This window comes from Cottoperca gobio, chromosome 19, assembly GCF_900634415.1.
Source record: "Cottoperca gobio chromosome 19, fCotGob3.1, whole genome shotgun sequence".
In the NCBI taxonomy this organism is placed as follows: domain Eukaryota; kingdom Metazoa; phylum Chordata; class Actinopteri; order Perciformes; family Bovichtidae; genus Cottoperca; species Cottoperca gobio.
The window spans coordinates 13841317-13956316 of NC_041373.1; the positions used below are offsets into that span (position 1 = coordinate 13841317).

Sequence of the window (115000 nt, forward strand, 5' to 3'; positions counted from 1 at the left end):
TCAACGCTACGAGGTTGTGACACGTTTATTTATTTATTTCTGTCTAAATTCTTTTGGTCGGCGACTTTGTGTTAAGGTATGAATTAAATAAATTATTTTTTTGCATCACAGGACTTTGTTTTGACAACTATTTTTCAGCCGCAAGCGGTTTATTTTTTTACTTTTATCCCTCCTATTGAAGTTGTTGAGATGGAGGGCAGAGGCAATGTGTGTGTGTGTGTGTGTGTGTGTGTGTGTGTGTGTGTGTGTGTGTGTGTGTGTGTGTGTGGCAGCGATAGAAAGTGACTGACATTTTAGTACTTTTATTAATGTTGATAGGGCAGCTGCCTCCACACAACTGTTAATTGATTTTCTTATTCCAAATAAGAAATGAAATATTTTGGATGCCAATGATGACAAAAACAATCAATAATACTTATTTACTGAAGTCTCTCAATCAAGTGTTTGATTGTTGTACTGGATTGCTTTTAGTGTATAAATGTACCTAAAACAGTGACCAGGGAGTGTGTGTTTATAACAACAATATAACAAAGTAATGGCAAAGAAAAGACTCACTCCATTTGAAGGTGCTGATACAATCCATGTGTGCAACCAGAAGAATATGTCACCTTTATGAGCCTTAACAGGAACCCTATCAGTCCCAGTTAGAAAGGAGGCTTGCACATGAACTTCAGTCGACATATCAATAGCTCTGGAGTGAAACCTGAAAAGCTACTATGATTGTTCTGTGTTGCACTTTGAGTTTTACTTTCAGATTTAAAATAAAATGCATCGAATGTTTTATTATGTTACAGAAATGAATGAAGATAAAACCGTTTTGAAAAAGTAAAAAGGAATAATACTAGTGTAGTACATGATTAAAACAGTACTTGTAATAATAGGTGAATAGTAGCACCTTGGCATTGTTCAATCATAAGAGTATAGAGCCATTATTTTACCAATGATGTAATTAAATGTATTTTATTATGACATTTACAGAATGTAAAAATAAAGAAACTATCCATCTATCTGCTAATGCAGCAGTCAGTTCTTTCTCAATAAAAGCAGAGTTTATGTCTCTCAGGCCAGCCTGTAGATCTTTTATATCCTTCATATATCCTCCACCCGGAAGCTCCCACATCCATTCACTGTTTAATTAGAGAAGAAGAGAATAAAGAGGATCAGGCTCTGTCCGACTTTTACCTCACCTCAGTGCTTCGCTGGCAAACCTTGTAAGTGATGATTGTAACTGCCATGTTTTAAAAGAAATCAAACCTCCACATGACCCGGCTATTTGTCAAATAAAGTTCATGACCCAGAAATAAGGGTCAGCTGAGAAAAAAAAGAAAAAAAACCATAAAAATAAAGCTGTTGAACTTAATTCCTTTGCAGATACAAGGTTATATATAACCTGACAGCAGCTACTCAGATCTTCTCGGTTCCATTTGAATTCAGTGAGACAAAGATGATCCCTGTGTTAATGTGGTTTAGGCAAAAAAAACAGCACTTGAGTGGATTAGGAAGACAGAGAGTGGAGGGAAAGAGTAATAACAAGAGAGGAAACAGCAAAGAGAGGCAGATGGAGAGTGAGGGGAAGGAGTGGAAGAGAAACCCAAAGAGAGGAGAGAGAAGCAAATTATTAAGGGGGAGGGACGGAGACAGATCGCTCTGAGCTCTACCAGATAATGTGAAATTCAAACACAGAGTGTGTGTGGGGGAGAAGAGATTATAAATTAGTGGAAGAAATGACAAGGAGCAAACAAGAGGCAGACAATATGAAGCCCACACCAGCCTGTGTGTTCATGGAAATGATTGAAGCGGTGAAAAATGTAACACAAGCTCCTTGCTGAATCATGAACTAAGAAATCAGACAAAACCTTTGTATGTTTTCTTTCCAGATTTACATATTTACATCTATTACAAGTATTTTTGGAAACAGTGAGACACCGTCTGTATGTCAGGTGATATTCACACATAGTGTTGGAATAAAACCTTTCAGCTATTGTTTGAATATCAACTTTCATTAGCAGAGCTGAACCATTTTAAAGGATGTTTCCACCCGTCTGTAAAATACTTAACTAATCGTATCACCTTCATAAAAACATGTATTTTTCTGTATGCGAAGGTCATAAAATTCCTTTCTCAGTAATGTTGCAATTTTACACTTTCATAATAAACAAAATAAGTGAAATATACGAGTGACCAAATTAAATAAATGTATGAATGCACATATAGCTTTAATCTGACCTTTTATTATTCTCTTATGTCATCTGCCTCTGTCACGGCGGAGAAAAGGTGAGGACTAGTGATGTGTCCTTCCGTGCCGAGGCTTCGAAGCGTGTGTCGAGTAATCGCTGAAGATTTTTGTGAAGCGCGTATCGAGGCTTGTGTTGATGACGTATGTGATGACGTTCGAAGCCGTACCACGTGACTGATTCAGGAACAGGTTCGCGGGTTTGGCGTGCGATTCGAAATATAAGGGGGAGCGAACCGCAATTGATCCCCCTCATAATCAACACTTTATATAACCGCGAATTTGTGGGTTGTTGTTGTCGTCGTAGTATGCATTGTTGCTGTTGAGTTGTTGGTATTGCGTTTGTATTGGATCATTATTGAGCCAGCCAACTAGCGAAACAATTGTTATGCACGCCAGCATCATCTTCCTTGTGAGCAAGTAAAGATACCAAATCTAAATCTGTTGAAAGAATAATGTACATCCAACGTGTACATTACACATCCCTGGTGGCGTAGCTCGTAGAGCAGGCGACCCACATTCAAATGCTTGTCCGCAGCGGCCCGGGGTTCAAAACAGACCTGCTGCTATTTGCTGCATGTCATTCCCCTTCTCTCTGTCCAATCTTAAACTGCACTATCATTTAAGGCGTAAAAAGCCCACATTTTTTTCCAGACACTCTCTTCTCAATAACACGTAATAACATCAATCTTTATTTTTTAATAGAACATTATATTCAGTCTTAGATGTGCAAAGATACTTTAAATCCACTGCAGCCTTGCACTTCACCGGTTTTACATTTATTGTCCACTTGATGGCGCAGTAGAGCAAATGAAGCACCATGAAGCTTCGGCCCATGAGCGAACCAATTGGATGGAAAGCTTCAATGCTTCATGAAGCTTCATCACGCCATCACTAGTGAGGACCCAAACTGCAGAATGCAAGATGATCTTTTTAATAACAAAACAGGGCTTTATTTCAGGAACAAAGTAACAAATAAAACCAAAAATACAGACCAGAGGGTGAGCCAAGGTCGCCACAAGGGCCTATCACCATGTAACATGAATGACGACCGGACAAGGAACACTGGGACAGACAGGGATATATACACACAACCACTAAACGAGGGAACGAGACACAGCTGGGAGAGAAAGGCAAATACACAGGAGGAAACTAATCAACAATCACAAAAGGAGGGAAAACACAGAGACCGGAAGTATAACTAGACATGACACTAGCGGGAGTGAACACTTCACAATAAAACAGGATATAGAAAATCACGATCATGACACTCTCTCCTTGTCTCAGTTAAAAGGTACCCCGTGCTCCATTGCGACATCAACAAATTAGTGGTGTCCTTCCTTCGATAACAGTGCCGAAGCTTTCAGAGAGTCTCGTCGAGGAGCTCTATCATGTTTTGTGACAGGAAAGATCAGGGTTTGTTTAGTAGGAAATATTATCCTCCTTTTTTTAGGAAGGCTAATGTGACAGTCCTCTCTGATCAGGTCTCTCCCTGCAGGAGCCTGGAGGGGGAATGTGGTTTTATTGATATTGTCAAAAAGGGTGAGAATTTGATGCTTTTTTTGTTTAATATTTTAGTAAACTGAATATTTTGATGGGATAAAAAAAAGGCTGTTGAATATGTTACTTTCTGCTCTGGGAAATAGTGACAGGTGTTTAAATAGGTGTTTTCATTCTTAGCAGATGACATAATAATGAAAGTCTTAGTTGAAGCCCTGGTATGGCCTTCCCTCTTTGTCAAACCTTGGGTTTGGAGTGAGTCATTTTTGGTACAAAACATTTGACAAAGTTTAAAGTAAATAGACAAACATGAACAAAACTGACACAAAACATATTAACTAAAACAATGTTTTATGAAGAGCAAAACTCACGGCTCCTTTTAATAGCATAAATTAAATACTGGTCCTGACAGACCAAACTCAATTTCATGCATGGTCTGCAGTGATTTTTTTTTTCTTGATCATCCGTTATATCCATATGCGTAGCACTGTTAAAAAAAAGAATTGCACTTGCCTAGAGCACATTTCTTGTTTCCTCTAGGCAATGTTTCTAGTGGCAGACATGGCAGTGTTCTTTAAACATTTATTCTCATTTGGTCTTGATTAACCTTTTGGCCTGCAGCTAAAAATATAATTCTTCTTTCTGTAAATGAATGCTCTGGATTCAAAAGTTACGATGTGATAGAGCTGATAGCTTCTCACTCCGGAGCGCTCGGGAGATAGATGAGCGTTCGAGTAATATATCAAGAGGTTAATCTTCAGGCTCAGCTCCCTCGTCACCATGACAGTCCGCTGCAAAGCTTGCGTTGGCCTTCACTTGGGGCAGCAACTCGCTCTCTACCCGAATCCATTGTTTTCCAATAGAGTACCATAGTGTCACACTTGGAGGTGCTGACCTTTATCCAAGCAGATTCAAACACAGCTCCAACCCCCCTCCCCCCCAACTGTGCGCTTCAGGTCACGGTCCAGTGAAGCAAGTAAAACTACCGCATCAGCAAAAACCTTAGATGTGTTCATGAGATCACCCACTTTGGACTCTACTCTTCGGCTACAGCTAAAGACTATCAATCCCAAAAATTAGTTTACCATGTCTATTGATTTCCAGATCGTTGTTTTATAACCCCAGAGGGGCTGAAAAGACACAGAACATACTGTTCTTGGAAAATATTGAATTACACATGAAATCGTTTCTTTTAATGAACACCTACTGTTATATGTTGTTGCCAGTAAAAGAGACAAAGTGTGTTTGTCGCTTAACATTTGTACTCGAGTCCAATGTGTGTACAATAGTGAATGACTCTGGCTCTTTTAATCTTGTGATCCACTTTTAGCCATCAGTGGGACGTCTCTATCGCACAGAAACACACACACACACACACACACACACACACACACACACACACACACACACACACACAAATCTGGACTGAAATAAGGATGGTAATCTGTTTTGAGTGGGTGATTGATGTTTGTCAGTCCTTTTGAGCCCTGAACATTACACCTAGGTTTCATCATTGCCTCTATTTCCTGTTTCACTGTGTGTGTGTGTGTGTGTGTGTGTGTGTGTGTGTGTGTGTGTGTGTGTGTGTGTGTGCGTGTGTGTGTGCACGTGTGTGTGTTGGGGGCGGGGGGAGAGAGTGTTTTTTTCCCGAAGAATAAAGTTTATCCGTGTGCACATAGTGTGTGTGCACAGAATGATAATGAAGGATGACATTGTGTCCTCAACCAGGGGAAGGCTGGGAGATGTCAAAAGTACTGATATCATGATGATGACACACGTTTTCCAAAAATAATAATAAATATAAAACTTATTTGAGCCCTGACATGACCATATTCTCTTGAACCACCAAGTATCCCCTTCAGGACTGCAGATCAAATCTCATAACCTAGACCTGCTGAATCTGGAAACTTTTCTTTCACTGTCTTTTTCCACTTGAGGCAGCAAAACAATGTGAAAACATGACATACAGCAGTGTTTCTCACATAATTAGATTATGTTTGTAGCGTGTGTGCTCACACTGCACTGCCATGTTCACAGTAGTTAAGTGTGAATTGCAGTTATAACCTCGGGCACGCGATTAATCTGCAGATCGGGCAGGCCGGGTCAGGAAAATTAACATTTCTGATTAATAGCGGATGGGTTGCAGTTGGGTTAAAGATGAGTTGTGGTTGGGTTAAATAATACATTATTAATGAGGAAAAGCAGTAAAACTAAATGAATAAAATACAAGAATAAAAGTTACAGTGCAGTGTAAGATATGAATAATTATTTGATTTAATAAAAGAACGGAAAAGTCTTCAGCCTTGATTTAAAAGAACTGAGATTTGCAGCGGACCTGCAGTTTTCTGGGAGATGTTCCAGATATATGGAGCATAACAACTGGGTTCAGCAGTAACGTAGCAGAAGATCAGAAATGTAGTTTTGCCCTAAACCATTCAGTGCTTTATAAACCAGCAGTAGTATTTTGTAGTAAATTCCTTAAAAGACAGGAAGCCAGTGTAAAGACGTCAGAACTGGAGTGATGTGATCCACTTTCTTGGTCTTAGTGAGGACTCGAGCAGTAGGGTACTGAATCAGCAGCAGCTGTCAAATAGATTTTTAGTGAGACTTGTAAAAGACACGGTTACGGTAGACGAGTTTACTGAAGATAACTGCATGGACAAGTTTTTCAAAATCCTGCTAAGACATAAGTCCTTTAATCCTAGATATATTCTTCTGGTAGGCTGACTTTGTAATTGTCTTAATGTGACCGAGTCCATGACTACGCCATGATTTCTAACCTGGTCCGTTGCTTTTAACATTCCCGATTAAAGCTGAGTTTTAAATCGTTCCTCTTTGGCTCCAAAAACAATTACCTCAGTTTTGTCTTTGTTTAATTGAAGAACATTCTGGCCAGTCATTGATTATTGCAATGCACTTACTCAGTGCTTGTATTGGACCATAGCACCGCTGTGGGTCAAGCCTGGACAGCTAAGGCAGGGAGGCCGGAGGCTGTGCCTGCAGAGCGGAGCTCTCCATCCATTATTTGATCGTGGATGCCGTCATTTTCTAGGACAGAAGAAGAAGAAAAAAGCTAAAATGGGTCGTGAAAAATACCTCAGAAAAATATGACTCTAGCTGCTAAATATTCTGCAATGCTCATAGAAACTTCATCTGGTTTTACTAATTTAGAATGTTTTAATATACATACTTATTTACAACTGTATTTTTAGATTATTTATTGACTCAATATATGTATCTTTACTGATACTGTCTTCTCTCTCATAAGGTTTTTTTTATCTCTCTTTGTAACTTAGATTTGGTATTGAATCTTACTTCGTAGCTGTTTCGGGTGATTTTTAGATACAGAGCATCTTTGGTACACGGCTCTCTCGGGGCTACAATTTAAACCAGCCATGTTGCATTTCTGAACACACCTCAATCAGCGATGTCAAGGCAGGTATTTCCCTTCTGTCACTAGAAAACATTTTGCTACCAGAAAATTGTTACTGTTCTCAAGAAGCGATCGAGGATCTTTCACAAGTCACAGACAAAATTTCACTTTCTTGCTTTTCACCCCACTTTTGAACCTCTTTTTAAGCTGTGCACTCAGGGGAGATGGTGTTAAAATCACCAGCATCCACCCACTCTGAAACCTAACCGCAGGACTGAATGCAAAGCTATCTACAACGCTGGCAACAGACAGATGGAAGTGATATTGAAATTCAAAGCATCCTCTTCTCTTACTGTAAATATTGTGTTACAGTCCCCAAACATGCAATATCATTTCTGAGAAAAATGAACGGTCTCCGCCAACAGTGTCTCATTAGGATGTGTGACATTTTGATTTTCAGTACAGTCTAGTGATTAACAGTGACGTTCAAGCAAGTATAGTGAATCAACTAGGAATAGTTCAACATTTTCTAAAAAATGCTTATTGGCTTTCTTGGAAAGATCATATGTGTAAGGTAAATATGAATCTGCTGGGAGAAGCTGAACTTAGCACAAAGACTTGAAACTCTTAAGTTTGTCTCTGTGGGAGAAAAACTAAACCTGAAGAAAATACTTCCAATAAATAGTCCAGCGATTCTTCCAGTCTTTCTGCTAATTTAGACCGACCAGAAATTTGGCCCTAGAATTCCACAATCATAACTTAATCTAACTCATAACATCATAATTTATCTGTTAACACTGGTGTAGTTAAGTGTCTAGTAGGTTCAGTGTGTTTGTATTCAGTTTCTATGTAGTTTCTTACTTGGGTCAATGAAAATCACCAAGCTACTTCCTAGTACTGAGGTGCACCAGATTAATGCAGCTGATTAATGTTCATTTGACACTAAATGCCTGGAAAGCATAGTCTGTAATTCATTTATGCTTGTGCTCAGCTCTTTCTGCTCTGTGGAGCACAGCATACAATAATTCCCCTTCGCAGTGTGCATTGAACAAGACTAAGAGTTTACAGCCTTGCCAGCACCTCTGTTAGGCTGTACTTCAGCACAGCAGTGCTTTGGCAGAAATACTAATGTCAGCACGGCAAGGCTGGTGGGGAGGGAGAAACAACGAGAGGTTCCGACCCAGACGCCATTGAAGATGAAAGAGCAGGCAGGGAGAGACAGAGTGGCATTGATTAATACCATGCTGGAACAAAACAAGGGTGTGTCCAAATCATGTGTTGATGCCATCAACTGAGAAAGTTGGTGGCACCAGTTCAACCAGTGGACAAGTTAGTTTGGAGCCCTGTAGATTATTGGAAAAAATAAATGTTTGAGCTGATGGGTGGTGGTAGAGGAAAAGTTATTACAATTCATCCTAAGGAGGATTTTAATGTTTATACCAGATCTTTTTGTTTTTCATCCAACATTCGTTGAAATATTTCCCTCTCAAAAATGTCAATCTGCTGCTGGCGTTGGAGGAAGATCAGCGGATCAACAAAGCTATTAAAAACTATCCTCTGGGCACCAAGAAGGGTTGTACAAAAACTTCCATCCAATAGTTGTTGAGTTGTTTCAAACTGAACCAAAACTGGTGGGCAGACCAATTGAGTGAAATAGGCATCTGTAGAGGATGTAACTATCAGAAATGTAGTAGTCCGCCAATACCAATACAAATACAAATACAATACCAGTAAAATTTCATAATCCTCGAAACCAATTGTAAAAAACTAAAATCCCATGTACTTAAACATACGCTCCTTTATTACCTTTTGCATACTGTTTTTTGTCAGGAAGTTAAACAGGTCATAATTCCCTCTCTAATATCCATTTGAATTGCTGTGGAAACTTGAATTTAGTTTGGATCCAGTGTTGTGTGCTGAATCCACTTTGAACGTTGACTGGTAAAAAGGTGCAGCACCGTAATCTTACGTTTTACAAATGGAGAAGCTAATTTTGCCATTGTTACGCAGCAGATAGGTTCAAACTTTTTTGACTGCTGCTTCTTAGATTGGGGATATCGTGCATAGTTTAAAATTGGTTCCCGCAATTCTAGCAATTATAAAGCATTAAATTCCTGTCGTTGTGTACAGTTGTGCGGGAATTTCACGTATTATAAGTCTTAAAATTGCGGGAATCTATGAAATTAAACGAAATACCCCTAATCCCACACTGAAACTCACATCCCATTCCTCTTAATCCCACTACATACCAGGCCAGAAGTAAACAGTGTAGAGGGACCTGTGATGTAAGCTCCTCATGTTTTATTTGGAAAAGCTGGGAGTCTGCTGATAAAAACTGGCCTCTGTGGCGTCCTTCACTGTTCCCTGCAGCATATTTCCACTGCTTGGTCTGTGTCGCTTGAAGCTGGAAAGCAGCCACCTGACTCTCCAAGTCAATCAAGCTGTGACCACCCTCCTGGCCAGGACAGCAGCTCTCAGCCAAAGAGCAGAAGATGTCCACCAACTTCTTCTGAATCGCTGCCAGTAGAGCTGCAAGGGGTATTAGGCATGATGTCACAAGCACACAGCTGCCAAGTTGTTTATTATCAGCACCCTGCCCCTGTATGGGAGATGTGATAGCAGGTGCTTACAGGCCTCGCTTCAATTGCTTGAAACACACTGTACTTGTACTGGCACGAGACCCATTACTCAAAAAACATTCCCCGTCAGTCTCCCCTGAGCCGAACCGCAGGATCTCACCACAGTCGATCCTGGCCTACACAAAGTCTCCCTTTTACCGCGATGTAAATTTACAGGAAACCTGCATGGACAGCCTGTAAAATATTATCCTTACATAAGTCTAACTAAATCCTACAAGCTCAATTTACCCCTGATGTTAGCCTTAAAAAAGAGTCACTGAGAATCAATTGATGATGGCAGCAACCAGTATTTTAATTCAATTTGACCATAATTGGTTTATAGGACTAACAAATAAAAGAAAGAAATCATTATTACAATATTAGTCTTTTACTTGTTTTAGCCGGTATGCATGAACACAATATCGTAGCCTACCCAACAATGGCATTTTAGAGACAGCGGACATTAAAATACCAGCCACAGATGGATTTTAAACTGCAGTCTTAACCTGGCAATTAAAAGCTGAGGTCTAAATAAAGGTGAACATTAACGGTTATTACCTCAGTAAATCATTACAACTGTCGCTTGGAGTGCAAATTAACTCTGCAACACTAAAGAAACTCACAATAGAGTTACTTCTGGGTTCAGACGACTGAACTGTAGAAATGACTCATCTGTGCAAAACACGTCAGTCAGGATGTCCTACATTGAGCACTGCAGACTGGTCCCGGCAGTACAGAGAGTGAGAGAAGAGAGAAGAGAGGATAGGGGAGATGTGAGGGAACAAAATACATGGCAAGGAACAAAGAAGATCAGAAAAATAGGTGGCATACAAAGATAAATCACTAAAGGAAAAGCAGTGAGAACCAAAGGAGAAAGGGAGAGAACATATGAGCTGAACAAAGTAAAGAGTGGAGGACGAGTGGTTATGTTAGGCCCTCTACTTTGTAGTCCGAGCGTTAGCGAAATGTAATGGAAAAGCATGTAACTGAATGGCCATTATAAGTCAGTCCAGCAGTTTTTAACAACTTTAGCTATAACATGACCTTCACTGCAGGAGTTTCCACTGAGCAGGGCCTGCAAAGAGCATAGCAGAAGAATCCTAATGAACACTGAAAATCTTTCTTTATTCTCGCTCCAGACCTAGAAGTTAACATCATGGCAAATTAAAATAAGAACATCTGACAAATATGTGCAACAGTGAGCACATAAAGAATTATAAAAACACACAAAAACAACAAATACATTTCAAATGAAAAATTAGTGATAAAGTGTGACACAGAAAAGGATGCATTTGAGTACAAATGCAGGTAGTGTGCACATGTACATAATGTGAGTGTGTGTGTGTGTGTGTGTGTGTGTGTGTGTGTGTGGCTACTTTATTCTCTCCTTACTTTCCGTCTAGATTTAAGTCACTGCTGAATCCCGCAGAACTTTTCAGCTTGAATAATTCACTGTACTTTATCTGTAGCAAACCCATACTGTCCATAAAAAATATTTATGAGTGGACTAATTTGCAATACGGTGTGTAATGGAAGGACAGAATGAATATGTAAAAAAAGCAGCTCCGCCTGCTTTTGAGTATGCACTATTGCAAAGCATCATGCACGTTGTCACATACACACAGTATCAACACGCATTTTGTGTGGATAAAAGTGTGTCCGTAAGCATGAGCACTTATTCTTATGTGTGTGCATTTCTGTTCATATTTCTCACAGCCAATTAGACACACTCACGACTGTCCTACTGTACACCATTAAAATCAAAGGGAAACTTTAAAGGCAGAAATTCGTCTGTAGCTTATCATTACCAAGCTCACAATGTGGCAGGAACATCAAAGGAAATCCCTTTGGCTCGGATAACTACAGTGCATCTCTTATACCCAATAACACACAGTGGAACATGCAAGAGGGTTAGTGAAGCCACAAAAGGAGCAGGTCAGTGTTTGAAGGCAGTGAATGGTGAATATAAAACATCTGGAGTATGGAGGGCGTTTTACTGAAAAGTGGCAATTCAGAAAGAGATCCATGGTTCTACACATGTGTGGAACTACATCTGCAAAATAACAAATATGCATGGTGCTATCAAGCAAACAAAAATCAAAGCTCAGAGTTTTACATTATGTACAATCACAGTGGATTAAGAACAAAAAGATGAATTCCAACCTGGGTCGTCACCTTACATGAACCTTACTCTCCCTGGAAGAAGAGAACAATAGGAGCTTTGTGCTCGTTGGTTAAAGCTCCTGCTGTTTACACACGTCTCTGCGCTGGCTGGGAGTCTCAAGTTTAAAAGGTTTCCTTTCGGTCCTGCATGCAGCGATAACATCAAAGATCTCAATGTCAAAGACACTTGTTATACCTCACTGAGACACAATGGGATACTTAAAGAGTTGGACCAAAGACGATAGAAGTAGAGGAAGAACAAATAGATGAAAGAGCAGCGACAGAAGAAAAACCATGTGGGCGAACAGTGATGTGGCCTTTTGCTGAAGCTACTTGCTGAGGGATCTTGTCTTCGGTTGGACAGATAAAAAAAAAATGTTTTGATTAACTAACTAAATGACCTTCAATCATGATACCAAGGTGTCAGTACAGACTAGAAATAGTGTCATACGGTTCATCTCTGAAGGTGAGAACCTTTGAGAAAACTCTATGCTTGGAAGAGGAGGAGCTAACAAGTTATGTTTTCCAAAGTCTAACAGTGAAAAGGAACCTAGAGTTATCACAGCTTTTTAAAAATCAGCTCCTGCATATTAAACTACTTTCTGATACTTGACTATCAAGTGCTTTCTCCAACTGTGGGACTCACATTTCGACATTTTAACTTTACACCTAGGGGGTTTTACTTAGTTGGTTTGCGATCATTTAATTATTTTAATGAGGATTCCGAGTTTAAATTGCAAGATTAACAGTGAAGTGTTGTTGAAATGCTCTGCGCACCAAGGCCTCTGATGATTTCTTGACCTTTGAAGATGCACCATAGATAAGTGCACAAACTGACATTGATTTGCTAATTCAGGATTAGAAAGAAAATAAAGATTTTTTAAAAGTAATATTTTTATCTTGGGAAGTCTGTAAATTACAAGATGCACCAAGAGGCTCTTACTATTAATTCAAAGGGTGGGCGAGTCGGTCCGAAGTTATCAAAGGAGAAGGGACATTATTACAAATCTCTGGTATGCAATCTATGCTATTATCTATTTGATTCTGTTCTCCGATTGCACTCATTTTGTTTCTATGCCAACCTTCCAACTGAAATTCTCCCACCTCTCACTTTTCTCTGTGCAACCCTGTGACAGATGAGAAATTGAACAATTGATATTTCTGACAGGAACTCAATTAAATCCTGTGGCCACTGTCAAAAAAAGCTATACCAGAGGAACGGGAGTGTGTGTGTGTTTGTGCGCACGAGTCAATGAGATATGACCATGTATACCCACATATTATTGCATTTGTTGAGTTGTTTGTAAGACACAAAGGACATTGTATATGTAGAATAAATAAATCAAGATGTCAAGTCAAGAAAAAGTGCACACATTATACAATTTCAAAACACAACAGCTTTTATAATTAAGTATTAGACACATATGTGGGACTTGTGTATATTCTTATCTATCTGGCCATGCATTATTTCTCTATCTGCTGATGGGGGTGTTTTATGATAAAATGAACTTTTCCTAAGCTGTTAGTTACATCCATATTTCATTATGGCACACAGAGAGACACAAAAAGAGAACGAGTAAGAGAAACTAAAAGAAAGAAAAGAAACACGGAGTGTGCAAAATGCAAAGAGGGAGCAGGACTGAGACGAGAGAGGGACAGAAAACGAAAGAAAACGAGACAGAGACAAGCTGCCCCTGTGGCACTATGTGATAAGGATATAATGTAGATTGAAATGCTTCATGCTGGTTGAAATCAGCATAAAATGGTGCAGCAATTTTCTTTTTAAACTCACGTCATGGCTTAACTGTCAAATTATACACAGACTCTACTTTTAGTGTGATCTGAATGCAAATCAGGTATATAATCTGAATTTGTGCGGAACATTTAAATGTAAGTACAAGTACGTTCTGGATGTGCGTCAATACCTCAATACAACAAAAAAGGGGTCAAAAATGTTCGTCCAACAGCGTGGCGCTATATACAAAAATACTAATTTAAATGCAAATGGTAATGTTTGTTTCATGAATCATTATCTAAAAATGCAAACAAAGAATACTGAAAGTGTCTGAGATGAGGCCAAACTGAGTAAAATAATAAAGTAATAAAGATATTACAAGACAGAAAGTTTAAATCAATGCTAACATGCTGAGGTTTATAAATTAGCCAGTATTAGCCATATTAAAAATGTGGTTTGATGAGGGTGCCAAATCACCAAAGTTATTACAGTTTCTCCTGAGAGGACATGAATGTCCGTACCACATTTCACGGCAATCTGTGCAATAGTTGTTTTGTAGTAAACTGATGATTTATTTAATTTTTACCCCTTTCATTTTTTTTACATTTTTGTATTTTTAAGTAAATACAACAGTTTGGTTTTACAGGGTGGCTAAGTGAAGCATTTCCTAAATTGGGGTCCATTGTAGAGATTTGCAGAATGATAGAATGTATTATATCACTTTTACTAAAGCTTTTACGCCCCCTTTACTTACTTTTTTTTAAATATATTTTTTTCGCCAGTATTGTCTTATTGGATAGTGATAGCTTGGAGAGAGACAGGAAGGCAGGAAGAGAGAGACGGGGCGACATGCAGTACAGGGCCCAGGCTGCTGCAGCAAGGACTCAGCCTGAATACATGTTGCCTTCCACCAGATAAACTACCGGGGCACCTCTTAACTTTGATGCAAAGGATTACAGGTTTTGTCAAAAACACCAACTTTGAAATAGAAGCAGATTTGCAACAATAGATGTTCGAGAATAACTTACAAATGAATGATCACGTATTGCTAAATACCCAAAGTACAAAATGTGACACTAATGTCATTGAGTAATTTTTTAATCCAGAAAAAGTTTGTTTGGCATAATCATTTTCCAACTGTGCCAAAAATGATTGGCTTGTTTGCAACAGACAGTTTTTGATTTGAGCAATTGTTTGCTTAATGTTCCAAAAAACAAAATATTCAATATTAATTTCCATAAAATGTGCTGTGAGGCAAAATCTTGAGTTTTAATTCAGCGTGATTAATAACAGATGTAATCCTTTCCCTTTTTCTGTTTTACTCTGATTCTTCTTTTTATTTGTCACTTCTTAACCTGTCAGTTTTTTCTGTGTAACCATACATAAAATATTCAAATACAAAATACAGCCTTTAAGGAGAGAACTTCGGCACACAATGTTCCTGCTCAGTTTGGAATCGTTGGCACAAAAGTAATCCCTATAAGACTTGCAGTTTCTACGCAAATGGGGACCTGAAATCTTGTAAACATAGTGGTTACTAGAGATTAATACTTGGTTGGTTAAGTTAATAACAGATACAATATCGATATAAAGAGACTGGAAACTGGAAACAACAAAAAGGGGAAAGAGCGGATGATAAGGGTGGAAACAAGAGGAAAAAGAGACTGCAACGACAGAAGAAACAGGACAGATTTAGTAATTACTGAGTTCCAGTGCCCCACTGTGCACCCAAACTATTTCTGGTACCCCAATCTCATAATCCCCTGCTTGCCAACAAAGCATTTTCAAACTCATTTCCTGAGAGCATCACATCAGACATAAAACCACAAATGGAGCAGTAAATAGCCTAATAACACAAACAGTTTCTTTTCACGGTTGCCTTTGTCCCTTTAGCAGTGACCAACCTAACTTGACTTTGCCTTCAGGGAAACATTAAGCCAATTAAATCAAAAAGGTAAATGAGCAGGTACATCTCGTTCGAGGAGGAGGGTGTAAAGCAAGCAGCAAATCAACGCTCAGATACACCAAATGACTGTTTTGGTGTAGGATGGTGTCTTAACTGATGAGCTTGGTGGTCAGATATAATGTGACAGCTCATTGCAGTGCACAGCGGTATTTATGCTGTTTGACTGAGAGGTGTAAATGGCTAAATGTATTGTCATGGAGTTAATGGAACAATCATTAGGCACATACTGCTACTGCTGCCTCAATGAGACTATTTTACACCTGGACGAGTTGGCAATCATCTCCTTTATGTTTAAATATCCTGTTTTTTTATTTGTTACTCTAGCACTAGATGTCAGGGACACTGCAATGTTGATGGAAACCTGTTAGGCTCTAGACGGGCTTTTAAACGATTACGTCAGTATGAGTCGGTGTAGCTTTGACCCGTATGTTGTCACACTCTCCATTCATTTCCGCCTGCTTCAAACGCTGGCAAGAACCTTCGTATGTAGAAGGTCCATTCAATAATATTCACGTATTGCTGCTCTATAAACCGAATGGTTAATGTACCTATTGATTGTCACCATAAAGATGTTTGAAAACGCTGACTGCACTGACATTGGACTATAATGGGCAGTTAAACACGCACACACACACACACACACACACACACACACACACACGCACACACACACAGACCATATTGACACAAGTATGAGACTGACTTCATCCACTCACAACTGCCAACATAATCATAATCATAATACTTACACTAAGCCACAAACCCGCTCATCACACAGACACACGTCTTAAGCTTCTTTTAGAACTTTCATTCTGCTTTAGTACTACATTAATGATGCTCTTCAGGTCAAACATCCAGGAATCCTTCAGTGTTTATTTATTATATATGTAGATGAAAGTTAGATTTTAATATTCAGCACACTGATAGATTAAATATTATTCGATGGTTAATATGTATCACTTCACTCTCAGGGATCGTTTGCCTTCTTTTTTCTTTTGCATTTCCTTCCCATTTCTCTTATAACCTGACGACTTCTGACCTGTATTCATCATGAGGGTTTTTGTTTACGATATGGGTTCTTCATTAAAAATAATGACTATTACAATTACTATTGCAACAGTATCAAATAATTGATACCTGTTATGTTTGACAATGTATGTACGTTGTAAAAAAAGAAGCCCATCACATTTCATACCACTGAGTGGAGTTATAAGGTAAGACGAAGGCTGCTAGCTAGTAAACATGGATGTAAACAATATGGTATTCATTTATATTCCTTTATCCTCCATTGAGAAAATTGGAAGTATGCGTTTGTAACCATGTACTGTAATAAAGGTGTATTTATAATGCTAACAAGCCATTTTGGGGACGCTGAACAACTATTATACTGTATGTTATTTAAAAAAGAAAGAAATTATAATGCAACTCAAGTATTGCACATATAATACTGAATGTCAAAGAAGATAGATTTTGTCACTGTTCATACGAGTTTTACATTAATTCTTAATGCTAGTTCAGCTACGAGTCCGTTAGTTGCTCTCCGTCCTACCTGAACAGCCCGTCTGACTTGGCTTTAAGAAGTTGCCAAATATCAAAGACCATATAACTACAAAGCCTCACACCTGAACAACTTACTGTTCACACTTCTCAGCTTGACTTTCTAAGACCATAGGCATCGAGTGACATTATAGGATTTCAAAGGCTAAAAAAAACATGAACAAAACACGCCTGCATGCGACTGCAATGAAGTACACATGCATGTACAAAACCACAATCCTTCAAACATGTGTATGTCAAACTCACACCTAGAGGAAGCAGCAAGCTCAAGCAGAATCAAAGAAGATGATTTAATTCAAAATATGTGTAGTCGAGACCAATTACTTGTCGCATTCTAAGCCAGGTGTGACCACGGATTGGACGGACTTTCACATCGTCCCTATCTTATCGCTTAATTTAATTTAAAAAAAATGTTTTCTTATTTGTACTTTACAGTTGTAATGGCGGGTCTGTCTGTCTATATACATACATTTGTGTTATTTTACAAAACTTAAGCTAATCAGTGTGTGCAAATGAAGTTATAACTGTAGCATGTTATTGTCTTTCTTTCAACCAATAGGAGTTTAGCAATGTATTTGTATATGTCTATGGCTTCTATGCATATATATGTACTGCAGCAGAGTATATACAGTTGCTGACTGACAATATTTATCTTACATGGAGGAGAATGGAAGCACACAGCACGTAAATAGTTACCTGCACCACAATGTGCTGGAAAGCTCCACCTAAAGCGACATAAGTTATTGGACTTGTATACTTGCTAGTAAGGTTAGGGTTACTTTATTTTCTCCCATGGGAGAAATGTGTCTTCAAGACCAGACATCACAATAAAAACACATAAGAATAATAAGAACACATGTGCAAACCTTCAGTCTAAGATAAAAACAACCAGCCAAATGATCACAGGTCATTCACTCCATTAGGAGATTGTTATGAACGTGACACAATAGATGGAACTCAAAAGCAACAACTCAAGACAAGGTTTCAAAAGTAAAAAGGTCTTTACTCAAGATCGTTATAAATTACAACAAAAAATCACTCACTGAGGAAAAACATGGACAAAAGGAATTGCAAAAAACATGAACAAAACTAAACTTGATTTAGGCAATATTCTCGCTGGCTCTCTTAGTGGTAAAACACAAGACGAATTGGCACAGGACAAAGGGAGACAAGGACTTTATATACACACACGAGGTAATGGGAAACAGGTGGCAACAATCAAACAAGCGGGAAACATCACAGACAGGAACAAGTGAACAATGAGTCAAGACTAAATATAGACTCTAAACTAAACATGAAACATAACCAGGGAACTCTCCCTGACTGGTTTCACCTTGCCGACATGAAACGTTGGATGGACCTTTAATGACCTGGGTAGACGCAAGCGCACAGACACTGGGTTTATCACCTTCGAAATTGGGAATGGGCCAACAAACCTTGGAGTTAGCTTTTTCGACATGACGTGGAGAGGCAAGTCCTTGGTAGCTAGCCAAACTCTTTGTCCAAACCGATAACGTGGAGCAGGTCTGCGGTGTCGATCTACCACCTTTTTCATCCGGCTGGTGCTACGCAGGAGAGCACAATGAGCACCAGCCCAGATCCGGCGGCACCGATGGACCATGGCGTGAGCTGATGGAACCATAATGATGGTCTCATTGTCAGGGAACAGTGGAGGCTGGTAACCATGCACACACTGGAAAGGCGTGATTCCTGTGGCGGCAGTAGGCAGCGTGTTGTGGGCGTACTCAACCCACATCAGGTGCTTGCTCTATGACGCTTGATCCAGGCATTGAGAGACCAGGCATCGCAACCCAGTCTCAAGCTCCTGGTTGATCCACTCTGATTGTCCATTTGACTGAGGGTGGTATCCTGAAGACAGGCTGACGGTGGCTCCTAGGAGATGGCAGAACTCCTTCCAAAAACGGAGATGAACTGTGGGCCTCAGTCTGAAACAATATCCCTGGGAAAACCATGATTACGGAACACATGACGTAACATGACCTCTGCCATTTCCTTGGCAGAGGGAAGCTTTGGAAGTGCAATAAAATGTGCCATTTTACTAAATCTATCCAAACCTAGATACCTTCTGATATGGGTAATCCAGTGACAAAGTCCATTGAGATGTGGGACCAAGGCCGATGAGGAACAGGAAGAGGCTGTAGCAATCCCATCTGTGCTCCAGTGGAGGTCTTGTTCCTGGCACAGACAGTGCAGGCCACCACATATTCTGCCACCTGTTTCCTCATAGCCGGCGACCAGAAACGTTGCTGGATCACGAAGGTCGTACGTGTCACCCCAGGATGACAGGTGATCAAAGACATGTGAGCCCATTGTAGGACCTGTGATCGGACAGAAACAGGGACAAACAACCTATTTTGTGGGCAACCACTAGGTGCCGGGCTCTCACCATTTGCTTGCTTCACCACTGATTCTATCTGCTCCAACCAAACGGTCAGGTGGAAGGATGCTCTCAGGTTCTTTGGCAACAGGTTCAGGATCATACAAACGTGACAATACATCTGGCTTAACGTTCTGTGAGCCTGGTCTGTATGACAATACAAAATTAAAACGGTTGAAAAACAACGACCATCTGGCCTGGCGGGAGTTCAGTCTCTTGGACTTCTTAATGTACTCCAAGTTCTTATGGTCCGTCCAGACTAAAAATGGTTGTTCCAACCAATAAAGCCTCTTCTAGAGCCGCTTTCACTGCCAAGAGTTCCTTGTTCCCCACATCATAATTCCTTTCCGCAGAGGTTAGTTTGTGGAGTTTGTTGTCCTGGGCAGATCTCTGGGACAACACTGCTCCGATGCTGTCGTTGGAGGCATCCACCTCTACTACGAATTATCTCTGTGGGTCTGGCACGGTGAGGATGGGAGCGGTAGTGAACAGCCTTTTGAGTCTCTGGAATGCTTCTTCTGCCTGAGCATTCCACTCAAGCATGACCTGAGACGTGAGAACATGCAATGGTGCTGCAATGGCACTGAAGTTTCTTATGAACCGTCTGTAAAAGTTTGCAAAGCCTAAAAACTGCCTTCCTTTTGTTGTTGAGCGTAGGCCAATTGGCCACAGCACTAACCTTTTCTGGATCCATCTGGACCCGATTGGCGGTGATGATGTAACCCAGGAAGGAGGCAGTCTTTGCGTGAAACTCAAATTGTTCTGCTTTGGAGTAGAGTTAATTCTCCATCAATTTTTGGAGAACTTGGCGGACATGTTGTCTGTGGATGTCCTCATCCGGTGAAAAGATTAATACACAAAAACATTTGTTAAGAAAGTCCCTCAACACATCATTAACAAAAGTCTGGAAGACTGCTGAAGCATTACATAACCCAAATGGCATGACAAGGTACTCGTAGTGACCACTGGGAGTGTTGAAAGCCGTCTTCCACTCATCCCCCTCACGAATCCTGATGAGATGATAAGGAAAAAACAAAGTCAGACAGTCATTCACTGTCATTCACAAACAATACAAAACAAAAAACAAAAACTGAGAATCTAGTTTTGTGAAGATCTTAGCATCCTGCAGAAGTTCAAACGCTGATGACATGAGTGGAAGTGGGTATCTATTCTTAACAATTATTTCGTTAATGGGGCTGTAGTCTATGCAGGGCCGAAAATAACCATCTTTTTTCCCCACAAAGAAAAAAAGAGGAGGATGGTCTAATGAGTCCAGACTTTAAAGATGAGTCAATGTAAGTTTTCATGGCCTCTCTTTCTGGTGCCGAAAGGGAGTAGAGCCGACCTTTAGGACTCTGAGCTCCAGGCAAAAGGTCAATGGGGCAGTCATAAGGTCGGTGAGGTGGTAGGGACATAGCCTTAGTATTATTAATTAAAGGTCTCTTTCAAGTCCAGATAACTAGAGGGCACTTTGGTCAGGTCCGGATAGTCTGAATCAGCGTCAATGTGATGATGGTTATCTTTCTTTTCTTTCCTAGGTTCTTCGGTAGTCCTAGGGGAGGTGAGGCAGGTGAGGTGAGCCCCAAACCTTAACCCTCTCTGATTTCCAGTCTATGTGTGGTGTGTGCCTAATAAGCCATGGATAACCCAAATTCATAGATTACTGTGCCGAGTCAAATAAATGGAATTTAATTTTCTCAGTGTGAGTGTTATCAATAGTTACCTGAACAGGTTCGATCACAATGGGTTATTTTGAATAAAAGTTTGCCATCTAAGGCACTGGTATTAATAGAAGCAGTCAAAGGGACAGTCTTAATGCTCAGTTCTTTGGCAAAACCCCAGTCCATCAGAATTTCATCTGCTCCCAAATCTGCCAGTGCACCATGAGTAATACTACGGTCATGGTTTTGGATCTCGACCGTGGTCAATGAACGCGGAGAGAAGTCAGCCGCAGAGAAGCGGCTCACCAGCGTGCTCCGCTGTAATAATAATACATTTTATTTTATAGGCGCCTTTCATGGCACTCAAGGACATCGTACAGAGCATAAGGTTAAAAACAAGGAACAAACAAGCAACAAAACAAAGTCAGACAGTCATTCACAAACAAACAAAACAAAAACAAAAACTGAGAACAGAGAAAAATAAAACTTAAAAACAACAATCAGTTAACAAATTAGTAATTATTAATATGCTCATTTAAAAAGAGGGAATAGTGAGTTGGGAGGCAGAGGAAGATCGGAGAGAGCGAGAGGGAGTGTATGTGTGAAGGAGTTCAGAGAGGTATAAAGGTGCAAGATTGTGAAGAGCCTTGAAGGTGAGGAGCAGAATTTTAAAATCAATACGATATTTAACTGGAAGGCCAGAGAGGATGGAGTTGCAATAATCTATACGGGATGTAACAAGGGCGTGCCCGTCGGCAGAGACGATTAATGTTGTGGAGGTGGAAGTAGGCAGACCGAGTGATGTTGTTTATGTGAGCTTCAGAAATAGGGTGCTGTCGAGAATGACACCTAGGCTCTTTACTTGGGGGGAGGGGGGGACTTTGGAGTTATCAATTGTAAGGGAGAATTTATCAGTTTTGGCTAGAGTGTACTTGGAGCCAACTAGAAGAACCTCGGTTTTATCACTGTTAAGTTTGAGAAAGTTGGATGAGAACAGGATTTGATTTCCAGTAGGCAGTCAGAAAGGGAAGTGGGGGGGAGAGCGGATGTGGGCTTGGTGGAAAGATAGAGCTGGGTGTCATCCGCGTAACAGTGGAATTGGATACCGTATTTCCTGAAGATATGGCCGAGAGGTAGGAGGTAGATGATAAATAGGTGGGGGCCCAAGACAGAGCCCTGAGGAACACCAGTGAGGACAGGAAGGGACTGTGATTTGAAGTGTTTGAGTTGAACAAAGTGGGTATGGCCGGAGAGGTAAGATCTGAAACAGGTGAGGGGTGTGCCAGTGATACCAATGGAAGCTAATCTGTCAAGAAAGATGTGATGTGAGATGGTGTTGAAGGCTGCAGTCAAGTCAAGGAGGATGAGTATGGATAGGAACCCAGAGTCAGCAGCCACCAGGAGATCGTTTGTGATTTTGACCATGGCTGTCTCTGTACTGTGTGAGGAGCAGAAACCAGACTAAAAATTGTTCATAAAGATTATTGTTGTTGAGATGAGTGTGGACCTGTGCTGCAACGGTTTTTTCAAGTATCTTGGAGATAAATGGTGGGTTAGAGATTGGGCGGATATTATTCAAATTATTGGGGTCCGCACCAGGTTTTCTGAGAATAGGGGTTATTGCACCTGTTTTGAGGGATAAGGGGACGAGACCAGAGGTAAGGGAGGAATGAATTATGTCGGTAATTAGAGGGGAGAGGGAAGGTAGACATGCTTTAACTAGGTGGGTAGGAAGGGGGTCAAGATGACAGGTGGATGATTTGGATTTACGGATGAGATTAGCTATGTCAGTGACAGTGGGAAGTTCGAAGCTCGATAGTGGAGAAGAGAGGGGAGCATATAGAGTTGAGTAAAGTGATGTATAGTTAGAGGAGGCCAGTTGCAGGTGAATATTTATGATTTTGGCATTTAAAAAGGTCATGAAGGTGTTACATTGAGCAGTTGAGTACAGGTGGGGTGCAAGAAAGTCCGGTGGTTTCAGAATGCTGTTGACTGTAGAGAATAGTGTTACCTTCACCTGACCTAATTAAGTTGGCATAGTATAATGATTGAGCAGAGGAAAACGCATTCCTTATATTGAAGTATGTGGGTGTTATACATGTCCTTATGAACTACAAGGCCAGTTTTAGCAGACAGGCCTTCAAGATGACAACCTTTAGCTTTGAGCTGGCGCAGCTCAGGTGTAAACCAGGGGTCAGAGCGGGTGAAAGAGACAGACCAGATTTTCAGAGGTGCATGTATGTTTAAAAGGTTATGGAGTCCATCGTTGTAATGGGAAACTAGCTCATCGGTGGTGAAAAGGCAGTCTTTGCTAGGTAGGTTATTTATTCCATTTGAAAGTGCTGATGTATTGATATTCTTGATATTACGGAATGAGATGGATCGTGACACATTAGCTTTGGGTATTGCTAAATTGACATTGAAGGTCACAAACTTATGGTCAGAGATAGGCAAATCAAATGCAGAACAGTTCAGAGGAGTTACACCAGAGCAGCAGATCAGATCAAGTATATGACCTTTGGAGTGTGTGGGAAAGTCAATATATTGCTGTAATCCGAAACTGGCTAGGCATGATGTAAAGTCCTTTGTGAGATTATTGTTGATATTGTCCATGTGAATATTAAAATCACCCAGTACTATAAGGTTAGAGGAGAGAGAAGATAGGGAAGTAAAAAAAAGCAGAGAGTTCATTTATAAAGTCCTTATTGGGCTTGGGTGGACGATAAACAGTAGCCAGAATTGTCGGAATTGGACCATTGATTTGCAGGGCAATGGACTCAAAGGACGTACTCACAGGAACTGTTAGTGTTGACACTTTCCCCTTCTCATTGTAGAGTATCGCGAAACCACCTTCTCTGCCAGAGAGATGGGATTTGCTGGTGTAAACAAATCCAGGGGGATGGATTGATTAAGTTGTGAAAAGTCATTAGGTTGTTGCCACTCACGACATAGGAAATCTAATTTACGATCATCTAATATATCATGAAGTAGAGGGCCTTTGTTGTTGAGCGTGCTGTGCAGGTGAGCCTCTCCTTTTGACGGGCATGTCAAGATTACATGGCCATGTTGTCCACAGTAGAAACAACATCTCTCCAGGTAACGGCGCCATCTCTCTTCTGGTGAAATTTTGCCTCTGCCCAGTTGCATGGGTTCACCTGGTGTGGCAGAGGGGGCTGGTCTCTCGGGTGCCATTGAGAATGGAGGCCTGGGGCTCGAAGTAGTAGGCAAGCGCTCCATGGGATTTGAGGAATGTGCCCTGGGCTCAAATCGCTCTTTGCTTCTTTCATGAAGTCTATTATCAATTCGAACAGACATTGCAATGATGGAGTCCAGATCTTGGGGTAACTCATTGGGAGCTAATTGGTCTTTAATGGAGTCTTTTAGACCATTCATAAAAGCGTCTATCAAAGCTGCGGTGTTCCAACCACTGTCCGCTGCCAATGTGCAAAACTCTATTGCATAGTCTGCGACTCGTTAGTGTCCCTGTTTGATCTGCATGAGCACTCGTGAGGCTTCTCTGGCAGGCGATGAGTGATCAAACACACGGCTACTAGTCTGCTTAAACATGTTCAAAAAATGACAAACAGGGGAGTCTCTTGACCACTCTGCAGTAGCCGAAGCAGACAGCTGACCGGAATTCTCCCCGGCGGTCGGCGAGGTTGGTCATCCCTTGGTTGATGGCGGACAGCTGTTCGGCATGGTGTGCTAGCCTGGCTTTCTGCGCTAACACATCGGCCTTGAGTTTACTTGAGTCAGCTGAGTCCATATTCTGGCCAGTTCATTCTGTTATGAATGTGACACAATAGGTGGGACTGAAAAGCAACAACTCAAGACGAGGTTTCAAAAATAAAAAGGTCTTTACTAGTGATGTGTCCTTCCGTGTCGAGGCTCGCGAACCTGCCGTACCACGTGACTGATTCAGGAACAGGTTCGAGGGTTTGGCGTGCGATTCGAAATATAAGGGGGAGCAAACCGCAATTGAGCCCCCTCATAATTTGTGGACTTCCGACTCAACACTTTATATAACCGCAAATTTATGGGTTGATGTCGTAGTATGCGTTGTTGCTGTTGAGTTGTTGGTATTGCGTTTGTATTGAATCATTATGGAGCCAGCCAACTAGCGAAACAATTGTTATGCATGTGAGCAAGTAAAGATACCAAATCTAAATCTGTTGAAAGAATAATGTACATCCCAAACACTAAAGACAAGCCCCGGTGGCGCAGCTCGTAGAGCAGGCGACCCACTTTCAAAGGCTTCCTGCAGCGGGTACGAATCCGACCAGTGGCCATTTGCAGCATGTCATTCCCCTTCATCCAATCTTAAACTGTACTACCAATTAAGGTGTAAAAAGCCCACATTTTTTTCCCAGCACTTCTCTCAATAACACATACACACAATCATCAATCTTTATTTTTAAATAGAACATGATATTCAGTCTTAGATGTGTGCGTCAAAGAATTTTCAAGGCAAAGATACTTTAAATCCACTGCAACCTTGCACTTCGCCAGAAGCTTCGAGTAATGAACTCATTTTCGAAACAATTGGCTGAAGTGGTTCAGTGCTTCACAAAAGCTTAATTTGCCCATCACTACTTCACACACCTAAGCCATGCCATTATAATTACTCTGCCGGTTTTACATTTAGTGTCCACTTGATGGCGCAGTAGAGCAAATGAAACACCATGAAGCTTCGGCCCATGAGTGAACCAATTGGATGGAAAGCTTCAATGCTTCATGAAGCTTCATCTCGCCATCACTAGTCTTTACTCAAGATCGTTATAAATTACAACAAAAGATCACTCATTGAGGAAAAACATGAACAAAACTAAACTTAGGCAATATTCTATAATAGTTACGGATTCAAAAACGCTGGCTCTCTTAGTGGTAAGACACAAGACGAACTGGCACAGGAGAAAGGGAGACAAGGACTTTATATACACACACACGAGGTAATGGGAAACAGGTGGCAACAATCAAACAAGTGGGAAACCTCACAGACAGGAAGTGCTCTGAAACGAGAGGGAAAGGTAATTACAAAATAAAACAGGAAGTGCAACGACAGACAGTGCATGACGAGAAAGAGACATGAGTGACTGTAACTTAACAAGTGAACAATGAGACAAGACTAAACATAGACTCTAAACTAAACATGAAACATAATATAAATACATTAACACACATGATGGGACGTTACAGAGATAAAAAAATTCAAGGCATAAATCTAAAAAAATAAACACTTTAGTGCACAAATTGCAAGCAAACAACCACCTCTCACTTAACCTCTTAGCGTGTGCGTGTTTTTCCAAGCAAACCCACGTCTGTGAAAAGAAAACGCCCTGCAGTTATCTGAGTGCCATTGATCACTTTGACTGACAAGAGGGACAAATTAGTGTTTATTGCGATTGTGCTGACACAAAGGGTTTCTGTACCTCCTTCATGTGTAAGTGAATCTTGAATGGGATTGTTTTGTAAATCTAAATCTAAATTTATTCACAAAAAAAAAATGTGTTTACTATTTTGCTAATCGCTTAATTGTTTCAGACATTTTGTCAAATATTATTTTGTCAAATACTCTTTTGTTACTCATACTCAAATATGAAGATTTGCTGCTTGTGTTTTGTATCATTTTCATTCAATTGTGATGGGTATTTTTCACTATTTTCTGACATTTTATAGACCAGAAGATTAATTAATTAACCAAGCTGACCAAACTTCATCTGCATATGAAGCCCGTGTCAAAGGAAAGCTTCATAAAAAGCTAGTAGAAGGACCTTGAGTTGGGATTGTTTCGTCAAAGAAGACAGTTAATTTCCTTTTCAAGGTGTTTGAGACACAGCGCTCTACACTGCTTTAGTTTATGGCCAAGCTCGTTGAAGAACGCGGGGTATAACTAAAGCTTTAAAGCACTCCTTGTCCTTATGAAAACATCTTTTTACCACACATTGATGCAGTTACAGATTTTACCATCAATACCACTTTTAATTACTTTACACAACAGTCCTTCATGCCAAGTCAAAGGCTTTCTGTAAGTCAACAAAGCAGTAAATTTCTTTATATTGCCATCTCCCTCACTCTCTCTGTTGCATACACGCACGCACGCACAACGCTGGGTCAGACTGAATATGTTTAATCATTTATGAGTCTCCAGCACTGCTAATGCAAACTGCACACCAATACCCACTTAATAATTAAAGCCTTGTATTGATTGTGGAATTACAATTCTTGTGTTGAGGGACATTAGTCAGTGCTGCTGATGATAATAACGCTGCTGATTCCCTCCTATAAAACCTTTAATTCAGTGGGTAAATGAAGACAGAGCAGAGGAAATGAAAGAGTGCAGGGAGGGATTTGAAAGACAGACTGAAAGTCAGAGGGATTGACAAGGAGTCTTCAGTAAAAAAAAACTAAATAAAAAAGACTAAGACAAAAGAGAAAGGAAAGAGACAGAGCAAAATAGAATAGCCGATGGTTTGAACAACAATTTACCATCCAGTGACATTTCAAATTCTATCATTTAATTATAGAAACACAATCAATATGTTTGAACCTACAGTAGAAGGCTGCTGGGCTGCTGTGGTTTTTGGACACATCAGTACTAAGATTAAAGTTCAGTGCAATGTTTGCATACTTAGCAACATTGTCAGACTTTTACTCATCAATTACAATACTGTTTAGGTATCCCTGCCTCCCTGGAGAAGAAGCTGCAGGTCTACATGTGAAATGTATGCCCTGAAACTCATACTTTGCATTATAGATTCAATTCATATAATTTAGTAATAAAATATTGTACAGATATACGAAAAATAAATAGTACTATGGCTGAAATTAAAAGAGCCTTCTAGGAATTATTATGACATACGTGTCTCCATCTCGTATACGTGCCAAATAATTTGTGACTTTCCAGATGATAAAATGTGAAGAGAAGTAGCTGCGTAGCTGCTAAGAAAGAGTTCTTAACTATTAATCTCAATTATATGTCTGAGTACGTCTGATATGGCACAGATGGTGGAGGAAATAAGCTCCAAATCTAATGACTCTGAACAAAGTACAACCTGAAAGGACATAATCTTAGCCTAATGATAGTATGCATTGTCAGGGCATTGTTTTTGAAACACTTTATTTTATATCCATTTTGACAATAATTGTTTTATTTCAATTTCTCTCAAGAAATTCTGTACTAGTGCAAGATACATCCACCTTGAGAAGTCATTGATACATATACAAAACCAAAAAGCACAATTCATCAGACATTCACAATATCTTGAATGAAAATGTTGGAGAACAATGCAGCATGTCATGGCTTCAAAGTCATTAGCATAAATAAGGGTGCTTTGACATAATGCTAAACTATTTTTATGTTATTTTCCAGTCCTCGAATACTGTTGGTTCGGATTCAATTGTCTGCTTCTGAAAATGGACTCTGATTGTGATTTGTGTTTGAGGGAAATGGCAAATAAATTACATTTGGAGAGATTTAATAATCAAGATAGAGGAGGTGTGTTTGACAAGATCTGTGACCCTGTGCGGATTAATTTTTCACGGTCAGGACTAATGTGTGGTGTCCAATGTAAAGCACCTTTGCACCTGCTTTGTCTTTAATCTAATTTTGTCTGTGATTATTCTTTATCACCCAGGATGTGCTGTGTTCGTTTGTGTTTTCTTTCACCTTATTTGGGTAAAATGGATTATCTGTGAGTAACATGTTAGAAGCATTAAATATTGTTGTTGCATATGTAGCAGAAAGATTCTTGAGCTAGACATTTTCTGAAAGTGAAACTGAGCTGAGGACAAATGGAACTGTGTCGCCCTACATCGGACACAATCACCCTTTCAAGTAAATTAAAAATGTTGAGGTGCATTATGAAAGCTAATGACCTGAGATGTGTGTCCCCTGATGGTCTCATGGTCACTACTATTTGAAATTATTGAATACCTTTGAAAATCATACTTATTTTTATTACCTGGAACACGCGTGTGCAGATAGAAATGCACATGTACACATCTCAATGCATTCTGAGCACTTTCAATTATAGGGTTAATGTCATTTTCAATGAGATGTTTGTATTATATTTTAGATTTAGACTTCATGCACCACTGCTCAAGCAATTTAATCACAGTTGCAATGCAGTTGTTACACGCTACATGAAACATTTGGTAGAAATAATTGTTTTTTTTATAATAGTCATCACAAGTTTTCATCTAAAATAAAATAAATGAAATTGCATTTGTCAAAAAAGGTTTTTAAATGATCTGTCTGTGGAAAATCTTGATGCTTATGCCAAACACTGTCAAAACTGCACTAAAAAAGAGAAACAACATTTACTCACTTAGTCAGGGATATGACTTATATAGAGTACATAAGTGTTAATTGACATTTATATGACCCTTATGTGTAGCAATGTTTAAAATGGTAATTAATTGCTAACTCAAGGTCATGTCCTATTTCAGTATACTGTGTGAATGGTGTTAATGAGTTAGAAATATAATGACACTTTGGCCTTGTAATGTAACATCACTACAGAGAAACACAGCAAATATTATTGGTTACCAATGCAAGTTATTTACATTTGTACATTTTAATTATACCTTACAATAACAAAATGCTACATATGTAAGTCCAACCTTCAGACGATGAAGGCCTTTTGCCTTTTCATTTTTTACATACTGACATAATGACAATATTGCAATTACACTGTCTGTCTATGATAGTTGAAATGAGCTAACTTTACTATCAAAGCAATAAACAGAGCACACCTCGTCCAATCACATGACACACAGGGTTTTTAAATAAACTATGTGTTTTCTGTGTATCCACTCTGACTTTTAAACTTGACATTCTTCCACCTCAGTGCACCTTCTCCAAGGAGGTCGGTCAGCTAAAACTTCATTACGTACAGCGTTTTTGTACATGTGGAGCTGATGTGTAATTTGTATTTGCATGTGTGTGGTGGTAATAAATGGAGAAAGTTAAAAGGAGAGAAAGAAATAGGAAGAGAGCATACTTAAAATATGTGTGTGCTGTGAGTTCCCTTATGAAAACATGGCATCACCCCAAAGATGTGGTTTTTCTGAAGTTGACAGCCAGCTCTTACACGGACACTGCTCCTCTAGAAAAGCTAAATAAAAAATATTCCCTCAGTAACTGTACATCATTTATCATCATGACCTCTATTTACCACCGTTAAATTGACTGAGAGTATGTTGTGGGCTCAGAGCCAGAGGTAAGACGATTTTGGCGATTTTATCAGCGAGGCAAAGCATAACATTGGACCTAATACCCACCAATTGTATATATGTTTGATGATGATATTGTTGTCACATTAACACACAAATTATGAGGTACTATGCCGTAAGAAATATATCTAATAATGATCTTTTGTTTGATATATACTGTAGATAGGAGCCCATCTGGCTCCAAGCCGTTGACTTACTCTCAATTTGGCAAATTTTAACACTGGCCTGTACAATTATAAATTCAAAGAAATACTCAATGTGTGACAAAACTACAAACTGGGCCTTATTTATAGTTTCAGTTATTGAGTGCCTCATTGTAGTGCACTTTAGCAGTCGTTGAATTGGAGTTATGCAGTTCTTATCCAATATATCTTTCCAGGTCACAAAAGTGTTTCTTTACTGTCATTGGTATGAGCAGCATCAAACTCTCTCACATTCACATCTGTGATCTTAAATTATCCAAACCATAAATGCAATCCTGTAGGTCCCATAAACTTTGCTACATTTTTGTTTTCAGTTGTTAGACAGAGATACACTCCTGTCGAAATGTTTTAATCTATTGTTGCTCCACATTTGTTGAAAATGTAAATAGGCAACTAATTGTATCAAGTTTGGTATATCAACCTGATAGTATGCCAGGGTTGTGTTTAAAGCTTGTTTCTGCTGCCCCCTAGTGGCCAAGAAATCAGAAAACAAAGGCTGATATATCATGAAGCTCCTTCCATGAGAACTATAATAGGTCAGGCTTATAAATGAAAATGTTCTGAAAGAGTTTATCCATTACACAGGCACACACCAAGCTAGATTATCATTTGTTCTGGAAAGGTTGAGGTCATCGTCTTTTCTTTCCTTTTGTATTGCAGCTTCAAAATTAGACTATTCAGACAATACTTACTTGCTGCCTTGTGTAGCCCTTCTTGGTCCTGTAGTTGACCCAAAAAGTGGCTCGGTTTTGCTCCTAAGTGAAAACTAAACTAAATATAAAGCAATGACTGCTCCGAGTCTCCATACAGTGGAGAACCAGAGACACAAAGAACCATTATCCCACATTCCTCATCTTAAACTCATTACAGTCATCACTCATCTATCCACATGAAATCATACAATCTGTCATTTCACACTTCATTTACACATTGAGGCGCGCACAATATATCGCTCATATACACCAAACCTATGCACCTCTCAGCTCTCTGGATGTAACATCTTTCATGATCATCCCTGACAACTTCAGCATTCAACCATTAACGACCCTCTTCATCATTCACACATACAATGCTAAGACTCCCTTCTCTTTGCCCATCGCCACTCGAGCATAAGAAGCAATCAGTCAGTAGCACACAGATGACACAGATACAAATATAAACATGAAAGAACAGAGGTCAACTGGCATAAAGAAGATCCAGATACTATACAGACAGACATTTGGGTAGACAGACAGACAGACAGACAGTTAGACTGTGTGTGGGTATGAAAGATAAAAACAGAGACAGACAGACGTATTGCAAGAGTGCAACATTCATAGTGTGTGTGTGTGCACATGCATGTGGGCAGTGTGCGTGTGTGTGTGTGTGTGTGTGTGTGTGTGTGTGTGTGTGTGTGTGTGTGTGTGTGTGTGTGTGTGTGTGTGTGTGTGTGTGTCTAGTTGCATCAAAATCAAAACAGAACATATGAAACCAGTCTGTTAGCCTTGAAGTCAAAAGAAGATGAAGTTATAGATTTTCTTCGACTACGCCATCTGTCTCCAACATATAAGTAGCGCATGTGCAAGCACGCTCACTCACTCACTCACACATACACTTGTAAATGTACTTTGTTTGTCCTGGGGTTCAAGAGAAAAGTCCTAAATTCATGAGAATCATATGGTACAAATTCATTCTTCTGAGTAATTGCTCAACCACTCAACTGAACAGTTAAGACTCACTGACATCTGCTTTAGTGCACCTAGTTGACAGACTTCTTCGGCCAAACACAGAACATCTAAGCAGCTGGTCACTTCATCAACATTATATAGTGTGCTGGCGATGGGGCCAAAGGTAGGGCAAGTTTATTTATAGAGCATATTTCAACAACAAGGCACTTCAAAAGGATGGCGATGTCAGATTAACTAGTCAATTCATCCACCACTCTGGTGATATTACATTTTAAACAGATATTTAAGATCCTCAGTGGATGAATCCTAATGACTTTGGTGATCCCTGGATTGTTCCTCTAGGGCCGGGTAGGGGAACCTCCGGCCTCCGGCCCGTATACGGTCCGCGAGACCATTTGATCCGGCCCTTGAGGTAATTCATAAACACACGCAAAGAAATCCACTAGAAAAAAAACCTAAAAAATCTAGACAGTAATAGACGGGAGATTTATTGTTTTTCCTGGCCAAGGTCAGAGTCCTTGAATACGACACGAGCGGAACGTGTCATCACGTGGTCACGTCATGTAAAACTTCAATATTAAATGAGACTGTCATTGACATCAGTGAACGCAGCGTGGCGAGTGTAAAACAGAGAAAGGTGGATGCGGAATGTCGCACTTTCCAGGAGAAATGGACGAACGATTATTTCTTTGTGGAAGTAAAAGGCCAGTGTGCCTAGTTTGTGCCGACGTACTTGCGGTGATGAAAAATAATATTGAGCGTCATTACTACACGAAACATGTCAAATTGCACGAGCTGAAAGGACGAGTGCGTTTGGATAAAGTTAACGCTCTTCGGCGGAGTTTGACCCAACAAGCAGCTCTCTGCAGAGCGTAACATACAAACATGGAGAGATCGAGAGGTAGATCACCACACCAAGAACAGACTGTTCCTCCACTGCTGTGCAGTTATCACTGCCATGTGCAATATTCACTTTATTTTATATCAACCACTTGGTACTTATATTATTTTTTATTCTATTTAATTATTGTGTACTGCCTTTTTACTTCATATGTTGTTTTGCTGTGACAAGATACATTTCCCCGTTGTGGAACTAATAAAGGATTGTTTTCTGATAAAACAGAAAGATACATGGATAAAAAAGTTGCTTTTTTGCACAGCATGAAAGAAGGGTAAAATGAATTGGACAATTTTCTTTGCAGAGGTTATGAGTTCAATAATTAGTACGGCCCTCGAAGGATGTTGTAAAAAATTAAATGTCTCTTGACAGGAAAAAGGTTCGCCACCCCTGCTCTAGTGCATCAATGAGGTTGAAATGTGTGGTTTATAGTGAAAGATCTGGACAACTAGTGGATGCATTGCTACAATATTTGGCTCAGACATTCATGTCCGATTCAGATTGAATTGTAATAGCTTTGGTGATCCCCTGACTTTTCATCTAATTTCATCATCAGATCAAATTAAAAATGTTGTCCAATACTTTGATTTATAACCACTTGACCTGCAAAACTAATGACAATCCACTTAGCCTCAGCTGTAGTTTGTGGTAAGTGCTTGCAAAAAAGCAGAGGTTAACACGCTAACACACTTGGGTTTTCGTACATTGCCATGCTAGGGTTAGCAATTACCGCAAAACACTGCTGTGCTTAAGTACAGCCCCACAGAGCCACTAGTATGGCTGTAGACTCTTAGTCTTGATTAAACATTTGTGCTATTGTTCAGTCTTTAGCAAGTCACTGCTGAAAAGTTATTTTAAATAAAGTACAATATTAACATTCTTAATTTAGGAGAAGCGTTCCTATAATATTAACATTTAAAAAGAGATTATTAGTTATGAGTCCGAGGATGGTTGGATGTGACTTTCATTTTCATATATTTGAGGTCACAAATAGCATAAATCATTCAAACCCATAGAGAGTCGGCACAGTCTGAGTTAACGTTTAGAGATTTATTGGATTGAAGAGATTTTTGACTGTGTCATTTATCGTCCGAGCTTTTGATCCAGATACGTTCTGTATCTTGAAGGCAAGGAAGGACCCAGCTGCAGTCAGCTGGATCACTGTCATTGCTCTGGCTGCTTAGACAGCGGATTGGAGTCTGTTTCTGGGCTCTCGTAGTACCTCTCTCTGAGGTATTTGAGACGTTCTGACCTTTTGGTGGCCACTTAAAACTTTTAGACAAGGAGCTTATTGACTGTCAGCAATGATTTATGTTAGTAAAGACAGAGAGGGAGGAGGGAGGAACTGAGAAAAGTGGATCGAAAGGAACGAACACAAACTGTTGACACCCTGTATCTTTTCTTTCAAATAAAAAATGTCAAAGAAAGGAGGTAAGAGACCATTTATACTGTAAAGCTGCATTAATTTGAGTTAAGTTAAGTTTATTGTATGCTACTTTTTAACAAAAAGGCAATTCAAAATACATTACATGAGACAGAAAGGCATTAAGAAAAGATATAAAAGAAACAGCAATATAAAATAAATAAGGTTTTAGAAAGAGAAAAAACAAATAAAAGAGAATATAAATAAGATGTGAAATAATATAATATAATATAGAATAAGACAAATTGAACAGTAGCATATAAATTACAGTGAAGTGCAGTGCAATATATGAATACATTGAAATAAAAATAAGTGAGTTAGAACAGATCGCAGGTTTTCTGGTACACTGTTTCAGATATGAATATAAAAACTGAATCCTCCTTCTTTATGTTTAGTTTTGACTGTTGGGACAGTAAGCAGACCTGTCCCAGACGTTCTGAGAGGTCTGGATGTTCATAAAGGAGCAGCAGATCAGACATGTATTTTGACCCCAAACACATCAGTACTTTACAAACCAACAGTAGAATTTAAAAGTCAAGCGTTTGCCACAGAGGAAGCCAGTGTAAAGATTAATGACTGATAGACACAAAGTAGTCGCTGAGGTTTAGCAAGGTGCCAGAAAGTGCTTAACAAGAACAGTCTAGGACTTTTTCAGTCATGACCAAAATCATGACTGAATATATCAACAATAAAAAAATGTAGGGCCAAGAAGGTGTAAAGCTGTTGTAGATCATTCGCTTTTTAAGAATGGAAGTAGCCTGAGAGTAGAGACGTGTTGACCATTTGCAGAAATATGATGCAATGCAGTTAAAAACATAAAAAGCCTGTAGGTAGAATATCAAAGCAGCATTAAAAGGATTGCAAATGATGCCCAATATCTTTCAACGTTGTTCATACTTTAGCTTGAAGGACCAACATTTTGTCATGCTAACTACATTGGTTTTAAGTCGAAGGACAATACAGACCTTATACCTAATAAGGAGGGACTGACATCTTGTCTAAGTTTCACATTTTTCTTCACAGTGAAGCTACAGTTTACAGGGAATTGACATTGACAACAGGAACAGGAACATGAAGTATAGAAAGGCAGTAGGTCCATGCCCAACAGTAGAAAGAAGAGGCATATTGGAGGTAGCAGAAGAAAGACCCTGTGTGTCCTGTGTGTCATCTTCTCTGCTGCATGAACTGATGCCAGGTAGATTTGCTTGGTTGAGTTGAAAGGCGGGGATTAGAAATGCTTCAGTGTAGTTTAGTAGAATAGCATCCAGTTCTCTAAATCTCTGATCATAGTTTGTTGAAAACATCCCAGTGGGGGGAGACTGATGAATCAAACTTTTGGTTACCGTGCTGTCCTTATCAGTCACGTCAGCACGGGCAAGAGAGAGCTGTTTGTCGTCTTCATTATCAGCAAGTTTAGTGTTAGACGCCGTGGCAGTGACCGGAGGATGAATCTAATGCCAGTGTTAACCAGTGCTTCCATTGTATCAGTATGAACCTTCTGTTCACCAGCATCCTGTGACCACACAGTCTTTTCGTTTCATCATTCACTTGAAACGGCCAACTCAAAAAGTGTTTGAACTAGTGGTATTGAGTTTACTCATCCTGCCATCGGCCATGTTGCAATTACACCGATGAAGCGTGACTGAACAAGCTTGCTAACAGCCAATTAAATATGTACAGAAACTGAAAATGTATGTGGTCTCTGTTCCTCTCTGTTTCTCTTGCTTTCCGTCTCTCTGACTTTCTTGCCCCCTGTCCACGTTTCCATGTGATTCAGTAAGAAGTTCACCAAAGAACAATTTTTTTCTCGATGCCTCAGATGCTGTGCCTGTTGCAACATCAGGGCTTTTTCTTAGATGTCTTCTCATAGCTCCAGATTGTAAAAGACTTCGATTGCAACATCAGAAATTCAGCACTAACTATTTGTTGGTTTTGTTTCCATAATTATGTTCAAGAAACTAAACGTTACATAGCGTTCCTTTCCTTGCTTTCGCCTCTCTCACTGCTGTCATGATCTCTTGTCTGTTGTCTCTGTGATTCAAGTGTAGGGATGTCCCGAGCCGATACTAAGGATCAGTATCAGGTCCGTTCTGGGCTTAATGGACCAGCTAAAATAAAGAAGATCGAAATCACATCCTTTCTTTGCTGTTTTTGTGTTTATTCTACCCCAGCCTGCTGATGCTGCAGCACTGCTGTCCTTGTCAGACAGCGGGGCTCTACACTGTATGTTCGAGTGAAACATTTGTGATTAGAAACCCCCATGCGCATAAGTTGTCCCATTTTTACAGGTAAAAGAAATGACCAGGAGAGTCGGACGGATAAAAATCAAGTTCAGTCTGTGCAGCCCACACTGAGAAGAGGTCTAATCAGGCAACATAAGTGAGAACACCTGTGTGGTTGTGCAGGGCCTTGTGGGCCCAAGCAGCACCCCCCCCCCCAAGCTGTAAATCTAGGGGAAACACTGCATTGTATAGTCATTTACAAGGTTCATAATGTGGTTATAATAATTCCGAATGAAAACAAAGAGGTTGCACATTACTACATAGACTCATACTAAACTACAATACTATACTACATGGTATATAATAATAATAATAAAGCAGGTCAAATAAATCATTAAAAATAAAGGACAAATATACAAGGTAATGTTTAGAACCAGTGTCTTCCCTCGTGTATCAGCTCACAGCGGCACCGTGTCTCTCTTTTTGTCTGCAGGCTCTCTCCCACTGTTTCTCTCTTGTCTGACTCAATTGATATTTCCCAAGAAATTCTCAATTTCTTTATTTTCTCTTTAACTCTCTATCCTGTTCTCTTTCTTCTCTTTCTTCCCCTCTCCCCATTGAGACTGCTCTCCTCCTTCCTGTTCTCTCTGTTCTTTGAGGTGATTGTTCTACGCTTGTCTGAACCTTCTCTGAGACTCCCTGCAGGATGGGTGGTGGGTGCACACAAAAGCACACCGTCGGCACACACATTTCCACCTATGCGTCATATGTTCATACTATTACTATACACAAAAAAACAATAGGCACACACACTGATGCTCTTACATACACTCACAAGCTCACACACACTATCAGAAGGCAGCAAGCGAGCGCCTACATGCATACACAACTACACACGCACCTAGGAGTTGTCGTGACATTTGTAATAAATGGCTTAATGGAATTTCCTCTGCTGGTTAAAAAGGATTGAAATGCCACTGCAGGCATGATCACAAATCAATAAACCATTCTCAAAGCTGCCATTTTAGTGCATGTGTGTGTGTGTGTGTGTGTGTGTGTGTGTGTGTGTGTGTGTGTGTGTGTGTGTGTGTGTGTGTGTGTGTGTGTGTGTGTGTGTGTGTGTTTGTGTGTGTGTTTTATTTTTTTTCTGGACACAACTGGCAAAATGTTGTTCTGCCTCTGCAGTTCCATTTTGTTTTTTCATTCATTTCATTCCCTTAAATGTCCCTAAACTGTGTTGATAAGATAAGATGAACTTTATAGATCTTCAGGAAAAATTGCAAAGAAAAATATCTAAAATTAAATTAAAAGTTCCTATGGTGGGTTGAAGGGATTCGTTGCTGTGTTATTTTCTTAAAAGTAAGTTAAAGTTGGCTATTTACAGATTTGCAACTACATTGTAGGATGACAATACCATTCGTATATGTATTTGATCCAAGTGCAAATTGAAGTAAGGATCTATAAAAACACCTGAATGTGCTTTGTCTAACTAATGTTCCACCAGAGTGCCTACCATCACCTCGCCCACTTTTGTTTTTCTATTATTTTAGCAGCCGTGTACCGTGGTGTTATCATCACCCAGAGACAAGATTAAATGGGTGGATTTGGGGATTTCAGAAATATCAGTAATGATATGGTAGAAATGTGCAGAGGGACACGGATTAAGGTGTAAATCTACTTCATTTAAGGTAAATCCACACTGCCTTATTGCCTTTCCATTGGCTTTCTAGCTTAAACATTTGATCCTCTTAATTTAGCTCTTAGCTGTCCTCTGATCATTGTTGCATTCTTCTCTATTCCCTGCTGGCTGAGTTCAGTGTGTCACTGAACTACAACATGGCAATGGACACCCTAATTTCCCCAGATGAGATCTTTTGTGTGCCCCCAATAATGGTACATTTTTTAGGCTTAAGTGAAGGCATGAATTATTCTGGCAGTGAATCACATTTGATGTCAATTTTGGAAAAGGCATGGCAGGTGATACGTGCAATGCATGTCCAGGATAGACGTATTAGTTACGCCACCACAGCAGGAATCTACCACTTCTGTTTTTCAAATACTTTTAATGGATGGTTATTTTTGTTTCGCTACTGTTCTAAAGCTTAATGGCACCCACGGACAGCAGTAACCTGGACATGCAGCTACATATATTAACTCTATGTGTGCTTTCAGAGTAGTTTGTAGGGTCTTGCCACTTCTCTGTTCTTGCAGCCAAATACTGGTGTAAAATTCCTGCTGCAGATTATCAATATCCATATATATTTCATTTTATCATATCAGGCAGATGAAATAGAGTTGAAATTATAAAAAATAAATTGAGAACCACAACCGCCAAACATTTCTAGTTCCAGCTTCTCTGACTGAATATCAGAAAATCTGAAATATTGTGGGTGAGTTTAGAGAATATCAGGGGAGACAAACCTCCCCATAAATAGGAGCTGAAGTGCTATTTTTGCTTAGGAAATGATAGCTCTACTTTCCTATCAAGTAACATTACAGGAAACAACATGAACAAACTGGATAAATGTGCTTGTTACACCAGGCACAGCAGGTCACTGTATTATCTGGCACTTCCTGATAACTGCACACACTCACATACATTACACTGCTGGCAACAGCAGTAAACAATACACAGGCAGGCACCAAAAGACAAGCACTACTTGAAACAGCAGTGTGGCACAGCAGCCAAATAACAACACAGAAGCAGAATCAGCAACGTCTATAAATCCATTGTTTCTTTTAAAGGCTTATCCAAAGAAAAAACAACACCAAAACTAAACTAGCTTACACCATAAATTTAGCTCCATCCAAACCAAAGAACCCCAATAAGCTAGCTTAAATTGCTACTTACCTTCCGTGATAATATTTCACGGTAGCCCTAATAATCAGCCAGTTATCACCAGTCACCATTGATGCCAGTCCAGACGTCCAATACCTCAACAAGTGGTGGAAACTCACTCTTCCTGGCCATCACTAAACCGCTCTTCCACAGCCGTTAAAGTTTTAGGGCTAAATTAGTAGCTAACTTAACGCTACGTTTGTCTACTTACTGGATAAAGGGGAAAACGTTGAGAATGTCTATTGAACTACTACTCTCTTTTTCTCCTTCTCTCAGAGTTATTTTGGGAAAACAGATAAACTTGAGTTTTTAGTGTATAAATGAAATAGTTTCCAATTAATTCGGTCACACTAATCTTTATAGCTCTAATATTTGTGAAAATAAATGACCATGTGTAGTGACTCCTGATAATCAATTTATTTTTCAAATTGGTGAAAAATGGATAGTCTAGCTACAAGTCAGGGTTATTGATAATAAAACTGCTTTTGTGTTTAGCTAAACAGGCCGTTGTACATACATTATGCAATTTAAATACATGTTTTCTCTCTTTTGCCATTTTTCTTTCAGCCTGAACCAGAGACAACTGCATCTTCCCACATGTGTTGCAGGCAGGCTTGCTTTTTCTTGTTCAGCTCTGTTAATGTTTTATTTCTGTGGGCCTGTTTATTGGCATTTAATTAGACCAGCATCCCCTCACTACATGTACATCTGACACAGGGATTTTTATGGAGCTATCATCTGTGGAGGTGCAATTGCATCATTATACTGCAACTAGTTTTCTTTCCACTAAATTGTCTAGATGTTGGTTCAGTGTCAAAACTGCCAGATCCGTGCAAAATGGCTCCAGTGCACAGGTGGCGCAACAGTAATGGGTTTTGGATCCTCCAGAAATTAGTTCCTGGTTTCCTTTGGGTGGCTTCAGAGGGATGTAACGAGTGAATCCTGTGTACAAAATCCAAAAAATAATATGGTCAAAAATATCCTTTTTCAGTTTCTTTTTGTGTGTGAGTGAGTAAGCTCTGAGGAGCAAGAGGACTGAGGAGAGGAAAGAGAACTTAATGGGAAAGGGGAGAAAAGTCATCTCTGCCTGATCCCCTTTTCTGCATTAACACTGCACACACAAGGTTGAGTGTGTAACACATTTGGAATTCATGACCAAAAGTTTGGGAAGGGTGATACACATATTCATACTGATTCTTTCCCAACAGCTCACCAAACCTATTTTACCCTGGGCTTTGCTACTTGAATGTAAACATAATGTTGTGTTGGGGCACTTGGTGAAATGACTGATTCGGGTCATTTTCTTTGAGAGGACATCCTCCTCAGAGAATTGCCTTCAGGTAGGACTCAAACGCATCATCTTTACAGACCAGTCGTGAGGTGTTTTACAATCATGGCTGCAGTTCATGGTCAAAAGGCTACTTCTATGGTAAGTGGTTACAGAAGACCTATTTGTAGTTTTAACATGATTTGGATTATTTTAGCTAATTTTACTTGGAAAAAGAACCAGGCACCGGAGATCCAATCATCTTTCAACAACAGAAATATGACGCTACAGTTTCAGCCGATGCTTATTGATCGGCCGATGCACCAATAGTATCGATGTTTGATTTAGCTACATGAGAGCAAACATCTGGCTCGTCAACTCAGTGCACAGTAGGCTACATGGTTGTGTGGCTGTCATATAACTATGGGAAAAGCTTGATTTGTTCACTCATGGAATGTGTTTAACTCTTTCATGATGCATCATGGCTCAGTTTGTGCTGCCTGAAGCAAGCCACAACTTTCTTTTGACTACATATGCAAAAGCTTTTCCCTTAAATTCATCTTGCATTCACTATGAACAAACCTTAAGGCTTTGAGAAATCTTCCCTGGAACAATTCTTCTGAGTCTGGTCTGCATCTCATGAGTCATAACTAAAGCGGATTTAATGGATAAAGTCAATTGGGGATTGTAGCTTTGACCTGAATTCACAATAGTGAGTCTATTTCAAGGCGAAGAGGATATATGACATTTGAAGAAGAAATTGATGGGTTTAAATTCCTCTACTGTGGTCTCCAGACAAGATACTCTCAAAAATACTTTCAATATATTGCTCTCTAACACTCTCTCTTATACTTACCCCTCTGTTTGTCACACACACACACACACACACACACACACACACACACACACACACACACACACACACACACACACACACACATGGCACTGCCTTCTGTGAAGCAATTGTGTGTGTGTGTGTGTGTGTGTGTGGATATTTGTGTGTTCCTGGTGGCTGTCCATGGACTCGTCCATTGTCAACCATTTCTCTTTGTAGCTGTGTTTTTAGAAGACAGACATGTGAACACACGTGTGTGTGAGGGAAAGATATGTTTCATATTGTATTTTTGTGTCCGCCCACATATTTTGTGTATTCCGTATGTTCCAGTGGATTCTGCATGTGCGTATGGCTTACCATATTGCATCCTGTTGTTGTTCTCCTCCTTATAACGTTTGCAAACTTTCTAGAAACTCAAGGACTCTCTCTCTTCTCAATAAGAAGTAGCTTTTATTACATCACAATATCCGTGCTGTTGCTACTAAAACCCTCTGAAGTTCCTGAGGCTTTTAGTGGCAACATCCTGCAAGCAAATATGAATTTCAATTTGAGATCAAAATGCAGAGCAAACAAATACATTCTTTTCAAGTTCAACATTTTATCACCAATGTATTACAGTGGATTTCCTAACTGTTATGTTCCTCTGCTAAGCTTTTCTCTCACTCATTGATGAACACATTTTTAATACAACTCTTTAATAAACTGAAGTGACTCAGTGTCAACTAATTATAGGCCTACTAACAAGTATTAGTTCTGTTCACAAAGAAGACTGGTGTTACTAGTCTCAAAGGACACTTTATTTTAATTTTCCACAATGGTAGTCCTTGAAAAGCTTTCCAGCTCATGTGGGAAGGAAACACAACCAATTGAGTCCACATCTTGCACTATGATGGTTTTCTTTTCTTTTTTAAACATAACATGGAACATGACATTTTCCTGATTTAAGATTGAAGTTTACTTCTGCTTTAGGGGAGTTGGAAAAAGGCTGGCAGCCAGGCAGTAATGAAGAGTATATATTTCATAGATAATGGTTCACGACAGGTGGGCCTTCATTGTGCTGCAGAGGACTTCACATAAATTCAACAGGAAAGCCTTGCAGGGTGAGTATAGTTCAACTGGAGTTAAAACATTTCAACCTGATTCACAGTATGATGGGACTTTCCTTTCCTATCTAAAATAATGCCTGAAACCACACTGTCATTGTTATAGCAACGGATTTGTTCAATCACCTTACGGCAATCCCACTGTCTCTGCCAGCCAGTCAGCCAAGTGTTAGCCAGTATCTCTGCTCTGTTCCAGTGTTGGCTTAGCATTCACGATCTCTGCATGTACAGTGTGTGTGTGTGTGTGTGTGTGTGTGTGTGTGTGTGTGTGTGTGTGTGTGTGTGTGTGTGTGTGTGTGTGTGTGTGTCCTGTACCTGTATCCATGTGCATGTCTTTGTGTCTGTATGTGTGACTCATCTGTGTGCACGAGTGTGTCTGCATGCCATCTCATCCTGTTATCCTGAGATTTCCCTTCCCTTTGTGCTTGTGTGTGTGTGTGTGTGTGTGTGTGTGTGTGTGTGTGTGTGTGTGTGTGTGTGTGTGTGTGTGTGTGTGTGTGTGTGTGTGTGTGTGTGTGTGACAGAGTGTGTGACTGCATATTTTGGCAAGAGTATGACAGTATGCCTGTTTTTCCTGCTTTACTTTAAGGGGATGGCAATGTCGCTTGGTCAGTCAGCCAGCCTGTCACTCCGTCAGTCACTTTGTTCCAGGGGGATATACTATATATCAACAATTGGATTGTCATAAAATATAGCCCAGAAATGCATACACTGAAAGTTTGAATCCTATTGACATTGACATTTCATCTTGTGCTACCAGCAAATGTCCAATTGATCAACACTTCAGTTCAGCATTGAAAAATGCTTATGTTTTTTCAAAACTATTATCTTACCTTAACAAATGAAATGACCCACACAGCATACTGTTAAGAAAAGCTCTGTTCCAAGGCTGTAGTTTTAGTTATTAGTGTGGTTACAAATGCCAATGGGATTTTGAATGGAACATGATATTTTCCAAAACCTAACCAAGTAAAAGAGATTTCTGGCAGAAAGCCCTGAAGTCGCTAATTGCACTGAAAATGTGAGAGTTACTTTTTGGGCATTATATTTAATGCCACGTTTAGCTAGCTAACTAGGTTACATTTTCTCTAACTCCTAACGTTAGCTATCGCCTACGTTTTCTCATTTATTTTCATATGCATATTGTTACAGTCCATAGGCTATCATGTCTCATCATAATCATTCCTTGCATTGTCATCCTCATGACAAGCAAGAGGCACTGCATTTTGTATTATATATATTGATAGGAAAGCTTTTCTTTTTACAGGTTTTTTTCACTAAGTACCTCTAAACTGATGTCAGATATTAGCCATGAGTGTGTTCATTGGTTTAATTTAGCATTCTGTAATGATGTGGTACCACGTGATATAATTCTGCTATCTGGCTAACTGACTAACTAACAGCCACGATTGTTATTTCTAATTTGACACACCTGTGGGAATGAACGCACTACGCAAGTAAGTAACAAGTGTACATAGTGTACTACAAGGAATGAAATAATGCAATCCTGAGAACAAAAGAAGAGGAGGGAGAGACATTTTGGAGAGCTGATGTGACTGACTAATCATGTTCATGGCTCGCCAGCTGCTGTACAGTACACTAGTTCATCCACTACATCTGTAAGTATTCCCTGAATCCATAACCCTCTAAAACCTTTTCTACCTCCAGTATTTCATGAATTTCAGCAGGTTGTGGGTGCGTTTGCTTTACTTTTAGAGCGTAAAAGAAAAAGTAAGGGCCTTCCTAAAGTCGTAAAAACAAACAAACAAGGTAACTACATATAATAAAGCCTTGAAGAGGATGAATGAACCTGGTTAAAGAGTAACCGCCCGTCTGGGACGCTCTAAAAGTGGTGCAAATGCACCCACAACGAGGTAGGGAACACTACACCTGGGATTCTATTGGTTGGGGACTTTTGACAGGGTCATTGCACAAAAAAACGAAGAGCAGAGGAAAAATCCGAGAGCAGACGTTTGACACGCGCACGGAAGCAGAAGAGTGTGAGCATGTGCGAGCAACAATATATATGAGTGCAAGCATGCACTCTGAGGAGAGGCAGAGCAAATCTAAGCACAAGCAGGGGCTATTTGAGTGTGAGGACATGGTTTTGGTGGAAAGCATTATAAAACCGGAACATGAAATCAAGGAGGCATGCTCTCAAATAGAAAAACATGCTCTTGAATAAAGATAGTAAAAATCTCCATATGTCTCTTTCTTTCTTTGTCTTTGTCACCAGGGGTTACAGCTTGTCTTTGTCGTTGTAGATGTCAAAAACTGCTCTACACTATGTAACTGTGTCTTTTCGGACTCTTTCTCCACTCCGCCCCCCCCCCCTCTCTCTCCCTTTCTCCGGTTTCTATTATCCCATGAGGGACACAGAGCTGATGTCTCCTGCTCCATCACTCTCCATCCGCATGTATGTCTTTGTGCGTTGCTCCACATCTCTTACCAATGTCAAAAATAGACCTGTTCCCTCCTGCTCTTTTTATTCTGTGCCCCCTCTCGCCTCTCTCTGTCTTTCACAGATGTCAGAGAGACATTTGTGTGCTCTGAATGTGGAGTAGAGGGGATGTTTGGATGTTTTGAAGCAGAACTGTCTGTCTAACCGTCTGAATACAGACTGAGACCTATTGATTTTTGGTTTACGAAGGGATCAGAAGCTAATCTGTATGGTATTCACACAAACAGAAATGCACACACGCGCACACACACACACACACACACACACACACACACACACACACACACACACACACACACACAATTTTGCAGAAAACACTAATGTTTTTCCTCCATTACAGTAAGTATGTGTTCATGCACAAATGAACAAATGAACAAATACACACAGACTTTCATGGAAAATCATGAATTTTACATTGAAGTTGAAGCATTTTGGCATACACACACACATACACACACACAAACACAGAGTTCACTTCAGGTAATAACAGAGATGAAAAGTGTGCACTAAAGACATGTCTTGCTTCTTAGAGGTACCATTAATCTGTTAGAAACAAATACACAAACACGATTTATGAATTTGCATTTAGGCACACACACATACACACACACACACACACACACACACACACACACACACACACACACAATATGAATGTGTCAGAACAAGCGTACAGTGCTGTATTTACACACAATAATACATGCATTACAAACAAACAAAACCAAGACACTCATTTTAATTGTCTTATCAATTTCCAAGCAAAGTGATTTGAGAGGCTCCCAGGCAGAGTCACTCGCAGCATGACACTCCCCATAACACCCGCTCCTCTTTTAATAACTCCCCTCTCGCTTTTACCAACTCCGCCTTTTATTTATTTAGTTCATTCGTTTATTCTGCCTTCTGTCTTGTTGATTTGCGGTGAAATTCAGATGGAATAAGGGAGCAATCTAAACTAGATCAAAACCAGATCTTCATCTTAAACAAACGTGTACATCTGACCCCGAGGTTTTCCAATAAAAAAAACTATGATCATGCTTAGTTTTTTTACTGAAAATGAAGGTTGATGTAATTACAGATTTAGGCATGTAATAGATTGATAGGACTGCAGTAAGAGGAGGATTGATTGTGGTGAACTGCGGGAGGATTTCTGAAACTAACGGCATGATAATGATAGGAGGTATGTCCAAGCATTGCATCTTCTGTCAAAATGATTTGTGATGAAATGTGGATGAAATATTGTCCTGAATGGAGACAAACTGTTTCCTGAACTAACGCAAAGTTATCTGTCTGACCCTAAGGCTGCTGCTGCTGTCAGACGGGAAATTGTTTTCCTTCAAGTCTTAACTTTTCTGCTTTGGCGTTACTCAAAATCTGCCGCAGAATCCTAAGTGAGGTCACTGGAGGAGTTAAATGGGTAACTAAATTATTCTGGAGATATCGGTGTCAAATGTATTTATAAAGTCTTTTTTCATAAACAGCCTTGTCATAAAACATTCTTTGCAGAGAAGAAATAATTATAAACGTAGATCGGAGGAGACAAGATAGACAGGACAAGAAATAGAACAAAACACGCATAAAAAGTGACGGCAGGATATTGTTGGCAGGTTTATTTGCATAGTGATGTTGTATGAAGTAAGCGTCTGTTTTCGGATTCTTTCCAATTCCATCCCACATAAAGTACATGCCACACAATCAGTGTGGGAAAGCAATATGAGCCAACAGCCAACGCTAGTAAATTTAGACTGCGGTTGTTAAGCTTCATCTACTTCTACTAGACACTTTGGCAGGTACCCAAACTAGCATATGGAGGTTCACTTAAAGCACAAAATTAGTTTGGCTGCTAGAATAATGGAAGTGACTGATACATTTAGGGATGCACAAACCACCATGGACAAAATCCAAAATAGGATTTGTTTTCTGTATGGAATATAATCGAACAGGGGGTTTATATAGTTGCATGAATAGACGCAGCATATACATGCTGGGAGATGAGTCTTCCAAGTTAGTGGTGGGTAGAGCAAACAAAAACGGAACTCAAGTAAAACTTTTATTGACTCTTGTAGAAGTAAAAGCTTCTTGAGTAAGAGTAAAACATTATATGTAAAAAGTAGTTAGTAACTTTATTAGATGCCATTTATATCACCAATGTATTACGTTTAAAGGTCCTCAACAGGCAGTAACAAATGTGAAGTGCACACTAATTGACCCGGCTTTGGGTTCAGCTCAAATGTCATCCCCTTTCTCCCAACGTTTCCTCTCTATCTTCTATCTATATTGTATTTAATAGGAGAAATGCAGCAAAAGAAATCTTTAAAAATAACGAAGGACGCAGTCTGAATTGTATATGTGAGCTTATCTTGTCCTAAAAGTAGCGTGCAATTTTGTACGGCTGCTTCCTTGGACAGGAAAAATTTAAATATGAATCAATATGTTCACAATATCATGGAGAAAGTTGTTCCAAAGAGGGAAAATTTAAATGGAGTTTATTAACCTGAAAACAGAACGAAATGGTGACTCACACAAACCAATGCAAAACTCACTATTACTTTAATGCCATATATACTTAAAACATCTTCGCAAGAAAAGAAATAAGTATATTTTCCAAAACAAAAAACATTTTTTATTTTGAATGCCTGTGATGTTGTGATGTTGAAATCAAATGTGTTCAAGATTGAGCTTGAAAAAAGGAGACAAAAACAGCTTTATGTTGATCTGTTGGAGGAATTAAGATCCTTCAGACGCAACTCTGCGTCAGTGCATTGTGCACAGTTTTATTTTATGTACTGAACTGAAAAACTGAAATTATTCTTGAGGTGTTAAACTGACTGGCTGACTCACTAACAGGGTGTAACAGCTGAGAATACACAATGAGTTCATTCCAAATGTCTAGTTTTTCTACCTAACAACAGTTAAGATGTAGAAAAAGTAATCCACACATTCATCTACTGCACTAACGCAGCGATGCTCTTCTATAGTGTATTTGATTTATTGTGGCCTCGTTCTTGGCAACGATTTTTCTAAAACGATACATGCTTGTGTTTTGTCGCTGTCATAGAGGCAGTGCCAGAGGGTTTGAAGTGACGTGCCACGTAAAAGAGAATATGAACAATGAGCTCACACAACAAGGCTCTGATCCAGTTCCCCCAAATGGTAAAATGAAATCAGCTGACGCCAAAACGACTGCCCTCTCCCATTTAAGTCCTCCATAGTTAGACCGAAAGCTGTCTTTGATGCACAGCGCTCATATGCTTTATAGTTGTATTATTGTATTAAGAACATTTGTGTCTTGTTGTGAAGGTTTTCTGATCTTGGTGTTTTTTTGTGAATTGGCGCTCTAAGCAGGGCAGTCACATTCTCTTTCAGAGAGGCAGTCATCTTTCATCTCAGTTTGATCATTCTATAGGTGAAACGTTACTTAGATCAAATACGGTCGGCATTAAAGCTCTGCCATATTTCCAATCATAGCCTTATCCCTAATCGGCTTATTTCATGAATCTCATCATAGCACGGTGTGTTACATTTGGCCACTAACTGGATAATCTTAATTTTATTTCATGTCAAATGCTTTAATGTGGAATTAACTTAATGCATATGTTGAAAAGCAGGCTAAAAAAACTACAAGCCACTCGGGAAGGCATTTCATTGGCTTAGAACTTCAATATAAATCAAACTTTTGGCAAAACCTAAAAAAGTCGTAAACCTAAACTTGGTTTACATTGTGAGGACCGACTTTTTGTGCACAAAGGGGGGGGGAGTCCCCATAGTGTTCGATACATCACACTGCTGTACTTACACCTGTTTTAAGTACAGAAATAAATAAATAAAGTTGTCCTGAAAACCCCAGATGTTGGGGACTAACTCATTTAATGAAACCCACTCTGCAAACAAGCTGTAGATGCTGGCTGTGGTGCAGAAACAAGACAATAGAGCACAACTTTACTGGCAAAAACATATGCTATGTTTATGGCTCTCCTTTCAAGAGCAGTCAAGGATGATGAAGTAAACTACTTTTTGTTTTGATCATTGAGTCCTATTTGTACTTGAGAATTGCCAAGACTTCTTTCCTTTTCAGTCGAGGCCAAAACATTTAGAAAGGAGCGGAGCGCGCAGGTGAAGTGTGTCTTTGTTCCTATTTCTTTCTCATTCCTTTGCAGGAAAAAAGATAAAGCAAGAGAATGAGACAGGGAGAGACGGAGAGAGGTAGAAAGAGAGTAAAGCTGAACTGGAGGTTATCCATGATTGTAGATGTAATGGTCATTATTGTAAAGTCAATGTTTCGATCTCCCACAACAGCCGTTTTCTCCAAGAGTTTTCCCACCGTGTCCTTGGACAAAACACTGAATCCTGCTCGCTCGCTGTTACTGTCACCATAATGTCAGCTAAATGCCTAAAATGTAAGATGGACAAAGGTTGACAGAAATGACAAGTTGCCAATAACTCAGCTGGCCAGCTTCAATATCGTATGCGAGACCTCTTCTGCAGCAGTAACTGGCACAGAGAGAAAGTATTTAGCTTTGCGCTCAAGGGGAATGCAAATAATGTTGTCCAATCCACTCAACATGGCCAAATAATTATAGACAAACAAGGTTTCAGGATTTAAGAGGGAGGATCCTCCAATCAGGACAAAAGCAAGCAAGCAAGAGTTGTTGGCAGCATGAAAGCAGCATCTTTGACTCTTAGATGAAAAGATTTTGATTAGGGCACAGAAAGCCAGGCCTGCACTAATTCCACGGGCAAGAAGAAGCCGGCTGGGTGCTGCCTTCTCCAATTTAACCAGAGAGTGAGACTCAGAGTTCTTGTTTTTATGGCTACTTTTGAAAAAGTTTCAACTTTCCAGTAGCTGATCCCACAAGTATACTTTCTTTTAAGGTTACAACGTGAAATGTTTTGATGTCAAAACAACAAAAAGTACAAGGGATGTATTATTTATCAATTTAAGCCTGCGTGTTCATGTGAAAATCCCCTGTTTGTTTGTTTTATCTTTAACCTTAGGGGGAGGCAGTTAGCTCAGCCTTAGTCCAGACACCGTTTTTAAGGTTGACAGCCTATCGAGGTGTGTGACAAGTGTAGGATGGAAGATGCCAAATTATTTGAGTGATGAAACTATATTTTTAATGGGAACAAAAACAATTGATTAAAGAAACTCCACCAAAGTAGAATTTGGGATTGTGAGACCCCCCCACCCCCAATGCACCTCCCACCATGAATCCAAGTCAGGGACACTGAGCTCAATCAATGACTTGGAAAAACACCCAATACCATCTGATTCTGATTTGAAAGATGCTAATATTACATACATAGTCAACACATCAGACTTCTTTGATGAAATCCTTAAAGCTAGGATCAAAATTATCAAATTTATGATTTTAAAAGTCTGATACAGGACACACACAGTATGCATAAATCCACCTCCACACCTTACATCTTATTGGGTGGTATGTGTAAATGTAGTAGCTGACAAAGCTATGTGACCCCAAATGACATTTCAATCATAAGAAATATAACCCTTGCTTCATTCAATACACTCAGCCTTCCTTGGTCCGGTATGGCCATTTGGTTGCTAATGTTAACAAACTTTTGTTAGACAATCTCAATGATCTCAGTTTGGTGGCTTTATGACTCTACTTTTGCTGCTATTACTTCAGGTTTTCTAATTATCTTTATCCTGTTAAAGTGACAATGAAAGAAACACGTAGAGGAAGAAAGAGACAAACAAACATTAAAACAGCAAAGAACAAAGCTCATACTGCTTGCCAGTTATTGATTATTTAGACTGAATGCAAAAAGATAAACAGATATTTAATGGCCTATGAACTGATTAAAAGTACTAACTATATATTTGGAGACTTATTTGACAGTCACGACTATCAAGAAGAATGGAGTTGAGTTAAATGCAAAAGTAAGAGAGAATAAGACAAGCTCGGAACAACAGACTGAAAGAGAAATGTGAGAGACAAGACTCAGCAGAGAGAATGAGAGATGCAGAGATCGTTGCTCATTCATCCAATCTCGCAAACAGAGTTACAGACACAGAGACAGACGAGGGAGACGGGGAAGAAGAAAAGAAAGCGAGGCAAAGCGAAGAGGATCTTGTTCGGCAGAGAGATCATAGCAATACAGATCTATTTACAGATTAGTAATGGTTCTGACTCTGTCTCTCTGTGTGTGTGTGTGTGTGTGTGTGTGTGTGTGTGTGTGTGTGTGTGTGTGTGTGTGTCTGTTGTATGGGGGAGAGCAAACATACCTTGCTTGGTTATCCTCATATCTCCTGAGCAGAAAGCACCAAATTGCCACTCTGCAGTTTTTCATTGATTGGCTGCAACAGTTGCATTTTTGTAAGTTTTTGCACCATCTACGGGTCTGAATATGAATATATATGACATCCATTTTTAGAAGTTGCATACAGTTTTTGTAATTTGCATAGTTTTCACGTAAATCTGCAGAATGACATACATGAACCAATGAATAACATACTGCACGTCTCCTCTGTCCCTCCACGTCTGGCAACTTAAAGTCCACTTTACTTTTAACCCTCTGAAACCTAAGCATTGATTTTATTGATGTAACTTTTTTTTCCCCGTCTTAACAAGCCTCTGTTCAAAACAAGAAGATTTTGTATTGCGTTTTAATGTCATGTCTCGTTGCGTTTGTTGAGTTTTTCATGTTGTCTTGTCACTTCCTGTTTTATTTTGTACCTACCTCTTGTCTCTCAATCCAGATGCCTTTACTTCCTGTCTTTGTGTGGTTTCCCGCCATCGTCAGCGTCTGCCCCGCACCCGATTGTTTCCACCTGTTCCCACTCACCTCTTGTATAAACAGTCCTGTCTCCCCTTGTCTTGTGCCAGTTTGTCTGGTCATATCGTCGTTTAACTCCCACATAAAACAAATCTCAAGGACTGCCTTCTTTCATCTACGTAACATTGCAAAAATAAGACACATCCTGTCTCAAAATGATGCAGAAAAACTAGTCCATGCATTTGTTACTTCAAGGCTGGATTACTGCAACTCATTGTTATCAGGTTGTCCAAAAAAGTCGGTTAAGACTCTTCAGTTGATCCAAAATGCAGCGGCACGTGTATTGACTAGAACAAGGAAATGGGATCATATTACTCCTGTATTAGCTGCTCTGCACTGGCTCCCGGTAAAATACAGAATAGAATTCAAAATCCTTCTCCTGACTTACAAATCAATTAAAGGTCAGGCTCCAGCATATCTTAAAGATCTCATAGTACCTTATAAACCAACTAGAGCATTACGCTCCCAGACTGCAGGGTTACTTGTGGTTCCTAGAGTCTCTAAGAGTACAATGGGAGCCAGAGCCTTCAGCTATCAAGCTCCTCTCCAGTGGAACCAGCTTCCAGTTTGTGTTCGGGAGGCAGACACACTCTCCACATTTAAGAGTAGGCTAAAGACTTTCCTTTTTGATAAAGCTTATAGTTAGGGCTGGCTCAGGTTTGCCCTGGATCAGCCCCTAGTTATGCTGCTATAGGCTTAGACTGCCGGGGGACACCTCCCTGCTCTCTTCCTTCTCTCCCTCTCTCTTCTTCTCCCTCTCTTCTTCTCCCTCTCTATCTGTATGCATTTATGTAAATATATGTTACTAACTCACCATCCGGGGTATCATCCCCGGAGTGTCTGTCTCTCATGTGGCAGGTTGCCACTGATAAAGTTTACGTCAGGATCATGAATCGTGACAGCGCCTGCTGACCTGGTCCTGCTGGACACCGGGAAGCCTTATTGACATTTTCCTGGATTCATCCAAACTTTCTATTTCTTTTTTTTTTTTCCAACACAACATAATTTCTGTCAAATGTTGTATTTGTACTATGTTGTTTATCCTGTACACACGACATCTATTGCACGTCTGTCCGTCCTGGGAGAGGGATCCCTCCTCAGTTGCTCTCCCTGAGGTTTCTTCCATTTTTTCCCCTTTAATTTTGGGGTTTCTTTTAGGAAGTTTTTCCTTGTGCGATGCGAGGGTCTAAGGACAGAGGATGTTGTAACCTGTACAGTCTGTAAAGCACACTGAGACAAATGTATAATTTGTGATATTGGGCTATACAAATAAATTTGATTTGATTTGATTTGATATCATGTGCAAGTATCAGTGTGATTGTTCAGAGAGTTTTGAGTTGATTATCTGATTTATTGAAGTAAAGTATTGTTTTTTTACACTTTACATTTGTTTCTGGAGTCGTGCGTTTGAGTCTTCCTTCCCTGTGTCCGAGTCGTAACATTTAATCAACTATATATGTTTTAAGCTCTATGCTAAACACTACAATTAGTAGAAAGTCAATAAAATTCAATGGTATTAGACTGAAAACTGTTTATACTTTGTCTATCTATTAAGCTTAGCAATTATAAAAATGTAGGCATATATTTTAAATAAATGTAATAAGTTGCATGGTAGAAGGGAAAGCATCACCTTCACATGGAAAGACTTGATATGTCCAAACCAGCCAATCACCATTTCTTGTTTTTTAAGTGTGAGGAATGTAGTCTTCAGAAACGGTGTAGGTTTGTGAGTCTGTTAAGCACATACAACTATTGGTGCATGATGCTTTGAAAACAAAATGTCTTACTTACTTATATAGTCTTCAGCAGCTGTACAAAAGGCTAAATGTCTGTTTTGGCAAGTGAAAAGAAGAATGATGTACTATGTATGTACTGTACATTTAAGCCTTTATGCTGTGAATCACGGCAGTGATCAGTCCCTCTGACAGGCCCAGATAGTAAATTTGCTGTCAACGTGTGGAGCATGACAGTAATCACCACGGGGGGACTGAGATCATTAATACATCCAAATTAAATTACCAACCTTCTCGACAAAATGGGTAAATAATTTTTCCACATCATGATAAACATAAGTGACTACTTTAGTGACTCAAGAGGGCTCCAGCACAGTTATGAAATGATTTTTATATGTCCTTTGGGGGATATTGAGTCTTTTTTCATAATGAAAAACAGAAATGGCACACAGATACAACAAAACAAAACTGAACACTTTCATTTAGCCTTCATCCTCTGCTTTACTCCCGGGTGCGCAGCTGAGTCGGCTGTGTCACGTCCTGCCTGCATCTCAAGACTTCCTCTCCTGCACAGGAAAGAAAAGTGCACTGACCGCGACTAATCAATAGGACTTTCAGTATGTTGCATCATGTTGAAAAACCTCAACAGGAGCGTGCTCCTCTGCCCTGTCATGGACCTCTTTGTTGTCAAATCAGAACTTGTGTATGAACTTTTTCCAAGTACTCATAGTACCATTTCCACTCCTTCTCCCTGAATTGTGACAGGTGTTGGTAACATCCTTCTCCAACCCACACTTTGTATTCAGTGGCAGGATAATACCACGGTAGGACCATGAAGTAGAGACAGAAATAGTTTCAGGCCACACTTGAAAGAAACAATGAAAAAAGAGACCCTTTATAGGACAAATGGTTATATAGATGTATTAGATGCAAATAGCTCAGTACTCTTGAGGATGCCGTTCAGATTGTAAAGCCCCTTCAGACAAATTTATTTGAAAAATTGACATGCTCCCCAGATGAATCTAAGCAGCACGCGACAGACTCCACAGGGACTGCAGTAAACCTCTCTTGGGGTATAAAGAAGAGAACGTACATGATGCACAATGCAAGAGATGCACTAGCTATTTTTAAACAAAGAGATGCCTAATAAAGATGCATACATGTTTTAACTATTTTTGATTAATTTTTTTAAATAAAAGATATTCGAGTAAGTAAGAATTATGTAAAATTTAAATCTAGAATGAGAAGAACCAGCAAAAACATTTTATTTTAATCATTAATAATTTGATTTAAACACTTTTTAAGCCCATGTTGCTTCGCTGTGTATTCGATTTCAGATGATGCGATGCCAGTATGACACGAAAGTAGTGTAATTATAGTAAAACCTTCTTTGAAGATTAAATAAATATGACCATTTGTATGATTTCTCCTGGATATTTTTAGTTATTCTTTGTTATTACTATGTATATAATAATAAACAACAACTTGACAATAAGTCAATGGTCAAATTGCTGAGTCAGTGCTAACATACTGTACATTATACTGAACACAGACAAAAAGTCCAAAAGAGATATAAAGTTCTATAAAAAGTGCCGACTTTTAAATAAGATTATATGGGAACTCTGCAATTAGACAACTTCAACCAATTAAATCTGCTGCCTGGATCAAGCTGCTATAAGCTTTAATCTGCCGCAGCTGTCTGACATGTGAAGACCGTGAGAAGTTTTATTTATTTAATTGTTTGTATTACGCTCAGTTATCTGTAAACTGGGTGGGAGTTGGGTTGGGTGGCTGAGGCACTCTCCTCCCCTCGCTGCTCGCCAAGATAAGAGCTGAAAAAAACCCACAAATGTGTCAGAAAACACCCCCGATTCACCCTCAGCGCACCCTCAACACAAACTTGTTGTAAGTGCGACTGTATTTTCAGTTCTCTGTTTCTTCAGTTAGTAAAAAATCCATTCAGTGAAATTCACGCTGACAGTATACAAGAAGAAGTCAGTGTATGAAAATGTCTTTGAGTGATAAGAAGCCGACTGAGGACGAGAGTCTAAAACAGAGCAAAAAGAAGCAAAAGAAGCAAGATGCCTGGAAACCACAGGGACCCATGGACCCTTTCACTATGGTTTGTGTCTTTGTGTGAGTGTGAGTGCGTACATGCAGTAATGTGCTGGTTTGTGTTTGTGAATACACTTGCTTGTGGTTGTAGTGTATCACCAAACAGGTAAATGTGTCTATTGAAACGACCTGTTCTGGCGGAAGGAATCAAGCTGACTCATGCTGCTGTGTGACGGTCAAACATCAATCTTCCCATCGAAGGATATGAGTAACTTGTCCTTGCCTGTCTTGTTCTGCCCTATAGCTGGAGTGTCTTCCTGAGTCGAAGCAGCAGGAGATCCAGAAAGCCCTCCACCTCTTCTCCTTTGGTCCATCTCTGCCCAAGACCCTGCAGCAGGCCACAAAACACACATACCGCTTCTGGGACACACAGCCTGTCCCCAGACTGGGTGAGAAGTTATTCCTGTTTCAGTGATCATTAGCTGGAATACTTTAAAAACAAAAGCATTGGCTCAAACCTATGCTAAGGGTGACATGTTGGGGAATAATTCAAAAGATTTGTGCTTCAGGAAGTCACTGCTCACCATAAAACCAGACAATTGTCTTTTTTACGCTTTGGTTTTCTACAAGATGCAACGTAAGTGGATTGTGTTACCGTGCTAGCTGTTTCAACCTGTTTCCAGTCGTTATGCTAAGCTACAGTAAGCTAACCAAACATCTAATTCTCCTGCAGAAAACATTTTAAAATGCTAAACTGTTCCTTTAGGTATAAACATATGTGCTATTCTTTGATTTCCTAGCTATTTCTATCATTTATTCGGCACACTCATCAACATCTATGGGCAGATGCGTTATCATCTCCCCCCCGGTTGTGCATATGTATGGCCCCTACTGGTAGAGAACATAAACAAGAGACGCTCATCAAAACCTTGCTCTGGATACCTTTAACTCCACTGCTGATTACACCCATTGCATACTAATTTCATTAATTATAGATATAGAAAGAAAGATATAGATGGATATTTTAGTTGCACAGACTTTAATTTTAATTTCCCATTTAATGTGTTATTTTATGCAAAATGGTACGAAGAAGAAGAAGAAGAAGAAGAAGAAGAAGCCCTGTAATTCTATTTTAACATTGACATTATTATAATGCATTCATTTAAAAAAAAAAAAAAGCCATTACCCAAAGTCCATACATCATTCACTGTAATTACAATATTGAGAATTAAGTTTTGTATTACCTCATTTGTTTTTCTTTATACTTGTGTCCTCAGGTGACAGTGTTGTAACTCACGGCCCGATAGTAGAGGGTGAAGCCAGTGTTCGTCAGGAGCCCTACTCTCTACCTGAAGGTTTCTCCTGGGACACTCTGGACCTTAGCAGCCCTACGGTGGTAAGTTACTTACTGTAAGTTACTATTGTAGTTATTATAACATCATTAGAAACTGTATCACACACATCTGTCACATTCTGGTCTTTCAGAGGTAAGGAACTTTACTTATCTTAATGTGAAGTGCAGGAAAAAGTGACTCAAATCCAGCAGAATTCAACACTTTTCTATCTGTCATTGCAGTTGAAAGAGTTATGCACTCTGCTCAATGAGAACTACATGGAAGAGGATGACAATACTATCAGATTTGAGTTCTCGCTGGAGTATCTGAAATGGTAAGCTTCAAGCAGGCGCATTTAGGCACTTTTGATTTCCAGATGTTGAATGTATATCAGCAAAAATGTATTTTAATCTCCACCAGGCATAAGCCTATGGGAAGATAGTGCATTTGATCGTGTGTGTGTGCGCCTATGTGTCTATGCCTATGCGTGTTTATGTTTAAATGTCTCTCTATCCGCAGCTAATCTTGCATACTCCAGGACCCATCAGCCTAACATTTCTTGTGTTGATTTATTTTATTTACTCATGAGTGTGGTTATTCACAATCTTTGAAAAAACGATATATTGATTGTTTAATCTACTCTAAAAACATGTCTGTTGCCGGCCACATTTTGGCCTTTCTCATGGTTTAAAAACTGACATCCGTGAAAAATATTGGGTCTCATTTTGAACCGGAGCATGTGCGGATGAACTCCATACCCGACATGTTATGATCGACTAAAGTCAGGCACGATACAAGATGAATAAATCCCCGTTTTTGTTATCTTCACCGCCATCTTGTATGTAAGGGTGCCCGGAGGGACAAATGAGTGAGAGTCAACTCTTCTTTGTTTGGGAAGGGAGAAGGAGACGCACCTCTAGTTTAACCTTTTATTGATCTAGTGAAGATTGACACACGCTCAGTTTGAGCTCCGTCTTGCATTAAAACAAGCGCTCAGTACGACTGCAACACATCTCTAAGAGCTGCACTAAAAGAATTAAAGTGCAGTTAAAAGAGGACATCATCTTTCCCACTCGACTTTCCAGCCTGACCCTCCGACACACTGTTATCAGTTACGAGCCGGCTACTCTAATCTCTTCACTGCTGCCTTTTGCCTCTGTGATCTGCATAAACGGTATCTCCGCCTTCAGGAAACACTTACATCAAAATATAATTTACTTTGATATGAATAACTAACATTAGCATTCCAGGAACTGGCACAGGTCTTTGGCCCGGAGGTTAAAGAAAGCTTCTGTATTTATTCAGCTGAGTCATCTCATGCTCAATTTTCTTATTAGAAATGTTCCCTAATCAGAGTTTGTTGTACTTCCCCCTGCATGTATTCACAGTCATATTGCCGACAATGTCGTTCTCTTCCTCTTAAGGACTTTGCAACCTCCTAACTGGCTGGCCCAGTGGCACTGTGGAGTGCGAGTAGACAGCAATAACAAGTTAGTCGGCTTCATTTCTGCTCTTCCCGCAGATGTCCGCATATATGAGACGTGAGTAGCTCATAAATATATGCAACGATACGTGAAATATGAGCAATATTAGCATTCACAGCACTTACAGACAAAGAAATGTAGCAATTTTACCTCCAAGAGTCTCAAAGCAAATGCTTTTAATGTGAACTCCTGCAGGGAGAAGCGGATGGTACAGGTCAGATTCCTGTGTGTTCATAAGAAGCTGCGCCTCAAGCGGATGACTCCAGTTCTGATCCGAGAGCTCACCAGACGAGTCAAGCAGCAGGGCCTCCACCAGGCTGTCTACACAGCTGGCTTAGTGCTGCCCACGCCACTGAGCTCCTGCAGGTATAATAGCTGCTACACAGGGTAGATTCTCATTTGATTTAAATGCAAAGTGAAGCCTTGATTAGCACTTTTAAATCTCAATACACTTCTTAATATGGGGGATTTATTTTCTGCCAAAGGTCACAAGAATTTGGGTTATTTCAAATGGTAGACTTCTGTTTTTATCTCTCCTTTGTTTACACGTTTGAAGCAGCAGAGAAAGGTGATGCCAATTATTTCTGTGCTGCCAGGTCACTGTCAATCAAAGCTGATCAAACCGCTCAATCCCAATGAAGCAGATTAGCTGAGTTTTCGATTGTGAAACCCAAACTATAACTTTGGTAATGACTTACTTAGTCGTGAATATGTTGCGTTATGGGGCAATACTTACGTTTTCAGTGTCTTTACATCAGTACAGGTCCTATACCGTTTCTTCTAAACAACTATGTTACAATGGGGACCACAAATTAGCTTCAGTTAAGTAAACAAAACATCACATGGTTGGTTTTTCTCTTACAATGCAACTTTCTACCTTCACTACCAAAAAAAACTAACTAAATCTTTTAGGTACTGGCATCGCCCTCTGAATATCCGAAAGTTGACGGAGATGAGCTACCCAGGTCTCAGACAGAACATGAACCTGCAGAGAGCTCTTAAGTTCAACCGTCTGCCTGAGGTTAGTTTGTGCTGCCACCTAGAGGGGAAAAACACATTGGTGCCATTATAGTCTGACTTTGGCCTGACATCATCATTTTCAACTGAATGATCAAAAGAGTGCACAAATGTTTTAAATATGCTGGTATTAATCATCAGGGTTAGGGTTAGTAACAGGCATCCCTATAGCACTTACTGAAAGTGTGCTTTGTCTTCCCTCCTCTCTCTCCCAGGAGACAAAGACACCAGGTCTGCGCGCTATGACAAAAGAAGATGCTGCGGGGATACACTCACTACTGCAAGCAAACCTCCAGAAGTTTCACCTCAGCCCCATGTTGTCTTTGCAGGAAGTAGAGCACTGGCTGTTGCCGAGGGAGAAAGTGATTGACACCTATGTTGTGGAGGTCTGACCTGGCAATTTTCTCAATTTCAAAAAGCATTTTATTTGGAGAGGGAAGACCTTTTTCCTCACCATTCCTTCTGAATTAAAAATGACTCGTATTTGGCTGTAGTAGTTAATAACTGATTCCCTTTCCCTCCTCACACACAGGGTGAGGATGGCACACTGACAGACATGGTGAGTTTCTACAGCGTCTCATCCAGGGTGCTGAATCACCCAGTCCACAGCGGCCTGAGAGCAGCTCATCTTCTTTACGTTGCCTCTACTGTCACAGACCCGGTCGACCTAATGGAGGACGCGCTGGTCCTGGCTCAATCGGTGAGTGTCAGAATAAAAATCATCATTTCCCTCCCAAGCTGCATACATGCAGTTAAATCATCAATGTTAGGTGACACAATTTGAATATATATAAAATAGATGCTTTCCCCCCCCCCCCCCTCACTGACAGAAAGGCTATGATGTCTTCTGTGCTCTCGATGTGATGGATAACAAGAGTTTCCTGGAGAAGCTCAAGTTCATCGTCAATGACAAGAGCCTTCATTACTACATGTACAACTGGATGTGTCCGAATATGAGCCCAGACAAGGTACTGAATACTGTAATATCTCCAACACTGTCAGTCTGTGTAGTCACAGCCCAAGGTCCTCCACACCAGAGTTAAATCCAAGAGAGAAAGAAAAAAAAAAATCTAGATTGTACATTTTTTATCTAGTGAGTACGTAAGGCCTGAGGCGCAAGATAGACTTTTTTATTTTGGTGATCCATTTTTTAAATCTGATCCGAACTGTTCCCCCTGTGTTTATGGCTTAAGAACAGGCCACAAGTAATATTACAAAAACTATTATATTATACTATTATCCTTTACCCTTTTTTACATGTTCTTGAATCATAACAACAGGAGAGAATATAATTTAGATCAATCTTAGAAAGTAGATCACCAGAATAAAAGATTTTCTCACTTGCCTCTCAGGGCTTTCGTAAGTATTTTCTAAAAGTAGAATAAAACTCTTGAATTATCTTGTCTGATAATGTCTCCTATTACTTTGTCATTGCACTATTATTGTATACAACGCATTGCAATAACTGTACTCTACAGCACATATTGAATCATTGGTCATTCACTTCATTTAAGTGCAACATGATGGTAAATTCCTTGAAAAACTAAACTAGATATCTAGAAAATCTTACCAAAAACACACAGAAATGGCTTGAAAACTGTATTAGATCCAAGTACGTTCTTAATTTGTATTATACAAGTTGATGAGACAGTGATATAAACTGTAAGTTTAGTGGGGATGATTGTGTTTGATAGCTGCCAGTCATTAACTGATAGTAATGGCTCTATGCTTTACAGGTGGGCTTGGTGTTACCAAACTAACCTGCCACTAGAAGAAGACAGAGTGGTGAAGATGAATGGACCACAGTGATTGGCAGGACAAGTGGGCATGAAACTGCACCACCAGCATGTTTAAAGTTTCAAATATAAACTGACAAACTGTAAAACTAAAATATACTCAGAAATCAATAAAATAAATTAAATAAAGAATTCCATTTGTATATACATTCATCATCTGGATGTCATTTATTCACTGGGTTCAGAGTTATTGCGACAAGAAATTATCGTTTCTGACGTGATGGAGAATTGAGCCAACAAAATGCACTGTGTACATCTTAATAGTGTGTGTGTGTGTGTGTGTGTGTGTGTGTGTGTGTGTGTGTGTGTGTGTGTGTGTGTGTGTGTGTGTGTGTGTGTGTGTGTGTGTGTGCGTGCATTAGTCTCTGGGTATTTCAACCTCCAGTCATACATAACCTGTGTTGACGTGCCACTTAATATTAGAGCAACTAAATAAAACTGATTTGATTAGAGGACATTACTCATTCTCACTCACGCACATGTACAGTATGCACAAAAAAGCACAAAATCTAATACATGCACATGCAATGCATTTCTGTGTGACATGATATGAAATAAGATCTTATTAGATGCAAAGCTACAGTAAAGACCAAGGAAGGATACTACAAAGTAATTTATGCTCTCACAAATCTAAACTCCATATCTTACAGTTCAAGAAAGCACGTCACTCTGTCCATGTATAACCTTTAGTGAAGAAGAAGAAAAGCTGCTAATAAGCATATCATTTTAGAGTAATATGACTCAACCCACTTTCTCATGTTTCTCTAGTTACAGCATTTAAATTCAATTGTTTTATTATTTGGTTTTAGACCACTGTTTACTGGCTATAAAACCACGAGGTACATACATTGTCAATTTACGAACAGCAGGGGGCACTGCAACCTTAACATTATAGTTTTTTAATGTGAACATTGAACTACTACAGAGGGAGTGTAGATGCAGACATTACTTGCTTTGCATTTTTATTGTTGGAAACGTACGAAAAACATAAATCAAGTGTGTTTGTGAGTGTGTTGGACAGTGAGAATCATAAAGACAAAGAAACACAGAGGGTGACATGCTGACAAGCCTGCCTTTATGATGCCTTCAGGTCCTGTCGAAAATATAATAGTTTACAGAATAAATTAGAGCAGTAAATGGTATGGTTAAGAAAAACAACAATTAGCCTGCCAGCCCATCTAACACAGTTAAGTGCTGTTATTGTACAAGTAGAAGTTGTGTAGCTGATGCCAAAATTACCTATTTTAAAACACGTTGCTGGGTAGTTTTTCCCAACCTGGTTGTACGGCCCCTCCAAAGGGTAACAATATAAATTGAAGGGGTCAAAACACGATTAATGGTACAGGAAATGAACAAATATTGTTCTGCTGCACAAATAAAATTTATTTTGGGGATTTGGGGGGGGGTTTACTCTAGTCTGTGTCATCACTCTTAGATGGGCTGCAATGTGATCAAGGAGACAATTTAATTTGGTCACTAACCAAAAGTTTTTCTTTTTATGTATTGCAAATTATTAATTTCATAATTAAGTAATAAGTGTACTCATACTCAGTGGCGGACTGGCTGTCTGGTGTGTACCTAAAATGTAAGAAGGTAAACATGTTTCTTGAGTGAGTTTCATTTTTCACTTTTTACCAGAGGTACATGAAGGCATCACCGCGCAGCGTTTAGGCCAATCAGAAGCGAGAAGGCATTTTAAGTTTGAAGTTACTGGACCTGCCAGCAGCTCTCACTGTCGCCTCTGCACCCTGCCCGGGCAGGACAGAGCCGTGTCTCCCCTCATCTTCGGTAAAGGATGCGTAGAGAAAGCCGAACTTATTTCTATTAGTGTCGATATATTTCTATATTATATTTTAATTCTCGTCGAGGACTCGCTCTTGTTCAACGTTAGTCGACCCAGTGACGCGCTGCGGTTAGCTTTGTCAGGAACTTTGCAAAACATAACTTTAGCTAATGTCCTGTTAAAACCATAGTGTGATAACTTATTTTGTTAGAAAAGCTGTCCAACTGTCATATCTTCGTGGATGTTGTGTTTGCTGACCTCCCTAAAGAACTGCAGGTATGTTATGAACATATAAGGTGGCAGGTTATGTTGTAACTTTGTAATGAGTGTGTTGCTGCAGTGCAACTTACTACGCAGGCATTGCACGAGCTGCAAGCTTCCTCTGAGCAATTTTAAGTATTTTATATGTGAATCAGGAAATGCTTAACAGTCATATTTGTGTTACAAAATGTTACATTCTGGGTATAGGGGATGATGCGTAGTTGTGTTGAAACGCTGACACAAACACAGTCTCAATGCTGTCATTGCATTTATCAGTGTAGTTTCCGTCCTTAACCATCAGTCTAGCTCTGAAGGTGACAATAGACACTGGAGGAAATCGTGCGTATTATTTATTGCTGTTTATCTTGTGAATACACTCCTTTGATTGTAGGCTTTTATGTTAAGGCAATCACCGTGTGACATATCAAGTGACAGCAAGTCCACGCCAGCTGGTTTCATCCTTTCACCCACAGTCTTACTTTGTACTTGGCAATTAGGTCAACAGAGACTTGTTGAGTCGACTCAGTCCCTTTTGCAAACAGTGACAGAGAGTGGTGAGCAGTTGGGGTTGAGTTCTGCAAAACCACCTGTGAAAACAAAGTGATAAGAAAGGGTGAGAGAGCTGAAATGGCTGTCTCTATACCCTCATTTTGCACTTCTGCTGTGGTGAAAAAGCCAACAGTAATGTGACTTCAGACTAGGTTGTGTAAGTTGACACAACACAGTTTGCAATCAAAGTCATGTTTGTCTGTGTCAAACTGCTATGGCTATGCAAATACTTGCAAAAATGCTTGGGTAATGCCTGTGTACATGGACAAGACTTGTTTGATTTCCTCTGGGATGGTGGCTGTACTCTGTGTGAGGTGTAGCCTTTGTTCATTCACTGTGCATTTCTTTCACCAGTCATTTTAACTGGATCTGGCTCGCTAATCACCAGGCTGTGAATTTATAGGGTTTATATTCAAAACAATGTCATTTTAGTGAAGTTCTCTACATTTTATCTTCAAAATGGACTCAGTAAAATTGCTATAAATCGTTTCAAGAATAGATGTAGATGTTTTTGTTGAAGCTTCATGTCCGAGGGCTATAGTATTTGAGGTTTGCCAGACTGTAATTTTCTCACTGTATGGAGTCTCTGTGGCTTGTGTCACAACAGGTTTACCTTCCTCAGCCAGCTGGTCTTAAGCAAGACAGATAAAGAAGAGTGATGCATGCCTTGATAAGACATACTCAGTGTTTGTGTGTCAGGCACTGAGCAAGACAGCACATGTTACTCTTTAGCTCATTAATATTGAAGTAAGCTGCTTTGTGTTACTGTTGTTGTGTTGGGAAATAACAGCGCGGGCATCCTGAGCAGCTCTCGTCATGCTTACGTTCATACTGCTGCTCTTTACCTGCCTCTTCTTTGGACCATGTAAAGACCCCAAACAAAGACACTAACGCTCCATTGTAGTAGTGACAGAAGTGAGTGTTGTATGGTTGTGTTAAGTGTTGTCATTCACCTGAACGCCTCATGTCAGTCTGGGGGTGGCCTTACGTCGTCCATGCAGGGATTTAGTAACTCAACACTGGCGAGAGGGTGGAGGAGCGTGCTGTGGATTAGGGCTCCTTGCTGCAGAGACTTGTCTTGTTCTACACTGGAACATCAACTTGTTTTTCTATAGTTTTTTTCTTCAGAACGAGTCGTCAAGAGTGAAACTGTTGATCAAGCAAGAAAAGCTATAGCAAGGAATGCTAGGGTTTGCATGACAGTGGGGTTGTTTTTTGGCTTCTCTGAGAACTTTCCCTCCTAAAGCTTGTGAATGCAGTGGTTTCCAAACATCTTCTGCAGGGCTCCCCTTTTGTAGATATACATATAAACATTTCCAAGCCTCCCCTCCACCTACATGCACACTCACAGACAATGTACCAACTCCCTGGGGATGAAACAAAAACCTAAAAGAAAAATTCCAATGACTTAATGGTCTCCCATTGGGCTTACCCCCCCCCCCCCCCCCCCCTGTTGGTTCTGCTGCAGTTTTGCCAATCTTCTGTCATGAAGCTGTAAGTTTGAGATTTTATTATGTGCACTGAGTGAATGTACACCCCCGACTGAGGGTTGCCTCGCTGAAAGGTAGTTGAAGAGATGCAAGAAAACCCTATTGGTAAATTAGGATTGTAAATTAGATTTAAATGGGTAATTATAGTTTTTAACAAGGCTCTAAGAGCGAGAGATCCAAAATAACACTTGTGCCCAGATTGCCTTAATTTAGTTCAAGATGAGTAAGTAAAGATTTACTTTTATATCTATTTTGTGTCGGTGATGTGGTGCCTTGATTGCTTTCTTACATTATTTTATAAACGAATGCCCCACTAGTCAGTAGGGCTGCACACTATATCGATGTACAGTAGTAGATATTGCTTCACATGGTCAGCAAGATATTAGTATTTCAACTTAAAGCTTCACCTTCATGTGTTACTTAACAGTTAAATAACATGCTGCAGCTGAACTGCAAGACGTGGCTGCACAAGATGCATCCACTGAACCCCATCTCCCTTCTCTCCTGTCTGACCGATCCTCTCTCCTCAGCTCTCAGTAGGGTTTGATGTCGACTGCACAGCCAAGAAGCTCTGCAGTACAAATATTTATATAAAGCAAAGGGATGTGACAACGTGAGCAATAGGAACTCCACAGGGAAAGTGCTGAGGGTTATCCTCAGGCTAATCTCCACTAAAACATATTTATAAACCTAGCTAGCAGTTAGAGTGGACCGCTTCCAGCTTCGTCACCAAGACGCTAACTGTATTTGGTCAGCAACTGCACAGCCAAGGCCCACTTCAATGACGTCTTTAACCATAGTAATATTTGCATGGCACATAAACATATGGTTGTACTTTAGACTTTCATTTGATTTGTGCACACATAATAGTTTCCATGTGTAGGGGCAGCACAAGGCTTCTCTCCATACTGCATTTGACTTTGTTTTAGCTCAGTGCCAGAGCAGAACTTCATCTGACACCATCGTCAACCGAAAATAAAATACCAGAGTGTTTTCAATCTATTTTCAAAACGAGTGAGTTTATGGGTAACCTTCTCTGTGGATGTCTATCAGGGTTTTATTCTATTTATTATATTATCTATAAAGGTTGCCTTGAATTTATCCTTAACGGACACGCTTAGAGGGAGTATTTAAATGATACTGTCCGATTCAGCTTATTCTTGAGGTTTATTGCCAGTTGTCTTAAAGAGGTTTCTAGTGTTACACCATACATGTCAGCTGCACGCGAAGTGAGGAACCAGTTTTATTTTATGGTTGAATCAATGTGCATTTCTGTTCATGTGAGTGGAAAATTTAAATTTAGAAAAATACTCTGCTGTTTTCACTGTTTTGCCAACAGTTAGATGAGAAGATCGATACCTCTCTAATGTTTGTATGATAAATATGAAGATACCACCAGCAGCTGCTTAGCTTAGCTTAGCTTAGCTTAGCTTAGCTTAGCTTAGCATAAAGACAGAAAAAAGGAGGAGATGGCTATCCTGGATTTGTCCAAAGCTACCAAAATGAGCTAACCACGCCTTTAAAGCTCACTGAATATTGTAGCGTAAGCGTAAGTTGTGGTTTTACAGGGGGTTGTGTGTCCGGCTGTTTTTTGGTTGGGAACAGTGACTCGCCGGTTGCCAGGCAATCAGCCGAGACTTAAGATCTTAATACTCCGGCACATAATTCCCTGAAAAACTCAACTTTGAATTTTGTATGGATTTAACAAAGGAGCTATAACGTGTTAATCAGTAGGCTTAAGAGGTTTCCAGCCTTTATGCTAAGCTAAGGCTAAGCTAACCGGCTGCTGGCTGTAGCTTCATATTTAACATACAGACATTCATCTAACTCTCTGGCAAGAAAGCAAATAAGCATATTTCCTAAAAACTATTCTGTTAAACCTTACCCATGCGTGTTCGCTTTGTTGTTCTTGTAATATCATATGAAGAGGCAGTTGACACTTTGAATCAATTTCATTTCATATTGATATTTACAGGAAAGGCTTATGGCATCCAATGGCCTCAGTAGTGCTTTATCATAGTGGTCTTCCATTTCTGTTTTATCTTCCACTTAAAACAGTTTAGTTGGCATCACATGGTTAATACCACGACTGTTAATACTCCATCTCTCAGCCATGACCCATCCCCCTGCAAGTAGGAGACCCCCTTAACCCCTCCACCCCCTGCTCAGTGGCATTCCAGCTGGCCAGATGGTGTCTGCTCTGCACAGTGCACACCAGAGAGCAGAGAGAGAGAGAAACCCCACCAGCAGGATTCACCGGATGAGATATCCCCCCCCCCCCGCCCCTCCTCCTCCTCTCTGCTCAGTCTTGTCTGTATCTTACAGGAGGCCATTCTGGGGGTGAAGTCCATACTGATAAGTTGTTGACAAGCGGGAAAATCGCATTACTTTCAAAGGAGAGGCAGCTCTGTGTCGTAAACTGACACAAGGAATTTCTGTGTTTATAGAAGGAGTTGCATGCTTTTGACAAATAGCAGTCATACCACAGCCACAACATGTATGTCAATTAGGGCACATATCATGAGTAGAATAATTGTTGTCATGCATTTCTATTCAGGGACTAGCAAAAATAAATGCTGGAAGTACACAAGGAAGAGGAATACAATAAGCAAGACATCATCCAACAAAAGTTGGCAAATTTAATGCACCTGAAGTGTTGCTGGAGTGAGGCAATGCTTTCCGTATGTCGGAGCAAAACAAAGGGTAGCAATGAGTGTGAGGGTAGGTGCTTTAACTGTAGCTACTACAGAACGTCTGTCCCATTAAAAACACTGTGTGGGTGTGTGTTTCTGGCCCACATTAACCCACTGAAAGGAATCCAACGTAGGACATTGTGTGTTGTGTATATGTGAGTATGTGTGCATATGATCGCCCAGCTAGATAAAGCCCCATAAACCCCACCCTTCCCACTCCACACTCTAGCTTCCATGATTGCAGCCTTGTTGGAGAGCCAGTGTGTATTTCTGTTGGCCTGTTTTTGTGATTCTTCAGTTGCATGTGTCCTGCAGTGTGTCTTTGCTTATTTGTTTTCCCATACGTCACATTTAATGGTTACTTTGAATGCGGCAAACAGAAAGCCCGGAAGGCTCGGACAAAGAGCTGTAAGGCTGTAAAAGAAAAAGAAAAGAAATACAGGAAAACCCACAGATGCTCCTCTGTGTTAAACTTCATAGCTTTATTGAGTTTGAATGACATGTCCCCCTTGACAAATATTTGAAGGAGACAAAGCAGCACACTTTCTTTGCCTGGTGACAATGGTAGCTCCGCCTCAAGCAGGTCAGTACAGTTTTTACAGTGTCAGTTACTTAGGCAAAGCAGAGTGCAGGCATGAGTACGCAGGGGGTTGTTATGTCAACTGCCTCTCGGGTGACTGGCTACAGTCAGCAGGACTTCTGGTAAAAGGGATTTGAGGGAGTTTGTGTCTGTGTGAGAAAGAGAGGGGAGAGAGGGGAGGGAGAGATGGATTAGTCTCAGGCCCTGTTGTTGCCCCATCCTCCTCCTCCCTCTGCAGCAGCAGCAGCAGATCTTGTCCTCCCTCCACCCCCGTACCACTAGACTGGGGCCCCCTTGGCACCCTGGAGACACATGCCCCACAAAGCCATCACATCCACCCCCACAAAAGCTCATTCTCTTCTCAATCCTTTCCATATTCTTCCCTGTTCTCCCTGCCTCTGATCTCTACAGTTCTCTTCATTCTCTTTTTATCACCCTGCGTACTCTTCCTCCTTCATCTTCATCCCCTTCTCCCTCTTTTCCTATTTTCCGTGCAGCTGAAAGCCAGGAGAGAGTTGAGTCATGTGAATGAAGGGCTACAGCCATGTTAGACAAACACACCCCTCCTGTCAGAATCCTCCTTTGAAGCTTTCTATTAGTGGAGGCCGGTTTCAACAGGATGAAGTGTTGTGAGCTTCAACAATTGCAATTAAAACTTCACTCTTCCAGGGGTTTCTTGCAGGGTAGTTAAACCGCCTTAAGTGCTGAATGATTGCTTTTAAATGAGAAACATATTGGTATGTGATTGATTGTTGCATGAGGGTGGCTTGAAAACAGTGTGACACGCCCTGGAAACGCCCCCCCCTCCTGGTTGGTTTCTAATGCATGTGTTTGGCCGTACGGATCAGTTAGAATCCAATGCTGAATTTAGAAGATGGAGTTATTGGATTAGGGACTGGTGACCCGGCCTATACGCTTTCAACCATTGGTCACATGACCTGGTGGTAGTCATACACACCAATGCACACAAACATACTGTACACTATACAAATCATAGGATGCTTCCTGACAATTTAGTCAACAGTAGTAGGTCACTTTTTCTGGATGCATATTGAACATAATAAAGTTAATAAAGAATATTTGATTTTTCCTTTAACCCCAAATAAGATTTTGTTTTTTTGTCCTGGCAAATCTAAAAATGGGCATGGTTGGTAAAATTGAGGCGGGCCCGTCCCAGCCAGCGACTAGCAGCCTGAGACCCACCCGTCACTCAAAGTGGCCACGCCCCTATCAATGCGTAGCTTTAGGCCTTAATTAAAGTTTCACCCACATACAGATGTCATGAATAGGGAAATTAGCCATAGAGACCAAAAACATTGTTTTGTTTCAGGCCTTAAACATATTTATTTCTGCTGTAAAGTATCATTTTAACATGAGGGTCTATGGAGTTTGACTCCCTTTTGGAGATAACCTCTAGTGGCCATTCGATGAACTGCATTTTTTGGCACTTCCACATAGGCTTCACTGCTCAGGCCTGGAGGTTGCTGCTTGGACCAAACCTCAAAGCAAGGAAACAATGCTTTTGAAAGTCACCCAGATTTCCTCTGCATTGAAGATACTATGATCTTTTGTTTTGCTTTATGGTCCCTGAGCTGCACCAGCTGAAGTACTTTTCTTAAGAATGGGCCGTCTGTCGTGTTTTCCTGCCAATCTATGCACTGGCACCTGGTTTTCTCAGTGCAGCAAAGTTTCCACTCTCCACCCTCTTCCCTCAAGAAGAATGTGTAGTCAGGAGCCTCCTCTCTTTTTGTACAGCAAAGTAAAGTCTCTGATGTTTGCAGTGACTTTATGTGGATTCCTGAAGCTTAACAGTGTCAACAAGTTGTCTTAATACCAACAGTTGGTGCCTGATGAATATCGTGTCTAATGTGAGTGCAACTTTAAAGGGGCATACATTTTGAACATTTTGACCAGGTTATCACTTTGTCCATTCAAGCTTTACTTGAAGAGAAAATCCCCTACTTTTCTAATGCAATTCCACTGTTTATGAGTAGGGTGTAGCCCTGCATTCCTGCTCTGTCCTCCTGTGTGGACATGTGAATTCTAAAAAGATATACAGACTGGTGGACTACAGGTCAGCTTTAACCTCTGAGGCAGCTTTCTGTTTATCTGACCAATGCAGATAATGACATCAGTGGGCTGTGAGTAACAAAGACATTTGACTGGAGTTTTTTCAGGTGCTTTAGTTGACTCACCTTTATCAAAATGTTTCATTAAATCAAAACACCCGGCGGTAACACAGTGAGAATATAACGACATAACAGGTACTGTTAAACTACAGTGATTAAATCACAACCATGATTACAGAGGTCTAAACCGTTAGATAAAAAAAAAATCCATAAATAGCTAAAATAGATAGATACAACAAATAGATTAACTAAAATTAACGGATAAATAGTTTAAATAGCTTAAAGAGTCTGATTTTCCCGTTTTTTACGGCACTGGTTTAGCGCTTCAGGAAACTCACAGACCAGTTACATGCGAGTTAAGCCATCCCACGTGATGCTACTCAGCCAATCAAATCTGTGCATTCCAATCGGCAAACAGACTCTGAATACAGACAGATGAGAGGCGAGTGACAGACGGAAAGATGAGTTAGCGATACAGGGAGAGAAGACGGAGAAAGGGAGAGAAACACAGACGAAGAGACGAGTGAGCGGCAGACAGGGAGAGAACAATAACTACTCATGGCGCTCTCCAAGAAGAGAAAAGTCAACAGAGCTTTCAACCCAGAATAGACTCATTCATGTTCATCCTTCCCACTGGGAGCACAACACCAGCGTCTCATATGCTCAGAGACCGTGGTGCTCATTAGAAGTGGTGATGTGAAACGCCACTATGAGGCAAAGCACAACGTTTTTGACTAAACATACCCACTCAAGTCTGAACTGAGGGCACAGAAAATAAGCACTCAGAGCCCAATGTGATTTTGATTTGTGACAAAATAAAGCAAACAGTCCACCTGTCAGCATCATCAGCCACAGAGAACAGTTTAACCCAGGATGTGCTAGCCTGGGTTAAACTGTTCAATTGTTAAGTGTTGAGACTGATTTATTCTAACATTGGTTGAGAGTTAAATCAAGATGTGAAACAGTTAAAGAAAAAGGGAATCTCAAGCTACACTTTATTTTATTTTTATAAGATTAAGCACTTTATTTTAAGATGCACAATTTTTCAAAAGCTATTTTATTTATTTTCTCAATTTTATTTTTAAATGCAGCCCGAGAAGAACATTATACATATCTGCAGTAATATATATATCTGTATAGGTCCGTGTGACATTCACCCCTCTCCTTTCCTCCGCTCTGTCTCTGACTGTAGGTGTGTGTGTCGGGAGCGAAGTCCCGCCCCGAAACACAACGGACGAGGGAATGTTAATTATTAATTGCTTTATCTACAAACAATTTTGCGACTCTCCTGCAGTACCTCTGCAGACCCCCTGTTGAAGACCTATGCACTATGGTTTATACAACTAATACTGTTAAATATCATCTAGTTGGAAATTGTATTTAATTGAACACATTTGGAATAGGGCTGCTGGATATGAGGAAAATATGAGATAACGCTGTTGAATATCGCGATAATGATATTAATTTTTGCGATGTGTGTATCACGCAAGTTAAAATTGCAATGTTGATAAAACATTTTTTTATTTTAAACATGAAGAGTAAACATGTCAATGTCAGGTACTCAACTGACAACAGACAAGAAACTTCAGGGAACAAAAAAAAGCTGTGGCTTTTGCTACTTCTGTATTTGTGATATATTGAACTAGTCAGTAGGCCTAGCATAGCTGTTATGTAATCTAAAGAAACTGCTTATATTTACTAAAGGGCTTTGTAGGGAAGTAAGTATTTAAAACCTGGGCCATCATGGAGTACTTAGACTTAGGAAAGGACATGATGACACTAAATCTGATACAGTGCACAAAAGGGATCTCTGGCTGTTGAACCCATTCAAAGCTTTCTCACTGCCCTTACCCATCCGGGCTCGCAATAGGGTTTTGAAAATCTGCCAGCTGCATGAGTAACATTTCCTGATTAATCAAGCATTTATGAAGGAGGATATAGCTCACGGTCAGGAAGTGACACACTTGGCCTTTGTTGAGACACATCTTCCTCTCGACTAGAGTAACAACTCCCAATGGGCAACAAAAGGTCAGAGAACACTTCAGCGAGTGGAAACAGAGGACTCTGTTTGTTTACATGCCCTAGAGAAGCAGAAATGTTATTACCCGTATGAATTAGCAGGTAGGACTAGTATAACTACATACTGAGCAAGACCTCACGGAAACAAAAGCAATGCATGTCCTTGGATATCTGTCTTACATTCTGTCCTTCAACAATCCCCTCAATTGTGACACTGAGTGCATTAAGTGTTTTTCCCCCTGCACTTTAATCATCATGTACTGAATCAATACTATTATTGAGAATCCTCTTATCAAGGTTTTGGTCCTACATGTCTCTTTTTGCTCCACCGGGCGAGTTCACATTTGCTAATAGGGTTAATGATTTTTCACGTATGACTTCAGTCCCCCTTCTTGCTTAAAATAACACAAGCAGCTTCCAAACAAAGCAACCTCGATGTTCTAGGTCTCCACGGACAAGCTTTAGCGTACTGTTACCACTCCTTTTATAGGTAGTGACCTAGGTGAATTATGTAAGCGTGTGCACAGTCCTGAAATCAACATCCACACTCAGGACAGTTTTGCCTTCATAAGGCAATACACAGACTTTTGAGTGACATTCAGTTTAAACCCCAAAACAAGTTTAAGATATCATCTTTAGGTTCGGATGAGGAAAAGAGCTTTGCCTAAGACAGGTCAGGAAGCAACGCAATTTATTGCTGCCTCATTTTTAGACATGTTTTGGCACTTTTACTATATTTATGGACAACCAAAACAAACCTTACTTTGAAATGTTGCTAACCCTAGAGCAGACATGTAATACAACTCCTCTAACATCCTTTTCTTGTTTGGCTGTGGAGCTCTTGAAGGTTTGAGGCTGTGTAGTAGAGGATTTACCACCACCAATGGATTATGCCTGCATACTTGATAGTCATTTGGTTTTCATGTTATGCAGTAAATTACATTTAAAAAGCTTTATCCACATCTGAGCCCGATTATATTTCTATAATACGTTCTGCTTTCTGTTCCGGCTAAGTTTAATTGGCTGTGGGTACTTGTTGCTGCACTACCTGGAATGAAGTGCTGATTTGTTAATTTAACAAACAGATGGGGGGAATTTATTCCTGCATAGTGTTGGACATCTCCTGGCTTATAACACGAAGCAGACAGCATGTAATCGTCCTGCAGAGTTACATTTTATGGTAAGACTAAATTTAAATTTACACAAGGGAGGCCCTGTTTAGCTAAGCACTGTTATGTTAGGTGGAGGAGGGGAAGTAGAGGTCAGGTGGAAGACTGACACACACAGACACATATTCCCCAACATATACACTTATTTCATGGGTAATCTTTCAAAGACAGATTTTTTTAAAGGGGACCAGATTCTAGTTTGACTTTATAGCCCAGCAGGTGGTTTGGGGGTCAAGAGGGTGCACTTAAGATCGGTTCCAGCTTGTCATCACTAAAGAAAAGGCTCTTAGAGTCAGCTCATTTATTCTACCTTTTGACCAGACTCACCTTTCCATTCCCTCTTGCAGAAACCCATTCTTCACTTTCCCTCTTTCTTCTCTCATGGCTAACATTGTCCAGGCACATCACTCTCATTTATACCCCTCCCCCGCCCTGTTCCTGGCCATACATGTGAGAACCAATGCGATGAATGCCCTGTAATTTGAGGGATACCAGAGGCTACTTCAAACCCCTGTATCTCTAATATAACTAAACCTTCTTTTATTCACCTTTTTACCATTTCTGTTCACCTTGGCTGTCCTCGGATGTATCGTAAGCACACTTGCGCTCTGAGAAATGTCTGTGGAAAGGATTCTGTGCTTGGTGTGGCGCAATCAGAAACTGCACACACGTAATCTTTATTCCTGTTGTCAGCTGGCGATGCATTTATGCGAGTGCAGTTTTCAAACTTTGGCATCAAAGCCACATGTGTGGTTTTCTGATCTGTGAAATGAGCTCAACTCAAGCTCCTCATTTTTACCTCCTAATTTTAATGAAGGTCAAAAGTTGTTAAATAGAGCACTTTGTTATTGTGCTAGATGTGGCAAGGAGATGTTAAAGGGATTATCTCTTTCAGGGAGTCTGAAGCCTGTCCCAGCATGCATTGGTTTAGAGGCCGTGTGCACTGTGGATAGGTCTATCACAGGACTAACACATGTAGACATACAAACACATTCACACTTCAGTTTCTTATGCTTTGTGTTTGTAGTAAATACAGAATCATTATGAGGTGGGATAATGTTCAAGAGGTGATTTGCCCTGGCACAAATCCTCAACTAAGTAAGGAATACAATGGGATGAAGATGTTCTTTGATGTGTGAATTTCACTTTTTCTCTTCCCTCTTTCCAACTGGCTCCAAGTGAGTCCATGCAATAGAGGTTACATGAGAGTCTCACTGCGGTGGTCCGCTGTCTTGAGTAGTGCTGGCTGACATCATTCTCAAAGGAGGGTGAGGGGGTGTTAGCTTGGGCAGGGCAGGGCTTGGAGCTCTACAGCTGAGCCAGTTTTCTATGAAACCTGGAGAAGTATATGCCTTGGCACATCCAGTTTTTACACAGATTTAGAGTGCCTGTCATCTGAAATTGCACTCAAAGATCACGATGCACTAATGATGTCTTCCTCTCTTGTTTGCAGCACTGAGGTGATTTTTGATGGAGTGAGACACTGCTGTCAAGTGAGATCTACAAGGAAGCTGATCTACATATCTGGGACAGGACAATTGAAGTAGCAATTTGAAATCTTCTCACCTGCATTCGAACCCTAATCGCCATTGAACTTGAGAAATGGATGGAGTAGACACCTTGCAGAGCTCGGCCCCAGAGACCAAGGCTGAGAGAATCGCTCGGTACAAGGCAGAAAGGAGGAGGGAGCTCGCTGAGCGCTATGGCAACACAGACGAATTCACCTCCAAATATGTCCGTCGGGACAGGAAAAACGGAGACGCATCCGAAACTGTGTCTTTGGAAACTAAGGAGAAGGAAAAATATGAGGATAATGGATTAGAGCAAACATACACCCGGAGGGGCCTCAGGAATAAAGTGCCTGAGCACACTGATGATGAGCCCGCCCGGGAGAAAGAGGGCACCACTCACCTCAAAGCAGAAGCTGTCTCCTCCGTGAAGACGTCCTCTCATTTGAGGTGAGTTTATTTACACTGTCACAAGTTAAGGACAAAACACACTTCTGTTGGTTCTGCAAGTCCAGCCACAGTGTTCTCAATGTGACATAAAGTTGGACATGAGACATGAGACATAAAACGGTCCAGGCGTAGAGACTCACAAGGCCAGTGCAAGTAGAGCCCAGGCTTACATCTCAGGAGTAGATTGTAATAACATAGCAGCCTGTGATAATCTATTTCCATATCTATATACAGAATCTAGAAATTAATTTATTTTAATCATAAAACTATGAACCAATCTCATAATTTACAATGTGATTAGGGATGTAGAAGATATGCATGTTAATTGATATTTTATTTTTTTTATATATATTCTTATAGGTGAGTTTTTTATTTTTTATTTAGATTATCCTGTACATTTTTATTTTATTTTTTTCTTTAAAGAAGAAAAGTGCATATGAAACATAATGCATAAACCATAATAGTTTTAATTTACATATATTTGTATGTATCTCAGTTTTTAGTGCAGTAATAGTACAGGACGTGAAATCTGCTTAAACGTAATAATAATGTTCGGGTCCCTACAAATTGCAGTTGCACCAACATTAGCTCCTTTGCAGTATAGCCAGTAAAGACGACTATTAGATTACTGAAAAAGGGCTCGCTGGAGGAGGAGGCAACAAGTCGGCATATTTGGAGAATATTTAGTTTTATCTTCTGTTTGAAGTAAACACGGCCGCTAACATTTCCAAAATTGGCCATGTGTGAAATCAGTGGACTGCCTCGTTTATTTTGTCCATGTTTTGCTGCGATGACATGCAAGCTGCTTGTTTTGGTTCACTGCGCAGTCATATGGGGAATCGCCATTGTTTAACATGTCTGGGACTAACAAACCCGGTAACAGTCAGAGTGACCTGAAAGACTTTTGAGAGTTTTCTCATTAATTGTCAGGAATGTTCTTCGTAGAAATGTTGTACACAGACGGAGTGAAACATGTCCAGTCGTGGATTTGGGGATGTTTGAGCTGTAATCAAGCCGGGAATTCTGCTGTATGCACACAGCCAGGCTTGTCTGTTCTTGAAAAACAGCCTGAGGGAGAGATGGACAGAGTGCTGAGATAATGTCAGAGATTTGGGGTGGGGGGGGTGTGGGGATATTAGGCTCTGCCAATTTTTCATGCCCTGCGCTTAATGAAGCATGACATCTAGATAGCTGTGAGTGATGGCTTGTTGGATATTATAGGCCAATTATTTTACAAGATTGTGAAAGACTTGTCCTGCATTTGTAATAGACTGGCAAAAGAAATGCAGTACGTGCAGCGTGACATGTTTCGGCAAATCTCAGCTATCAAGAGTTCTACTTCATCATCTGTGATTGCAAAGCTTTGTTTTTTTTATGTTTTTTTATGACCCTGCTTATGTCAAAATCCAGTTTTGAAATCTTTTAAAGCAGCAGTTTTATGCTTAAGTGTGGATATGGAGGACATTTTAATTTAAACAAATCTATTTTTTTGCCCATTATGTAGTGTAAGAAACTGTTTTCGGCCACAGTTAGAAAGAATATTTGGTAAAATAAAAAGTAAAGTCACGGACTACATTTTAAATTAGAGAACAGGAAAGTGGGTTGACATGGGGACGAGTTTGTCTCGCATGTCTGTCACGTTAGCTTCTAATCTTGTCAGTGTTGTTATGACGTTCGCTGCGTGCCACAGTCCAGCTGTGCAGTCATGTGTGGGACACAAACAGCTAAACAATGAGGCTGTATCGTGCCAATAACTTGTCAGACAATCCCCAGATATTAATAGTTTATTTATTATATTATATTTCAATTCTAGGGAGTAATTGGAGTTGTCTGTGTTTTATTAAGCATCCTTACTGATCATTCAGATTTGTATATTAATACAATATATTACAGATTCCTGCTTGACTTGCATGCGCTTTATGATTAGAGGTTTCAACTATTCACTGAACCTTCGCAGGCAACATGTTTGTGTGCGTCTGTTACGGGAATAGCATGAAGGAAACTGGAACTCCAGCGATAATGAAAACTGTCAGTCAACAGGTTTATCAGCCACAGACAAGAATCCTTCCCTTGTGAAGTTACAGTTAAAGCGTGCCACTCCAACACATTGCTTTTTTAACGTTACTTAAAATTCACCCTTGTCCTACATAACTTGTTACCTGATATCTCACTTCAAAGACAACACAGTGCTATCAGGTGCCTTGGTTTGGTAGTACATTACAGTTTTTAGTCAGCATGCAGACCAATCAGGGAAGAAGCATTAATCATGTGACATAATCCTACAACAGTATGATATTCAAAAGTAAGATTATGGGATTGTAATAATATATTGTTTCAATATGCGTATTTATTCATCTATAGTGTGAAAGCTAGGTTGTATTATTTTGGGTTTGGTGGTCTGTGTGTCATTAAGCATGTGTAGTAAACACCAGTAATTGTGCTACTGGCACGTTGGGGTTAGCCAAACACCAAACAGGACTGAATGGGATTTAAGCTAATTACTGTTTCCATGGCTGAAGCATCGCACAGTTCTAATACCTGCCATATGAAGAGCTGAGCTTCCCAGCATTGAAGCGCACAAATTAGAGACATTAAAATAAAATCTTTTAACTATGCCACAGTCATTATTATATCCTTCTTTACTCTCCCTCTACGCTTTGAGTGCATGACATAATGTAATTGAACACAATGAGGACGTTACCTGTGTTTGATTAATGCCTCGCATGTGTGGATTTAAACGTGTTTAACGTTTCCCTCTTCAACTTCCCCCATTACTCTGTACGTATTGCTCTTCTCGTCCTCTCTCCGCACTGCACGCCGCTCTTCTTCTCTGGTTAGTTTATATGGCAGCATGGGGACCGACGCGTACAGCCCCTCCCCTTCAGCCGGCAGTCAAAGTGTGGGTGGGTTTGATGAAGTGTCACTGAGCCCTGTGGTTGCAGCGGAGGGTGTCGGAGCTTGATTATGAGAACTAGGTGGCACCAGTCAGACCGAGATCGCCATGGTCTGCAAACAGACCGCATAGAAGCCTTAAATGTGTAACGTTGTTTGACACTTTGTAATCATTTTAAAGTGAATGTGTATTTCACAAAGCCACATATTGCTGTGTCATTCATTACATTAATTATTGCTACACCTACATCCATTTGTGATCTTCCATCACATTTCCCATCTCCAAACTTCACCATATTCACACGCCATAAATACCTTGAGGTGGCATTTTTAGATTCCCCGCTCTATCGTTAACATGTACTGAAGAGTGCCAGCCCAAAAACTGACTCAATTTTCCGTGGTAGCCAAACCCAAGCCCAAAATAATATGCTGCTGTAAAAATGACTTTTAAACACAGTATTGGGACTCAAACATGACACCAGCCCACGGAAAAGTCAGACCATACTGAGTCAGATCCAGTGGTTGAATATTTTTATATCCTACATATTGCTGCACAGTCCACACTAAAGGGGCCATCGAGGGACGCACCGATCCGACTTTTTCAGTCCCGATACCACTACCTGGGCTATGAGTATAGACCGATCTGATACCAGTGTTTAATTAACGCTGTATGCCTCACTGTGTGGAAGTGACTGGGATCATATCGATAGCTTCGGCAACCCCCCCTGCGTACGACAAGTTCTGCAACTTTCCAAAACTGTCAACTCAGACATTCACACCCGAACCCCGACGCGCCAGATGGTTTGTTACACAGAACCATCTGAGGAGCCGTCACTGGAAACTGCAGGCACTTTCAAAATAAAATACTTCCATCTGTCAATCTGACGCCGATGGATTTTCATGTGATCTCGTGAGAATCCATCTGCAGTGCAAGATAAAGTCACACGCATTGCACGCAGTGATCGGCCAGTTATGCGGAGGTGCGAGAGAGAGACTGTAAGCAGGGTTTGAACTTCTCTGTCTAGATCTTTTTTAAAAAAAACATTCTTTACACAATGTCACAGTGCAGTTATGTGTACATGGATTAGACATGGATTAGACATGGGTCTTCATTTGTCCTAATCCTGAACCTGCAGACCGGCTTGGGGCCAGCTCCCCTTCTTCAGTCACCTCTGACCCCTCCCAGATGTCCACCACGATTCTCTATTGTGTTAAAAGCGGTCCTCTCCCCTCCTCCTGTTACATCATCGCTGCTACCCCACAGGCAGCTGCCGTCCCCATCCATATTTAACACCCATTACTTAGAGATGAATGGCCATCTTTAGAGGCTACACAGGCATCGCTGTTATATCATTGCTAACGTGGGACTGGAAGAGCAGCACGAGTAAATGTTGTAAGATCATACGCCGCACAGTAAGTGGCTTACTGCAGCTCTGTTGATAGTTTGGTTTGTATTTCACCTTTTTTTATGTGCCTCGAGTATACATTGGATTATAGTTGTGTAAGTAAGACTTAATATTTTCATTTTTATGTCTGGTTTACAAACCTCAAATGTTACAGACACATTATGTCTGTGTCATCACTTCAGTGTGTTAGAGAGTGACCTCATTTGTCTCTCTCTCTCCCTCTCTCTCTCTCTCTCTCCCTCTCTCTCTCCTAGGCTGCTGGAAACCGATGACACAGAGGAGCCAAAGGGTAAGACGAACTGTCCACTTTCACTGCACTCAGATCCTCTTTCGTTCCACAGACGGCTCTATCCCCTTAACTCATTCATGTTCTCCCTAGTGCTCAGTGTTAAAGGAATACTGAGCTCATTGCTGCTGTCAGATCACCCACCTGGTGTATAGATGTTGGCTGCTTAGTTCTCTGCCACGGAGGAGTGAAAGAAAACAGATCTACTCATGTCTCTGTTTTGGTCACTTCACTGTGTAATTTAGAGTGAATGCTTTGCCTCAAGTGATGGTTTTCCTTCTTTTTAAATAAGGGAGATAATGTTTGGCACGTGTCTGCAGAGTTTTGTGACTCAGTGGGTGTGCACTTACACTTGTGTGTCTTTCTTTGCAAATGTTGTTGTCGAGTACCCTCGAAGCTGGTTTCAGCCAGCTGGCATCACAAACCAATCTTGGAGCCTGCTGCCACAGAGAGGGGAAAATAGCTAAGTTTACACATGGGTCGCTGCTTTTCCCATTCACGTTGAGCCACCTGAGCCCACAGCCTGAGTCTGTCAGCCTGCCTGTCGCCTGTCTTGTCTGTGTGCGTCAGTGGCCTGCCTGCCTGTCTGTATGTGTTTCTCTGCTTATGTATTTGATGTGGCTGTCTTGCTTTGTGCTCGTCTACTTGCCAGTCAAGGATGTGTGCGAGTGAATGCTCGACTGCACAAGAGACGGAAAGATAGTGACGGAGAGAGGTGATAGGAATGTCCTTGGTTAGTTCAGCATTGTGTGACGCAGTGTTACGTAAACAATGTAAACAGACATGTCTTTACCTTCTACGTCAATCAGGAAGTAAGGTTGTCACAGAAGCAGAATTTTAAACTTCGATACAATTCTAGTACATAAAAAAAAAAAAGATTCTCTATACCTGTTTCGATACCAGATAAAAGATGACACCAATTTAATCTAATCATATTATATAATAATGCGGCGATGCACAAGACCTAAAACAAACGTTAAAACTGATCTGCTGTCCAGTCTATTCTGTTCATTTATTTATATAGCAACTTTCATGCACAGAATGAAATGCATGCATTGTAATGCTATACAAATACCAAAAACACATCCACAAGGAGGAAGGGAGACAGTTGAATAAATAAAAAAAAACACTATTGTTCTGCTAGTTTTTCCCTATCATCGATTAAAATGTTGCATTTTTACCGAGACTCTCTCCATGTACATGTGCACAGCAAGCGAAGATACTAGATGGTTGGAAGATTCTCTCTATACCAAAGTCACAGAGAGAAGAACAAAGAAGAGTCAGTGTTCATGTGTAATTGAGATATGTGCGTGTGGTGTGTGTGTGAAAAGCAAGAGAGTGTGTGAGCATTGGCGGTGCATTCACACAGCTGATGAGCTTCCTGTCCAGGCTGGCAGAGGACTCAGTGCTCTGAGCCAGAACACCTCTTGTGGTCACTTGAAGGAATAGAAACATAGTCAACACATTGGAGAAGCCTTCATGCTCATATTAGCATAGAGTGTGTTCTCCATAAGAGTTCTGCTGCACACCGCTCCTTAGAGTGCATTGGCTAATATTCATGTGCAGACTAGGGGTGTAACGGTTTAGGGTTAGGGTTAAATTGACGGTTATCATACCGTTACGAAATTGAACATAAGTGAGTGTGTGCGAGAGAGTTAAAGGTGCAGACGGGAGCAGCTCCTACATATTAATGGTTAACAATCATAGGAGGTTATTAAAGAAGCTGATGTTATTCTTCATTTAGGAGTTAATTTAACATACTGTGCTGCTGCTAACATGTAAACTATGTCAAGTTATTTTTATAATCGCGTCTATTGTTTTGAATATGTTCTGTTATGTTACGTTGAATTCCATTTAGCCGCTTTGATTTCAGGCTCCTGGTATCGTGCACGCCTGCTCTCCGGGACCCTTGAATACAACAGAGGCATCGTTAGTGTTATTAGAAACACCTGTGCTTTTTCTACTGTGACAAGGCAAAAAATGTCCTTTTGGGCCAAAAAACCAGGTCAAAGGCCGTTACAATAAGCTCTCCGCAGCTGTGACTGAGCAGTCTTGAGTGATGAAAACACTTATAGAAAAGTCAGTAAACTTAAGTGGAGGTTTTTCCATCGCTAGAGTTTTGTCTTCGCTCTCTGGCTTGGACGTTGGATGGATGATGATGTGAAAAAGATTGGACTGGATTCAAAACTAAGAGAGTGCAGTCTGCGGGGATTCACCGGTCTGCGATGTGCAACGTGTCGTCATCTGAACTGAAACACGCCAAGTTCTGGACAGCAGGGGAGCTTGGAAACATAAATCTAAAGTATTAAAACTACAGTATCAGGCTTCAACAGTACAGCTGTTTTTATTTATATTGGAAAAGGGGAGTTTGTCAGAGACAATTTGGATTTGTTTGTTCATTTTATTTTCTTTGGAGGGGGGACAATTGTAGCATGTCTCATTGTCGAGGCAATAAAGCTGATTTAGAGTAGAAGAGTGGATTTGAGTGTGTTGACTTAAGACATTTGTGTTGTTTTGGAATACCATTAAATGTAATGGTTTCCTTTCGTGCAGATTAGAGGATAATATTCTCAGGGCTGTTTTTGATTAGACTACTCGCATGAGAAATGATTTATCTCTCGCACATATGCACACACAGGGTAATGGTATACCTTGTCCATGTCACCGTAAACTCTCGACTGATAGATGCACTCATCGTGAGGCGGGGATATGTCACTACATTCATTTCCTCTTTTTGATCCTGAGACACCTTGAGAGCACCGAAGCCCATAAGATTGTATCCTGTCAGTTTTCCTGTCTACATTTTCCCAGCAAGGAAAACTTCCACTTGACCTGGAAAGACTCTGTGTGTGTGTGTGTGTGTGTGTGTGTGTGTTGTGTGTGTGTGTGTGTGTGTGTGTGTGTGTGTGTTGTGTGTGCATATGTTTGTACATGCATGCATTGAATTATATAACCTGTTAGATCGGCCTGTGTGTGTACCAAACACACGCTGACTGATGATGTGATGCTACACTTGCAGGAAGCAATTGCAAATGTACTTGTCACCGTTGTATTCATGGTCCGTATGTGTGTCTTCTCTTTAGTTGACGAACAGCCTGCGGACTCAGCCAAGAGGACTTCCAAGATGTCTATTTCTAAGGTACGCTAGTTTAGGTGTGTCTTCTTACTCCCTTTGTCCAAATGTTTTGAAATGTTTGATTGATTTTGTGTCTGTGTGATTGTCTCGACAGCACGCACACTAAACCAAATCCAAGCTTCAAAACACATTTATAAACTTATGAGTGATGTCACAGATGCTAGATCCACATTTTTCAAGCGCAGCTGGTGTAGGTTTCAACCCCCCCCCGGATCTATTGCTCCATTAATAACAAATTGAGCTGTTCCATACAGCACTGTGCTGTCCTGCACCTGGACACACACCTTGCCAAAGTCATGACTTCACACACACACACACACGCACACACACACACACACACACACACACACACACACACACAGTCCGTGGAGATCTTAAAGCAACGATGGGAAGAAGAAGTCTGGAGAGCTAAAAGATCAATTCAGGAACAAAAGCTTGATAATGCCCCCCAATCCCAAGGGACATATACACACGTGTGCTTAAAAATGAAGACAGTATCTGTCTTTCCCAGGCTGCTTGAGTTTCATGATATTGGATGTAAATAGTTGTTGTAACTTGGCCTTCACAGGCCAGGAGCATTGCCAAGGTTGGCCAAGTGAACCCAGATGGCAAAAAAACCTGCTGGGAAAACAAGCTCCCACAAAGAGGCTATCTTACTAACGCACTACTTTTTGTTTTCGCTTTTATTTCTGCTCTCTCCGTCCTTAGTTCTGACCTAGATCTCTGTTATTTGAAGGTGTCTCACTCAAAGGTCATCAGCGCAAACTCCTTCGCTGTCTTCACGTTTTCCCCATAGCTCCTGCACGGTCTCTGTTGAGAGCCAGTGAGTCAGCGTCTCCAGCAGGAGTTGAGCTTACAGTGTGTTTGCTCTCCAGCGTCGGAGGCAATAAAATGTGTACATGGAGACTTCTGGACAAAGACTCAGCTCATTTATATTTATTTCCCGACTGAATTTCCTGAGTATATAAAAATGTGTTATTCAGAAGGAAATTCCTTCATGCTGGGTGGAAAATAAGTTCCTTCTATATAATCAGTGAGCATCCGTCAGTTTAGATGAGCTCTTTAGTTCTGTGTTGCTGCCGTAGTGTCATTTTGTGAGGAAAAAAAGCACTTTTCAGCTTTGACAGGTCTCACACAGCTGCATAGTTCAACTTCACACTGTACGCATGTTTTAAAAAGTCTGATAGTAACACCAAAGTATCTTCAGCAATGTATCGACCCCCTCAGGTCTGAATATTTAAGATTTAGAGCCAATAATGGTCCAATATGCAACTTACGCAAGTGTGATGTGGTAAGCCACCAGCACGCTTACACTGAGAGGAGACTTTTAAAGGAGACACCTTTTAAACTTCTGAAATGATACACATATGCATATTCATAAGTTACGGATTTCAATGAGGGAGCAGTAGATGTCATTTAACGATTTTGTAACATAAAAATGATTAATGAAAACTATATTAGACGCAAATCCGTATTCACAGCAGCGTATTTTTATATGTCGTATCATATGTCTGGAGGGGATCTTTAACCTTTAATGATGGTTAAAAAAAAACAAGTAAAAAGCGTAATGGCTCCCTTGAGGGCACTTTACTTTAATGTGGAAAATCCCGTACAGGCAGTACTCATCTCTGTTTTAGTTTTCTCTCTCTATGTAGTCAGGGTGGTAGGTTTGCACCACAGCACTGACCTGAGAAACTCGACTGGAGCTTTTAAAGGGTTAACTCCTTCACTTAAGTGTATGGGTGGAGCTTTACTCATTCATTCACTCCCCTTATCAAGATTTTCTTCTTTTTTTTACAGCGAGTGTAGGAAACAAGCAAAACGTAATCCTAACCTTTAGGCTTCGGCCGCCCTTCTCTCTGCCTGTAGGATCTAGAGGGCATGGAGGATGGAAGCAGCGTCCGACGTGCCGATGACGGGCCAAAGTGTCAGTCAATGAGCAGTGACGAAGAGGAATCCTCCGCCAGGTAGGCAGGTTCAAACAGCAGAGCCAACTTCTAAATGAGTCTGTAACTGAAACTGTAAAGCTTCTGCTGAAAGGTTGTTGTTTTCAAATGTGTTGTTAGTGTCAGACTAACTGCATTTAAACTTTGAATGGCGTCTTCTTTTCCATCGTCGGAGTAATAGACGTTGCGGTCGGCGGTACATTACGTATGCCACAACACGAGCAGATAGAACAAACAGATTCACCGTGAAACAAACACAGTCAGGCCGAGCAGAGAGAGCGGAGCACAGAAGTAATTACAGACCGATTGAAAGGCTCTCTAATGATGTGAACAGCTGCAGAGATAAACCTGATAAACCTGCAGAGCTTGCCACACACTCTCTCTCTCTCGCTCGCACACGCACACACACACAACACTCAGGGCCGTGTGGTAGCCATGGTGATGCAAACCATACTAAAGTTAATAGCTGCCGCAGTGAGAGCCAAACTGTACTTAGCACTGTGACCACTGGAGTCTGGACTGAGCTGGAGAGTGTGTGTCTATGAGAAGTGTCCCCTATGCTCACATGTGTGTGTGTGGATTGGTTAAAGACATACTGCCCCTTTTTTGTCCACATGGAGTTTGAACTGTTTTCAGTTTCCTCCCAAGTCAGAAGTGAAATCAGGACATTTGACGATTTGCAACTGAACCTTGTCACTGATCAATCAAGCGTACTACAAACACAAAACGAATGCGTAAAAGAGAGGCGAGGCAGGCTATAAGCAAAAGCGAATGTGTCCGAGCATCACTGCCTTCCAAAGGTCAAACGCACACCGGAGGAGATGATTGTGAGCTGAGTTGTATCTTGGTGCCGTCATTGATCACAAAGTGCCATATCAGTAAGTGCTTATTGATTTTGTCAACGCCCTTTAGTGGTCGTAAAAATCAAGGAAAACAAGGACTTCTGCAGTTGTGTAGAAAGCGACTTTAACACAAGCTTTACTCACGTCGGAATACAGATTAATACGAATTGTAATTGATTAGATCCCTAACGTCCCTAACGATCCCTAAATGTTGTGGTGACTCAGCAGACTCGTGGTTGTTAACATTTCCTAGTTTATGCTTTGAGTTCACCGTGCAGCTCTTTCCTGCAAGTCCACTATGTAATGCCTCAATCATTTGTACCTCAAATGTATGAAAAATGTGTCTTCCCCCCCCCTCCTTTCTGTCTGTTTCCACCATCTTTGTCTGTTTTCCGCTCATATTTCAGCCTCCACGAGACTGATACAAGCAAGTTAATGGATGAAAACGAGGCCCCAGATGAACCGTCATGGAAGGAGCCGCATGAAAATGCTTCCTCTGCCGAAGAAAAGGTCAGTATTTCTCTTTCCATTTTAAGCCTTACATTATATATATATATATATGTGTGTGTATAAAAATGCCACATGGTTTCCATAACTCAATAGGCTGAAATATAATAGTCATCTCTTTGGATTGTATTTTGGAAAAATCATATTTTTGAACACCGCCGCTGCACCGCATGCAGGCCAATTCCAAAACTCTTACGCACCTTTACTTTGGCTCTCTTTACGTTCGGGTCTGGTTTAGTTTAGCTTTTTGTTTTTGAAGTTGACGAGTAGATTGTAATTCATGTCACTAATGTACAGTTGCAATACACACACACACGCACACATTAAACACTCCAGTGTTTTTATTTATTTAGGAAGACCACCTGGTTAGCGTTGCACTTTCACAACCAGCTGGCCTCACGCTCTGCTTCGGCCCTCATCTCCTCCTGAATCAGCACTCTCTCCCTCTCGCACTCTCTCATAAACTTTGACCTGTCAGTCGGATGTCTGCTGTTGCTCCAGCTGCTGTTTTATCGACTAAGCAACAGCGTATTACACACACACACACACACACACACACACACACACACACACACACAAAAGGGTGTGTTTAGGTGTGTCATGTCATGTTCATGCTTCCTATATCCGATCCAAAGCACATTTAAAAACAACAACAGTTGTTCAAAGTGCTGCACATTCAAAATACAGCAAAAAACCCTAAAAACATTAATGATGTGTGCGTCTTTATTGCATTTTGAAACGAGTATGAATGATTTTTATGATCAAATCCTTAAAACTGTTAATATTATATGTTGGATCAGAGCACAAAAAGCTTGTGTCTCACATTTACAACTTCACTTGACACAACATGTGTTTTTTGTTAACATTTTCTTTTCCCAGAAAAACAAACAAACATTAGTGACGTCCAACACAAGTCTTTAACAGATTTATTGACATGGAGAAATCTTTCACAATCTTTCTTGACACACTGTTTGTTTCTCTTTGTTCTCCCCCCCCCCCCCCCCCCCCCCCCCCATTCACTGATCCCATTTTATAATCACCATTGTTTCGGTTTTCTAAGCTCTATGTCTTCTTCTTCTTTTCTTCTCATTCATGTCCATTTAACCCCCTCGTGATTCTCCTCTGACCTATGAAGCAAGTCTTTCTTGATAACAGCAGCAGCTCAATGAGAGCAGAAATAGTAGTTGGAACAGGGGGGGGGGGGGGGGGGGGGGGAGAGCGAGAGAAAAGGTTTTCTTTACTGTTATGTGGAAAATGCAAATGAGCTGAATTGGAAAATGTTGAGGACCATAGAATACACCTCAAGTGGTCTCGTAACTTTAATCGTCTTTTGCACATCTTATAAATATTATAGCTGGTAGTACAAAAAAAACCTTTCTCTCTCTTTCTCCCTCTCAGCCTTCCAGTCTCCTCTCCGACAGAACTCTCCCCCTCAGCAAGACCAGAGACGCCTCACCCCCTCCTTCTCCTCCCTGCCAGCGTGCCTCGCTGCAGCGCCAAGACTCTGGGCCTCGGGGCATCAAGGGAATCCTAAAGAAAAGCCGCTCCACCAGCGTGGAATCGGACCACAGCGAGGGCTCGACACCGGATTGCACACCAGCCCGACAAAGCAGCGTCACCCTCACCCACCCTGAGAGCGAGGAGGAGGAGGAGGAGGAGGAGGAGGAGATGGAGGATGAGGAGGTGGAGGAGATAGAGGAAGAGGTCAATGGGGACAATGACAGAGCGGATGACTCATTAACTGATGATATCACGGACGGAGGGAGCTTCAGCATCGACAGACAACAGAGGCAGGGAAGCAGCGGTGGCAGCGGTGGCAGCGGCGGCAGCGGTGGCAGCGGCGGCAGCGGTGGCAGCGGCGGTGGCGGCGGCAGGTGGCAGCAGCGGCGGCAGCGGCGGCAGCAGCAGTGGCGGGAGCTTCGAGGAGATGCGAAGTCCCTCGCCTGACGAGAGCCTGGAGGCGTCCACAGTGTCGGAGGACGTGGAGGAGCTGGAGAGCAGTTTGGATGGAAGCCAGGGCTCTTCACTCAAACAGAGGTCATTGGATGTACACAACCACAGCATGCATTGTGGTGATGTAGAAGGCCTAGATGTGCATATTTGTGTCTATGCAAAAAAAGATATTATATAATATATATACAGTATATTATATATATATATAAATTATATATAATATATACAAATATAAAATGATATATACAGTATAGAAAATATAATTAAATGTAATTAAATATAATATCTTTAACACTGAGGGAGTGGGACTTCTGTGTTCAGGAAGGAATTCAAAGGCTTTATTGTCACATGTATTAAAAGCTACAGCAATGTAACATACAGTATACTTAAGACATAAGAAATAGTGAAATAAAATAGTGCAAGAGACATAACGTGCAAGTATAATACGTATAAATGAAAAGCAAAGGTAGGTTAGACAGTGTATTTTAATGGAGAAGGAACTAATGTCTCTTTTGCTTTGTTCAGACTGGCAGAGTTCACTGGTGAAGGGGAGAAGAAGGATAGAGTGAAGAATCCCAAATCATCCGAGCTGATCCAGCCAAAACTGTCTGATCGCTTCGGTCAGCTCCAGGATGCTGAAAATGCTTGGAGGAAAAAGGTAGGTTTCAACTTGTTGAGCGAACTGTCTCTGTGTAGTGGGGTTTAGGAGTCGGTCAGTGAGTGAACGGGCAGTAACCAGCAAATACTGCCAAATGTTGAGCCTCCCCCTCAGCTTTGTGTGCAGGGAAAGAAAGATTTGGCTGCGGACTCATTTCTTCCTCTGCTGAATCAGCTTATTTCCCCGAATTGCTGCCAAAAGGGTGTGAGGTTAGGAGGGCTTTGGGGTGCAGCAGATTTGGGAGCGGTGACGCCAAATCCCAGAGATCCAGGGCTTAGCTGGCCTCCCAAAGAGAAAGAGAGACACGCCTCTTTCCCTTTTGAAAATAAAACCCTACACCATGACCAAACACCTGCAACCCTTCCGAGCTAATGCCTGCTTCCCTTTGTTGATTTTTGCACTCTCCTCTTTTTTCCCCTGCTCTCAGAGTTTCAAAAATAATTCCCTCTATAAGCAAAGCTTTTGTGTTCTTTATAGACAAACATCCAGGTCAAGCAGCTTTACACTGCTCAGCGTGGAGGGTTTAATGTTTAACACATGCTAAGATAACTGACATGTTTTTGAAGTGATCGAAGTGCATGCAGGTTTCTACATGCTCCTCTCCGACACGACCGCCCTTGCTTAGTTTTCAAGTGGAAAAACAACACTACACTCTCTTATAACCATGTCATGGACGGAGCAAGTCAATAATTGTTCTACAGCAGTGCCGCATGGATACCCCCAAAACAGTCAATTCAACACTAAGATTGAAGTGATGTCATGTTTTTAAATGGACCATCTCTGGGCTTGCTGTCTGTCCAGATCAATGATCCTTTTGGGGGATTTCTGGTTTTGGGCTCATCCTTCATCCAAGGATGAGCGAACCTTAGAAAAAAAAGAAGTTAATCCATTCTTAGTCTGGAAAAAGCCACTTAATAAGTAAGTACAGACAGCCAAAGAAATGTTGAACAAATCCCCCACTGAATTAAATACTAACAACTGATGTCATTGTATGTTTGTGTGCTCTGTCTTCACTTTGATAAGTCAACACAAAGTCCTTCAATGTGAATGGCACAAAAACGGTATTGTCAAAATGCAACACATGCATGAAAGAGGGCGTCCAAAATGTCTGCGGATTTCTTCCTTTAATTCTTTAAGTCTGAGGTTATTGCCTGTGAATTGGTCTGAAACCCGCTGTCTCACATGAGAGATGTGGATAATACAGGGTTTGGCTAAATTACTGGCATCGATCGGTGCCATGTCGGCATTAGCTATGGGGCATTTCCTTGAATGTGACTATTCTTGTTACATGTCCGCTTCTCTCTCTCGAAGAAGAAGAAGAAGAAGAAGAAGAAGAAGAAGAAGAAGAAGGGCCATTGGTTTGCATGTTTTGGCATTAGTCTTTTTTATCTCATACTCTGCCAATCTGGAGCAGATGTTGTTGCTCTTTGGTTGATGTGTGGGAGACCAGGGAACGTAACATGCATGGTACACACACCGTGGTCATCTTCAACCAGCTCCAGATGTTTCCCGTTAAGCCTGCTGAGCTGTTCTCTGCACCACGGTTGTGTTGTAAAGTGAGGCCTTGTTGTAAATTACATTTAAAGAGGGTTAGGGTATGTGTTGTCTTGAATAATGGTTGTTAATCATAAGTTACATTGACTGTTCGCAGCGTGCCATTAGTTAATGAGGGAAAAAAAATCAAAGTTGCAGAAAATTGCTGCTTTGTTCGTCTAATTTCAGTTTCGACTGTACATTAAATTGCTCATTATAAAGTGGACTGTCCACATAGACATTAAAATAATATTTTGAAATCTACATTTCGCTTTCAAATCCCGAATGATTTTCTAAATGTCGGGTTTTGTAATCCACTCGCTGAACACTAGTCTGATTTGTTCCATTGAGACTAATGATCAGTTGGAAACGTTGTCCCTGGTGTGTTGATTCCCAGAACATGTTTTGGAGATAATCCACTAAAGATGAGTGGATTATCTCTAATGCGTCGTGAGTGTGTTGAAAAAGCCTCTTTGAAATAAGCGATTTAAAATCACAAGTTAATACATCGAAAGGAATCAAACTTTTTGTGTGAAATTTATTTTACACGACACATTTTCAGCTAAACGTTGAGGCTTGTTTCACATCCTGCTTTCACTTGATGGTGTTTTCTCCCTCTGCATGCACTACAAACAATCTATTCCTCTTTTCCTTCCTCTCGCATCTTCCCAAGCTTTATGTCAGACTTTAAATTCCACGCTAATACCTGCTAGTGTAGCAGTTTAATGTTTCCCTGCTATGCTCTTTCTCCTCCATACTCCTCTGATAATTCCCCTTTCTCCTCCTCTTCTTCCTCCTCTTCCACCTCCCTTAACCCTTCTTTCCAGTTTTCCTCTGTCCTCTCCTGCGGACTCTACCCCTTTCTTTGACTTTGACACCTGCCTCTCAACCTTTTCCCAGCCCCTCCAGGTAAGTGTGTGTGTGTGCGCGCATACATATGTGCTGTATGTGCCTCTTTGCGTGGACATGTGTTGGCTCTTGTTCTCTACCTGTGCTCTGGACAACCTCTCGCACGCTCTCGGAGAAATACCACGGAGAAATCAGAGCTGTCAACACACTTGCTTTTCGCTACATGAATGTGGTCTGCTGACCCTCAGTTGGTCGATATCTGTGTCAGTGGTTTGGCTGAGGTGCTGCCTGCTCCGTACAGTAAGGCACGGCTGAGAAAAATGGTTTCCTGTGGGGGGTTTGAGGCCCAGGCCCTTTCCTCTCCTCCCCTTCTCTCTGGGGTCCTGTCAGGCCAAGGTATTTCCCCTCTCTGATTGACTCCAGAGATGGGCTGCTAGCTGGAGTCTGTAAGTGTGTGGGATTGCTTTAGGACTGTGTGAGATGACAGATATTGTACTTTGTGTGTACTAACATCATTGTACTATAAGCCTAAATGTGATGCAGTGCACAAGACATTAGGAGTGGCATCTTTGAGCAATAACGCTTTAAACTCCGATCCCGTAGGACACACGTTTGTGTTGTAAGACGTGCGCAGAAACGGCTGTTTGTCATAAGACGTGTTATATTCTCTCAGTTTATGAAAGCAGCATGAGGAGACTTTGATGTTCATCCCCAGTGTGTCGTGTCGCCTCTGTGTGCTCGCCAGAGTGATTAAATGTATTTCTTTGAACTTTTGTCTCATGTGAGGCTAATATTTGACCACTCCATGCAACATGTTTGACATTAAAGTACAAACACTCTGCGGGTGAAGTGAGAGAGAGGCGGAGAGAAAGGGTGTTATGTGTTTTTGGTTTGAGTGGAATATTGTTAGAGGGAAACTGGTGTTGCCAAATGTCTGCTCAGACATTGTAGCATGTGTCACATTAATTCAGGACAAATAGCACATAGACTCAGAATGGTTATTTAAACTTGACCAGATTTCTGTTATCTGGCAGTGCAGTCTCCAGCTCCGTCCTTGCCAAGGGGAACAAACCGATTGGTTAAGCAGGGATGATTAAGCTCAGGGACAGTTCAACAGTAAATATATCGAGGGGGGCTGTTTTAAGGATTACAGAGTCTCTTCAGCCTGTAACTCTAACTGATCTGCATTATCTATATGAAATTTATTTTGGGGGGAAATACTGTGAGATTTACGTAATGCAGAAGTCACTGTTTGTGTTGATTCACAAAATTAAGAAATGATTTTCTAATTAAATTAAATTAATTTAGTTATCTGTATCGCATGGTAGCTGTAAGCTTTGAATTAATCAGGTACTTAAATAACGTATCACTAAAGGTGGAGCACCCTGCAGTACATCCTGGTTGCAGTGTCACAGGGCTCTATTGATAATATTGATAATTCAAGATTCAAATTTCAAAAGGTTTGGAGCTGTCATGAGATATTACCAGAAAGATAACGAAGTGTGCCGTTGCGTAGAACATTGCATTCTGTATTATTTGTGTTGTTCCTGCTAATTTAGAGCTAAAACATTCATCTTATAACTGCGACAAGCTCTCGCGCCAGCCGCTGACTTTGTGAGCTCGAAACACAACTGAAGCCTGAAACATCCGGACAGCTGTACCTAATAACACTTATTCTGTGAGTTAGCAAAACAAGTCTTTACATGCCAGTGTCTCTACTATTTACAGTCAGTCAAAGATTCCTCTCTTTTTCTTTTACTAATGATGATGAGTTCAACTCATAACAGACCTGGAGGTTAATGTAGAGCAAATAAATGTCAATAATGTTCAGACAAATAATCCCAACTGGACATTTTTCCTTAAATGGCTCAGCCTATGATATGATATTGACATCAAATTAACGTCAGAAATGTGACTCCACATTGACATCAGTGTGGCTGGAGTTCACCACTTTAGCCAAACATCTTGTTTAGCTTTGAAGCTGCTGACATCTGCGAATGTTTAAGTTGACTCCTCAGAGCTTACTGTAGAGATGTGAAGTAAAGCACGACAGTCAGCAGGTCACACGGATCATATTTCACCCGCAAAAGAAATTCCTCTGTGACTGTAAACGAGCCGCTGTAATCCCAGTCATTTGTTTGTCATTTACTTCCATCTGCTGCAGCAACACACTGCCGTGCTGTGGCTCTCACATCAATCCAGACAGACACAAGCACATCCAAGACTATATGTATACATATTAAATACATCATGTAGAGTTTCTTCTGTTATCTGTGGCTTGTTGTGCACAATACCTTTTCTTCATTCTGATGATCTGCTTGAAATATATATGTTCTGTTATTCCTGCCTTTAGTCTGTTTGTAACTCCCTGCAGAAAGGAGTAAATATATTACATGCAGGGAATTGCTCATTATTAGCGAAGGAATAAGGGGTGGCAACCAGTAAAAAAAAAAAAAAAAAAAACACCAAGCAGCGCCGTAAAACGCTTCAAATGTTTAGGAGTGGAATATCATTAATTACTTTACAACAGCTCAGGGTCCAGAGAGACCAGGGGGTGCCGTAAAACCTCTGCTAATTCATTTTTAATGGTGGAGTTCAGGTGCAGAAATGGCAGCAGGAGTAAATCACGCAAGGAAAGCTGTAATAAATAGTGGGTGATGGATGACCTCAGTACAGTTTTGGTATTTTATTGTCAGGACTCCACATTCTTCATTTTTTTTTATAAAGTATGAAATAACTTGTTAGCTAGTTGTTTTTGGCAGAAGCCACGCTCCCCCAGAAATAATTTATAACGTAATGGGATCTTTCATAATTCCTCCTTAAATGAATTTATAGTTGCTTCACTGTCTTCCTGCACCTTTTTGAAATGCAACCTTTCGTGCTCACTCATGATTACTTCACTGTGTCCTCATAACTGTCTGTTCCTGTGTGAAATAACTGGACGGTTAAAGTGCAAAAGACCTACATTCTTGTATTTTGAATAAATGTTCCAACAGAAATCCAGTGTGGATTTGGGGCCCAAAGTGTCGCTGGCAGACAGGATGAAGGTCCTTAAAGACAAAGAGGAGCAGTGGAAGAGCAGAGGCAAAGGAGCTGCCAACGACTCCGTCCAGTTCACCGTGGCCGGACGCATGGCCAAGAAAGGTGAAACTGCAGCGTGTATTTACTCCGTGTGGCTTGACACGAGTTGAGCATGCTCATTGTTCTCCTGTGAGAGGCCTCTTCAGTCATGCAAACTCTAACCCTTCTTTCTCTGTCTTTACTTTGCTTTTGCATTAGTAAAAGAAAATGCAAAAATCAACTAAAATATGATTTTGTGAAGACGGACAAACAGCAAATAACAGCATATATATAGTAATTAATCGATGGTCAGAAAATGAATGCTCTGACTGCTTCAGTAACGCCAGTAACGCCTTTCTCATACTTAAAAGTAAATTAAATATATTTGCACTTTTGGACTATTAGTCAGACAAAACAAGACATTTGAAAATGCCACGTTGGATTTGGAATTTTTTATTCAAGAAAATAATCGACACATTGATTGATAATGAAAAAGATTGTTAGTGTCAGCCCTAATATCTCCCTTGTTTTCTTCCAGGTCTTGTGACCGATAAGGAAGATTCGCCTCTTATATCCCTCAAGAAGTGTAATGCCACGCCTGTGAAACCCCACGAAGGTCAGTCAGTGTGTGAATCATTTAGTTAATCAATAAAGTGATTAACCCGATAATACAGCAGATGTTGTGAGTATTTAAAGTATATTGATATTGAACTGGACTCTTCCGTGTCACAAGGTGCAGATGACATTTATTTTAAACCTTTGTGGTATTTTATTAGCATTTGATGCCTTTTTTAACCTAGAAAGTAACGTTGTATTGTAACACTGTCACTATTAATCATGCCTCTGTTTGTTTTTGCTGGACAGAAATCTCCAGTAGAACTGATGTGAAGGTGGAAGGAGATAAAAGGCTGGACAAGCTTGAGTCTTTCCTCGACAAGCTCCACAATAAAGGTACAATCCCCCTTTTTGTGTTTGTTTTCCACAAATGTATCACACATTGTGTTTTTAAGGATCTAATCTACATGTATGTTTAATTACTGCCACATAGTGTATATTGAACATACTCAGCATTTTATAGATGAACCTACACACGGGATGTCAAAGACACTTTGTACATATCTGTTCACAAAAAAATCATCATTAGCAGGAGAAAGTTCTGTGTAACACTTCCTGTTCCATCCTTCCTGTTTCCTGTTTCCATGGCGTGTGGGTCAGGCGTGAGCAAAAGCAAGATATCCACCGTCGAGGTGACGGCAGAGACGGAGAAAGAGGTGATGACCCTGGATGATGACGAGACGTTCGGCAACTTTTACAAAACTGTCTCGCCGTCGACGCTCATGGACTGCAGTCTGGTTCTGACAGAGGAGGACCTCAGCCAGATCCAGGCCAATACGCCAAAGTGAGTTTATAATAATCAGAACATTTGAACGACCTTGGTTGCTTAAATTAAATAATGTTTTGTGTTTTCAGGCTCACCTCCGCCGTAACAGAACACAAGCGAGCAGTACGACCAACCAGAAGGAACCAGGGCTCCAGGAACCCTCTGCGGGCTCTGGCTGCTCGCAACGACATCCGCCAGGTGTACACCGAGCAGAGGCTCAACGTGGCCTCATTGGAGACCAAGAGGATCCAAGTGGAGAGGAGTAAGACTGCTCAAACTTATATTACACGGGCTTAAGGTTCTTGTATGGCTCAACAGCCTCAAGCACCACCAGTTGAATCCACAACCAAACTTTGCTGTATAACGACTTTACATACATATGTTGTGTTCGCAGGAAATCTTTTACACGCACTTTAGTTATTGTTAATAAGTTGGTTTGTTATGTACGTTATTTATTTATTGTTTATATTAACGGCCACATAAGATGACATTTGTTAACATTAATTATGACTTCTTACATGTTTATATACAGTTCATTAACAAATAACTTCACCTGTTCCACACTCAGTGATCTGATATTCATATACTGTATTTTCACTTCAGTGTAGTCTGCTGCTTACGTGTTTACCATATTCAGTTCCTCTCTACCCTTCACAGACTAGTCTGACCTCAGTGACCTTTTCAGGTAACATGAGAAAGAAGAAGAAGTGACGAGTATAGCTCACGTGAAATTAGAAATCTCTTATGATCTGTGTTGTAAATCTGCTTGTGGTCTATATGTGTTATAGCGTGATATCCTTTCTAATTGTCTTCTTTTCTCTCCCTCGCAGTGGCAAAGCACTCCAAAACAAATCTCGCTGATGTGGCCTTGGCGGGTCTCGCCAGCAAGGAGAACTTCCGCAAAATCAACCTGCGCAGCGTGAAATCCACCGATGTTGTGACCAACAACAGCACGCTGCCTTTCAACAAACTCATGCTCATTCGCATCAAAGGTCAGAAAAACAAGAGAATGAACTGTGTGCTTGTTTTCTATTCATATTAGTTGAATGGAGGTGTGACGTACGGGGGATATATCACCTAGAACCATTCACAAACACTTAAAGTGCCGTTCATGGGAAACTCTCAAGTGTGCTTCTTGTGTTATTCCTTAAGAATGTTTCCATAATAAATATTATATTATATTCCAGTGATGTATGTTTCAGATTAAGACTACGGAAGTACAAACTGCTTTGTCCTTGTCTGCAGGTCGGAGGCACGTCCAGGTGCGCCTGATGGAGCCCACAGCCCACTCTCTGAACAGCGGCGACTGCTTCCTTCTCATAACACCAAAGCAATGCTACATGTGGAGTGGAGAGTTTGCCAACGTCATTGAGAAAGCTAAGGTAAGGAAGAAGCAGGTTTGGATTTGAAAGCTTTGACACGTGTTGACTAGGGCTGTACCGAATAGTTCAAAGCTTTATTCATAATGTTGACATTTGCAGTTGCATCTGTATGCATTCAAACCCGGTCTTTCTACACAGTTGCAGATAAAGATTAGCTGTACTGATATTATTTAGTAATATTAGTATAAGGACTTTGTTTGTTGTTTTTTTGGGTGATGACGTCATAATATGTGAACTCATGATGATATGGTTTCTTTGACCAGGCGTCGGATATGGCTGCGTTTGTTCAGGCCAAGAGGGACCTCGGGTGTAAGGCCTCCCAGGTGACAGTGCTGGAGGAGGGCATCAACACGGACAGCAGATGGGCCAAAGAGTTCTGGAGCCTGCTGGGAGGACATACCCAATACAGAGGTTCATAAAACACACACACACACAACCTCTTTAACATCGCCACAAGCTGTTTTTATTTAGCTCAAGCACAAACAGAGATCAATACAGTTCATACAACATTTGTCATTCGCGTAATTTAGTTTATTTCGGTCGTTTTCAACTTTAAATAACCATAATAAGTCATTACTTTTGAAATAGTTAGAAACCCAAGCAAATGTATAGTGACTGAAAAGGTGTATGCTGAAGCCTTAGCTTATTACACCTACCCTTTTTACATTTATTATTTTGTACAATCATCATTAAATGTATACACTGAAAATGAAAGAAAGAAACAAAATAAGATAAATATTTACCCAAAAATATCTAAATTCTATATATAAATATATATATTTTTTGTTAAATCCATTAAGTGTATTACACATTTTCATTTCCTTTTCAAAACTATTCCACAAACAGATAGATTTGACTGTTACACATCTTTGTTTTGCATTTGTTTTTGTAAACATGGAAATTCCTCTTAGTATGCTTTTTTAGATTTGTTACTTTCCTTAAGAACACCTCAGCATTTGATGGAGTTCATGTCTAACCACGTGCTCTACACATATGCTCACTCTGCCTCTTTGTGTTGTGCTGTGTGTGTTACAGGAGCAGGGGAGCCAGAGGAGGACGAGCTGTATGAGACTGGGGTGTTAGACTCCAACGGGGTGTACAGACTCCTGGGAGACAAACTGGTGCCTCATGAAGAAGCCTGGGCCTCCATCCCGAGTGTCTCCTTGCTCGACTCTAAAGAGGTAATAACAATCTTATATGTCTGGGAGGTTTTGACAAGTGTTGGAAAACTATTTTTGATCCATTTTACACCTGGAAGTCTAGGACCTGAAAAGAAAGTGTGGAAAGCGATGTTATAAAATGTTCATAAAGCACCCGTAAAAGTCCAGACGGACATTTCAAAGCACATTCAATTGTTATTTTGTACTTTGTAATAAACGGCAATCCATCTTCTCCCTTCCCCCTGCTGCCAACGCCCTACAACAGGTCTTAGTGTTTGATTTTGGCGGTGAAGTGTACGTGTGGCACGGGAAAGACGTGCCCTTGGGTGACAGAAAAGTGGCTGTGAAACTGGGCAAACAGCTTTACAGCGGCAGCTATGACTACAGCAGCTGCAGAGTCAACCCTTTAGATGCCTCCTGCACGAATACAGATGTGCCTCAGTGAGTACCACGCGTTAACCCTTCCTTCCTTTTTGTGCTGATAAATGCACTTTTATCTGATATAAAGTGGATTACATGAACAGAAAGGTTTATTAGATTGTTGGCTGTGTTATTGTGGCCCCTGGTGGTTTTATCTGGCCAGTACAGCTGCACAGAGGACATTTTTAAATGCTTTCCTTGTCTATATGATTCTCAGGCAGGGGGAGGGTCGCCCGAGCTGGGCTCTGTTTGGCCGGCTGTCAGAGCACAATGAGACGTCCCTGTTCAGAGAGAAGTTCCTGGACTGGGCCGAGAGGAAGAAGGAGGAAGCAGCTCAAGCAGAGGAAATCAAGGTAGATGAGATTACATTTAGGATGTTTGCATTTTGTATTTAGCTGTGACTCTTTGGTTGTGTAATATGTGAATTAGTGAGACTGTCATGCATGTGTTTTACTTATTTTCTTATTGCCTGTTTAAAAAAATGAATCATTAAACTGAAAAAATGTTCTTTGTCACCTCAGAGCCCAGTCCACACCATTGAACGGCCCGCACTTGACTTGGAACTGCAGCCATGTGACGCCAAGGCCCTGCTGGACAACGAGCCGGCGCCGGTAAAGACAGTTCTGGAGGGGGTGAACGTCCAGCGGGGCCACGGCCTGGTCAGGGCAGACGACGGAAGACAGGCAGAGTTGGCTACAATAGCTGTAGACGCCTGGCACATCAAAGAGCACGGTGAGGAGGAACTGCCTCCAGAGAGCCTGGGCCAACTGCACGAGGGCGACGCCTACATCATCCGTTGGAAGTACTCCATCACCACACTCGGTGAGTCATGTGTTTGGCACAGAGGTGGCCTCGAGATACAACTTGTGAAATGGGTAAGATTAATTCATTAGAGAAGATTAATGGCCTGAATTCACTTGTTAGTTGTGATGGATTGCAACTGTAAAACAGCACCTGAGAGACTAACGTAAGTGTTGTTAACAAGGTTTGAAAGAAGAAGAGGCTTTAGCCTTACATCTTATGGTTACAGCTGTCCACTGGGTTTACTCTGGTTCTGTTTTCTCAGTGGGGAAGCGACAGAAACCCGGGGAGCTGAGTGCCGGGGCCCCTGGAAGAGAGAGGACTGCTTGTTTTTTCTGGCAAGGCAGTCACTCCAGCGTCAGTGAGAAAGGAACCTCAGCTCTAATGACGGTGGAGCTGGGCAGTCACAGGGGATCACAAGTGGGTCTCAGTTCATCACAGTCAAACACAATCAATGTCAATGTCTACTCATAATTAGCAAGTGTTTCTAGGCCTGTCATAATAACAACTTCTGTTGTACAATATATTGTTCCTGAAATAATAATGAATAATAATAATTGCGATAAATGACATTATTGTAACCATTTTATGCCACTGATTTAATAATAATATAAAAGCATAATAATGCAACTACACCCTTTCACAAAGAGAAACTTCTAATTCGAATTAGTGAATTTCTTTTTCAAATATCCTAAAAAAATAAAACCACAAATTGACATTTGGGCGCTGTTAACAAAAATGTCAATGCAAAAGTATTTTAATGGTAGGGGAAAACCCTGCTGTTTATTCCGTTGGTGACATTATTATGTAAACACACATTTAAACACAACGGGTAATCTTATCAGGGTCATGTCCATATATCGCACAATAAGTCGATAATTATCCTGACACTAAGTGTTCCATTCATCTCATTATTTACTGAATATGACCGCATGAATGGCTGTGTTTTCAAGTTGGATTTAATCAAAGTGTGTCTTTCTTCATCTGATTGTATCTGATTGGCTGCCCAGGTGTTGGTTAGTGAGGGGAAAGAGCCTCCGTGCTTCCTCCAGCTCTTCAATGGAGGTTTGATCATCCACAAGGGCAGTAGAGAAAACAGTGGCAACAACACAGGTAATAAAACAAAACACTGTTCATTGTTTGGTTCTCTGTATAAAACTCATTGTTACCAAATGGTGAGTCGGGTACTTGTCGAACACGTTTTTTAAATGTCAAATAAACACGGTGAATTATTGTGGCGTTAATGCTTCTATCCATGTCTGCTTCACCTCTCCAGATGACTGGAGGTTGTTCTGTGTCCGTGGAGAGGCGGAGGTGGAGGCCTCACTGGTGGAGATCGATTGCCTGCGTGGCAGTCTGCGCTCCCGTGCTAGCCTGGTGCTTCTTAACGCTCAGAAAGACGTTCTCTACTTGTGGCACGGCTGTAAGGCACATGCCAGTGCCAGGCAGGTGGCCAAAAGAGCTGTGGACAAACTAACCCAGAGGTAAGGATCGGGCAGATGGATAAATATATGTCCAGTGGATGGACATGTGTGGACATTCTGTGTTTGTGTCTTCAAGGTGTCCCTCAGAGTTAAGTCTGAGCAGCACCAGCAGCGTGACAGTTGAGGAGGTGGAGGAAGGTACTGAACCTGCAGAGTTCATGAAGGCTCTGGGCCCGCAAGACAAGAAGGCCTACGACTGTATGCTGCAAGGTGCGTCCTCACATATTTAACCTTTGTGCCTCACATTTAAAAGGTTGCTCTGATGTCATTGGAGGGCAAAAATGTCCACGTCAAAAAACTGCCATAAAATAATATACTAATATTTCACTGAGTTAAATCTTCTGTCCAACATCAGTCCTGGTCATCACTACCAAATATTCATTTTCAGAATGTAAACTTTTTAAATGCCAGTTTGTTTTTTTAATGAATAAACAAAAAACTTAACTTAACTTTTATGTATACTAAATGCTAGTTTTGTTTTTTTAAACGTTCTGGGATATGATTAGCAGCAACATTGATTTTGATGACACATCACACACATAATACTGCAGCACGCCCCCTGGTGGAAGCTAGGAATGTTGCATGCATTTGCCCCATATGTCAAAAATGCGAAACTGGTTCAATCTGGTGGAAAGCAGACAGAGCTCTAGAGTGAAAGCCTGATATAATTTATTTTAATTTATGCTGTAATTGCAGTGGGATCAAAAATTGTGTTTTTAATGGGTTTCAATGCAGACACTTTTGTCCTTAAGGGTCTGAGTGTCTGTCGGCTACAGAGTGTATTATGGACTTATTATTGGAGCTGAGGTTGAACTTCCAAGATTTAAAAAAAATTAAAACACTGCCGTATGCATTAATAACACAGACAAAATGATTGAAACATTTAAAATCCAAAAATGTTCCTAGTCAGGCAAAAGCCACTCCCCAACAGCAAGAAGTCGAGAGAAAGATCTTTTTTGACCGCTGTGTGTGTGTGTGTGTGTGTGTGTGTCTGTGTGTCTGTGTCTGTGTCTGTGTGTGTGTGTCGTCTCCAGATCCAGGGAAGTACAACTACACACCACGGCTGTTCCGGCTGAGTGCCAGCTCCGGGGTGTTCGAAGGGGAGGAGCGGCTGTATCCAGCCAGGGTGACAGAGGGTGTCATGGCGATGCCCTTCCTGCAGGAGAACCTCTACTCTGCACAACAGCCAGGTACCACACACACCTGTAGCAATGTTACATTTCAGTGAATTATGTGTTTAGTATTTGTCTGATGCTTTCTTTGAAACTTCCTATTCTTTCCATGTAAAACTGCTTTGGTTATGATTTCCTAAAATAAGGTTAGATAACCAGCTGGAGTCAAAACTCAAATAGAAATGTACATTTTAGAGATTCATCATGAAAAATATAGTGTTTGTTGTGTTGTTGTCAGAGTCTTGGCAGGTTCTTCATCACACAAAGAAGCACAACACTAAATACAAAAACATTCAGTTCCACATTGTTCCCTGTTTGGACCTTGAAAACTAAACAATAAGGCGCTGGGGTTTGAAAGACTCTTTCACAGTTGATGGTTATGTTTTATTGTTACTGAGTGCTACCGGGTGTACATGTAATAGCTGTGCTGTCTTACTTCTCCAGCCCTGTTCCTGCTGGATAACCGTATGGAGGTGTACCTGTGGCAGGGCTGGCAGCCTGATGACACACAGTGTACCGGATCTGCAAAGATGCGCTGTAACAGCGAGAGGAAGTGTGCCATGGAGACGTGCTGCAGTACTGCAAAGGTCAGAGTTCACAGACAACCACAGGAGCTACATGAAATAGTCTACTAACATACTATTCATACGAAGCATGACATATAAGTGAGATGTAGTGGTACTGATGCATGGTATTGAGATTTTGTGTACACGAGAAATGGAGAAGTGTACTAAATTAGCATGATTTATGCAGTACGTCAGTTGCGCCGTGCGCAGTACGTCAGGTGCGCAGTGCGCAGTACGTCAGTGTGCACTACGTCAGTGTGCACTACGTCAGTGTGCACTACGTCAGTGTGCACTACGCACTACGTCAGTGTGCACTAGTACGTCGTGTGCAGTACGTCAGTGTGCAGTACGTCAGTGTGCAGTACGTCAGTGTGCAGTACGTCAGTGTGCACTACGTCAGTGTGCACTACGTCGTGTGCACTACGTCAGTGTGCACTACGTCAGTGTGCAGTAGTACGTCAGTGTGCACTACGTAGTGTGCACTACGTTAGGTGCACTACGTCAGTGTGCAGTACGTCAGTGTGCAGTACGTCAGTGTGCAGTACGTCAGTGTGCAGTACGTCAGTGTGCACTACGTCAGTGTGCAGTACGTCAGTGTGCACTACGTCAGTGTGCACTACGTCAGTGTGCACTACGTCAGTGTGCAGTACGTTAGTGTGCACTACGTTAGTGTGCACTACGTTAGTGTGCACTACGTCAGTGTGCACTACGTCAGTGTGCACTACGTCAGTGTGCACTACGTCAGTGTGCACTACGTTAGTGTGCACTACGTCAGTGTGCACTACGTCAGTGTGCACTACGTCAGTGTGCACTACGTTAGTGTGCGATTTCGAACACAGCCTGTGTCTACAGTAATTGATAAAGGTCATTTTTAGCAGCCAAACACTCGTCAGTCGTCAGTATTACTTGTGTGCTGAACTCAAAAGCATATTTTACATATCTTTACACTGTGCTGTGATTTACAGAAAAGAACCCTCGGCGCCCCCCTCTGGCATATCTGGTCCTAGCAGGATGTGAACCTCTCACCTTCACCAACATCTTCCCATACTGGGAGAAGGACACCAGTATCACTTCAAAGGTGAGATACTTAGCACTCTGTTTTTACTATGCACGTCTGTGTTGGGGTTAGGAGAGATGTCCCAGTGTCACAGTTTAGACAGGAGACTGCTGCGCTCCATGTAGTTGACATGAGAAAGAATCTAAATTATCTCACTCAACCAGATCTGTTCAGATAAAGTGCCACCCCCCAGGTACGTATGTCTATTTAAAGCTGGCATGCAGAATCAGGTCTAGTGTGAAGTCAGTGAAGTGTAGAGTACAAATTCTACAGACATTAAAATGAAAAGAGTTACCTTCTTTAAATGCTTTAACCCCGGAGCGCTGTATTCTTTCCTGCAGGATTCATTTGCACATATTTTGATATTATTTAAATCTGTTTTGTACGATATATAATTCAAGCTTCATCAAATAGAGGAATGGAAACTGCAGTAGCTCCGTTTTGCATTTGTTTACCTATTGTTAATTATTTGTGTATGCAGACTGAGAGCTCCAAGAACAAGGTGATGTTAGTAAAGGAGGCGCTGTCTCGGCTCAGTAAGCTGCAATACTCCATCGAGGAGCTGACTGGGAAGCTGCTCCCAGAGGGAGTGGACCCTCTCCGCCTGGAGGACTACCTGTCTGACCAGGACTTCAAGGTAGGGCACATGGCTGCTCTCAAATAGGATCGTAAAAGGCTCAAAGTTTACTTATTGTTAAGTCAAATTATTTTGTAGCAGTTAATTATTTCCAGTGTGTGAGAGTTTCGTTTCACAACAGATTGAAGACGAAAAAAGCAATTAAAATGTTGAAAATATCGAAGAAACTGTGACCAGACAGTCATACATGTGTGTATTGAGCATTTATGCATCTTACAGTAAATCTACATGTACACAGATTTCAAAAGTGCCAGCATTAATATAATAGTATTATATTAGGTCTTATGTAACACTGTTTGTCCTCTTACTCTGATGTTTTGCAGACACTTCTCGAGATGAGTCGAGTTGAGTTCAACGCTCTGCCAAACTGGAAGCAAAAGAATCTGAAGAAAAGCAAGGGCCTGTTTTAAAACAAATCTTTTTGTACACAAGTCTGCCGGGTTTTTTTATGTTCTCAGCAGCTTTTCTTACATTTTTTATTCCAAGAAAAAAATGATGTCCTCATTTTGTAAAGGAAAGCAAATGTACAATTTTGTTCAAATGTTGATTTATTTTTTAAGAACAATGTAATTTTTCCATGTGTATTTGTAGCCAAACATTATGTGCAATTGTTAATCTTTTTGATGGCAAGATGTTTTCCTTTTATGGAAAAAAATAGTTACCCTTATATTATAAATATGTAATATACTATAAATGAATGTGTTTTTATGTCTGACTCCAGACGGTGTTGATTTTCATGTGAGAATGTGTTTGCCTGTGGTTTCAAAACGGAGGGAGAGTTATTCATTGATTTTTATATTTCACAGAGAAAGCCAGTTCTGTGTAATAGGATTAAATTGTTCAGCAAAAATGTCTCCACTTAGAGGTTGACAAGCAAAAGAAGCAAAAACAAATTAAAGTTTAGAGAACAATCCCTATAATGTGTGGACGTTTGAGAGAAACGTGGTGATCTTAAACCAAGATTGTATTCCCAGCGTCTGACTCGTATAATTGTAACAGCAAATATATTCATTTTGTATTTGTTATTTTAGATGTGTGTGGATGAGTGAACTCTAAAATCCCAAAGAAAACTGAAACATGAACTCTGACTCTCCAACCATCACATCGACTGACTGTTGTCAGCATCACTGAAACGGACCCAAAACATCTTTTCAAGTTTGGTACTGAATACTTCCTGGTTCTCATGGCCTGTGTGCCAGGGATGGCAGCCCTTTGATCAACTGGTTGTTAGGGACCAAAACAAATATTTTTGACTTGTTATACATGTTTGTGTGTGTCTGAGTGTGTAAATGTGCAACTTTAAAAGTATTACGTGTGTGTGGGTGTGTAAGAGAGAGTACCTGTGCAGTATAAACTGCCTTATACCTGTAGCTGACACCACAAATGTATACTGCAAATGTGATGTTACATGTAAACCATACTGTTAATATGACTGTCTGTGATGTCTGAATTAGGAAACTCTCTGCATGATGTTCACAAAAATATTTTGCTTACCAAACGTGTATTAAGTTGTTGCAATATGCATTTTTTTTTTTGTGATATGTAAGATCTGCATTTTATGTGAAGACAGCTTCCAGGCCAGCTTTTATTTTGTGGCACATAACAGTAAACATTGTGGTAGGGAAATGAGATATAAATGCTCAAGATTCCCTTTTAAATAAAGTATTTAAAAAAAGGTTTGGTTAGTCTTTTAAACAGCACAAGCATGGAACTTGTTGAAACATTTCTCTCAAAAATCCCAGTAGCAGACGCACAGGTGTAAATAATTAAATTAACGATAGCTTACTATGGCGGGGCCATCGTTAAGTGTTATTAGTAACACCTGGGTTTTTCCTACTATGACGAGTCAAAAAAAAACGCCTGCTGTGAAAAAGGCCTATTAGGATCATTATTACAGCAGCCACCCAGTGCTTATAGTTGTTGCAGTAGAAATGCAACAGGGTAATTCTTTGCAATGACTAGACACCATCATTTAGTTTATAGTTGCGTGTGTTTTTAGATGGAAAAGTCTGTGAACTCTTTTAGTGGAACAGTGAAACATAACATTACAGAACCACTACTTTTCTAAACTTCTTCCTTGGGCTTGGCAGTCAAATCACAGGTGGAACTAATAATATGAATAAGTGGCTCTATTTCATTTAGGGGGTCTCCGCCAGTGAGCCAGCGGGCTCGATCTGAACTGACCACATCCAGAATTCATATTTAACGTGTCAGACTAATTCAAAAATGTCTATTGTGAGAACATGTCTGTTGTTTTTTATATGATTTTGCTTGAAAAGCTATCATGTTAGAAAGTAAAGCAGAGGCTAAAACTATCATAAAGGACTATAAGTGCAAAACCTGGCAAGAATATTGGGACTTAAGTGATACAAGAAGTTTAACAGTATTCAAAAAGCTGTCTGAGAATAGGACATACAGGATTAAACTCTCCAAAGAACAGGCACGCACCCTACTGGACTATGCACACACTGTAATAAACCAGAAACTGTTAAACATGTAGGCTACTAATAGATTGCAACAGGTATGATGAAGAAAGAGGGATTTAATATCAGGTCTAACTGATGAAAATCACAATATTACATTGGGGGAATCAGCTAGGAAAGAATGTATACAAGCTTGTAATTAATTGCTGAAGAGCAACAGGAAAAATAGAGATGATTTAGGTTATTGTTTTGTTTGTTTTATCGTTAGCAGCTAACAGTTAGCAGCTAACAGTTAGCTGCTAACAGGTTATTGTTTTGTTTGTTTTATCGTTAGCTGCTAACTGTTAGCTGCTAACTGTAGCATACGGTGTTTTTAAAGAGCTTCCAGCTGGGAACAAACGGTATAAACCAAATCAGTGGGCCTACAGCTGTGAGCTGGAAGAAACAAACATGAGTTAAAAGATGCTGAAACACTTAATAGAGCTAACTCTGATTGGTGTGATGTTTTCTGTAGCTAAGTTAACTGGTAAAAAATATTCAAAGGCTCAACACTACTGTAAATAAGACTCTGGGAAATTATTATTCACGTGTTGCCCTAAAACTAGTCAAACGTAATATATATATATATATATATATATATATATATATATATATATATATATATATATATTGTTTAAATATTTAAGTTATTTAACTTTATTTATCTAACTAATCTTTGTGCTGCTGTGAAGTGAGGGAACTAAAGTGTTATCTTATTTCAATTTTTTCTGATTAACCTCCTGAAGCCTACTTCTGGTAATGCTTCTTTGCAAGGTAATATATTAAATACAAAGTAATTGTGACTGTTATGATCATATTTAACCATCAGGGGGTGTCGTCTGTCCAACATTTACACTCTAAATCTCTCACTTTAAATCTCTGCAGCCTTTTGGTACATAATAAGTGATCAGTATGAAATGAAACATTTAAAACAAAGAAAAACTAAATAAAGGAGCTCCTTGAAATTGCTTTTGTTTGTTGGTGAAGGTCTTTGAAAATTTCTCGAACACTGATGTGTCTGACTTTGATGCAGCACATCTGTGAATCACACACCCAGGGCCACTGACATACTGTACACACACACACACACACACACACACACACACACACACACACACACACACACACACACACACACACACACACACACACACATACAGCATTACATAAAGACACTCATATTCAAACAAACTAGCTCTACGTCAATTCCTTATAGATCCCGATTCCAACAAACATGCAGGCGCAAAGTTATTTCCACAACAGATGGCAGGAGGAAGCCGACTCTTCCTCGGGTTTGTTTATTTATTATCTACTCTGTCCTGCGAGCATTAATCACTGGCATCGCTCTGCCTTCTGGCTCAGGTGCCACAGCAGCCCACAATGCAGCTGACATGCAGGCAAACAATGAAGCGGCTAATACAAGGCAGATTGGCTTGAGTAATAACACAGTGGATATGAGAGGATGGAGCTGAACGGGCAGCTCTGGAAGCAAAAATAGTCAAGAGGATGTACATTTTGACTGAGCGTGAGCCGAAGAGAGTCATAAACTCAGCCTGAACTCATGGTTTAGCAATATTTTATAAAGTAAACCCTATTAAAAAAAAGAAAGAAAGAAAAATAATTAAAACTGAATGCTAACCTATTTCCTGGTGAACAGGAGCTCTTCTTTTTGATGATTTCAAAACTTTTAAAAAGACAAAAATGGCATTTTAATTAGATTTGTTTGTGAGTGTTTACTTTGCATGCTGAAAGACGTGATGGGGTCATAATTGCTGAGTTGAAAACGTCAACAAAACAGCAGGATAACAAAATAGAAAGGTTGAACAAACACCACATCAAAATGAGATGTTTTATTAGAAATGATTGCCTCACAGAGAGCCAATCAATTCCCCTGCTTTTTTTAGGAGCCTTCTTTCACTGTAATATGTTTATTAGCTGGAGCCCCAGAGAAGAAACCTGGCTTTGAGGAGGACAAGCGAGTGCCTCAGATTCTCATAACTCGCAAAGCAATTGTACCTGGCTCGCTTAGAAAGAAAAGAAACCTTCTTGTTGTTATGTGGGAAATCATAGGCCTTGAAAAATTCATTGTTCGCTCGGAGTGCGGCAGCCAATATTGAACTAAAATAAACCTGCAATAACCTTGGATGCCTGTGTAATCATGTGTGTGTGTGTGTGTGTGTGTGTGTGTGTGTGTGTGTGTGTGTGTGTGTGTGTGTGTGTGTGTGTGTGTGTGTGTATGTGTGTGTGCGTGCTGAATCAGTAGGAATGAAGGTGATAATGTAACTAATCAATGTTGTTTTCTGGCTTTCCTCCCAGCAGTACTCTGGCTGCCGATTCCTGCTGCTGAGATGAACTCACCAACTTCTCCCAGCCTGCTTATCAGCTAACTCTCGGGGCAGAATATATACTGATCCATCAGGTATGATTCACAGCAGGGATATCTAGGTTTACCCTCTGATAGTTTATCACAAGCATAATACTTTTCTTTTATTGCTTTTGCCTTAAAAGCAACACGCCACTTCATTTGACATTTCCTGTATGGAGGCTGGTGCTGTTTCTGATCAATGTCCCATAAATCTGGGGCCATGTGTTTTATCTTTTAGTATTAATGGTTCCTAGATAATAGTATTATTATTTTGTGTGACAAAATAATAACATACGTGCTTTTCATTTCCATATCGGTGTCTCAATTACAATACTGCAAATAAATTATATACAGTTTGTACTACATACACTACTAATAGCCAGTTTTAGCAATTAGTATATTGAAATTTTGGCATACCTTATAATTTCATGCAAACAGGAAATGGTACAAAGTTGGATATCAATCAAACTGCAACTCTGGAAAACGTTTTTCCTGAGATTTAATATTTATATTTTCCATGAAACTCCACCACCCACAATTTTTCTCCTCAACAGCACAGTCAAAGATCGACCCTATTTATTATGCATGCTGTCTGCTTTGAGTATATTTATTTTGTCTCTTTTCCAGTGTGAACACACTACACACTGAACAACCTGCCCAGAATTAGCATGTTATATGGATTTGGGACACAGCACATGGTGTTCTGGTGTCTGGAGACACAAGTATGGTCACACAATAACAAATAAGGAGCGGTTGAAAGCTCTGACAAAGCTAGTACGTTGACCTTTCAGTGGATATAATTTTTTCACTCATGCTGTTTCCAATTCGACAGCCTACATGTGACAAGAAGGCTGGACCTGCAACTCATCCCCAAATGAGATGGACAATTTCTCAAACCAATGGTGTGTTAAGGCTGTCCTCGTCAACTTAAACATTTGAGGTGGGTGCTGACTATATATATATATATATATATATATATATATATATATTAATATATATATATATATATATATATAATAAAAAAAATGTATATATATATATATTAATATATAAAAAAATAAAAGATAAATGTATATATTAATATATATATATATATTAATATAAATATATATACATTTTATTTTTTTATCTTTTGCCTTTATTTGATAGTACATCCGAAGGCCAAAGACAGACAGAGAAGGGGGAGAGAGGGGACTAAGTCCTTACCGCAGCAAAGGGCTCCGGGATGCTGCGGTAAGGACTTAGCCCATTACAGTTGGGCCCTAGTAGTACGGGGCGTCCCACAGTAGAGAATCTTGAAGAAGTACTCAAAATGTTCTGACTCTGACTAAATCATTTACAACCGACCAACAGAAAGCAGGATTGCTGGTTTCTTCTCAATCTGCTCTCAGACCAAGAGAATCTTTACATCAGGACTGACACACTCATTTTAAAACTATACTTGATCCTTAATGCACAAATATGTAGATAGAAGAACAGAACATGTTGCCTTGTCATAGTAGGAAAGCACAGGTGTCACTAATAACATTAACTATGGCTCTGTTCTAGTCAAGTGTTTCAGTATGTCATGGTAATACAATACCAGGACACTGGAACTAAAGCAGCTAAATGGAATTCAGCCATCATTAATTATATTATATACACCTGGTCCCACTGTGACATATCAACATATCTTAAGTTTAATAAAGGCAATTCAGAAGAAAACTGTTGTTTACTCTTTTCCCTTTTAATAGAGTCTTCTGGGAGGTGATGTTGTTGTAACAGAATTGAAATGAAAAAAACTCTTGCATAGCACACATGTTTTGCATTAGGAGAGCTGCTCCCACCGAGCCAGATGCTGAAGTGAGCTTTTACATTGTCTGATGTAAAATGTCAGCGAGTGTTTCCAGGCAGCAGATGGTGTCAGTTTGCCCACTTAAATTAACACATTCAAACCCACACATACGCTCTCACGCACCTCAACAACAACAACAACAACAACAACAAACTCCCAATTCCTACATCACCCACTGACAAAAGCAGGTAGGCTACTGTCCACCACATGCATAAACAAACACACATCTCCCAGTGATAAAAAGCCTCCCTGTATCGACCATGACATCAGTCCCGCTTCCTGCGGATGAGGGGGGAACTGCGGATGACAGATAGATTGAAAGATCTTCCTGCCTCTCGCATCCATCATTTCAGCCTGTTTATAATCCCCTTGCTGTTCAATCCTTCGGCTGGAAAGAGAGTGAAAACCATTTAGACCAGCCCTGACCATCAAGTCACCCAGAGGGGTTGTAGACAGCGTACAGATGGGGCTCTGGCATAACTGCCCTCACAGAGGACAAGTGGACCACAATTAGTTTAGCCTTGAATTAACACAAAGTGACATTTACTTGAATTTGTGTTATTGATTATCCAGGTAGCAGACCTCCGTCATAGTTGCAGTTGAGCTGCTTGATAATCTAATGCCAAAAGTTCTGTACCTGAGGGAAGTGGGGAGAAGCCCAACATTTAATCTCAAGACACGAGCAGATTTGTCTAAGCTCCACTAAGATATGTCTCGGGCTGATGGTGTGGGAAGTTCGGATTTTGAATCCATTCATCTCGCCAATATGTAATTGTAAGACATAAATGGAGGAGGAAGTGACATTGCAGTGTTCAGCATGTACACTATACTTACATATACTAGGCCGTTACACCTGCTGTCTATTTACGTTCATATTTTTGGCTGGTTTCTTTCTTCTATTAGGTCTCCTCTGTTGTTGCACAGTGTGCCAAACACAACAATAAACAACTGAACAGACCTACACACAGTTGGAGTTTTTCGAGACGATAGGAATGAAACACCTACGCACTTTTCTTGTGGGCAAACAAACACAAAGTCACTCATTAGTCAAAATTCTAAACTAAATTCAGTCTTTTGCTCTGAGAACAGTGCACCCTGTAACGCAGTGATTTCCAACGTGCCTCTTGATTTACATTGTGCACACAGCGGCACAGACAATAACGTGACAGCCACGTGTATCGGTGTATTATATATACATTATATATAATATAATATATAAAGCACTAAACTGTCGACAGACCATGAGCCCTGGATGTCTGCACAGTAAGGTGAACTATTCTTGATGTAGATGGCACTCATGCAGAGAAACATTGAGCACAACAGCAGAATGGACTCGATCACAGATGCAGACACCGTTAGAAAGGAAGGCCAGGGTCAAAGCTGTAGAGCACCCTGTAGACGGGTGCAAACACATATTCCTTTACCCTTGAGGATAAGACTAAAGGAATTTGAAGAAATATGACATTTACAAAAAAGACTGAATATACAGTATAACTAAATGTTTACAGAAGATTAAGTAGAGAGAGAAGGAAAGTAAAATCTTCTCAAGGACGAAGTTCTGTATCGTCAGGTTTCTCATATTCTGTCATTTATATGATCACAACTTCTTTTGAGGTAAGATTTGATCTACTTTTGATTCAGACTAAACTATCTTAATAATAATTAAATTGCTATGACGTTTGTTGTTCAGAGTGTTTTGAAAACATTGAACAGATTCTCATGAAATTTGCTACAGATATTAAAGGTCCATAGAAGATAAATCCAAATTCTATTCAATTTCTAGCGCCATCAGCCGGTCCAACATCTACTCCACATATATACATCTTCTAATGACTTGGCGTCTTTTCCTCTCGGCAGTGACAATGACATTTGGTACAGATGTTGATGTCTGTATCAAACTTTGATGAACTTATCATCTAGCGCAGTAATTAGGTCAAATTTTCGCTATGTTTTAAAATATTATCTTTTGACAGAATACCTGCAAAATGATTTGACATGAAGTGGAATAATCTTAAAACCCCCCGTGTAAATCACTGATCATGTTGTGGGTCTGCTGTGTGTCAGTACAGACAACATAGTTGGCGTCACTGTGCTTTGCAGATTTCTGAAAGCAGACTTGCTTTCATGTGTGTTGTGTGATGTTAGCAGGAGGAGACCACTTTGTAATTAAACTATAATTCTGTATGATGATGGGTCTCAGCTAACTCTGTTCTGTCTCTACTTATTACAGCCAGTGATCTTTTTTGTGCTTGCCGTCTAATCCTTGCTAAGCCCATCGGGTCCTTTGGCACCAGCTAAATGGAGGTTGTCCACTGTTTGATATGGAGTGACCTCCTTTGTGGCAGAGGAAACTGAATTAGGTCTGTCACCGCAAGAATCTAAGCAAACTAAGCTGTGTGGAAAGTAAAAACAACGTACCATTGTATGGCTCAGTTATTTTGTATTGTAAGTATTAATGAATACTTCCTGGAGTCTCGGCTCATTTCTTGGCCTAGATGAAAAAGAAAGAGTCATAACGCATAACCTCCTAATACACAAACAAGATATAACGTGTTCATTAGTGAGCTTAACCCTTGTATTATGTTAAAATCATAATCATTTGACCAATAATTTGTCAATTTGACCCATTTCAGTTTTTGAGTTGACCAAAGTATTGGTTGACTTGTCATTTTCTTCCTGAGATTTTGTGACTTTTCCTCATTTAGGGTCATGAACTGGGGTGTAATATCTGAACACTTAGATGTGTAGAGGAATGTCTGTGCATGATGTTGCGGGTCATTTTGACCCGGACACTGTAGCTGTTCAGACCCAAAGAAAACATGTCTCTCTGATGCACTTTATTTTGATTGCATTTGTTTACATATTGACTGGCTCTGAACACCTGTTTAGAACCAGGTGTGTGTGTGAATTAGGAGGAGGAGTTAGCTTTCTCACGCTTGTCCTTGTCAGTGTTGTAATGTCATCTCTCTGAGACACACAATAAAAAAATTAGCTTCAAAAGATTTACAAC

At 40.5% G+C, this 115000-nt stretch overlaps 2 protein-coding genes and 1 long non-coding RNA gene across 4 annotated transcripts; 2 read left to right on the top strand and 1 right to left on the bottom strand.

Moving 5' to 3' along the window:
* The first annotated feature begins 55736 nt into the window (after nt 1–55736).
* On the top strand, nt 55737–61719 carry LOC115024672 (glycylpeptide N-tetradecanoyltransferase 2-like). Of its 2 annotated transcripts, none has more exons than XR_003834149.1 (11): nt 55737–56006; nt 56244–56388; nt 57217–57335; nt 57516–57607; nt 58698–58814; nt 58953–59123; nt 59670–59778; nt 59990–60160; nt 60307–60474; nt 60609–60742; nt 61511–61719. XR_003834149.1 is itself a non-coding variant. In XM_029456452.1 (11 exons), exons 1-11 carry the CDS (start codon nt 55887–55889, stop codon nt 61532–61534), a joined length of 1374 nt encoding a protein of 457 aa, XP_029312312.1. In that variant the 5' UTR covers nt 55737–55886; the 3' UTR covers nt 61535–61719. The 2 variants fall into 2 exon arrangements, 1 of the variants encoding a protein (XP_029312312.1); XM_029456452.1 differs by having other exon boundaries at nt 60605–60742.
* A 1606-nt stretch (nt 61720–63325) lies between these two features.
* svild (supervillin d) lies at nt 63326–107004 on the top strand. The gene is given in 31 exon segments (XM_029456492.1): nt 63326–63629; nt 75697–76201; nt 80754–80788; nt 83869–83924; nt 85791–85888; nt 87117–87219; nt 88615–89014; nt 89091–89253; nt 89695–89827; nt 95206–95353; nt 95808–95885; nt 96134–96220; nt 96485–96668; nt 96740–96912; nt 97481–97642; nt 97896–98032; nt 98296–98443; nt 99068–99213; nt 99458–99633; nt 99830–99965; nt 100134–100434; nt 100679–100833; nt 101424–101526; nt 101690–101897; nt 101974–102107; nt 102932–103087; nt 103514–103636; nt 103639–103656; nt 104601–104713; nt 105174–105329; nt 105653–107004. Coding segments are annotated over 30 exon segments (4473 nt in total). The 5' UTR covers nt 63326–63629; nt 75697–75845; the 3' UTR covers nt 105740–107004.
* On the bottom strand, nt 68786–79001 carry LOC115024701 (uncharacterized). Its single transcript, XR_003834150.1, has 3 exons — nt 78903–79001; nt 75810–76029; nt 68786–69075 (listed from the first exon to the last, which is right to left on the bottom strand). It is a non-coding gene; the product is annotated as an uncharacterized LOC115024701 (long non-coding RNA).
* Nucleotides 107005–115000: the final 7996 nt, after the last annotated feature.

Coding starts and splice junctions, on each gene's coding strand:
- LOC115024672 (XM_029456452.1), top strand. CDS start 55,887: ATGAAAATGTCTTTGAGTGATAAGAAGCCGACTGAGGACGAGAGTCTA. Junction 56,389..57,216: donor ACAGCCTGTCCCCAGACTGG/GTGAGAAGTTAT, acceptor TTGTGTCCTCAG/GTGACAGTGTTGTAACTCAC. Junction 59,124..59,669: donor ACGCCACTGAGCTCCTGCAG/GTATAATAGCTG, acceptor TAAATCTTTTAG/GTACTGGCATCGCCCTCTGA.